The 128787-nt window shown below is 42.6% G+C and overlaps 4 protein-coding genes across 5 annotated transcripts; 3 read left to right on the top strand and 1 right to left on the bottom strand.

The window, feature by feature from the left end:
- Positions 1–22572: 22572 nt before the first annotated feature.
- LOC139405884 (type-4 ice-structuring protein LS-12-like) lies at positions 22573–24228 on the bottom strand. Its single transcript, XM_071148324.1, has 4 exons — positions 24158–24228; positions 23744–23812; positions 23325–23442; positions 22573–22985 (listed from the first exon to the last, which is right to left on the bottom strand). Exons 2-4 carry the CDS (start codon positions 23787–23789, stop codon positions 22712–22714), a joined length of 438 nt encoding a protein of 145 aa, XP_071004425.1. The 5' UTR covers positions 23790–23812; positions 24158–24228; the 3' UTR covers positions 22573–22711.
- Positions 24229–26396: 2168 nt separating this feature from the next.
- Positions 26397–29925, top strand: LOC139405883 (RNA-binding protein 8A). Of its 2 annotated transcripts, none has more exons than XM_071148321.1 (6): positions 26397–26490; positions 27294–27353; positions 27487–27564; positions 27789–27925; positions 29103–29239; positions 29497–29925. In XM_071148321.1, exons 1-6 carry the CDS (start codon positions 26424–26426, stop codon positions 29543–29545), a joined length of 528 nt encoding a protein of 175 aa, XP_071004422.1. In that variant the 5' UTR covers positions 26397–26423; the 3' UTR covers positions 29546–29925. The 2 variants fall into 2 exon arrangements, with proteins under 2 accessions (XP_071004422.1, XP_071004423.1); XM_071148322.1 differs by having other exon boundaries at positions 26408–26484.
- An 11288-nt stretch (positions 29926–41213) lies between these two features.
- On the top strand, positions 41214–71781 carry LOC139392732 (OTU domain-containing protein 7B-like). Its single transcript, XM_071140944.1, has 12 exons — positions 41214–41421; positions 62579–62795; positions 63218–63400; positions 63656–63883; positions 64075–64176; positions 64595–64722; positions 64823–64929; positions 65147–65274; positions 65415–65564; positions 66290–66404; positions 69127–69205; positions 70086–71781. The coding sequence occupies exons 2-12, from the start codon at positions 62711–62713 to the stop codon at positions 71547–71549; spliced, it is 2769 nt and encodes a 922-aa protein (XP_070997045.1). The 5' UTR covers positions 41214–41421; positions 62579–62710; the 3' UTR covers positions 71550–71781.
- A 6968-nt stretch (positions 71782–78749) lies between these two features.
- Positions 78750–113709, top strand: LOC139392738 (myotubularin-related protein 11-like). The gene is made up of 17 exons (XM_071140956.1): positions 78750–79224; positions 89438–89507; positions 95154–95290; positions 95528–95597; positions 95837–95976; positions 102807–102891; positions 103952–104099; positions 104327–104414; positions 104792–104880; positions 105252–105376; positions 107027–107105; positions 107583–107653; positions 109318–109490; positions 109659–109829; positions 110132–110350; positions 110680–111006; positions 111347–113709. Exons 1-17 carry the CDS (start codon positions 79168–79170, stop codon positions 111767–111769), a joined length of 2472 nt encoding a protein of 823 aa, XP_070997057.1. The 5' UTR covers positions 78750–79167; the 3' UTR covers positions 111770–113709.
- The last annotated feature ends 15078 nt before the right edge of the window (positions 113710–128787 follow it).

The raw sequence follows: 128787 nt of genomic DNA, 5'->3' as shown, positions 1-128787 counted from the left end.
ATGTGGCTAGCATACAGAACTACACATCTTGACGCAAGCTTTGACATCATCTCTCAATGCAAACTCTTCGACAAGTAGCAAGTATCCTAGCAAGTAGATATTATAGCCTTTTTAGTTTCTTGTGTAAATAATTAATAGTGTTTCTCGTGTGTATTCTTGTTTAGCATTTTCAAATGACCTTTTAATTACTCTCTGGCCTTTGTAGCGAACTAGCTAACCTTAGGGTCTCTCTGTCGATCGGAAGCAAGGATGGTTCTGTGCTATGTACCGGATTGTAACCACTACTCCGATAAGCACAAGTGCATTTTACCGTTTTCCATCCTCTGTAAGCGAGAGGTGTCGCTGGAGCTGTGTGATAAGGTAAGCCCTGTTTGCTAGCTGCTAACAATCAATTTTGGTTCGGACAAAGATCTGTAGTTAGCTAGGTTCTTATGAAAATTAGCTAGATACCCACCAGCTGTAGTTGTTCAATGCACTTTACCTTCCTTACAAGTAAAAGGAAAACCAGCATAGGCTAGCATAATGACTGTTTAAAAATGCACACAGACCAGCCTTATTTATTCAACTTATGTTAACTACATTACTTTAGTTGGCTGCTTTGAGCAAAACCTGTATGTAATATAACCTATTCTGGGAGCCTAGTGTGTGTGTATGAACTAGGTGGAATATTCCTGTGAAAACTAGGAACTGACAGGAGGATCATTACGAGTCTGTCAGAGGTCGTCACACTGGATGGGGATAGTGATGGAGGCTTGGTGGTCCACGCAACGAAAGAAGCAGGTGTCCCTTCCAGTGATATGGACTTGACCTTGGACCTGTTGCAAGTAAGGATGGTCTTCACGGAGGATGTAAGACCCTCCCTACTTGACTTCACTGCCTCTTCAATGGTAAGGTCCCTTGCACCTTGCACCATGCACTTGACCACCACTACTGCTGTGATGCCCACCAGACCATCCACTGAGGCACCCAGGATCCAAGACCCTGTGACCTAAAGACCTGACTCCTGCACATCCATCCCTGTAGCCATTTTGAATTCTTTGATGTCCTCCTCTTCGTTATCTGAGCCCCACTTTACAGACAACACCCCATCCAATGACTATGAACACCTTGAAATGCACTAGATGTAAGAAATGTGCCATATAAATAAAGTTTGATTTGATTGATTGTAGAAATTTTAATAAACTGTAATTTTGTGCATTTTTTCCATAAACTTTTAATTGATAACTTGGGATTTTATCACTTGACATATCAATCATATAGTGGGATCCTATAAATCAAGACTGTGTGAATGCATGTACCCCTCGAATTAATACAGTTGAAGTCAGAAGTTTATATACACCTTAGCCAAATACATTTAAACTCAGTTTTTCACAATTTCTGGCATTTAATCCCAGTAAAAATGCCCTGTCTTATGTCAGTTAGGATCACCACTTTATTTTAAGAATGTGAAATGTCAGAATAATAGTAGAGAGAACGATTTATTTCAGCATTTATTACTTTCATCACATTCCCAGTGGGTCAGAAGTTTACATACACTCCATTAGTATTTGGTAGCATTGCCTTTAAATTGTTTTACTTGGGTCAAACGTTTCGGGTAGCCTTCCACCACCTTTCCACAATACGTTGGGTGAATTTTGGCCCATTCCTCCTGACAGAGCTGGTGTAACTGAGTCAGGTTTGTATGCCTCCTTGCTCGCACACGCTTTTTCAGTTCTGCCCACAGATTTCCTATAGGCTTGAGGTGAGGGCTTTGTGATGGCCACTCCAATACCTTGACTTTGTTGTCCTTAAGCCATTTTGACACAACTTTGGAAGTATGCTTGGTGTCATTGTCCATTTGGAAGACCCATTTGCGACCAAGTTTTAACTTATGTAATGAGATGATGCTTTAATATATCCACATCATTTTCCTACCTCATGATGCCATCTATTTTGTGAAGTGCACCAGTCCCTCCTGCAGCAAAGCACCCCCACAACATGATGCTGCCACCCCCGTGCTTCACGGTTGGGAGGTGTTCTTCGGCTTGCAAGCCTCTCCCTTTTTCCTCCAAACATAATGATGGTCATTATGGCCAAACAGTTCTATTTTTGATTCATCAGACCAGAGGACATTTCTCCAAAAAGTACGGTCTTTGTCCCCATGTGCAGTTGCAAACCGTAGTCTGGCTTTTTTATGGTGGTTTTGGAGGAGTGGCTTCTTCCTTGCTGAGCAGCCTTTCAGGTTATGTCGATATAGGACTTTTTAATTTATTTTGGATATAGACACTTTTGTACTTGTTTCCTCCAGCATCTTCACAATATCCTTTGCTGTTGTTCTGGGATTGATTTGCACTTTTCGCACCAAAGTACGTTCATCTCTAGGAGACAGAACATGTCTCCTTTCTGAGCGGTAATGACAGCTGCATGGTCCCATGGTGGTAATACTTGCTGTGCAGATGAACGTGGTACCTTCAAGCGTTTGGAAATTTCTCCAAAGGATGAACCAGACTTGTGGAGGTCTACAATTTTTTTTCTGAGATCTTGGCTGATTTCTTTTGATTTTCCCATGATGTCAAGCAAAGAGGCACTGAGTTCGAAGGTAGGCCTTGTAATACATCCACAGGTACACGTCCAATTGACTCAAATTATGTCAATTAGCCTATCAGAAGCTTCTAAAGCCATGACATCATTTTCTTGAATTTTCCAACTGTTTAAAGGCACAGTCAACTTAATGTATGTAAACTTTTGACCCACTGGAATTGTGATACAGTGAATTTTAAGTGATATAATCTGTATGTCAACAACTGTTGGAAAAGGACTTGTGTCATGCACAAAGTAGATGTCCTAACCGACTTGCCAAAACTATAGTTTGTTAACAAGACAGTTGTGGAGTGGTTGAAAAACAAGTTTTAATGACTCCAACCTAAGTGTATGTAAACTTCTGACTTCAACTGTAAATACTGTGCCTTTGAAGATTTGCCTCTGGTTATGAAACTATAATACAGGCTAGATGTCTAGACAAAGTCAGTTTTGAATATCAATAGCTTTTTTTTCATCAATGACAACATTCTAGAACTGAGTTATAACTCATCGAAGTCTGGTATCCGGGGTAACCTGGTTAATGATTTTATCACTGATTAGGTGGCTCTTTCGTTGTAGAATGTTGACAGGTGTATAGAACACATTGGATTGCTAAGATGCTCAAACTTAACTTAATAGCTAAACTCACAGACACAGGATAAACTTGAGCCCTCATGCTGGCCCTGACCAAACCGGTAAGTTGTCTCTCACAATAGCTGCACTTCTCCACATGGCCAGACTTATAGTGGTCTTCTCCCCTTTTAATGCTCTTATGCTCATCCTTGAAAAATGCCCTAAGGTCTGAAATAGACACAGAAGTCGACATACTGTACAAACAATAATCTAGGCAAAGTAGAATTTATTTGATCTACTGCTCTGCTAACTAGCTAGCGAATGTGTAGTCAGTGGCTAGCTAAGACAGAGAAAAGGGGACTTCAGTTCATGTATTGGGCACATAAGGTCTTTGGGCAAAAAGGTCTCTGATTTTGCTGTTGAACGGTATCTGACAGTGTCGGCTAGAGATGATGTGCAAATACTTATTTTCCACCATAATTTGCAAATAAATTCATTAAAAATCCTACAATGTGATTTTCTGGATTTCTTTTCTCATTTTGTCTGTCGTAGTTGAAGTGTACCTATGATGAAAATTACCGGCCTCTCTCATCTTTTTAAGTGGGAGAACTTGCACAATTGGTGGCTGACTAAATACTTTTTTGCCCCACTGTATATTGAGAAAACTCACCTTGTCCGAGAGAGAATTACATGGCTATCAAAATGTCACACCAGGGTAAGCCTACACGAAACACAGACCTTATATGAAGTAGTTCCAAAATTCCAGATGTAAAAATTAATGGGGAAAAAACGATTGCAACCATTACCGGGTTTTACCTCTAGGTTTTATGGGTATTATAACGAGTCCACTGTGCCGGACTATAGCCCATCCGTGACAAGGGCGGACGAGTTGTGCATTCCAGGATGACGTTCTGCACACCACTGTTGTAGTGCGCATTGTTGTAGTGCGCCGTTATTTGCATGTTTGTGACCTGCCTTTTAGCTTGAGAGGTTTCTTGCCATTCTCTCTCATCAACTAGCTGTTTTTGCCCACAGGACTGCTGATGACTGGATGTGTTTTGTTTGTTGAGTCTGAAAAGCCCAGGAGCCCGGCCGTTTCTGAGATACTAGAACCAGCACGCCTGGCACCGACGATCATGCCACACTCAAAGTCTCTTAGGTCACTTGTTTTACCCATTCTATCGTTCAATTGAATAGTAACTGAATGCCTCAATGCCTGTCTGCCTGCTTTATATGGCAATTCTTGTGAACGGGGTGGTGTACCTAATAAACTGGCCACTGAGTGTATATAAAACATGATGTTTTAAAGGCCCAATGCACTGGGCCTTTAAAACATGACGTTTACCTCAGGACCATAAGGGGACTTTTAATACAGGTCCCGGCTTGGTCACAAGAAAAGATTGACCTTGTCCCCATTTGGTCACTTCATAATGACATCTTCATAACCGTGCTCTCTGATCAGTAGTGTATATTAATTTCCATTTATAAAAAGTGGAAGAGGTTTATTCCTCATTTTCTTATCAATTAGAAATAGGTGGTCACTTTTAGGTAAGAAAAGGTTATTAATAACCTACATGTATTTTTTATAATAACCTACATATTTTTTAATAATATACTATTAGATTAAATTACTATGTTCATGCATCATGAAGATCGATGGTCAAAGATGTATTAATGGCTGCCTTCACTCCCATGAATCCATCTTCCTCCTGTCATGTCAAACATAACCACAGTGGTTTGGACATCACTCATTCAAAATGGACTTGGTCACTGTGGTGCATATTGTAGGTTTGGCCCCAGGTCTAGACCAACCATCACCTTATCCATGAAACCATGTGTAGTTAGACCATCCCTGAACAGCCCCACTCTGTCTCTCTCACACACTCTTTCTCCCTCTAGCTTTTTACCGTTATTCTACAAATTACTATTCCATTAGATTCAATTACATTATGGAATGCTTGCTCCTTGAAAGCCTCACAGGCTCACACCTGCTAATTAAGTGCTCTCATGTAAATGAGAGTTTTACCAAAGCTTTTGCATATTCTTCGGGAAGCATTAGCTAATTGTCTTGAAACTCAAATGAATAGCCACGATCCAAGACATAACCATAATCAACAATAATTAAAAGCAATGAAAGGTATGGCAATATACAGTATATTAACTATTAATATGCAGCTGTAATCCATTATTATATCTTGATCTCTCCTGGGTTATTAAAGCAATCCCATACATCCTCTGAAACTTTACCGAAGCACAGATGAATTCACGGCTGTTGCAATGGAGGGCAGAGAGATAGAGAAAGGGAGAGCGAGAGAGAAAGAAAGAGAGAGAGAAAGGGAGAAACAGAGAAAGAGAGGGAGAAAGATCGAGAGCGGAGAGAGTAGGCTAAGAGAGGCTATACCTGTCAAACATTAAAACAACAGCCAATCCACTTCATTTTAATGTCCTATAGTCGGAGCACGTGAGGAAGCGAGCTAGAGAGTGAGCGCAGAGTAAAGAGAGAGAGTGAGTAAAAGCTATTTTGGACCAGGTACAAGGAAAGGCTTTTACACAGAGAGTGGTTAATGCACACAGTGCTCATGTCCAGCCTGCATTTCTACACTACGGTTGCTGTACATTGACCCACTCACATACAGTCCACCAACAAAATGGCCAATAACAGTGTAGCATCGCACAGATGTCAGGCAAAGAAACCTGAGAGGCGTAGCTTAGGCCTTCCAGCCAAGACATTGACAGTAAATTGTCCATATGTTCCTTTTTTCCTCCTCAATTAGGGTTGCAAAGGGAGGGAATGTTACTGGTAACTTTAGAAATATACCATTAAAGTACAGAATTTTGGGAAACTTTTAAGGAGTTTAGGTAATTACATGTAAACAACATGTGAATAACATGTAAAAGGTATAAAACAATAAAACAAGATAAATAAATATGCTGTAAAATAGTATCCTAAATCCAACCCATCAACTTAATGAATACAGTTTGTGTTCAATATGAGGGTTTCAGCGTTGGATATCCTTTATATTTTAACACACTTTGATTTATTTATGTCTATATGTCTTCGTGGTAAATCTTTTGAGGCCAAACTGTTGTCATTGTTGATTAGATGATTTTTAAATTAATTACGCTATATTCTCTTGAAACATATAGACTAGAAACTCATGGACAAAATGGACGCAATATTTATTTTTATTTTTATATGATTTAAAAAAAGTTATTCAAGTTTAAATTACCAACATTTCCATAGGTTGCCAAAAAGTATGTTCATTACCAAAATGACAGACAATTCTGATAACTTTGGTAAATTACTGGTAGTTTTCCAACCCTATCCTTGATACGAGGAGCTTGAAATGCAGGATTCTGAAAAGGAAAATGGAGCATATGGATTTTTGATTGGCACTAATGAGTAATTACACTGAAGCAGCATATAGGGTAGGATTTTAAATTGCTTAATGCTACTGGTTGAGTGGAACAGAGAAAACTCAGAGAAAGGCAGCATAACTGCACTTAGGTCGTGAAAGTGCCCTGGACAGTACTTCATTACCTTCAGTACTAGACCACCCACTCTCAATTCCACTTGTATTCTCCTCTCCCTCCTCTGACTAGGTTTTATAGAATGCCCACAATCTGTCTCCCCTGTGTAGCTTGAGAAATGCATCCTTGGTTTGATCAACAGGGGAAGGGATTGTTCTATTCTAAAACTTCCTTCAGGGACATCCTACCCAGATACTGTATGTCCTGTCCTTGCTCCTCCAAGAATCCAATTTAAATTTTCATTTCATTCCTCTTAAGAAATTATTGTTATTGATTGTTTTCCCCCAGCTCAACCGGTTGTTATGTGAAGCCTCATTGCCAGTATCTTACTGTTAGATCAGAATGCACAGCCTGAGACATGGACTCTGAAAACATGGTTATATCTTTATCTCCAGATCTGAGGGTAGCGGGAACAACACCATCGACATCACTGCTCTGGTTGGACAAAGTCTCTCCTCCGATCGATGGGTGTAGCCGTCTCAAATTCATCACTCCTCTCCTCTTTTTTTCTTCCTCTCTCTATCCTAGCCGTATTATCTTATTTCCCATTTGCATCTCTCCATGGTAGCGGCCCAGCATCAACACCCACCCAGCCAGACATTAGTACCCTGCCCTCGCCAGTGTATGAGTGAAACTCACATGGGTAAACCCAGAATCGATACCCAGGCTGGAGCAGGGCAAGGTAAGGGGGAGTGTAATCCAAATCCCCCTCTCCCTCTCATTAAGACCAGGGCTCTGGCCGACCAGGGACAGCAGAGGCCCTGGCTGTCTCATGCAGATGAGCTGAAAGTCAAGGAGCTATATGAGAGAGGAGCAGTTAGCTCCAGGACTAATGAACACACGTCTCGCTATTCTCTCTTTCTTCCCTCTATTTGTCGCTCCCCCCTCTCTTTCCCTTTCACTTTCTCTCTCTCTCTCTCCCTCTCTCCCTCTCTCTCTCTTTCGTTCTAGTTTTCTCTCTCATTCCATTGTCTCTCTCTCTCTCTCTCTGCTTCACACATTTGTTGCTCTGTATCATTCATTATTTGTCTCTGGCACGTCTTGGACATACAGCACAGGCCCAGGTTTAATGTTTGGACTAAGGTACAATAGATGGAATATACAATTTATCAAAACTTTGAACAAAAATCCCTTACTGTTTTCTTTCTCACTTTCACTCTCTCCAGCCCCTTCTCCACCTCCTCTTTCTCTCTCTCTTACCTATGATGTTATTCACAGCTAATATTCAAATGTTTACAGGGATAAACAAAAAGTTATAGCAGATTAGCAGATTGAAAAATTGTAATAAATGGCCATTGTCTGTACAAGTCGTTGCTTTGACCCCTCTTATTCATTTTATATACATCAGTACAAGGATCAAGCAAGATAAGGGATCTGAGAATGCTATTCATTGACTACAGCTCAGCGTTCAACACCATAGTACCCTCAAAGCTCATCACTAAGCTAAGGATCCTGGGACTAAAAACCTCCCTCTGCAACTGGATCCTGAACTTCCTGACGGGCCGCCCCCAGGTGGTGAGGGTAGGTAGCAACACATCTACCATGCTGATCCTTAACACTGGAGCCCCCCAGGGGTGCGTGCTCAGTCCCCTCCTGTACTCCCTGTTCACCCACGAATGCATGGCCAGGCACTACTCCAACACTATCATTAAGTTTGCAGATGACACAACAGGGCTAGGCCTGATAACCGACAATGACGAGACAGCCTATAGGGAGGAGGTCAGAGACCTGGCCGGGTGGTGCCAGAATAACAACCTATCCCTCAACGTAACCAAGACTAAGGAGATGATTGTGGACTACAGGAAAAGGAGGACCGAGCACGCCCCCATTCTCATCAACAGGGCTGTAGTAGAGCAGGTTGGGGGCTTCAAGTTCCTTGGTTGCCACATCACCAACAAACTAGAATGGTCCAAACACACCAAGACAGTCAGGAAGAGGGCACGACAAAGCCTATTCCCCCCCAGGAAACTAAAAAGATTTAGTTTCGAGAGATCCTCAAAAGGTTCTACAGCTGCAACATCGAGAACATCCTGACTGGCTGCATCACTGCCTGGGATGGCAATTGCTCGGCCTCCGACCGCAAGGCACTACAGAGGGTAGTGTGTACAGCCCAGTACATCACTGGGGCTAAGCTGCCTGCCATCCAGGACCTCTACACCAGGCGGTGTCAGAGGAAGGCCCTAAAAATTGTCAAAGATCCCAGCCACCCCAGTCATAGGCTGTTCTCTCCGCTACCGCATGGCAAGCGGTACCGGAGTGCCAAGTCTAGGACCAAAAGGCTTCTCAACAGTTTTTACCCTCATTTTTTACCAACAGTAAAGTGAATTTGCAGTGAAAAGAATGTATTGTGTACTGACAGAAAGTTGGTAGCTGACACCAAATGAAATAAATGGAAGGTAACATATTTGGGTGGGCTTTGAGTGTAGGTAGATGATCAGGTAATAATCCTAGTTATATGTACATATCTACCTCAATTACCTCTTACCCCTACATATCGACTCTGGTACTGGTACCCCGTGTATGTAGCTAAATTGTCATTACTCATTGTGTATTTATTATAACATTTATTATTACATGATTTACTTTCCTATTATTTCTCTGTTTTCATTCTCTCTGGATTGTTGGTAAAGTAAGAATTTCACTGTTAGTCTACATCTGTTTTTTACAAAGCATGTGACAAATACAATTATGTTTTATTTGATATAAACTCACATTTTTAGGTCCAAGGCCAATTGCCTCCCATCGACAGACAATATGTTCCTCTCACTGATGAACCTCGGTGCTGCTTTCAAATCAACACAGATGTTTTCAACCCATTCTAATCTATTCTGAAAATGCATTTTTTTGCTAAGAACCAAATCGTTGATAATTTATTCATACAGATGTACCGTTTCACATTGAAAATCTATTTTACAAGAGAGACCTGTTATGTCCCAAGAACAAAGTAATCAAACACTGATAATCTTACCATCTAAGGTATTTCCATCTCAATACAATATTGTGTTTTTGTCCTGCTATATATACTTTTAACCTATTCCCTAATATTTTTTAACCTAGCAAAATCACAACCCACCGGACCCCTCTGATAGTTACTGCATATATTCAATTAGACATAAGTGCTCTCCTTACAGTTTGTTATGCATTTTCCCCTCATTCTATTGATTCCTCGGCCCAGATCTCCAGCTCTATCTTTGGGAGCATCATTACTAATGTATTTTAGCTGGATAGTTGTGCTCTGGGGTGAGCAGCAGCACACTCTATAACTGAATTAGACACAAGGTGAGACCTACAGCACTCATGAATGCACATGCAGCTCATTCCAAGTTACGCACCAAGCATCATTATGGAACTGGCAGGAACAGACTGGAGTCACCTGGGATGGCCGCCCACTGAGGCTTCACATTGCTTTCTCCTGGTCTTGACAAAAACACACATCCCATGCACTCGTGTAGTTCCATTAACCCTATCACGATACAATGAGGCTTCTGATCAACATAAGAACGGAGAATATTTATGAATCATTCAGCATGATGTATATTGTAAAGCACCTGTTCAAACTCTCTTTTGCCTTATCATTGATTCATTATGAATGGTTCTATCTATGGGATCACTCATACACTCTGATAGTGATGACACTATAATAGAGGAAGAAGCAGACAGCAGATAATCCACAGTAGACAAAATGAGTGGCAGACTGTGAATACTGTAAATTGGCTCTGGCAGTGAGGCATTGAATGGAGTGCCAAACCCTGGGGCTCAATGCCTCAATCACATGTCAAATGTGTTTCATTGTTAGAGTCCCACTTTCACACAGGCCCCAGCCTATAAAGCTACCAACTGGCCAGGATGGATAGACCGGGTCCATATGGGTGTGAGGGTTGGCCTACCGGAAGCCTGACAGTAATTACCGTTGATTGATGCTCTGATTCAGGAGCTAAGTCAACTCCAAACATCAGATGGAGATCTGCCACAGTGAAAAACAAACACAATCATAGAAAGAAAGCAATACAGAAAAAAGGCACCTGGACTCGGCAATGGGAAAAGCAAGTGTATGACTGTTGAGTGCGCTACTAACTGATCCTGAGACAGGAGATGTCAGCGATAAAGGCCCAATACCAAACCAATCTCCAGCCCCATACCCTTAGGGCCCCATGTTGATTCCCTGTCATGGATCTGACAGGAGGGAATTACCAAGGGTCTGGAATAGGGGCTAGGGTGTGGTTTGGAATTGGGCCAAAAAAGGGAAGCCCTACCCCCCATCTATGAGTACTTAGGACCCTGCTACTGTGTAAAGCTGAGGACTGACTGCTCCACATAAATGAAATCAGATAAAGTCATATTTTGCACAATTTCTTATAAAATATAAAATGTGACGTATTATCACACAGTCTTGATGTTTTCTCAAAGCTCTTCAGTTTGTAGGCTAATGTAAAAGAAAATGATATCTCACCATCCGCTGAAGAAATAATGAAGAAACATATTGAATGAACATTGACATGACCCTTCCCTATTGTGTGTTGTTGTTCTGCCATGGTTATTAACCTCTCCTAGGATCTGTCCAAACAGTGGTCGCGACCCATGTGACACACTTGGCCTGTGTGGGTCAGAACTAGAAAAGCTCTATCCCGCCATGCAGACAGATCGATAGAGGCTGAGCCCAGCATTGATCAGGGACAGAGATAGTATCATCGCTCATCAATGATCAGCTTCAACCTGTTTGTTGAGATAAGGGACATGACGATAAGAGAATAGTGTATGATGAGGGACAGAGCACAACCCCGACCCCTTCTTTCTACATGCATGTGTACTACACAATACTACATTTCTTATGGTTGTCTTTGGTCCATTGTGTTATTCTCAGGCATGTAAGCAGCTGTGTAAGATTGGAGAGGATAAAGAGAGAGTGAAGAAAGAGGAGGAGAATAAGATAGTAGAAGGGGCATGGGCCGGGAATGGGGTGAAGATTAATACAAACAAGAACTGAATAGAAACAAAAAAGGGATGAAAGAGGAGAGCGAGAGAAACAGAAAGTGAGAAAGCAAGAGACAGAGGGTAGAGTGAGAGAAAGACGAGAGAGAAGTAGAGAGAGAGAGAGATGATTTGTGGGCCTCTCTAGTGTGCTAGCGTTACAGGAATGGCCCTCCTGGGCAGCATGAAAAGGCTCTTGACTGTTAGTAGTGGTAACACGAGCCTCCAGCTCCTTGCCCTGATAGATTTATTTACATTTCAGCCCAACTCTGGAAAAAAAAAAGAAGAAGCTGGACGGGCATCAATATTTGTAGTAGTAATTATGATTATGTTTTTTTAACCCACCCCTCCTCTTTGTTTGTGATGACTTAATGCTATTCTTGGCTTTTGGGTACCGTTTTATTTCACAGTGTGTATTGTTGCACTGATCAGTCATTGGCTGTACTCAGAGGCCAGAGCAAAGTAATGTAGGCCTACTTCTATTTGTCAATGTTGTCAGAATAGGTACATTATCTGGACATCTAAAAATGTGCTACCGATTATTTCCTGCTGTCTTCTTGTATTTTTCTTCAGCAAGTGGCACAGCGGTCTAAGATACTGCATCTCAGTGCTAGAGGCATCACTACATACCCTGGTTTGATTCCAGGCTGTATCACAACTGACCGTGATTGAGAGTACCATAGGGCGGAGCAGAATTGGCCCGCGGTAGGCTGTCATTGTAAATAGGAATTTGTTCTTAACTGACTTGCCTAGTTAAATAAAGAAAAACTATTTTGGGGAGATTTTTTCTCTCCACAGACTGTCTGCACATTGAGTTATTTGTGTATATTTTCTATGATGTTATGAAGTACACTTTTACATTGTCTGAGGATGGTCACGTTTATTCAACTGTCCTATCAGTAGTATAGAATCAGTTACAACGGTCATTTTTCAGTTACAATGGTCATTTTTGCCATCCTCACTTCTCAGGCTGTTTTTAACAACCTAAGTAAGGGAACATGCTACAGAAAAAAAGGTTAAATCTTGAACCTTAAAGGGTTTTTCAGCTGTCCCCACAGGAGAACCCTATGAAGAACCCTTTTTGGTTCCAGGTAGAACCATTTTGGTTCTACATGGAACACAAAAGAGTTCTACCTGGAACCGGAAAGGGTTTTACTTGGAACCAAAACGGGTTCTCCTATGGGGACAGCCGAAGAACCCTTTTGTAATCGTTTTTTCTAAGAGTGTACTACTCTGTTTCAACTAGAGAACAAGGATGGAAGAGAGAGCGCCACAAGGAGCAGCAAAGCAGACAACTATCAGTCCTAAGTGGAGGGGAGTGGCAGAGCAGCTCCCATTTAGGATAGTGGGCCCGCTATTTAGCCTGACAGCCATTAAGTATGAATTAAAAACCACACAGGCCTCTTTGCCTCCGAAATGTCATTACATATATTTATGCGATTTTTGAATAAGCAGTTTGCAGGGCTTCCCAGGGGTGGGATGGAGGGATGGGGTGGGGGGTCTGGTAGATAGGGAGGATGCCTAATAGCTACTGAAATGGAATCTGCATTAGGAGCTCTAACTGAGTAGAACACTTCAGGGGTCGGCCCCAGGAGGAGCAAATAATAGTGTTGTTTTGGAGTGGGTGCTTCAGTTTCTCCACAACAGACTGCACAGAGCTGGGAGAGAGATGACATTTCATTTGAGAGGAGGAGGAGCATTTTCAGAGAAATAGGACATCATGGCTCTTAGAATCTTTGAGTTGAGTTTATGGTTTGGTCTTAGAAGGTCAGTGGGTTCCTTCATTTTAGTGTGTTTACCTTGTTAATGCCTACAGACGTCTACAATTTATCACGTTAGGTGTCAAATGTGCAGTGCATATAATGCAGTCTGGTTGTGGACTAAAAAACAATTTAGTCATCGGAACTTGAAATCTAATTTGAATTGTTTTACTTTTTTCACACTGGACAGGGATTTTTCTGCATAGAAAATGATTGGGTGAGCCACCTAAGTGTTTTTTTTCTCGAGCCGTCTAGGCCCAAACACTGCTTTTAGAAGAAAAACATCTAGATGGAAAAACGCTTTCAGTGTGAACTTAAGCGACTAAAACCAGATATAATGTATGTAGAAACGATAATGGACCTATATATTTAGCATTATATAGTCTTTGAGAGCTAACTCATCGAAATGAAAGCTAGACAGTCAGGGAGAATCGAAAATTCCCAAAACTATGAATTCAGGAGAATAGATTTTGTTATTATGTTTGAGCATAAGAACACAGCATTAGCCATGGAAAAATGCATAGAAATGCAGGAAATTTGATTTAAAACAGAAAAATACTTTCAGCTCCAAGGCAGAATATGTTAAATCGCAGGAAATTAGCTTTAAAATTGCAACCACACCCATTGCCACGCCTCCTGCCTAGCTCACCACCTAAGCTCCTTTTGATCAAAGAAGAAACCCTGTCGGCATTGTTGTGTGATAATAATTAATGTTTGATTGCAATTGAGGCATCTCGATATATTCATGACAATGGACATATAATGAGGTTATTTTGCAGTTGCATAAACCTTCATTAAATGAGAGAACTCCCCATATTTTCATTAGTCGGACTAGCTCCTAACAAACTAGCTCTTAAAAATACAGGCTAGGAATTCTCTTTTCCCACTGTCAACCACTTGCAAAGTGCACCTGTTTCATCTAGCCACACAAAAGAACAATATTGTACAGCAGAAGCACTATTGTCAAGCCCAAGTGGACTGCTGCTGTTTTTAAGACCGCTCTCTAATTTGCTTCCATTTTGTAGCCAAACCAAACATCTATATGTGTGAAGCCTGCTACGCTCTAACCTCAGCCTCTTCGCATGTACACTTCGTCAATGCCTGCTAAAAATACACAAGGATCATTAATCAAAAATCAATCGAAAATAATTAATTAATCAATTATTATTATTATTATTATTATTAATTAATCAAAAATCAATAAAAAATAATCAATTGGTTCATCCAGTCCTCATCTTACACAGAATGTCTTGATCGTGTAAAGGTCTGATGTGATCTGATAGAGGAAGTAACCGATTACACAACAGTGACAACAAACTCCATATTTTGTGTAAACTTACACGGGTAGCCCCTATTTGTACTGTGATTGTTGTTATTACAGTAACCACATATAGACTAAGAAATGTTAGTCAAACAAGAGACATCTTACATGAATCACAGACAAACAGAACACAAGAACAAGCCAGACATTTAATGATTATTAGATTGATTAGTATGTTTGATTGATTGATTGATAAGTCTAGCCAACATGGAACCAAAGCCACAAGGCTCTGTGTGGAACTAGAATTCAAGTCCAACGTACGTTTCAGGGGTACCTACTATTTCCTGTCTCCCCATGTGCTACAACACAGCAATATGTTGTTCTATGTCTTCTCTAAGGTGCACAGCATCACTGTTTTCCTCATCAATATATATTTTGTTGTGTGATTTCATTCCTTTTAGTCCACTTAAGGGCCTTTGGTTTCCAAGGAGGCCATTGTATTTCCTCCATTGCCTAGCAACCATCACCAAGGCCAGCACTCCATTGTTGCTGAGGCTATGCACATGAATTGCCAACCATAGAAATAGAATGAACAGAACGCACATCCCTATTCAAGTCAATTATGGAATAACCGGTGGACTGGCAGCCCTTTTGAGTATACCCATGCCTAGGTTGAATATAGAAGGTTAGGAGGACAAGTTATGACTTTATTTTATTATATATATATATTTTTTTTTTTGCCAAAGTAGTATGGCACACCTGTACCAAACTTGGGTTAAATACCTTGCTCAAGGGCACATTAACAGATTTTTCACCATGTTGGCTAAGAAATGCAAACCAACGACCTTTCTGTTACTGGCCCAAAAGCTCTAACCGCTAGGCTACCAGACCGTTGTTTACTAGCATACAGTAGCTGTATGCCAGACCATTGTTGCAAATAGATATTAGAACCATCTTGTCTTACCTTTGTCATCTTCAACCTAGACCCATGCCAGGAAGTGAAAACAGGAAGTATACCTTTCAATCTATGCTGTCATTTGTTGAGTCAACTCAACTGACATTACAACAAATACATTCCATTGCATGAGCCTCATCAGTCAGCATAATTTAAATGAACATTCTAGATTACTATGGCAATCAAGCATCAGTTCATAAAACATTACAAATTACCATGGGAATTATTGCATCACAATACCAAGCAGCCATTGCGAGTCTACCCTTGAGTTGACCAGGTTTAGAGCTACCAACCTTGTTCTATTCATTATATTTCTACATTGCTGGCTGCCTGTGTCTACTTTTCAAAATGGTACTGTAATTTCACAAAGTGGTATTTCAGCATTGAAGAGACCAAAAATAACAGGAGGATCAGACAGTTGGGAAAAATAAGTTTCATTTGGTCATTTGTTTCTGAAGAAATTCACAGAAAATGGCAACTACTGTGAAAACAAATATTTTGCATTTTTGCATGGTGACTATATATGTGTGAACATGCATAATGCTGCTACATATGTACTGTATAGTATTGCATTACATTATTAAAGACAGAAAGAAAGAAAGAAAGAAAGAAAGAAAGAAAGAAAGAAAATAATGTACTGTAGAGCAACTTAAAGTGGAAGGAAGGACTTTTATGTTGAAAGGCTTTCAGAGCAGATTTTCAGTGATGTCATTTTTACACAATTCCCTTGAATAGGCTAGCACCTGTGTGCATGGGGGTTGTCTGTCTGTCAGCTTTGAGTAAAACACATAACCCATGCCAGCAAAAACATATCCATCAGTATTCCCCACTGCCCATTGAGACAGCCTGTGTCCTTACTCCTTAGAGACCAAAGCATACAGCACTCTTCTTAAAGACAAGGCGTTTGGAACTGTAGATATTGGATTGGCCCCCACTTTTTACAGCCCAAAACCATCTTGAAGTGTGGCTTCCATGTAGTGCTTTCTTATTTTCCTCTCTTTTCTAAAATCTTTGTCCAATTCTTAAGTGCTTTTCAGGCTCCCATAATAGCCCACCGTTTCTTTTCTGTCAGGGTTCGCTGTTTTCCACACGCAGATCAAGCCCGTCTGGATGACCCTTCTAGGTGCCTAAATTGAAACATGGTGAGTACCTTCCATTTTGCTAATGGGCAGAATGTAGTCCTGTCATTATGTGGGTGCATACAGATGTATGTATGATTTATGATCTTGACATGTCATGATTTTAAATGGTACATTGGATCATGTTAACCTGCTCTCTACCTGCATAATCAAAGTCAATTATGGTTTGTCTCTGAGCCTCTCTATACACTATATGCTTCTGGGTTATCTAGTATCCTTCAGCTTATACTCATTGGATTTGTTAGATAAAAATCTGCATGTCTAACTAGCTCTCCTTTGATTATTAAGGAAGAGTGCATGGACATCATTGGCATACCATTTTCCTAAAGACTATAGACACACAGAGCATGTTATCAAAGGCACACACTCACACTCACACTCACACACACACACACGCACACACACACACACACACACACACACACACACACACACACACACACACACACACACACACACACACACACACACACACTCCTTGTGTAGTGAAATTATACCAATCTATTTATTTTTGTTATACAGGCTCAAACTGGACACAACATTGACTGTAACTGTGTTTCCTGTCATGTCCGTGACAATCAAGTTACCATGCAGGACTTGTACATATGATGGAAACCCCTATAACTATAATGCACATGCAGTATAGCCTTTAATATGCAGAGGAGAATATGCATTAGATTAAAGCCTATGCCAGTATAGAATAGGCAATAACTTTGAAATAGCTAAAATAGTTTTTAGGCATTAACTACATGTGTTTAATGTGTAAATATCAATACATGTGTTATTGGAGTCCAAACAGTAACATAACGGCCACATACCAGCTACAAATGTCACACAATATTTCATACCTCACAAACAGACTTCAGATGCCAAAAACATTTATCTTGGTTAACCCAGAACGTAAATATTGTGTAATTTGGTCAGCTGCGTGATTACAAATACCCTCGACATTCTGGAAATGAATTTTGCACCGCAGGGAGTCTTTTTCCAAATCACTCACCAGCCTACAGTAACAGAGATTTTTGGGGGGGAATAATACAATATGTACATACTACACAATACCTTGATGTTGCAAATATTCAGTGGGCAACAACAAGAGTTAAGGGAAGAAAAGACATGTTGTTGTGATTCTAATAGTTATTAATAATTGACAGAACATAGTCAAATAAATGGATTAATCATCACATCATTGCACAAACATGACCATTTGCTTGTGTTATGCTATTCATGTCTATATTTCCAGTATAAAAAACTGAATTGGAGCTCAAAAATACAATTCAAATCCAACTTTATGGACACGTTATTGAAACAGATCAATTCAAATCCAACGTTATGGACACGTTATTGAAACAGATCAATTCAAATCCAACATTATGGACACGTTATTGAAACAGATCAATTCAAATCCAACATTATGGACACGTTATTGAAACAGATCAATTCAAATCCAACTTTATGGACACGTTATTGAAACAGATCAATTCAAATCCAACATTATGGACACGTTATTGAAACAGATCAATTCAAATCCAACATTATGGACACGTTATTGAAACAGATCAATTCAAATCCAACATTATGGACACGTTATTGAAACAGATCAATTCAAATCCAACATTATGGACACGTTATTGAAACAGATCAATTCAAATCCAACAATATGGACACGTTATTGAAACAGATCAATTCAAATCCAACATTATGGACACGTTATTGAAACAGATCAATTCAAATCCAACATTATGGACACGTTATTGAAACAGATCAATTCAAATCCAACATTATGGACACGTTATTGAAACAGATCAATTCAAAGGGAACCTCAAAGACACAGCTTATCTTTAGGGGTTCTCTCTATGCCTAACTTACAGGGCAGTAACTGCATGTGCCAACCTTTGTGGCACACAGTGTGCCCTGATACCCAGTTATCGCTGGGGCTTATCACTGGCTCTCCATCCAGCTGGTGTGCCCATCTACATCACCCTGGCCTTGTCCTTCCACTACCACCCCAGGGTCTTAGAGGCTGTAGAACAAGGTGGCACCACCACCAACTGTCTCTTTAACACTACGGAAATAACATCTGTTAAGCATCGTGTCCCTCATACGCCTTCATAACCCTCTGATATGAAGCCTGTGTTACCAAATGTATTAAGCAGTTCTAAAATGTTCGGTGAGTTTATGAAAAATGATGTGATGCACCACGATGAGACATGCAGTCATTAGTTAATGGTCTGATAAACATCTGTACTGCTGCTGCTGCTTCGTAACAGTGGTCGCTAGAACATTTGATATCTGATGTTGACTGATGATACGTTTGTTATGAGTACAGAAGTCAGACAGACATATGGGCCATCAGAGACCATCCCTGGTTACCCCATAGTCGAGATTTGAATTAGGTTTAATATGGTTCATATATTTTATTTTATGTTCACGACAAGGGGGCAACGTTGCAGAACTGACAATACATCTGGCCATATCAAAATGAGCAGAGGTATAAAACTTATAATATCATTTTAATTTTTGACTTTCTGTCATGTGCTTCTTTGATTGCAAGTAAGGGCACTTGATAAGTTGTCTTCATTAAATCTTCTATTACAAGGAGAAGGTCACCTAGAACTGGCATTACCTCGTTCAAATGCCTTTAGCCTTCAGCCTGAAGGTTGTTGTGATGTATAGAGATTAGTTCAGCTGGAAGGAGGCTGAGTTTCCCTGAAAATATGCTTCAGTCCTTTAAACATTAGCTAAAGGAGGCCACCTTGAGTACATCTTGTAGCCTGGCAACTGAATAGGCAAGGGTACAGTAAAGTGAAGCTAGATGAGATCATGCTATCAAATTACTGAGCATAGTGTATTCAAGGGGGGCATAGGCCTACTTATTGTTTACACTTAGATGCACTGCCATCATGCTAATAATGAGACTATAAGGAGATAAAGTACACATATTATTCTTTCCCAAATCAGACTCAACGTTGACTTGATGAATGATTATTTGATTCTTTGGGTTGCTACAGCACACCCAATGTGTCTCTATGTGAGTTTTGTCTTCTAAAACCAATAAAGCATGCAGCCTCTCATCTTAAGGGTCCATAGCTGTGTGGAAGACTAGTGATTTTGTTGTTATGTGTCAAAATTGACAACAAGTCATGGTCTACCTCATTGCTTTGAGACAAAAAACCCTAATAAGCAGGTCCCATATCAACACTTATTTAATAGTTATTTTTAAAGGATGTACAACTTTCTCCAGATTGCAACCATCTCTCCATTATAATGTACTGTCGTTTTTTTTGTTGGCTATTTAAAATGGAGATATCTGTATGTAGGCAGGCCTAAATTCAAGTTACAATATCTGGGAAGCTGTAGCCTGGGCTGAACAAACACCACTGCCTCATTCCTTAACTCTTTGTCTCGTTCATTTTCAGACCCGTTCACCCTTTTCCATTGACTTTCCAAAGCAATGAGGGTATGGAAGGGACTGCAGAGATTTTTGAGAGTGATGTTTTCCATCTTCCCGCGCTGCCAGTTGAGAGGACAAAATTCGAAAGACAGGTAGGCCTACACCAAATTTAAATTAGGTAAACTTCAATAAACTTTCCGTCTAAAACGTTTTTATCTAGGCTATTGTATCAATGATGATGAATATGAAACCATAAACTTACATTACGGATGCACGGACAACACTCTAGTCTAGTCTACCTGAAGTGGGAGGGATCAGCGTCCCAAATGTCCATTCCGGCACGCTGATTGGTTGAAAGGAGAGCATTTGTTTACGACGACGACGATGATGATGAAGAAGAAGGTGGTGGTGGCGATATAGAAAGCAACAGTGATGACGTCTTTTTGTAGGCATTAACTCTGCCATGGTTCCTTGAACAAAGCCTATGGGAAAATGAATGGAGTTTTTGTAGGGTTTTTGGATAAACACCGAAAATAAGATATGTGGTAAACACAGGCTGAGGAGATCTTATACAGTTTTGTTCTACGAGGTCATCTTAATCAGTTTACATCACTTTTTGTGAATTTTTTAACATTTATGTAACTTCAAAAAACATAATGCACATAAAGGATTTGTAATTCATAAAGTTCATGATAACTGACTGATACCTCATAGAACAAAATGTATAAAATCTCATAAACCAGTTTTAACCACATACCTTATTTTCGTTATTTATTCCAAAACCCTATACTTTCCCCATTAATTTTGCCCATAGTAATGGCTGAACGAACCAGATGTAAATAATTTCTGTTTTTTAGGACTACAAACTGTCGAGCTCTGTGGGATTAGAGTTTAAGAATGTAATGGTGATGTCGTGATGATGATTAGGCCTATGAATTGCACTATAAAAATATATATATATTATTATTTTGACCCCCTTCAGTTACGTGGTAGGCTATTCCTCGGAAGTCACTCATGTCAGGCTTCTCGGATACACAACTATGCTGCGCGGCTGTCAGCGTTGTGGTCTCATTCAACACTGGAGACTTTGGCGCCATCCCTGCGGACACCACTTCTGCCGTGAGTGCATGGATCAGATCATAGATGATGGTTTCCGCGACATCGAGGGGCTTGGCTCAAGTCCCTGTCCACAGTGTAAATCAGTTATAGCCTATTAAATGTGTAATCGTGACTGTATGTTAGTGCCTTTTTCTGACTTTGTGTAACCTTTTCTTTTTCTATGCACTTTGTAGTCCCTGCATGTCTCTATTGCCCAGGCAATTCAGCAGAACTATGATATCATCAAGACAAAGGACAAGCAATACTACTTCACCACTTATCTAGTCAGTCAGATCAGATTTTCATCGTCATCTTTAAAACATTCTATTCTATGCATTAATGAGTGTGTGTAGTATGACAAGGTTACAATCAATGACATGACTATATCTGAATATAACAATCTAAATTTAGCTGATGCTAAACTCCATCCAATACAAATGACTATTTAAGAATATTAACAACTCGGGCTCCTAGGCAAGGTTGGGGAGAAACTGATTGCATGTAATCATGTACATGTAATCTGATTACAAAAAAAGTAGTTCCAGCTAAAATTGTGTAATCAGGTTACAGATACTTTGAAAAACTAGATGATTACTCCTTGGATTACTTGCTTGCGACAAAATACATTAACACTTTTCCTTTCCTCAATGACATTCAATTCAGGGCAAATTTAGTTTGTTCCACCTGAGCGAGTCTGACCACAAATTAGAGACCACTATGATGACACACCAAATGCGTTTGATGGATCCTTTTTGGCTTCTAATGCCTCTTAAGGGGAAAGTAATCTAAAAGTAACTGAAATTAATAAGATTACATTACTGAGTATGGGTAATCCAAAATTACTGATTACAATTTTGGACAGGTAACTAGTAACTGTAATGGATTATATTTAGTAAGTAAACTACCCAACTCTGCTTATAGGCTATATGATAGAGTGGCCCAAAGGTCAGTATATCAAAACAAATATTAACTCGCACTTCAATAAGCACTTCCCATCAAATTCCACCCAGAAATGTATCTAATTTCAACCCCATAATTTGACCTTTAACCTTCATTAAATTACGCAGCAGTACACAGTGTATTAATTTAATCTGCAATGTGCCCATGTTTTTTTTTATTTTTTTACTTTTATTTAACTAGGCAAGTCAGTTAAGAACAAATTCTTATCTTCAATGGCGGCCTAGGAACGGTGGGTTAACTGCCTGTTCAGGGGCAGAACGACAGATTTGTACCTTGTCAGCTCGGGGGTTTGAACTTGCAACCTTCCGGTTACTAGTCCAACGCTCTAACCACTAGGCTACCCTAGTAGAGAAAATAATCACAGACAAAATGGCCACCTTTCAAGCCCTTTATTGGTGAAATTTCAGCATCATTTCAAGATGATGTCAAGAGAAGGAGTGAGCTGGACTTGACCCAGGTGAAACAGACAGAGTGGAGATGGTTTTTCCTTTCTATGGGGATGTAACGTTAGCTTTACTGGGGGGGGAGGAGAGCCTTGGTTTGGTCAACCACGGTCTGGAAGAGCTGCTCCATCTGGGCCTGCAGGTCATCAGCCAGAGGCTTGAACTGGGCCTGCATCTTGTCGACCAGAGGCATGAACTGGGCCTGCAGGTTATCAGCCATGGGACGCACCTGCTTCTCGATGTCACTGACGAAGGGCTTCATCTGCTCCTGGATCTTCTCAGCATGCTCCTGGATCTTGTCGGTCAGAGGTGTGATCTGAGTCTTACCCTCCTCCAGGTAACCCCTATGGGTAGAGAGACACACTTAGAGAGACGTTTTCCAACAGCTGTAGGCTCAGGGAGCAAGCTAGCTTTAAAGCCGACTGTACGGTACTGATGTGAAAGCAGACATGTTTAAGATGTAATATCCCTGTCAAGTACAATGTTACGAATAAATAAAAAGAATAGTAACAATTTGAATGAGTGTTCTATTTAGAATGACTTCATATCTTAAACGTGAAGAGATTCAACTCCATACAGAGTTGATGGTACTTATTTTGTTGATCTGCAATAGAATCTCCCCTCAAGAGAAGTATTCTATTATTTTATATTATATTGGAAGAGTGTGGTGGTCAGTGACGTACTGAGCCTGGCTGATCAGCTCATGAGACTTCACTGTCTCAATGGCGTCCTGGAAGTACTTTGTGAGAGTCTCGATCTCAGCAGGGATGTCACGCTTCACCAGGGAACCGGACTCACAGCCTGTCATATGCACACACAGAAAACACACTTAGTTACACACACAGTATTGTGTTTAAAACGCACAGTATTAATTCAATCTGAAAACAAGGATGGATTTAGTTATGATTAAAGAGGTTATAGATTAGCAGAGGAGTAAAGGGCTTGATTTTCAAATAAATATTTATCCTCTGAATTACCTTGTTTATAAGTTATGTGTTACTCAATTACTATTCATGAGTAGTATTAAGTATATATGCAGATAAGATAGAAAGTCATAAAGATTTGTCTTTGTTGCGGAACAATTTATGTAATGGATTCTTACCAATGGCCAGCACAACAACAAGGGCAGCGACGAGAGAGAATTTCATGATTGCTGATGGGCAAGGTGGATCTACAGAAGAGGAGACGAGGATTAGGACGACAACAGGGAGTTTCAGATGCAACATCGTACACTACATGACGATTGACACTCAAAAGATATTCTGTTCACCTTCAGAAGTTGCACTTATCCTTGGTGAAACCAGGTAAATGTGATGAAACTCTCACCACATTAAGATCGCAGTAGAAATTGGCGTCATATTTAACCATGTAGTCATAATGAAAACTTTACAGTACTTTGATGTATCTCTCTTGAGGTTACTACGCTAACAAAAAGACACACAATAAATATGAGGCTAATCTTTAAGTGTTAAACCAATATACTGGGATCAGACAGAGAAAACCATGGAAGACTTACCTTTACTTCTGGGTGTTCTTGGACCTAACGTACCTTGTGTCTGGGGCCAAGGGTTTTTTATAGCTCCTGCTGGACAAAAGGGGCCTGGCCCAAATCTTATTGGCTACAACATGTAAGGGTGACCTGAGGTGGAATGTGCAAATGTGTAGCGTTGGCTGATGAACCTTGATGTGGTGCCTGTCCCAATAAAGACACAAAGTCCAAGTGTGGGTACTGATTGGGTTCGAGATAAGGTGCTTAAGTTGCATCATTTCATTTTCCCTCATTTGTTTCCAATGTTTTGGGGTTTTATTAACTTATTTTCTTAAGGATTGGCAGAGCTAGCATTTTTATAGAAAAATAACGTCGATTTGGGGGAAGTAACTCTCAGCAACACAAATGAGAAAAGTTTGGTAGTGTGCGTGTTAACCAGGGTTGGGGTCCATTCGAATTGAAGGCTATAAGTTCTAGTCTGGCTAATACCAGTAAACTGAAATTCCAATTCACAACAATTGAAAAAGGGCCTCTGTTGTCAATGAGTTCTCAATAAACTGAAAAGGGGATGCTGTTTATGTCAAAAGGTTTGTGGATTTTAAATTCAAATCACTTCCTGAATTGACTGACTTCAATTTGAATTGACCTCTTCTGAAGAGCTAGTCTTTATTACACAGCCTTTAAAACGCACATTAGAAAAAGACTGATGGTAACACGACTGACAACACCTTTTCTACTTTCCAGGTTGGACGTTCCATTAGCCATTGCCTCACTGCACATTACTAGTGTTACAGTATCAGCCAGAAACATATAGGGCCTCAGATAAACCCATCACATCAGGGGAATGGTAGATACATTGCTTGTATATGAACTTGTTATTGCTGAGGACATATATTTCAGTAATAAATGTGAAACTAATGGTAATTGCATTGTTTTATGGTTGGGTTACAATCAGTTAGAGTCAGCAAAAGAGCTGACATTTCCTATTCAGTTTGTAGATTGAGAACATAGATACTGGCATGTGCTCCTATAGTCGCATGCTTAATAGTTTAATGTGGTCAATGTCCAGTTTTTTCTGTACTGTTGGATTTTTTTTCTCTACTGGGTAATCTAAAGTAATGATGATACATATTATAATTCATACATACAGCAAGAATGATCCTCTGACATACTGTAAATAAATTGCACATTGCATGAATGAATATAGAAAGACCCATCATTAAGACAGAAAATATGTAATATGACTTCATTCATTATTTTGAATCTCTCCTAGGAATGTAATTATCTCAGCAAATTAGATTGGCTGGACCAGAGATCCCAATGTGACATGTACCCTAGATGTTGATTGAGCAATTTCTCATAAATATCACCCTCCGACTCGTGGATTAAGTACTTTTTGTATTTCAAAGTTCTTTCATTATTTTTTCCATCTCTGCATCTTTCTTTGTATGGAGTCTATGATTCACCACAGGGAATGGGAAAAGATTGTGCTGAGGTACTTTCAGCAACTTTTTTTTACAGAAAGGCATAGCCTATTTTGTTGAGGAAGATCTCTCTCTCTAGGCATCTGGCAGCTTGGTGGATCGTGGACGCAGTCAGCATAACTCACCTCTAGCCAAGTAACCTAACATCACAAGGTTATGTGATGTTTGAATTTTTATGATGACCTTTTCCCAAGGTGCTGTGCTGTGTGCTGTGCTGTCTCTGCTCAAATAATTTACATTTAAGTCATTCAGCAGATGCTCTTACACAGTGCGACTTACAGGAGCAATTGGGGTTAAGTGCCTTGCTCAAGAGCACAACGAAATGTGTTCAGCCAGTTAGCTCATTTACTGACTCAATACTCTTAACCGCTAGGCTACCTGCCATTTAAATCTGTGAAATTCAACTAATAAATTGAAACTAACTGACACAAATAATTCGATGTGAACAATACACGCCCATACCCATGTATTAATTTATTTCACATTTCTAGTTATAATATATTGGATTATATTTATACGCTTTCTATAGCGTCTCTGATAACAGGGGTCTGTCTATTCATTAGTAGGATTCCGTTAACAGAAACCGTTTACTGTTTACTCTAGAAACCAAAGGGAAACAAACATAACAAACAGAAAGGGACCAACCTGCATTTATCATATAGAAACTCTAATTTCCGTTGCAAAACGTTTAGCAAAAGACGAAACGTTTTGAAATCGTAATCCAACTAATGAATACACACCAGGCAGGGATGCTTCCCGGATATCATCAACGTTCACGCGCATCAGCGCAAAAAACAGGAGCTAACAACATGGCGGACGTACTAGATCTTCATGAAGCGGGAGGCGAGGACTTTGCTATGGATGAGGATGGTGATGGTAAAATTTATAAAACAGTAGTTCTGTGTTTTTTTGTGTGCTTGCTATGGACTCGCTAATATAGCGTATTTGGGGAATTTTCGACTAACTGAGTGAATAGTATCCGTAAATCGTGGATGCGTGTTGACTGTTGGGCCTAGTTGCAACCATTCAAACATGCTGGTTGGCTTATGTAGTGTAATACCTTTTTGAATTGTGCTTATGTCGTTTGAAAAATAGGTGTTAGCTAGTGAATGTGTACAGTTGCCACTCTTCCAGTTACTGCAATGAATGTTTGTTTGGCATTGTTAAGAGATGGCGAGTAGGTTGCGCTAACGCATTAGCAAGCTATCTGGCTAACACAAGTGGTAGCTAGGTAGGCAGTTCATTTGTTTGGAAACTGCGAGATCAGTGTTAATAACTCACCAACTACATAATCAGCATTTCTTCTGTCGACTATTGTAACCCGATGGCGATGAGCGTGTGAACTACTGAACGTTAGCTAAACTAGCTTAGCTAATTTACTAGCTAACATTACACCATTCTAAAATTAACGTATGATAGCTAACATTAACGTTAGCTAAAACCCTTTCAACTTGTACGTGACCAAGCTAGCTAATTCGTTTGTTTGTCAACTGTGAGGTCAAGGTAATAACTTGTCAACTAACGTAGTTATTAGATATTTATTTCGGTCGAGTTAGCTACTGTAGCTAGCTGTCTTAAAAACGCGTTGGGCTATTCACTAGTTAGGTATGCTCTAGCTAAGTCAGTGTGTCTGTACTTTCAGTTCACTAATGTGTGTCTGTAATGTCTTCATTCCCCAGACAGCATCCACAAGTTAAAAGAAAAGGCAAAGAGGAGAAAGGGACGAGGTTTTGGTTCAGGTGAGTTACCACTGCAGTTCTGACTCCTAACCTGGCTGTATTCTGCTTCTCCGATTTTTCAATAGTATATGACAGTGTACAATTGTATGTTTGGGGTGGGATGCATGATTCCCTTTGTTCTCTGCTGTGCTAGAGGAGGGAGCGAGGTCCAGAGTGAGAGAGGACTATGATACAGTGGAGCAGGATGGAGACGAGCCAGGTCCTCAGAGATGTGAGTGCCATAATGAATTTAGGGTGGACATTCTTTTGTCAGTCACTTCTGAATGGGTGGGGGTTGATTTGAAACTGTGTTTTTGTACATCTTTCCAAGTTTTACAATGCGCATAACAATACGAGTTTAATTTAAATATTGTGTTATAGCAGATGGTAGCCCTAGTTAACCATAGAGGCAGTTATTTAATTAACACAGACATGTTTGTTTTTTGATTCTCTCAGCTGTGGAGGGTTGGATCCTTTTCGTGACTGGGGTACATGAAGAGGCAACTGAGGAGGACATCCACGACAAGTTTGCAGAGTTTGGAGAGATCAAGAACCTACACCTGAACCTGGACCGAAGAACAGGTTACCTCAAGGTTAGGCCGAATCCCCATGTCTACACAGCACATTTTAATTTGGGGTTTGTTGCTTGGCCAGTTTTGCCAGGGTTAATTTGCCTGGCTAATATTGAGTTTCATAATTGTGTAATTTGTTGTGCACTGCTCTTATGGCAGCATTACACTGAACATGGACAAATGACAATGTGTGTTTTTGTTGAAATTGTTACTTTCTTTACTGCAAAGCAGACACAATTATAGGGTGGTGTAAAGTAGGTTTTTGGGCGGTGTCTTTATATTTTTGACCACTTTTACTCCACTACATTCCTAAAGAAAATATGTAAATTTTCCTTGACACAAGTATTTGCTACATTTCGAATGCTCAAGCTGGACCGACTTATGGTCCAATTCACACAGCTATCAATAACGCGTCACCACTACCGCCTCTCATCTGGCGAACTCACTAAACACACATACTGCATTTGTAAATTAAGTCTTGTTTTGCTCCGAGAGAAAAAAAAGCGCAGTCTTGATGTATAGCATTTACTTTTACTGAAGTATGATAATTATGTACTTTTCCCACTAGTGTACATTTAAAACAAGAGACGTTTAGGCTTACTGAAGTAGTATTTTACTGGGTGACTTTTACTTGAGTCATTTTCTATTAAGATATCTTTACTTTTTCCCAAGTATGACAATTGAGTACTTTTTCCATCACTGAAATTCTGTTATTGTTGTTAATCAATTGAAGCACTGTTTAATTTAGGATTTGATGTGCATTCTCCTCATCCATTTTTGTCATTCCAGTATCTGTACAGTCATTAACTGGTTATTAAGTATGGTGTGGTTGGACTATAGCAGGACATTGAATTCCCCAACACTTGCAGCTGCACATCTCCACCTTAGGCATCACACGTTCGGGGAATCCAATGGGCTGCATTAGCTACCTAGCATGGTGACGCAAAAGTCTGTTTAATTAAGAACTAGCTGCATTTCGATCACCTTGATCTGCCGTTTTACATTGTGGGATAATTAGGAATACAGCAACACCTGCCATTTCTGTGTTGCAGTATGTTTTCCTGTCCTTTTTAGTCTGGGTTGACAGAGGTACTCGTGTTGACATGCGACCGTTACGACAAGGGTAAGCCCTTCTCGACGTAATATTAAGACTAGAATTTGACTTTCTCATGGATTTGCTCATCAATTATTTTCACAGGGTTATGCGCTGGTGGAGTATGAGACATACAAAGAAGCCCAGGCAGCCATGGAAGGGTTGAATGGCCAGGACATGATGGGCCAGCCTATCAGTGTGGACTGGGGCTTTGTCAGAGGACCACCCAAGAGCAAGAGGAGGTGAGTGTCGTAGAGTGAGCAGTAGTCTACTGTGGAGGGTCACTGTAGGGGTTTGGAGCTGTGAGAACACTTGAAACAAAAACCCATTTCACATTTTAAGTATAAGATGACTTGTTTGGGTCTAATATGAAGAGGGGGACAGAATGGGTGTAGAAGCATGACTTGAATGGGGGAAAAAAGAGAAATGACTGATTAAGTGTAAATTTGACGTGTTGTAAATGATTTTGTTGGGTTAACCCTCCCTCTGTTCCCCACAGGGGTGGTGGACGGAGACGCAGCAGGAGTCCAGACAGGAGACGACGTTGATTCCCCACATCTGCTCGAAAGGGTTATTTTATTACATTTGCGTTCTGTAATAGCGTTAACTTTACTGATGTCTATGGTAATTAACTGTTTAATTGCAAATGGCCCTGACAAGTGTGCTTTAGAGCCAAAATTATTAGTTGTTCCAGCAAAATGACAGGGTTGCCATTTTTTTTTTACTGAAACAAACACCAAATACACTGATTGGTGAAACTTTGTTTGCATCAACAACAGACTGTTTTAAAGTAGTGGTATGTGTTTTCTTATGGATCCCTCTATTCTGTTCATTGTTAGAACCATAGGATCCTTGGTTTTCATGATGTCTGTGCATTTGTGTGGCCTTTTTTTATGTATTACATGGGAATAAAACATTTTTAAGTGAATCATGTGTGCCATGGTCAATGTTTTAATTTCTATATATTTGTGTGTACACTGAACAAAAGTATAAACGCAACATGTAAAGTGTTGGTTCCATGATCTGAATTTAAAGATCCCAGAAACTGTCCATTTGCACAAAATGTATTTCTCAATGTTATGCACAATATTTTTCTTGCCAAGATAATCCATCCACCTGAAAGGTGGGGTGTATCAAGAAGCTGATTAAACAGTGATCATTACACAGATGCACCTTGTGCTGGGGACAGAAGGTCACTCTAAAATATGCAGTTTTGTCACACAACACCACAGATGTCTCAAGTTGAGGTAGTGTGCAATTAGCATGCTGACTGCAAGAATGTTGCCAGACAATTTAATGTTAATTTCTACCATAAGCAGCTCCAATGTTGTTAGAATTTGGCAGTGTGTCCAACCTATTTTTTTTAAAGATATCTGTGACCAACATATGTGTAGGCGTTACTAAAGTCCCTTGTTTGAATCCAGGCTGTATCACATCTGGCTGTGATTGGGAGTCCCATAGGGTGGCGCACAATTGGCCCAGCGTTGGCCGGGGTAGGCTGTCATTGTAAATAAGAATTTGTTCTTAAACTAACTTGCCTTGTCAGTTTATCTGTATTTATCTGTATTCCCATGTTTTTTTTTATTTTTTTTTATTTCACCTTTATTTAACCAGGTAGGCTAGTTGAGAACAAGTTCTCATTTGCAACTGCGACCTGGCCAAGATAAGGCATAGCAGTGTGAACAGACAACACAGAGTTACACATGGAGTAAACAATTAACAAGTCAATAACACAGTAGAAAAAAGGGGAGTCTATATATACATTGTGTGCAAAAGGCATGAGAAGGTAGGCAAATAATTACAATTATGCAGATTAACACTGGAGTGATAAATGATCAGATGGTTATGTAAAGGTAGAGATAGAGATATTGGTGTGCAAAAGAGCAGAAAAATAAATAAATAAAAACAGTATGGGGATGAGGTAGGTGAAAATGGGTGGGCTATTTACCAATAGACTATGTACAGCTGCAGCGATCGGTTAGCTGCTCAGATAGCAGATGTTTGAAGTTGGTGAGGGAGATAAAAGTCTCCAACTTCAGCGATTTTTGCAATTCGTTCCAATCACAGGCAGCAGAGAACTGGAACGAAAGGCGGCCAAATGAGGTGTTGGCTTTAGGGATGATCAGTGAGATACACCTGCTGGAGCGCGTGCTACGGATGGGTGTTGCCATCGTAACCAGTGAACTGAGATAAGGCGGAGCTTTACCTAGCATGGACTTGTAGATGACCTGGAGCCAGTGGGTCTGGCGACGAATATGTAGCGAGGGCCAGCCGACTAGAGCATACAAGTCGCAGTGGTGGGTGGTATAAGGTGCTTTAGTGACAAAACGGATGGCACTGTGATAAACTGCATCCAGTTTGCTGAGTAGAGTGTTGGAAGCAATTTTGTAGATGACATCGCCGAAGTCGAGGATCGGTAGGATAGTCAGTTTTACTAGGGTAAGTTTGGCGGCATGAGTGAAGGAGGCTTTGTTGCGGAATAGAAAGCCGACTCTTGATTTGATTTTCGATTGGAGATGTTTGATATGGGTCTGGAAGGAGAGTTTAGAGTCTAGCCAGACACCTAGGTACTTATAGATGTCCACATATTCAAGGTCGGAACCATCCAGGGTGGTGATGCTGGTCAGGCGTGCGGGTGCAGGCAGCGAACGGTTGAAAAGCATGCATTTGGTTTTACTAGCGTTTAAGAGCAGTTGGAGGCCACGGAAGGAGTGCTGTATGGCATGTGAAATTCATAGATTTGAGTCTTATTTTGACTGATGTCCTTATATGAACTGTAAGTCATTGTATATTGCGTTTATATTTTTGTTCAGTTTGTACACTGCTCAAAAAAATAAAGGGAACATTTAAACAACACAATGTAACTTCAAGTCAATCACACTTCTGTGAAATCAAACTGTCCACTTAGGAAGCAACACTGATTGACAAATTTCACATGCTGTGGTGCAAATGGAATAGACAACAGGTGGAAATTATAGGCAATTAGCAAGACACCCCCAATAAAGGAGTGGTTCTGCAGGTGGTGACCACAGACCACTTCTCGGTTCCTATGCTTCCTGGCTGATGTTTTGGTCACTTTTGAATGCTGGCGGTGCTTTCACTCTAGTGGTAGCATGAGACGGAGTCTACAACCCACACAAGTGGCTCAGGTAGTGCGGCACATCAATGCGAGCTGTGGCAAGAAAGTTTGCTGTGTCTGTCAGTGTAGTGTCCAGAGCATGGAGGCGCTACCAGGAGACAGGCCAGTACATCAGGAGACGCGTAGGAGGGCAACAACCCAGCAGCAGGACCGCTACCTCCGCCTATGTGCAAGGAGGAGCAATGCCAAAGCCCTGCAAAATGACCTCCAGCAGGCCACAAATGTGCATGTGTCTGCTCAAACGGTCATAAACAGACTCCATGAGGGCCCGGCGTCCACAGGTGGGGGTTGTGCTTACAGCCCAACACCGTGCAGGACGTTTGGCATTTGCCAGAGAACACCAAGATTGGCAAATTCGCCACTGGCGCCCTGTGCTCTTCACAGCTGAAAGCAGGTCCACACTGAGCACATGTGACAGACGTGACAGAGTCTGGAGATGCCGTGGAGAACGTTCTGCTGCCTGCAACATCCTCCAGCATGACCGGTTTGGCGGTGGGTCAGTCATGGTGTGGGGTGGCATTTCTTTGGGGGGGCCGCACAGCCCTCCATGTGCTCGCCAGAGGTAGCCTGACTGCCATTATGTACCGAGATGAGATCCTCAGACCCCTTGTGAGACCATATGCTGGTGCGGTTGGCCCTGGGTTCCTCCTAATGCAAGACAATGCTAGACCTCATGTGGCTGGAGTGTGTCAGCAGTTCCTGCAAGAGGAAGGCATTGATGCTATGGACTGGCCCACCCGTTCCCCAGACCTGAATCCAATTGAGCACATCTGGGACATCATGTCTCGCTCCATCCACCAACGCCACGTTGCACCACAGACTGTCCAGGAGTTGGCGGATGCTTTATTCCAGGTCTGGGAGGAGGTCCCTCAGGAGACCATCCACCACCTCATCAGGAGCATGCCCAGGCGTTGTAGGGAGGTCATACAGGCACGTGGAGGCCACACACACCACTGAGCCTCATTTTGACTTGTTTTAAGGACATTACATCAAAGTTGGATCAGCCTGTAGTGTGTTTTTCCACTTTAATTTTGAGTGCGACTCCAAATCCAGATCTCCATGGGTTGATAAATTTGAGTTCCATTGATAATTTTTGTGTGATTTCGTTGTCAGCACATTCAACTATGTAAAGAAAAAAGTATTTAATAAGAATATTTCATTCATTTAGATCTAGGATGTGTTATTTTAGTGTTCCCTTTATTTTTTTGAGCAGTGTATGTATATTTAGAAACTGGGTGGTTCGAGCCCTGAATTCTGATTGGCTGACAGCTGTGGTTTACCATGGGTATGACAAAACATTTATTTTTAACTGCTCTAATTACATTGGTAACCAGTTTATAATAGCAATGAGGCACCTCGGGGGTGTGTGGCCATATACCACACCCCCTCGTGCCTTATTGCGTACGTTTTTCACAGGAGGTTGGTGGCACTTGTGATAATTACTGGAGCAGAATTAGTGGAATGGTATCAAACACATGGTTTCCAGGTGTTTGTCATTCAATTTGCTCCGTTCCGGCCATTATTATGAGCCATTCTCCCCCCAGCAGCCTCCTGTGGGGTATGTATGTACAGTATATGTATATAAACCTATCAACCTTTATGCAAGGTAATGAAATGTACAGGTACATTGCTTTAAGAAAGTATTTGTAGGAGGAAATTATGGTTGAAATGATTAATTATGTATACATTTAAATTAGAACCATTTATTTTAATACTATTATGTTATGAAATGTATGGGTTCTTTGTTAAACTAGGACCGAAAATGTAGGTAAAACAAATTAATTGTCTGTACCTTGCGGGTTTAAGGGAGAAAGGAGGGCATATATATTTTCAGACAGATAAGAATGTTTGTTTGATGTTCCATTAGTGGAGAAAAGTATATATTTTAGACAGATTGGAATGTTTGTTTTATGAGGGGAGTAGAAGAAGATCTCCAGACCTGAAGACACTGCGCCCATTGTGGGGATCGGAGAGAGTGTGTGAAACTGATGATGTCATTTTATGTTCTCTCTTTAAAATGTAATGTTCTTTGTATTTCAAGTCAGTACTCATCAAGAATAAATGCTGAACTTGTTTTTAAGACTGGTCTCTTGCTATTTCATGCAAAATTATAAACTTACAACTTATTATGAAATAGATAAGTGTGAATTTGGTTTTGGCTACAAAACATATAGGAATTTAGAATTCCTCTAACAGTATTCATACCCCTTGAGTTATTCCACATTTTGTTACAGCTTGAATTCAAAATAATACATTTCTTCTCCTCACCCATCTATACACAATACCCCATAATGACAAATTGGAGACATGTTTTAGAAATCTTTGCTAATTTAAGTATTCACTCCCCTGGTCAATAGTTTGTTGAAGCACCCTTGGTGGCGATTACATCTTTGAGTTGTCTTGGGTATGTCTATCAGATTTGCACATCTAGAATGGATTTTCTCCCACTCTTCCTTGCAGATTTTCTCCAGCTCTGTTAAGTTAAATGGGGAGTGGCGGTGAACAGCAGTCTTCAAGACTTTCAATGGGATCCACGTTTTGGTTTTGGCTGGGCCACTCAAGAACTCACATTCTTGTTCTTTAGCCAATCCAGCATTGCTTTGGCTGTGTGGTTAGGGTCATTGTCCTGTTGAGATGCAAATCTTTGCCCCAGTCTAAGGTCATTTGCACTCCGAAGCAGGTTCTCATCAAGTATTTGCCTGTATTTGGCTTCATTCATTGTTCCCTCTACCCTAACCAGTCCCCTAGTCCCTGCCACTGAAAAACATCCCCACAGCTTGATGATGCTACCACCATGCTTCACGGTAGGGATGGTGTTAGACAGGTGATGAGCTGTGCCTGGTTTTCTCCAGACATAGTGCTTTGCATTCAGGTAAAAGAGTTCAATTTGTCTTATGATCTCAGTCTTTCGAGTGCCTTTTTTCAAACTCCAGGGGCCTCATAACAGTTATGTAAATTTCACACTAAATATGTGCTTGCGCCATTTTTGAAAAGTCAGTGCAGATACAAATATTGACATTTAGAAACTTGGCACACACCATACATAGGCATGTTTCCTTTATAATAAAACTGTGCGTGCGTGAACTAGCATTAGTTAGATGAAACGGCACAGCAATACTGCAGCCCATACTGTCAAATACAGTATGTTACATAAACTACCGGCCTATTTAGTGTGTTGGCAGAATGTTTTAATCTTTATCAGTAATTTATGCTGTATCTGGAAAAGGAATGTATGCGTTTCTTAAAGTGAAAAACATGGAAAATTGTCGTGGACCTGTCAGCAGATCGTTGGATTTCAACAATGTTTTGCATCGACTTTTCCACCAAACCTAAATAAAATAGGACGAACTCGTCTGTTTTTGTTCTAGTTTACTTTTTTATTTATATTATATAGTAGGCCTACTAATGATATTCATTACTGCATCGTTGGGAAAGAGCAAGCAAGAAAGGCCTTTCAATGTACTTCTGCACATGACAATATAAACTTGATACATAGGCCTACTTCAATGTAAAATATTCAATTCAACTGTATACCGGCATTATAAACCGCACTGCATATGATATTGCAAAACTTGAAATACATATAGCCTATATATTTACTAGGCTACTAGGTCAAATTAAATCAGAGATGCACATGGTCATTTGTTGTATGGGTCCTTCGGGAATATGAACCCCTCATGGCCAGAGAAAGTGAGGAATATCTTTTCAATGGTTGTGAAAATAAAATAAATAAGGACAATATTGCTGTATAATCATTTTAGATTCTAAAAATAAAATCTAAAACAAGAATGGTTGCTTTCTTGTTAATCGGTTAAACCCCTTTTTTAAAAAGCTTTTCATCATATCCCACATTTGCACAAAATACTTACTTTCCAAGTTTGCATGGAGGTTTGCAAATTTTGTACATACAGTATGCACGGTATATTAATGAGGCCCCTGGCGTGCTGTCATGTGTCTTTTTCTCAGGAGTGCTTTCCATCTGGCCGCTCTCCCATAAAGCCCTGATTGGTGAAGTACTGTAGAGACGGTTGTCCTTCTGGCAGGTTCTCCCATCTCAGCCAATGAACTCTGTAGTTCTGTCAGAGTGGACATTGGGTTCTTGGTCACCTCCCTCACCAAGGCCGGTCTTGCCTGGTTGCTCAGTCTGGTCTGACGGCCTGCTCTAGGCAGAGTCTGGGTAGTTCCATATTTGTTCCATTTCCAATGATGGAGACCACTGTTGTTTTATACCCATCCCCAGTTATATGCCTTATCCTTGTCAATCTTTGTGGGGCAAACCACATTTTTTTTTAGATGTATGCCAGCAAAGCCACTACACAACACTAAACAATACATTAATTGCACTGTAATGGTGACAAACGGTGCCCACAAACTGTTAGGGCCGCTATAAAGCTGTCCCAACAGCAGGGTCCAAACACCTTTCCATTGCTACACCTGGCTATCAGCGGAGCCTTGTCTGGCAGTGAAACAGTAAATGAGGCTGAATGAACTACCTTTAAAAAAACATAGCTGATATGGCTGACTTGCTTAAATAAAATGTGGTTTCTACTCACAATAGAGAAGTACAAACTATGGCATAAGGGGACGACGAGAGGATAAGAAGCAATCCGTCATTTTGATTAAGACATGAGTGAGCTAGGACGGACGTAGTCGATATAACTATTTGTTCAGCACTTTTAAATGTACAGTGACCGAATTCAGCACATGGGCCCTATTCTCCCTGTACACCAAGCCAGAACCGTAGGATAAATAAAGGGGGCATATAAGCAGACAATGAAACTCTTACACTATTCGATGACATATCTATAAAACAGGCTATAGAAAAAATGTGCAGCAACAAGTCTGAACAGTAGGCTAAGTTATGAGGGGAAAAGGTACCAAATTATTAGGGTGGGACACATGGGCTACTAACAGCTTACTACACAAAATACACTTAGTATTACTTTCTTAGCTACAGTATACATATCTCCCTGGCATATTACATCACTTAAGCAGCAGCATATAAGATATTTTTGGACTCACCTTGTTGTGCTGTGCTCACTTGAACAGGAAGGTGGCGCGGCAGTCCATCGTGGGCAAATTTTGTTATCAAACTTTGTCATCAATATCTGGCATTCTCTGGATATATGGTGCTTTCAAGACAACTGGGAACTCTGAAAAAACAAGGTTGAAACATGATGATGTCAGTGATCTTCAGGTCAGAGCTCTAGAAAGAGGCCTGAGTTCCCGACTTGCAATTTCGAGTTGGATGACCGTTCGAAACGTATTTTTCCAGTCTGTACTCATTTTCTTCCAAGTTTCCAGTTGAGAGTTTCCAGTTGTTTTGCTGGATTGACAGCATGGCCAATATTGAATGTTTATAATTTTAAGCTTGGAAAAGAGACCCTTAAACCCAGACTTGGACCACACACCCACTCCCATGAATAGCAGGCTAGTGATTGCTTTGCAATGCTTGCAGTTAGCCACTGATTCCTTCCAAAGCACTCATTGTTGAATTTGCGATTTCCAACTTGTTGTGTAGTGTTTATGTCCAATGGCCGATGAGCGCCGATACATTTTTTGAAAGTATGATGTTGAAATGATCAGTCCAATCAAAGCTACGGTAGATATAACTTTATTTGACATAATTGTATCTGTGGCCAATGACCTTGAGCCTTCTTGGATGGGCACTTCTAATGTAACTCTATGGCAGCAACCAAGGGGCTTAAATTTTTGAGCTCCACCTGTAGATTTTGCAGCGACATGTTGTCCCCATGAGTGACAGAACACTGAGCCAAACACGAACACGGCGCAACTAGAGAACATTATCAACTCCTACACTTCGTATTTTCTGCTGGCTGCCCCACCACCACAGAAAGCACTGAGCTAGGCTGAAACAACTGTGTTTTGGAGCTGCCTTACACAAGAAAGCAAAAAAGAGACCGTGTTTGTATGCGGCTTTATTAACTCACCTGCCCTGAATGACGGGTCGCCACTGGCCTCATCACAATTCTATGTTGGACATCTACAGACAGTTCCTTGAACTTTATGGTATAGTTACTGCTCTGACTTGCACTTCTTCTTCGTCTTTGGGATTGGGTTGGCAGGTCGCATCCAACTTTTAGGTGCATACACCGCCACCACTGTACTGGAGTGTGGGGCCAGTCACAGACTACCTACATGAACGTCCGGTAATACAGATTGGGAAAAAAGGAAAATTACCCTGCCAACTTTAACCCTCACTAAAAACAACACCACCCGATTCCACTACTTAACCCTATCTGATCATGCTAGAGGCCAACAGCCTGGGAGAACAGTACACTACCACTCAATACCCCTGCAAATCTTCAGCAGTAATACTTCGCAATCAAATCAACGTTTATTTGTCACATGCGCCAAATACAACAGGTGTAGATCTTACAGTGAAATGCTTACTTACAAGCCCTTAACCAACAGATATTAGGTAAACAATAGATAAGTAAAGAAATGTGGGGTGGTGGGGGAACACAATACATAGTCCGGGTAGACATTTGATTAGCTGTTCAGGAGTCTTATGGCTTGAGGGTAAAAGCTGTTGTGAAGCCTTTTGGTCCTAGACTTGGCACTCCAGTACCGCTTGCCATGCGGTAGCAGAGAGAACAGTGTATGACTAGGGTGGCTGAAGTCTTTGACAATTTTTAAGGCCTTCCTCTGACACCTCTTGGTATAGGAGGTCCTGGTTGCCAAGCATCTTAGCCCCAGTAATGTACTAGGCTGTAGGCACTACCCTCTGTAGTGCCTTGCGGTCGGAGGCTGGGCAGTTGCCGTACCAGGCAGTGATGCAACCAGTCAGGATGCGCTCGATGTTGCAGCTGTAGAACCTTTTGAGGATCTGAGGACCCATGACAAATCTTTTTAGTTTCCTGAGGGGGGAATATGCTTTGTTGTGCCCTCTTCACAACTGTCTTGGTGTGTTTGGACCATTCTAGTTTCAAGGAACTTGAAGCTCTCATCCTGCTCCACTGCAGCCCCCTCGATGAGAATGGGGGCGTGCTCGGTCCTCCTTTTCCAGTAGTCCACAATCATCTCCTTTGTCTTGATCATGTTGAGGGAGAGGTTCCTATCCCAAGTACTTCTCTGCAGCTGTCACCACACAACCTCTATTTTCTGTGACTTACGTTCCATTTATGCAGTACAGTTGACAACCATGGCTATGAATGCTTAGAAACCCACCTTACTGAAGCACATATTATTCCCAGCCCTCTCTTGATTGGGTCCTTTCAGGATCCCTCACCCTGTACCCATCTTCCTCTACCACTGTTTTCGCTGCTTCAGCGTGCACACACACAGTCTGTACAACTCTGAACCTGGCAACCTCAACCTATCTTTCTCTCACCTGAAACATCTGATCACCAGCCCCATGGGCACCCCCACAGCTTACATACATTACTTTCTCCACCGATACTTCACATTCCTTTATCTCATTACCTACTGCACACTTCTTACATCTAGGAATCTCCCTCCTATACACTGCTTCAACATGACCATAAGCTTGTCACCTAAAACACTGTACTATTTTTGGAATAAAAGCTCTCACGAGATAACTAGCACATCCTAACTTGACCTTGTCAGGCAAAGACTCTGCCTAAAAACTCAGCAGGTCAGACAACGTCTTCTGTTTCCCCATGCTCTCCACCGGGTCTACGTCGCACGAAACGACGGGCGTCAGAGCTGATCTTCCTCAACATTTAATGTTACCCACGTTATCACTCCTTTCAACGGTGCCCTGCTCTGAAGAGCAAAGCAAGTCACAGTTATTGTCCCTAGTACCGTAGTCCAGGGCGCCCGCTCCTTCTGGAAAGAAGAAACACAATAAAGTCCACTTCGAGTTACTTTCACCAATCTCTTCTCCACCCAACCTGACACCACATATGGATCAGCTAGAATACAAGGATCCATTCTCTCCACAAATCTCACTCCCACTGGAACAGAACCATCCCTGTCATCATCGGGACGAGGAACGAACTTCGCCGCAGGTGCTTCACCCTCCCTCTTGTCAGGCTCCATCTCTGAGCTACCAGAGCACATATCCCTCTTTTTCCACTTGATGGCAACCTTCCTCACAACATCGCTTCCCTCTACACTCACTTCCTTTTCGGTGGTTACCACTGCACCTGCCACCACATTGAATTAATCCTCACTCTTGTCACGTTCAATTTCCTTCTGTAGCTCTTCCAAAAGTTCTGTGTGATCCTCAAAACATGTTACACCTTTCTCCTTTTTTTCTTCTTCACCCACCATCTTCTCCTTCATCATATCTTCCAGAAGGCTTGTGAAATCCCCCACTCCATATTTACTCATAATATGTTCCACTTTCCTCCTTTCTTTCCTGTCCACCATTTTACAGGTTATCTCGACTCAGCGCCTGGTGGAAACCCTTGTCTTGTCTCAAAATCTTCTGACATTCACTGTCAACTGTGAGACCTTATACAGACAGGGGTGTTTCTTTCTAAATTATGTCCAAACAATTGAATTGGCTACAGGTAAACTCCAATTAAGTTGTAGTGATATCTCAAGGACAATCAAAGGAAATTAGATGCACCTGAGCTCAATTTGGAGTGTCATAGAAAAGGGGTGTGAATACTTATGTAAATTGGACATGAATATATTTCATTTTCAATACATTTGCACACATTTCTAAAAACAGTTTTTAGAAATTGTCATTATTGGGTACTGTGTGTAGATAGGTGAGAAAAATTAAAATGTCATCCGTTTTGAGTTCATGCTGTAACACAACAAAATGTGGAATAGGTCAAAGGGTATGAATACTTTCTGAAAGCACAAGTTTGCACATTAGCAACATCACCCAGATGACCTCATCGAAGGAACAGTTCCCGTCCCATCCATAGCCTTGAATCGATTGCCTGCCTCTCTTTTCTCTGCAGCCAATCGGGGTATGAAGGTTTCCCCCTCTCCCGTTTCCATTTGACGTTAGCTACACTGGGACATTTCAGTCAAAAAGTATCGTGTGGTCATTGGTGTTTTAGATTGGCAGTCAACTTCTGTCTGTTTTGCGATTGGCAGGCGACATAATTTGGCTACCTCAGCTGGCTCGACTCAGAAGCGCCTTGGTTGACATTGTTGTTGTTGTAAGTAAGAAACTACTTTGTCGTTGAGTCCTGTTTTGGATTTACAGTAGACTGCAACCTCTGGATTAGCTCAAAGTCAGGAGAAACTGGTCTAATAAAGGTGGAGGTTTTCACAGTATTTGTCAAGAGGGAGGACCATTATGGGACGATGAAAGAAATGTCTGCGAGGCCGCTCAAGGTAAGCAGACAAGGGACACTCAACTGCTAGCTAGCGACTTTAGCTTGTAACATTGTAGCTAGCTGGAAACATTTTGGACAGGACGACCCGTAGCTGGCTTTGTATGAACCTTTTTAATGAGTTGGAAGGAACTAGCTCGCTAACTCATTAAATGGGAAGTTTTAAGTGGGAGACTCCTAGACGGCTAAAACATGAAACAGAGCTGGTTCGATTGACCAACTAGCTAACTAAGTTACCTAGCTGATGTTAGCTAGTCAGCCCAGCTAGCTAACTAATTTAGCTACAATCTAGATGGCAAGCTAGCTAGACTTGTTACCGTAACTTATTAACGGGATAGCTAGCTATAACGTTAGCTTCCAATTTAATTCGAGTCGCGTTAACAATGTCGCTTCGGTTACTATGCCTTGCTAGCTAACGTTAGTTAACGACGTTCAGGATAACTTTGCTAACATTAACGTTAACTAGCTGGCTAGTTCTCTCTTGCTCATCTGCCTAGTTAGCCAGGAAAGGATAGGACGCAAATGTACTATGCTTAGTTAGCTAACTAACGCTTAGCCCATTCATAGACGATATACAGACATCAGTCGGATCCTTTATTAACGTTACATTCGTGGGCTAACTAACGGTATGTTGAGTTAGCTGACTAGTTAGCCATTCTACTCTCTCCTGGTATCATCCTCTCCCCATCTAACGTTAGGCCTATGAATCCATTTGAGGAATGAGTAACTTCAAACGGGAGGTCTCTGCCAGTCAATTGTTGGTGAAATATTCAGCAAGTCGTAGCCCTGTTGCTTGCTATAATTAACGTTTAAAGTAAACGTTATATCAATGCAAAGGACTCCTGCTTTATAGTCATTTACCCCAGAGAGTTTAATACTTGCCCGTATTTAGGCTATTGCTTAGTTAATTGTAAAACATTGATAATACATTTCAATGACACTCTTAGGTCACTAATATTCTTCCCTGGATGATTGAAACCAGTGACATAGGCTTTGACAGCGCCACAGTGGGTTTATTTAAAGACCTCTCGTCATTATGTAAACTATGCATTGCGACATTACCAACACCACTACAATGAAAGGGTATCATTACACTTGAATTATTCAGCTCTTTATTTACAATTTATTTTGTTTGCTTGTAGTCTAGTATAGGCAGACAACCTGCAACATAAAAGTAGGACAGAGCGACAGGCTCTTCACTGCTTAGGCATACAGGGCCCTTTCTCTTTTTCATTATGTAAAGAAGGCACATTGTTAGAAGATGAGGAAGACTAACCCTTATCAACTCTACCTTCCCTGTAGCTTTCTGACTGCTGTTTGTATGCACTTGAACCTGAACCCATGCTTGTCTTGCTCCCACTACAAGTACACTATGCATTATAACATGATGCATGTAACAGATGAAGCATCATTTTGGGATGTGTTATATCTGTGATTTGGCAGGACATTTTCACTTAAGACCATGTGATTGTGGTGTCATTCAAGTTGTGACCATTTGCATTAAAACATTAGTCGATCGAGCCTACCACTTGAGGAGAGAGGGAGAGAACAAAAGGGACAAATGCAGCAAATGCCTTTATATTAGTACAAGTAGAATTCAGAGGGAGCACACAAGCACAGTGGAATTCTGAGGGATCTATTTTTGCAGTGGGAGGAAGAAATGCATCTATCCCTCCTACCTCTACACATTTCAATGACAATGTAGGGGGATGCTGGAAAGGCAAACTGGAAGGGCTAACTGGCAGACTGCTAGGGTGTGAGTGCAAGTTTGCATTGTTACGCAAGTCTTCCCTTTTTCAAGGAACGCATTGATCCATGCAGCGTCACACAGAACACCTGAGGTCATCTTTTGGGGAGCCTGTATAGTGTCCCTCTGTGATATTGAGATTCTCTAGTACAACTAAGACACTCTGAATTACTGTTTTTTTGTAAATTATCCAGCAGTAAATGTCAAATATGTTACTGTTGGGTGGTCCTTTGCATGGGGTGATGTCAGTTTCCTTTAACAATCAGTCTTCCAGATAGCTGACACAGACACAGGAACCTTGGTATAAAACTATTTAGTAATAAAATGCAATTGCAGACAGAGATTCACATACAGAATACCTCAGTAGTCTATAGTAAAGATCTGTGTGGCGAAACAGGCGACCACAGACCCTATGTCAATCATATCTTAATATTGTTGCATTGGATTAGATACAAAGTATCTAAGATGAGAAAAACATGTCTAGACTGTGGATTCTCACTTTACTATTTCGGCCTTGAGGCTGGGTGACTATCAACAGGTGCAGACAATTCTCAGCCTGAGAACTAAAGCAGTACATCTCCATTTACCCAGTACTTTTCCATCATTGCGCATTGCAGGCATACAAAGGTTATCACATATATACAGTAATCATGGCACTGGTGTAGCCCCACACTGACCCCCAGGGTAATCCCCAACATTACACAAAAAAAAAACTATTAAAAACGACTATCACATAGAACAAAATGGTGTTCGGATGGCATTTGTTTGACAGTGATCACTAATTGATTTGCGTAGAGCCCTTTGACTCTTGACAATGAAACATGGCAAATCTGTGCTTAATTTGCAACTTTTCATGCTTCTCCACCAACATTCAAATGGTTTGTTTTTTTGCCTCTAAAGAAGCCCTGCGATGTATAAACACTACACTATGTCAAACAGGATGGCTGGCTGAATCACAGGTGGGAGAAACATGACACTGATGACAGAGAGCATTATCGCCATAATCCATCAAGGCAAGGGATTATCCTATTGACGTCATAATTCGCTTTGGTTTTATCACCAGTTGAGCATTGTGGAAGTTTTCAGGGTGTGCTTGGCTAATTTATTGGTGTCCTTTAGCCTATGTGTGACACACAGTGAAGTCATCCACACATGACTGATCTGTGTGCAGTTCCTTTGTGAGCTCTCAAGTCTTATTCGGGCAGTTCTTTGGAGAAAAACCCCCAGAGTCCATCCATTTGTCCTTCAGGATCCTTTCCCTCTTTCCACTCTCTTCAACTAGCACTCTCCAAGCTCTAGTCTAAATGGTGTGTCACTGTACAGTTTATAAATGATCAAGCCCTACCTACGTGAAGTTATGAGTTAAGCCTAAACCCTCTCTCTCTCACACAGAGCCATTTAGCCTACCATTGTGTTGGTTGGCTTTAGCCATCTTGACTGTCTCTGTGTGGTAGTAGAGACTGAATATTATATTTCAGTGTGGAACCCTGCTTCCGCAGCAACGCCTAATCTAGAGATACAATTTTAGTGGTCTCTCGCTGGGCTCCCCCAAACAGCTGTTCAGTAAGTGTGTTTCAAGGATCCAATGTCAGCTTCAGTGCCAGGCCCATGTATAATAAAACTATCTCCATAGGATCCCTCTACCCCTGCAAACAAGGTCAGATTAATAAGTAAATAGTTGAGTGCTTCTCCAGGTTAGTGGGACAACTGCATGACCATGCGTGTCTTATTGCCTCTATCTAGTCTGTGTTCAAGGATTGTAATTTGTCCTACCACGACCATATGCTACAGGGAATGGAATGCAATGCATATCTAGGCTTTTAGTAGGCCCATGCATGCAGGAATCACCCCTTCAACCCTAGTTGTTTCCAGCTTAATGTTCTAGCCAACAGAGGCATTTCATTGCTTTCATCAGGAAGGTCAAAGTTAACCTGGACTCCAGAAAATAACAGGGTAGAGGTGGCCTACATGGGCATTTCATCATGTTGGGAGAACTTAATTGAGCAGCTGACCAATTCCGCAAGACTTTAGTTCTGGGTTAACCGAGATTGCTTTGGCCTTGTTGCTTACAGTGACTGTGATACTGTATGTGGTTATCTCACCTAGCTACCTTAAGATGAATGCACTAACTTTAAGTCGCTCTGGATAAGTGTCTGCTAAATTACTAAAATGTCAAATGTAATGTAAACGTTAACATGAATGGAAACATCCTGCTAGCCTCTGAAGAAATTCTCTAACTAGGCAAAGATTTATTCTTCAGATTATCTCTGTTGGTCACAATTTACTGCTTTACACAGCACATATAGTCTACTCCATACATTTTCATAAGACTTTATCACCATGACATCTAGAATTCCACCACCATGCACCCCTGCATCCTTGTTTGCCAGCATACGGCATGGTCAAAACAAGAATGTACCAGATGTGCTTTGGAAGAAAAAAACATCCCCATGATTCCTCAGCAGAGGGGCAATCAATAGGAAGCTTGTCTCTGAGAGCCTGTGCACACAGACAGCGACTCATAAAACCCTGTTCAGCCCCACCCTCCCCTGCATGCCTGGATGCCTGCCAGCCCTTTGACACAGCAGCCAGGGCCCAGGGCTGTTTGTGTCAGGGTGACGAGGCCTTCAAAACCAAGCATCAGCAATTGCACCTCGGCCCTACCTAGTACCTACTTCCTTTGTGTTCAACCAGAGACTGGGTGAGTGTGCCCAATGCTTTGGGATACTCTGACTGGTTATTTTATAATTTTATGATGTGTTTTTGTACTCAACTTTGCTATGCCAACTCTTTTCACAGATGCATCACTGATTGTAGGATGTTGAATACATTGATTTCGACTGATATAAAACAATGGGACACATGCTCCCGATTTTTCCATTCTGAAGCATCCCCAATATTATCTCAGCATCACTCTACGGATGGTCCAACCGGGTCAAACGGTTGATGGGTAAAGCCTAATAGAGGGGTGAATGGAGGCTATGCTTTTGCTCTCTCATGTAAAAAAAGCTCCACAATCCCCCTTGACTGGGCCCTCTACCTGGAAGAAAGCCATGGTAAGATCACATGGCTGCTGGCTCCTCACCATGCCGTTACTACACAACATCAGTCCTTCCCACTCTCTCCACTCTAGATCCAGGACCGCAGTAATCCTGTCCCCGCAGGAGAGGAGCCTCTCGCCCTGGGCGTGTAAAGCCACCTCACTGCGTTGACTGCCAAGCCAGCACCACGTGGGGATTTGCATGAGCATTAGTGCCCAGGCTTGTTGCTGCTAATGCTCGTTTAACCACTGCCGTTAGCCTAGCCATGGACTGCATACAGGTTCGGTAGGCCTTGCACAAACATAGGATAGCCTACCTGATGTTGAAAATAAGTTATTTTATGTGTGTTTTCGGAGTGCAAGGCTAATTCTATAACTGCAAAATAGACCATTTACAATTCAATTTGGGCTGACGGTATTCTGACTTGAGATCCACAGGTGCAACTCTGCGCATTAATCATAATTCATTTAGGCTAATTTCAATGGGAGTCTTAACATTCAAGATATCAAGTTCAATATTGCCCATTCTGATCATAATGGTAGGTCTTTAAACAATTGCAAATATAGACCTTTTTGTTTTCAGTGTTTTTCTACAAGAAGGCTATTGTTGCCTCCTTAAAAAAAAAAAATATATATATATATATATATATACCATAAATCTTTCATAGGATTTTTACTTTAAGACTTAATTTACAAGTTTTGTAACATGGTCAGGATGTGTACTGTTATTGCTTAGTCTTGTGGTTGTTTCCACAGAGCAGTGCAGCCAAAGATGCAGGGTTGCGTCTAAGAAATGTCTGATATGCGTGAAGGAGTAATGCATAAATTACTGCAAAAGCAAACTCCCACCCTTCTTTTAAATGTGAGTTATGTAAGCCCTAGCTCATTGTTTTGTGAAGTCTCATTGGCATCCACAAGACATTGATGGCCTTTGCATATTGAGCTACTGGGGAAAGCAAATGTTGGTACAAATGTTTGAATTCAGGCTCATTCCTCTTACTGCCCTCAGGTTTTACTGTCCATAGGGTTTTAGTTGTTTTTATAAACTGGGTGGTTAGAGGCCTGAATGCTGATTGGCTGACAGCCGGGGTATATCAGACCGGATACCACGGGTATGACAGCGTTTAGTTTTACTGCTCTAATTGCTTTTATAACCAGTTTATAATAGCAATAAGGCACCTTGGGGATTTGTGGTATATGGCCAATATACCACGCTAAGGGCTGTGTCCAGGCACTCTGCGATGTGTCGTGTTTGAGAACAGCCCATAGCTGTGTATATTGGGCATATACCACACCCTCTCGTGTCTTACTGCTTAATTTCATATTGATTGCACATTTCATCCAAATAGGCTAGCTGTGCAGATGCAGAAGCTGGCATTTCTGCACAAAGACAAGACATCAATAAAAATCAGCTTGTGCCGTATGAGGAGTTCCCGCCCACGGTGTGCTGAGTTTAGGTTGGCAGTGCTCCGGGAATACTGAAACCAGGGCAGATTGTTCCCTGAGTCCAACGAAAACACTTCTGCTGCATATCTCTGTGCTGCAGTCCTTCATTGACATAGCAGCGCTCTGCTCGCACACTGCAGCTGACAGAATCAAGCTCTGTTCTTTTGATTATCCACAGCATTGAAGAGCATTGACATGTATGCAGATGGGCACAGTGTAGGCCTAGTCTCATTACAAAACACACACAAATGAAACATGCCCTCATAAATTGTCCTGTTACTCCCTTTCTGCAACCATTCTCTGTGAACTACCCGTGTGTCCTCTTACGTTGCTACATGGCACAGCAAGGCACAATATGGCATGGGTTAGCACCACCGTTCACGGTGTGGCATGACACAGCATGGCACACAGCCATGGTCGGAGGATATGTCAGGGGCGTCAGTACTGTTGGCTGCTGCCTCGGCACCCCACATCCCCATCTGAAGCCGTCTGCTATGAGTGGCTGTTAATTATCACCGCTTGACTGTTGATGACTGGGTGTGACTACAACGACAGACCCTGGGCACAGGGCAGGGTTACCTCTGAAGCCAGGTACTGGGCAGCTCTAATAAAGTGCCCAATGGAGCATGGTGGCAGGAGAGGAGAGAACAGGCTGCTCAGAAATACTCCATGCACATGACCCACACCACCAATTGTGAATCGAGACATCCTTTTCCTCACTTGAGAAAGACAAGTTTGTGGGTAAATGAAACTTCGTTGAGACCTTGGCCACAAAATGCTTGGCTTAGCCATGACATCGGCTCTCAGACACTTGATAAACAGTTTCTCTGGAAAACTATTACTCTGCCCATTTTAACTGCTTGAACTTGGCAGTTGCTACCACGCCGCCGTGCATTTCAACAAGAGGAAATCGGGCCTCTAGCTGCCAAAAAGAGTGAATGACTACCAGGCCCCCTAACTTCTTACCCTACTGGAGTTAGCCTACACTGTCAGTTGCTAGTGAAAAGCCTGCAGTAGCTAGTCCTACACTGTCAGAGAACACTGCACACCTTATTGGTGGCATAACCCATTTTCCCATTGAAGTTCAGCAGATACACCAGAGAGAAAGAGCAGTAGCCTATCAGGGATGCTTTGTGTTCCTTGTAGACAAGCTTCCCGAGCCATGACACTTGCAGACATAGCTTAGCTGTCTTGTTTGCTCGCCAGAACGTTTTGTCTGTTTCCCGCCTGTTTTCTTTCAGTTGTCTGCTGTTTAAAAACTTTGCACTGAGGGGAGGTGCTATATTTGGTTCATGGAGTGGTATTTTTAGGCTGTGAAAAGTCTGTTGTAATTTTGACACCTTGCAGATGAGGGGCTGGCATTCTGTATGCATTTCTATCTATGGTAGCTATGGTAACAAACTGTACAAATGTAAAGTCTCCTTTTTTCACCGTACAACTTACAGGGTTGACAATTTGCTATCACATGGAATTAGAAGCTTGAGTATTTAAGGAGTGAGGGAAGACTGGGAACAAGCGTCACTGAATGCTTACAGCAGGCTTAGACAACACGTGGGATCCCCTTATGCCATTCAATGTTTGATGCCACTTTGTTTTATAACCTCCTTCGGATGGGATGTTGTTAGGGGTTTCACATTTTGGGGAATATTCAGAGGTGGAAACTTTCTGTGGGAATTAACAGGGATATATGGAAATATATGCAAATGAATGTTAATACCATTTAAATGTAATGTTTTTTTGCATTGGATATATTTATCATATAGAGACAAACATAAACATTTTACCTTATCATAATTGCAAATTATTAAATCCTTCCAATAGATTTTTTTGTTGTTACAAATTGAACTCAAATTAAATGACTTGACTCTTCACATGGGATGATTTCACTGAACAACAAAAGGGAATATTGAATGAGCCATCGCATCTCCCCAAAACGTTTTCAACGTACATCTGTAAAATGATAGTGTAGAAACTAAAGCTTTGGTTGTCTTACTATCAGGTTTCCATGTCTTCTTCCTAAACCTCAATGTCCACCTCTTGAACATCAGAGGCATCATCTGCACTTCACTTTCCATCCTTGTTGGGGATGGCTCATTGCAGGCTCAAAAAGCCACAATTTTGTCCACAATTTTGTCCACAATTTTTCAACCCTTGTATTGGTCCGCATGCTGCGTGCTTTGGTGTGTGTTCCCAAACAAGGACCAGTTGTGCTCTGAGGCGGCTGATGTTGTTGGGTTTTGGAGGATGATGGAGGCAACAGGGGATAGAGCCTCAGATCCACAAAGTCCCTTCCACCAGGTGGCTGATGAGATATGTTGGCATGACTGCCATATATTGCATTTCCACCCCAAAGCCCTTGCGTGGAAGTGTACTTTGCCAGAACCTTGCCTTCATCCAGGCCAAGGTGGTGAGACACGGTAGTGATGACACCATAGGCCTTGTTGATCTCTACACCAGACAGGATGCTCTTGCCAGCATACTTGGGGTCCAACATGTACACTGGGGCGTGCATGGGCTTCAAGCAGAAGTCTTAACGCTTTTTGATGTATTTCAGAACTGCAGTTTCCTCTGCTTGGAGCAACAGTGAAGTGGGCAGGGCAGTACGGATTTCTTCTTACATCTGCATGCGGAGTCTGAACATCAGACAGGATGGCATTGTCTTCCTCAATCCGTGTAATGGCCACTGCTATAGGTTTCAGGAGTTTCAGGCTGCTTACCACTACCAAAATACATAATCCAGGAGGATCCTCTTGATGGGGCTGTCCATATCAGCAGACTGTGATATGGCCATTTCCTGGAGAGACTCCTTCCCCTCCAGGAGACTGTCAAACACGACAACACCACCCCAACGGGTGTTGCTGGGAAGCTTCAATGTGGTGCTCTTATTCTTCTCACTTTGCTTGGTGAGGTAGATTGCTGCTATAACTTGATGACCCTTCACATAACTAACAATTTCCTTGGCTCTTATAGAGTGTATCCATTGTTTTCAGTGCAATGATGTCCTTGAGGAGCAGATTCAATGCATTGGCAGCACAGCAAATGGGTATGATGTGAGGTTAAGACTCCTCTACTTTAGACCAAGCAGCTTTCATGTTCGCTGCATAGTCTGTCACCAGTGCAAATACCCTCTGTGGTCCAAGGTCATTAATGACTGCCTTCAGCTCATCTGCAATGTAGAGACCGGTGTGTCTGTTGTCCCTTGTGTCTGTGCTCTTGTAGAATACTGGTTTAGGTGTGGAGATGATGTAGTTAATTATTCCTTGCCCAAGAACATTCGACCACCCACCAGAGATGATTGCATTATAGACTGCGTTCTCTATGATTTGCTTGACCTTCACTTGAGCCGTTGAACTCTGCATCCAGCAAATTAGTAGATAAAGCATGTCTGGTTGTTCTTCGCCCTGCATACACCGCTCCATTCAGAAATCTCTTCCAATACACATTGCCTGTGACCATCAGAGGTGCACCAGTTGCATACACAGCTTGAGCAAGACATCCATCAGCATTCCTCCATTGAGTCAAAAAAACTTCTGATTCCAGGAGGACTATGAGCTGTTGCTATCGATAAGGTATCTGATTTATAATTTTCACCTTGAATAGAAGTAGAGGGACTTTTATCAGAGGTTGCTTTTTGTGAGCGCTGAGGGAACTTTATGCACTTGGCCAGATGATTCTGCATCTTTTGTTGCATTCTTCACATATGATTTGGCACAGTATTCGCAAATGTACACAGCTATTCCTTCTACATTAGCTGCAATGAAATGTTTCCACACATCAGATAGTGCCCGTGGCATTTTCCTGTAAATATTAGAAAAAAAATACAAAAACCCCCAAATACAATTTCATGTAGAGATAAATAGTTAAGCAGTTAGATTAAATACCTCCTTTGTAAGATAAATGTTTTAAAATGAAACATGTATGGAAACAGGTGCGTTAACACTCCTCAGTTAGCAGGCTCAAGCAAGCTAAAACCCACATGGTAGCAAAAACAAACTAACTAGCAGAAATTGTTAACATGTTAGAAATGATTTAAACACACTTTGCTGTAGGCTACTATTTACTAGTTAACAAAAAAATCATGTCATATAAAATATATTCACCCCACCCAGTATTGTAATCAAAGTTTACCAGAAAGCACGTAGTCCTTGACTCAGACAGTGTAGTAGTGTGGGCTCAATAGCATCTCATTAGTGTGCAAGATCTTGAGAATCAGCTGTACATGTGATGGAAGAGTGCACTGCACATGTGATGGAAGAATGCACTGTGCAGGCAGAGGCTTGCAATTCTATTGAATTGGGGATAGTTTAACCAAAATATGCTACAAGACCTAGAATTGCCCTATGTGTATCCCACAAAAAAATTTCACTGTTATAAGGTAACTTTTTTTGATGAATTTAAGTAAAATTCCCAGCCTTAACTTCCCATTCCTGGGAAGGGTGAAAGGGGCAGATTTTTGGGTGATGACTGGACATCTCTAAGCCCTGGCTCCAGCAACATGCCCCCTCGGAGGGTGGTCATCCCATGGAATCTCTGACATCAGCTCTTTCTTTCTCCCCCTTTCTCTTTTGGTTAGCGCATGAGCAGTGTCTTTGTATTCAGTGACACTACTTACCTCAGCTGGTGTCCAAGCCTTGTTCAAGACTGCAATCTCCAAGTTCATGAATGAATAGTAGATGACCAAAAGACCAGGCCTAATTCAAAGGGGAAACCAGTAACAATCCTTTGTTTCCCCAAACTCTTGCACCTGTGTTGCGTTACCGTATTTGGAGAAGGGAGAACAGAGAAGATGAAAAGTTTGGTAACAGAATGGCTGTTTGTGCCATTGACACCGAACTAAAGCTTGTTTTGCTATGGAAAACCAATTTTTCACTAAAACTCAAGTCAGTGGTTTTCATGGTTCAATTGGCTGACATCTCAGAAAATGTTCCAGGCTTAGGTTGTGCATTTCATAGATTTTTCTCCAATGACCAGCTTAAACAAATGTTATTTGACCAGGGAAAATGGTCCAAATCCAATTAAATACACTGCTCAAAAAGATAAAGGGAACACTTAAACAACACAATGTAACTCCAAGTCAATCCCACTTCTGTGAAATCAAACTGTCTACTTAGGAAGCAACACTGATTGACAAATTTCACATGCTGTTGTGCAAATGGAATAGACAACAGGTGGAAATTATAGGCAATTAGCAAGACACCCCCAATAAAGGAGTGGTTCTGCAGGTGGTGACCACAGACCACTTCTCAGTTCCTATGCTTCCTGGCTGATGTTTTGGTCACTTTTGAATGCTGGTGGTGCTTTTACTCTAGTGGTAGCATGAGACGGAGTCTACAACCCACACAAGTGGCTCAGGTAGTGCAGCTCATCCAGGATGGCACATCAGTGCGAGCTGTGGCAAGAAGATTTGCTGTCTCTGTCAGCGTAGTGTCCAGAGCATGGACGCGCTACCAGGAGACAGGCCAGTACATCAGGAGACGTGGAGGAGGCCGTAGGAGGGACACAACCCAGCAGCAGGACCGCTACCTCCGCCTTTGTGCGAGGAGGAGAAGGAGGAGCACTGCCAGAGCCCTGCAAAATGACCTCCAGCAGGCCACAAATGTGCATGTCTGCTCAAACGGTCAGAAACAGACTCCATGAGGGTGGTATGAGGGCCCGACGTCCACAGGTGTGGCTTGTGCTTACAGGACGTTTGGCATTTGCCAGAAAACACCAAGATTGGCAAATTCACCACTGGCACCCTGTGCTCTTCACAGATGAAAGCAGGTTCACACTGAGCACGTGACAGACGTGACAGAGTCTGGAGATGCCGTGGAAAACGTTCTGCTGTCTGCAACATCCTCCAGCATGACCGGTTTGGCGGTGGGTCAGTCATGGTCTGGGGTGGCATTTCTTTGGGGGGCCGCACAGCCCCACATGTGCTCGCCAGAGGTAGCCTGACTGCCATTAGGTACCGAGATGAGATCCTCAGACCCCCTATGCTGGTGCGTTTGGCCCTGGGTTCCTCCTAATGCAAGACAATGCTAGACCTCTTGTGGCTGGAGTGTGTCAGTAGTTCCTGCTTGAGGAAGGCATTGATGCTATGGACTGGCGCGCCTGTTCTCCAGACCTGAATCCAATTGAGCACATGTGGGACATCATGTCTCGCTCCATCCACCAACGCCACGTTGCACCAGACTTTCCAGGAGTTGGCGGATGCTTTAGTCCAGGTCTGGGAGGAGATCCCTCAGGAGACCATCCGCCACTTCATCAGGAGCATGCCCAGGCGTTATAGGGATGTCATACAGGCACGTGGAGGCCACACACACCACTGAGTCTCATTTTGACTTGTTTTAAGGACATTACATCAAAGTTGTAGTGTGCCTGTAGTGTGTTTTTTTCCCACTTTACTTTTGAGTTTCACTCCAAATCCAGACCTCCATGGGTTGATACATTTGATTTCCATTGATAATTTTTGTGTGATTTTGTTGTCAGCACATTCACCTATGTAAAGAAAAAAGTATTTAATAAGAATATTTCATTCATTCAGATCTAGGATGTGTTATTTTAGTGTTCCATTTTTTTTGAGCAGTGTATATTGATTTGGCTAAGAGCTGGAAGGCATTGAAAACCGGAGACATTAGTCTCGCCACCTGAACTAAGCACATTTACTCAACCAAACGGACAAAACATTGACGGTACAATTAGCAACACACCAATTTGCTTGCAGAACAGGAGTATTTAAAAAAATAATAAAAAAATGATTTCTTCCCCCCCCTGTAAAGGCAAGATGTGGAACAGGAGCAGTAGTGCCTTCTCGGCTCCTGACTGGACACAGGCATTGCTGTGTTTCTGCGGCAGTGTTGAATGGTCACTCAATGATTTGCATTGTGTTGACTACCATGGTGTTACGTTGCGTAGCATTATGTTGGGCAGCTATGTCTCTTATGATGTCCTGCGATTCGTTGCCTTGCAGTGTGTAACCTGTAATCTTTGATTGGGCTTCTTTGTCCAGGGCTCCTGCCTTTTTACGTTTCTACAGCTATGCAAAGCAAGAAGTAGGCTACTTGAGCTGTGTTATGCTGACTTGTACAACAAGACCGTTGCTGCTGTGCGGTATGCTTAGCTGTAGTTGCAGGGTTCTGAAGCTCAGGAGGAACTGGGTAAATGGGCTTGATTTTACTTCATTCCTCCGCCAGACAAACTCGGCCGCCTCAGACGTAGCGGTGCAGTTATGTAATGAGCAAGTGGGCTCAGCTTCAGTCAGTAATCACCACATTGTTTGACTTCCTCTAGTTGTGAAGTGTCTGTACTCTGTTTAGTCACTTTATGATCTCTTGATCCTGTTTCTGACTGATCCCTGGTACATTTGACTTGCTCAGAATGAGGGACTATTAGTACAAAACAAGGAAGGCTTGGGGCTATTGCACATAATATATATATTTAAAGCTGTGGTTAATCAGAATTATTCCAATGATTAGGCTAGCCTTAAATGCTCTAAAAGTTTTCCATGTACGGTAGTAGCTTATCTGATTATAGTCGACGGTCTAGTATGCAACTTCATAAAGTTCATAAATCAGTCAAACCAAATAGCTTAAGCTGTTGTTCCAGCGTTTATGGCCATCTCTGAGCTGCTGTGCCTCGGACTACTGTGCCATTTCCTAACCCCTCTCCACCTTTCCTCCAGCCCAGAGGTATGGGCCTACCACTGGGCAACATTTATCATCGCTGGCGCAACTCACACAGCCTTGGTTGTCTTATCAGCCCTTCTATATCATCACTCATGTTTTAGCAGTGGTGTGAGGGTGTTACACACTCACTGAGATCACAGGGAAACCTTGATTAAACTAAAATAGAACTGATTCATTTAGAGGTGTGGTCATCCATCATCTTGAGCATGAAATGGGAATTGAACAACCCAATTGTCCATCTTTGGAAAATGCTGACTTTAGGCTATATGTTGATGATAATGGAACAATATAATTGTAAAGCCTGAGTATCTTCCGGTATAGTGGCTAGCCTTACCGTTTTCATATTGGGCCTCAGGCTCTAGCTTACTCTCCCTCTCGACTGGAAAGTGAGGTTCATGTTTCACATGATGAATGACTTAGTGGGCTAAACATTAAATGGCAAGTCCTTCTGCTGTGTACTAGTGACAGGCAACAACCCTGCTCCCCCTTCACTGGAAGTGCAGATCACTCTCATTTTGTAAGGATGCATAGAGGGCTCACTTTAAAAAGTGACTGCCCCTAAAAAGCCCATTTTAATTTGGTCATAAAGTCAATCTGGTCCAAAACTGAGATTTTAAAGGAAGAAATTGTATGTCACAGAATAAAGGGTACTGTAACAGTTTTCCTTGGGTTGAGTATTTCAATCCTGTACACAGCTGGCAGAATACAAGCAATCATCAATTGGGTACGTGTAGCTGCTCGAGCCCCCTTCGTAATGCCCATGGTCAATTTGGTTTGACATTCGATAGTTGGGGACTAACACCATAGGGATATCAGTAAATTACATAACGTAGGCCTACATGGGACAATTATTTTAAAATGTCAGTAGCTCCCAATTTTAATGACTTAACCTCAAATGAACTTTGTATAAAAATGCATATACAAATATTGAGGCATTAAATGAGACCACTAAAAGATGTGCAACATGAAAATATTGTCCCATTTACATTGTGTAATCTATTGACGGTGCCTAACTAGCCCCAGATATGGGCTATCCAATGTCAAACCAGCCTGCTTATTGACTAAAGAAGTTGGCTAGCACTAACTAACCTAGGCAACTTCAAGACACAACCTGGTTAAACTGTTTGAAGTTATGTACAAACGCCTGCCACGTGGGAAAACACCCACATTAAACCACCCACCAAGACAACTCTACTTTGGCTTCAGTCATGGCTGTTGCATGTAATGACCAAGTCGCTAAACAAAGCCAAATCAGGAAGTTGAACTCCCTTTAATAGTAGGCCCAAAATGGGGTCTGTTTGCTTAACGAGGTTCTGATTACGTCTATGTAAAGGGTTGGCAGAGGTCACAAATTCTGAAATATCGGTCATTCCAGACCTGTGCATCCATCTTAGCAGTAGGCCTACCAGTTTATGACTGCCTTGTGGATACTTGATACTCCCTATGTGCGCTACCACAGGCTATGCAGATTTATCATGAAAGAGTGCCTGGTACAGCTGGACCTAATTTATTGTCCAGGCTTGATGGAAGTTGGAGCAGGATGTCTTGTAGGCCTTGATAGGCAAGGTTTTCTAAGTGATGGACCTATAGTGGAGCAAGTGCAAAAAACACATCTAGGGCTTGGTGTAAGCCTACTTAAGTAATGTAGGGCATATTGAGTGACCTTACATGAATGCACAATGTGACATGGCAAAGCATTTGGAGCAGTCCCACCCTTAATAAGTAGACTATAGCCTAGTCTCTCGGTCTTGTTGTGCTAAACATTTATCTTAGGCTAGATTACTTCCTATCATATCTGACTCAGTTTAAAGCAGTGGTTCTATATACCTATTCCTGTTCAGAATGATATCATTAGTATTCTTCTGTGGCTCTCAGCTGCTGTGGTAGCAGCTCTCTGGTTTTAGCTGGCTCACCACCCCAGGTTCTGTAGCTATGTGTTAGACCAACATGGCCCCAAACTACATGCCAAGGAGGCCTCCGCTGTTTCAGTGACTAATAATTTAGTGTCATGATTTCAGGCCATGCCACTTTTGGGTCCAATTTATCATTCAAATTGTGGCAGGCAGCACTATCCTTTTTTTCTATTTTCAATTGATTCAGTGTTTGATTTTTAGGTTTCTACTAGTCTCTTGTGACAACAAAAAAAACATTAAAATGTCTGTCAGGAGACTGGGATATGAAGGATAGTGTGGAACAATTCTTCTGTTGCGCCTGTTTTGTGAAATGGTTTATTTGGAAGAATCACGATTTTTGAAAGGGTTCACCTACACCAGACCATACATTATTTTGAATTTCGGAACAGGAGGGTATATTTGGCCCATAGGCTTGCAGAGCGAGATAGTGAGGTTGGGGTGGGAAGCTACCAAACAGGATCTGTTTCTCGCACTAGTCCAACATCTCACTGTCCTCCACCCAGAACCTAATGGAGTAGCTGGCCAGAGATTCTGGGTTGCTGACATTTAACTTTGTACTAACCTGTTAGCCCAAGTCAGATTAGCACTGCATTGACTGTGCTTACACTCAACTCTCGTTTCTCCTAAATCACTTGCAGTAGGCCTGTTCTTCACATGCTTAAATTAGACTTCTCAGTCTCGTGAAAGTCTCTTGTTTTGGTTAGCCTGCAGTTGTTTCACTGCTGGAAGCCTATACTGTAATGGAGGTTGTCTCTCCATCCCTTGTTTACCTCCATGAATCTTCCAGGGGCCCACACAATGGCTGCAGCAGGCCGTGGTGACCATGTCTGCTTCAGTGATCCAGGCCTCTCCCAGGCTCAGCACCCCCCATTATGTAACCTTTCAGACAAGCATGGTCGGCCTGCACACACAACTGACTGCTCTGTGCTGGCAACACAGCCATTATGCTAGTCAGGCCATCGCTTAGGTGTGTCTCTCACAAAACCTAAACTTGAATGAAACTATTTTTGGGAAATTCTGACAGTTTCAACCCCGGATCGCTTACGTTGCTGTCAATACTTGCAGACACAACATTGACATTAATTTGTTGTCTTTGTCGGTTTATCACCCCTAGCAGCTGTCAACGAATAATTTAGTGGGACCCTTCCCTAGTTTTGTGGACCTCACCTCACCCCATTGTCAGGAGCTCCTGCTGGTTGATGAGTCAGAAGCTGAGTGCGTCCACAGGAATGGCTGATGTTAGAGGCTGGGAATAACAAAGTCCTTCCACTGGTCTGTCAGTGTACATTCTGTCCACAGAGCGACACATTACCAACAGGCATTGGCACTAGCTTGTCCGTTGATACATCATTATTTGCAGGACTTAGTTTGCTCAACTCCCAGCAGTAGGTGTAATAGTGCCTCACACCAATCAGGTCATAAAATGATCTTTATGAGATGCAGTAAAGTCAACACAACAAGAGGCTTTGTATGGCAGCCAGGCCCTAGGAAGATATTGTGTTGCTGGCTTCTGCTTCTCTCACTAGTGTAAACACTAACCTACCTCCAGGGCCAGAAGTACTTGTCCACTCAACTCAACACCTATCTCTTGAATTCTGGGTATACTCACACAGCCTCTTGTCAACAGTGCCTTCTGAAAGTATTCAGACCCCTTTTTCCACGTTTTGTTACGTTAAAGTCTTATTCTAAAATTGATTTAAAAAAAAAATAAATCCTCAACAATCTACTCAAAATACCCAATGATGACAAAGTGAAAACAGGTTTTTGGAATCCTTTATATATGTAAATATTCAGACCCTTTGCTATGAGACTCGAAATTGAGCTCAGGTGCATCCTTTTTCCATTGATCATCCTTGAGATGTTTCTACAACTTGGAGTCCACCTGTGATAAATTCTATTGATTTGGAAGGGCACACACCTGACTATATAAGGTCCCAAAGTTGACAGTGCATGTCTGAGCAAAAACCAAGCTATGATGCCGAAGAAATTGTCCATAGAGCTCCGAGCCAGGATTGTGTCGAGGCACAGATCTGGGGAAGGGTACCAAAAAATGTCTGCAGCATTGAAGATCCACAAGAACACAGTGGCCTCCATCATTCTTAAATGGAAGAAGTTTGGAACCACCAAGACTCTTCCTAGAGCTAGTCGCCTGGTCAAACTGAGCAGTCAGGGGAGAAGGGCCTTGGTCAGGGATTGTGACCAAGAATCCGATGGTCATTCTGACAGAGCTCCAGAGTTCCTCTGTGCAGATGGGAAAACCTTCCAGAAGAACAACCATCTCTGTAGCCCTCCACAAATCAGGCCTTTATGGTAGAGTGGCCAGACGGAAGCCACCCTGCTCTAAAAGGCACATGAAAACCCGCTTTGAGTTTGCCAAAAGGCACCTAAAGACTCTGACCATGAGAAACAACATTCTCTGGTTTGATGAAACCAAGATTGAACTCTTTGTCCTGAATGCCAAGCGTCACGTCTGGAGGAAACATGGCACAATCCCTACAGTGCATCATGGATATCCCCATGCTCTGGGGATATTTTTCAGTGGCATGGACTGGGAGATCGAGTTGGAAGGTTCACCTTCCAACAGGACAACAACCCTAAGCACACAGCCAAGACAATGCAGAAGTAGCTTGAGTAGCCAGAGCCCGGACTTGAACCCGATCAACATCTCTGGAGAGAGCTGAAAATAGCTGTGCAGCAACTCTCCCCATTCAACCTGAACGCTTGAGAGGATCTGCAGAGAAGAGTGTTAGATACTCCCAAAATACATGTGTGCCAAGCTTGTAGCGTCATACCAAGAAGACTCAGTGCTGTAATCACTGCCAAAAGTGCTGAGTAAAGGGTCTGAATACTTATGTTAATGTGTTATTTCAGTTTAATATATTTTATACATTAGCAAACATTTCTAAAAACCTGGTTTTGGTTTGTCATTATTGGGTATTGTGTGTAGATTGAGTAAAATGTAAAAAATGTTTAATCGATTTTAGAATAAGGCTGTAACGTAGCAAAATGTGGAAAAGTCAAGGGGTCTGAATATTTTCCGAAGGCACTGTATAGTTTTTTTAAATGGTAGGCTGGCCCCTGTCCACAGCTCCTAGCTGTGTGTTACAGCGGCTTTGGGAAAAGACTATTACAAGAGATGTGAACATCAGTGAATTGCTACACCGCAAGTGTGTTGGAGACCCTGCAGAGAGAAGTCTTTCTCTTTTTTTTTTTTTTTGTGGCCGAATTTGGAACGAGGGCATTGGAAATTCACTGGTTTAGAAAGACCTTTTGTCCTGTTGCCTTTCTTATCTTGCCTGCCAGTGTGCCTTTGTTGTAAGGAGGGGAGAGCGAGTGAGGCTGGGTCAAGAGAGCGAGAGAGGGATGGGTGTAAAAAAGAAAGAGAACTCCTGATTCATCAGGTGCGGTGGTGAAGAGTTCACTGAGGCATGGGTGGGGCTAGATGACTGCAGGTAACAAGGACAGTAGTCCAGTCACAGTTTGAAGCTTGAACGTCACTATCTCACATTCATAACATAACATGAGAGGTGGAACATTTGACCATTTAGGAGGATAGAAGGGAAATGGGGTTTTAGACTCTAAGATGTACACTAGGGTACCAAAAGAATTTGAATTACTTGCTTTAGGCAGTGTATGCTCAAAGAGAGCATAATCTCAATTCAGATATCTATACTGAACGAAAAATATAAACGCAACATGCAAACATTTCAAAGGTTTTCCAGAGTTACAGGTCATATAAGGAAATGGGTTTCACATGACTGGGCAGGGGTGTAGCCATGGGGGGAGCCAGGCCCAGTCAATCAGAATTGGTTTCCCCCCCCACCAAATGGCATTATTACAGCCAGAAATACTCTTCAGCACCTCCGTCAGGCGATCCCGCAGGTGAAGAAGCCAAACATAGAGGTCCTGCGGTTGTTAAGCTGGCTGGACATACTACCAAATTTTCTAAAACGACATTGGAGGCAGCTTATGGTAGAGAAATGAACATTCAATTCTCAGGCAACAGCTCTTGTGGACATTCCTGCAGTCAGCATGCTAATTGCACGCTCCCTCAACTTGAGTGTGTGGCATTATGTTCTTGATATGCCACACCTGCCGGGTGGATGGATTATCTTGGCTAAGGGGAAATGCTCACAAACAGTGAAGTGAACAAATTTGTGCATAAAATCTTAGAGAAATAAGGTTTTTGTATGGAACTTTTCTGGGATTTTTATTTCAGCCCATGAAACATGGGACCAACAGTTTGCATGTTGTGTTTTATATATTTGCTAAATGTATTATAGGTCACATTGGCACAGTGCTTATAGCCAAACACTAGGCTACCTTATGGACTGAGATGTTGACACTAGAAGCCCATCTTATTTCTGTCAGGGACATTTCCAGTCATCCTTGCACTTGTATTGATTGCCCTCTGCATCTCTCCTTTCAATAGCCCATCTGTAGAAAATGTATTGTTCCCCAGTCTCGATTGGGGGTCATCATTGCTATTTTCTACACTGAAAACCTATCACACTTACCATAGTAAAATGGCATTTTGCCTGATCCAGCAATGCCTCTTTTCAGTAATGTGATTTCTATTACCCATGGTATGCTGCAGTTTTGGACTTTTTCTAAACCCTGGTCATTGTTTGAGACTTCTTTGTGCCCTGTAGTTTGGAGGTTCACTGACTGAGCCATGTTTATAGTCAGAATGGTTTCTTAAAGGGAAGGCTCGCCTCCAACTGAAGGCGAGTTCAATAATGTCCTTGTGTAGAGCTTTTCTGTCTTATGTCTGGCCTTAAATGTTTGCCAACTTTATAATTGAGCTGTCAAGGTTCCCTAATTCAATGCTAGTACTTTTTGCAATGAGCATTTTTCTGTGGTGCTTTTTGTAAAGCATTCTTTATTGCCCATCGTGATAGGAGTGACGGCCAGTTAACTGAATCTGTGGCTGTGCACAATAGCACAAGTAAAGATTTGCTATTAGGAGTGTGCTGTGTAGGTTGCCATGATTCAATGCAAATGTGAACACCTTTGTGTAGCGGCTCTGTGAGCAGCCTACCACAACAGGGGTCATGGATGAGTGAGACGTGGCCAGGCAGAAGGGTCAACTGGAAAATAATTTTCCACAGAGGTGTTGCCCTTTACAAAAACAGGCTTCCACATGGGCACTATGAAAGGGTCAGTGGGGTTATGGTTTTTTGTGTGTTAGTTGTTAAGATTACATTTAACACACTTGAATCATTTTTCCTGGTCCTATAACGTTACATTACACAGTACCTGCCTGCTGTACAAATGGATCATAGTTTGATGCCAATTCAGGTTTACATTTTCATCCGTTTTTGCTTCTTTTTGATTCTATTTAGGTTTGGCTGGACGTGTAAGGCAAGTTGAAGAGCCCCTCTCCCCCTTCCCCTTGGTCCAGTGGTCTTGTCGGGGAGGGCGGATCCCCTGTTTTTTATTCCTACCCTGATGCCGCCCTGTAAATTCATGATCACATGACCTTGGATATGGACGCAGTCCTGTCCGACTTTGTCCGTTCCACTGGAGCCGAGCCAGGACTAGCCAGAGACCTGCTAGAGGGTGAGTTGCAAGGCATTCTGGGGTAAAATAGATGGTTTTATGGTCAACTGCTAGTGAGGGGTATACATTGAGCAGTGCACCTCCCAGTTAGAGCTGTTGGTTAGGTAAGCTATCATGTAAAAGGAGGACGTTAAATCCAGAAGAGACTCAACTCTTGTTGCCTAGCAGCAGCACAAGTTGCAGGTAGGAATATGGGTTCAAAATGTAATGCACTGCAGTAGCTATACGGTGGTGAGAGACAAGACGTGCTCAAAATTCAAATATTTACTCAAGCAATGGAATGTGTCAGTGGCCTTCACATAACAGTCGCTATGGTTCTGACGTATGGTAAATATTTATACTAATGACTGTTGAGTGGATCTGACTTTTATAGAATGCGTTGGCTTTTTCGGTCAGGTTTGACTTGTCCTTTCCATTTGCAGGGAAGAACTGGGATCTCACCGCTGCCCTCAGTGACTTTGAACAGCTGCGACAAGTGCATGCTGGGAACCTGTCATACTCTTTTGCTGAGGAGAGGACATACCCAGGCCCGGAGAAAGAGATGGCCAGAGTGGGGCGGCCCCTTCTTCACCGTCAAGAGGAGGTGCCGCAAGGTGAGAACAGTGGTAAGTAAAAATATATATATTTTGGGCATAATGTCACTTATTTACAACCACTTATCTGTTGTCCTCTTGTTCTCCTCATTGTGATGAACTAGAACCCTCTCCTTTTGTTTTTTTAGTTCACTTTTTATGTTTGTCAATTCTCAAGTCAGCCTTCCTTGTATACTTTCCCCTTGTCCAATTTCTCTTTCCTACCCCTTTCCTACCCCACAACTAACCTAAACTCCTCTTTCTCTCTTGTGATACCTCCCTCCGCAGCCACAGAGAAGCGTCTATCGAGAGGCATCTCCCATGCCAGCTCTACCATCGTGTCCCTGGCACGGTCACACGTCTCCAGTACGGGCAACTGTAGTAGTGAGCCCCTTCTGGACACGCCTCTGTGCACATTCCAGCTGCCCGACCTCACCGTGTACCGGGACGACTTTCGTGGCTTCATCGAGAGGGACCTCATCGAGCAATCTATGATGGTGGCCCTAGAGCACGCCGGTGAGTTTTACTGCACGGGTCCCACTGCTGCCACCAATTACAAATAAATGACTTTATTCACTTCTAAGGCAATCTTGTTAATTGTGTCGTGTAGGTGACCGTCTACACCATAGCTTCTCAGTACTAGACGTGCATGCTGAATTGTTTTTAGTGTGAATGAAATCGCGAGTGCCTGTTCTGTTTACATTAAGGCCGACTCAATTGGTGGACACGGGTGGGACCTAACTGTCAGAGTCTATTGCCATTGGCGACGAGTGGGGACGGAAACTGCCTGTTACATGCAGCGTCATTGGGTGAGTGTCATAGCCTTTCAAACAAGATCCAAATCTAACGTGTTAGGTCATACTCTGCTATGTCAATCAATGATGAGAGCTTCATTGTTAGCGGAAGTAAGCCCTTGAATAATTGTGGTACACATTATAGCTAAGCGTCAGTGTCCTACTGGAGAGGCTTAGCCCAGAGCAGTTAATTAGGATCCAATTGAGGTGTAAGCATTGTAGCTAAAATGCCTTGTAATCCATCCTTAGAAATTGGACTTAATTTGTGATATTCCTGAAGCTACAGCCCATAATGGCACACAAGGCTAATTAAGAACACAACTCCCACATCAAACAACTTGCCTTTTGCCTTGAGTAAGGTTTGGATGTAACCACTGGTTTTCCTTTCTTTGAGATGGTGTTGTTTATACTATGTGCCTGTACGGCCTTGCAGGTATGTGGGGCTTTCATGACCGCGACCTGATGCTGCGGAAGTCTCTGTATGCACTGATGGACCACGGCCAGGAGAGGGAGTCGCTGAGACGCAGGTGGAGGTGGCAGCAGACCCTGCAGAACAAAGAGGTGGGGGATTCACTAGGTTGGATCCATGTGAAACTTAGTCCAAGGGATTGTTTACAGTCAAAACTTCCATTTCAGTGTATTGAAGTGTGTGTGTCCACAGTCTGGTCTGGTGTACACAGAGGAGGAGTGGCAGAAGGAGTGGAATGAGCTGCTTAAACTGGCCTCCAGTGAACCTAGGATACACTATAGCACCAATGGCAGCAATGGGTAAGACCTGTCTCGGACACCTCTCGCACGCATTATTTATGTTAAGTATGTATACTATTATATTAAGTTTGAGACATGCCAAATGGAGTTATGGCCCATCATGAGCCTCTGTTTTGGAACAAAGACTAAGATAGTAAGAGGAAAATGTTAGATAGTGGCTACCTATGTCACTTCCTGCGTGTTTCCTGATCTGACCCCGTTCGTTTCCTATGTGCAGGACGGAGTCATCAGAGGAGCCTGTGTACGAGAGTCTGGAGGAGTTCCATGTGTTCGTCCTGGCCCATGTCTTGAGGAGGCCCATAGTAGTGGTGGCAGATACCATGCTCAGGGACTCTGGAGGAGAGGGTAAGGTGACACATTTTGATATTACCAATTTGGCCGCCTTACATCCATCCATAAGCTGTGCTTTATGAACTTTAGTGTTGTAACTGATTGTGATGTTTTATGCTGAATGTTGTTCTCCTCCTCCTTCCTTCCCTCACCAGCTTTTGCCCCCATCCCATTTGGAGGGATCTATCTGCCCCTGGAGGTGCCAGCTGCCAAGTGCCATCGTTCGCCCTTAGTGCTGGCGTACGACCAGGCCCACTTCTCTGCCCTCGTCTCCATGGAGCAGAAGGACGGCTCGAAAGAGCAAGGTAATGTTAGATGTTCATCATCCTCTTAACTAGCTATTACAACCAACACGTTTCATAGTGAAGTGGACCACATGAATAGACTATACCTCACCAAGGTCGAAATTAGAGGAACTGCACATCAATCATAGTCCCAAAATGGACTAACAGGGGTACCTGTGACATCTGATTTCTTTGTAATATTTGATGATTCGGTTTTGGTTTCAAGTAATTCCCTTGACTGACAGTGTTTTGTTTGTAAAGTATCACTCACTTGACGCTCCGACTGAAGAGTAGCATTCTGATCTCACAACATCAGTCAAACACTCACGCAGAAGTTGGCTAGCTTCTGACCATTTTACTCACCCTAGAAAAGCTGGTTAGACTTCTCTTATCAAGAAGGGTTAATGACTGTAACAATAAAACATTTTTAGCCAGTCTTTACTGAAACATGTCAACTGTGTGTATGTCATTTGTAAATTCATCAATTATTCTGCACTCTGGGTCTCTCAAACCAGAGTACTAATTGGAGTAGATTGCCAGTGTTTACGAACTCGCCCCATGACCAACATCAAAGTACGCCTCCAAGACACGAATCTAGTCTTTTCAGTTGCATTCTTAATGAGGCACAGAAATTGGCCATTACGGTCCCTCTTTAATTAGTACTTTGCATCAGTTGAATGACAATTGCTGGATTGAAGAATGCTTTTAATTTTACTTTGAACATTTTTGCTCCCTCTCCCCCACAGTTGTGATCCCTCTCACTGACTCAGAACACAAGATGCTGCCTGTACACTTTGCAGTGGACCCTGGGAAGGACTGGGAATGGGGCAAGGATGACACGGACAATGTCATGTTGGCAAGGTATGATCCGACTCATTGCACTTCAAATTGGGTCTGCATTACCCCCTCCAAAAACAAACACGCAGTCACTATGTCCTCGTAGGACCTAATATCCTGTATTGGCCCCTGCTCCAGATTAGAGAAATGCTCGTCAGTCAGAGTGAGATTAGCTCTAAATGCCTTCTATGATTGGAACAAGGGGGAATACAGAAATAGCCTGAAATAAAAATAACTGGATATTTATTCCACAGGATTAAGATTTGCTCTTGTTTCAACTGGAATGGTGTACAAAAATAACTTAAATGGAATTAACACAGTGCCTTCAGAAAGCATTCAAACTCCTTGACTTTTTCCACATTTTGTAGCGGAATTATGTTTTTATAAATTTTTACTAATTAATAAAAAAAATGAAAAGTTGAAATGTCTTTGGCCAGTAAGTATTCAACCCCTTTGTTATGGCAACCCTAAATAAGTTCAGGAGGAAACATGTTGCAATAATAGTGTTTAACATGATTTTTGAATGACTACCTCATCTCTGTACCACACACATACAATTATCTTTAAGGTCTCTTAGTCGAGCAGTGAATTTCAAACACAGATTCAACCACAAAGACCAGGGACATTTTTCAATGCCTTGCGAAGAAGAATGCCTTATGGTAGGTAGATTTTTATTTAATAAAAAAAGAGGCAGACATTGAATACCCCTTTGAGCATGGTGAAGTTATTAATTACACTTCGGACGGTTTGTCAATACACCCAGTGACTTCTCCGTTGCCAGAGAAGAAGGAAACCGCTCAGGGATTTCACTAGGAGGCCAATGGTGACTTTAAAACAGTTAAAGTTTAATGGCTGTGATAGAACTGAGGACGGATCAACAACATTGTAGTTACTCCACAATAGTGCTGAGCGATTGGTGCTTTTTTTTAGGTCGTTTTGGTTTGATTATATAAAAATAATCACGTCTTGATTATTTGGGTTGAATAAAACGATGAATAAAAGTCCCATGATGGTAGTGGACTGTCCATTACTGCTTATCATTTATTCACATTACTTTAATAATATTTCAGTTGTGTATATTACATTTGTTTTATGGCTTTATTTCATTTGAAGTCCTCATCTCTGTAGAGCTGCTGTCTGACAAAATCCCAATTTGTTTTAGTTCTTCAAAGGCATACTTTTATGACTCCTGTATTTTCAGGTAGAGCTAGAAAGCAGCTGTTGCATCGCTAGCTATGTCCAATCACGATCAAATATTCGTGTCTCTTCTGTAGCAGGCGTAAAAGAATGTCCGGAAAAGTAGATTTGCAATGGATTATGGTCATTGTAGTTAATTACCACATTTTAAGTTCCAAAATATGTAAAATATTTGTCTGCTGGAAACTACAACTCACTACTACATCGCACAGTTCAGGCTGGATCAGATTTATCTCTAGAGAAACTGCAATGTGCGCATTGAGCTCACGGGGAAAAATGGATTTCAAATAATTGAACCAACACGATTAGTTCTTTTAAAAAACAAAAAATAACTTGTATTTAATTTCTCAGCACTACTCCCCTATACTAAATGGCAGAGTGAAAAGAAGGATGACTATATAGAATACAAATATTACAAAAAGGCACTAAAGTAAAACTGCAAAGAAATGAACTTTATGTCCTGAATTCGAAGCATTATGTTTGGGGCAAATCCAACAACACATCACTGAGTACCGCTCTTCATATTTTCAAGAATGGTGGTGGCTGCATCCTGTTATGGGTATGCTGGTATTCAGCAAGGACTATTGAGTTATTTAGGATAAAAAGAAACAGAATAGAGCTAAGCACAGGCAAAATCCTAGAGGAAAACCTGCTTCAGTTTGCTTTCCAACAGACACTGGTAGACACATTTCTCTTTTAGCATTCACCTTTTAGCAGGACAATAACCTAAAACAAGGCCAAATATACACTGGAGCTGCTTACCAAGATAACATTGAATGTCAGTTACAGTTTTGACTTAAATCAGCTTGAATATCTATGGCAAGACTTGAAAAAGGCTGTCTATCAATGATCAACAACCAACTTGACAGAGCTTGAAGAATAAACTGATAAAATGTGCAAATATTATACAATCCAGGTGTGCAAGGCTCTTAGAGACCTACCCAGAAAGACTCACGGATGTAATCGCTGCCTAAGGTGATTCTAACATGTATTGACTCGGGTGTGAATACTTTACGGAAATAAATTAGCAAACATTTCTAAAAACGTGGGGTATACCATTGGGGTATTGTGTGTGTGGATGGGTGAGATTATTTTATCAATTTTGAATTCAGGCTGAAACACAACAAAATGTGGAATAAGTCAAGGGGTATGAACACTTTCTGAAGGCACTGCACATAGTTTGTCAAATGGATTATAGAACAATTTGTATGGGGAATTAGAATTTCAGCTCTACACAATTATGCATTCATGTTGGCTACATTTCTGACAGTATTTATCCATTAAGGTTACATAGTTTCAAGTGAGCCGTTTGGGCCTCAAGACTTGAACAGATGCCACGCCATTAGCCTAGTTTGAATAACTGTCATGTTTCCAGACATCACTTATGTAGCCTAGTTATTATTTCCCTTTCTCTAAATGATGCATGTAATATTCTGGGAAGCAGCCCTTTCTCTAAACGTTTCACCCAACATGGTGTTACTGTTGGGGGCACGACAAGGCGATTTCACCCTCCGTTTTGAACTTTGACCTGTCTGTCTTCCTCCCTCAGTGTGACCCTGTCCCTGGAGGCAAAGCTCCAGCTGCTACACAGCTACATGACTGTCACCTGGCTGCCCCTGCCCTGTGAGGTATCTTTCGTGTTCTCATTCGCTAAGGGGGAATCCTAACACTTAACACACTTCCCTCAGTCATGCATTGATGTCAATGGGAGACTGTGACCATTTGAGTTGTCGGTTTGGATTCAGCCCTGGTTGCAGATAATTTTGTAACAATAGCATACCTGAACACCCCCTCTAAATTGTTTGTGAATGTGAAGCTTAGATCATATGTTACCTACCTGGTTATGTTTTTAGCATGTTGTAATGGATGGTTAAATTGAAATGAAGAGAGATAGGCTATTTACTGTGTTACATAACGGTGTGGGTTTCTGTTATTATGTGGGTTGTAATTTAATGTTTTGTTCTAGTCGGTAGTCATTCCCTCTGCTTCACAAACCCCATGTTGAAAACAAACCACCCATAAAATGACCTCACACTAAATGGTTTGAGGGGCCTTTTCGTGCATTCCAATCTAATGCTGGGAGTTAGAAAGAATATCAACCTCATGGCAATTTCACCGTTAACCTCCTAGTGAGAAGTAGCAATAGACGGATCGCTGTTGAAGAGCTGAGGTATTCTGACTTTCCAATAAAAACGAGGACGTTGGTGTTACAACTCTTCGGTTGTCACGGTTATGGGGCTTGGCAGAGAGGACCGTTTTGATAACTGTCCATTGTGTGAACTAGTGTCATCATTATCTTCATTGTAGGTCCTACCCTCTCCAATTATAGCATGTATATTTTCCAATAGAATCTATAGAAATGGCAAAGAAGCTTTCTGAACCGAGTCATCTGCACCTCTCACTCCTGCTCTTAATCTCTCTGTTGCTCTCTGCATCACACACTCACACCCGCTCCCTGTTTCTTTTTTATTTCTCTATAATTCATCATCGGTGTGTCTGTTCTTTCAGCAGGCACCTTTGGCTCAGCCCGAGTCCCCCACCGCCTCTGCAGGAGAGGACGCCCGCACCCCTCCCGACTCAGGAGAATCCGACAAGGAGTCAGTCAGCAGCAGCTCCAACGGTGATGCAATGATGACAGCAGGGGCTGCCAGCGCAGGTGGAGGTGTGTCGACTAAGAACAGCTCCTCCTCCTCCAGCTCGTCCAGTAACAGCTCGGCAACATTGACGACGGGTACGGGGGGAAAGGAAAAGCCCAAGAAGGAGAAAGACAAAGACAAGAAAAGGGCTGACTCTGTGGCCAACAAGCTGGGCAGCTTCGGCAAGAGCCTGGGCAGCAAGCTTAAAAAGAACGTGGGCGGGCTGATGACGGGGAAGAATGCAGGAGGCAGCGGGGCCAAGCAGGAGGGCACAGAGAAGAAGAAAAGTTCGCTGAGGGGGCGGAAGGGCAGCAAGGACAGCTCGCCTTCGGCCCACGCCTCTGAGGACTCTGGGAAGGGCTCGCCGTCGTCGGGCAGTGAGCGTCAGAATGGCACGGGCGGTGGCAGCAGCGAGAGTGACCCGTATAAGTACAGTGCCGACGTGAAGGCGAGCCTGAGCATCCTGCGGGCGGCCATGCAGGGCGAGAGGAAGTTCATCTTCGCTGGCCTGCTCATCACCAGCAACCGCCAGCCCTTCCAGGAGGAGATGATCCAGCGCTACTTGTCTGACGCTGAGGAGCGCTTCCGGGTAGAGCAGGAGCAGCAGCGGAGAGAGGCAGAGCGGAAAGGAAGCACCAACGGCATCCAGCAGCTCAAGAAGGAGGCAACGGCAGGCACAGAGGTGGGCTACCGCACCTATGAACCGAAAGAGGAGCCGGCTGAGAGCTCACCGCCCAACTTCAGCCACCTCAAGTCGTCCTCATTCAACCCCTCACTCTACTCCGGCGTGGTGCCCATCCCCCGGCCAACCTTCATGGACCAGCCGCCCTCCCCGGCCCCGCTCACTCAGCACCCACACATGCACGGCTACATGGAGACGCGGCGCCAGCTTGCAGGTGGCTCCCCAGCCTCGTCTTATCCCGGGCTGCCTTCCTATGCCACCCTCCCCCGCCACTGCCCCATGGCGCAGTGCCCCCCTCACCCCCAGTACCACCCCCCGCAGGCACCGGTACCCCTCAGCCCCTTTCGCCTCATCCCCTCTTTCGCACCCTCATACCTCCCCGAGCACGACCCTCCAGACTACCCCACCTCAGAGCCTGTAGGCGGGGGCTACACTAACGGATTCCGGGACTTGCGCGCTGCCCTGGATGTTCCTCGCAGCGGGCCTCTCCCGGTCAGACACTACTCCCTGGGCAGCGCCGGAGGCCTGTCCAGCCGCTGCCGGACGCCCAGCTGCAACTACTACGGACACCCCGAGACGGGCAACTACTGCTCCTGCTGCTACCGAGAGGAGCTGAAGAGGAGGGAGACGGAGCCAGCCATCCACAGGTTCTGAACAGACGGACTGACCAGAACTGGCTTTGTGGCCACCAACCACAAGGAAACTGATGGATGAGGTTTCTTGCTATAGGACGATACAGAGCCTGGCCCTCTTATCGCATCACTTCCTTCTCTAAAGGCAACACTGTGTGTGGAGAGCGTCCTGGACAGGATCAGTGCAGTGACTTCAGAGACTGGAGAGAAGGGGGCTGTGGCGAGCGTTAGACAATAGGACTGTGCACATCTCTTACATTTGTTGTGGCTCTTATGCAGGCTGTATGTGTGTGTGTGAGAACTGCAGGCTCTCCTCCACTTTGTCCCCTTGTCGCCTTGCAGCTGTCTCCTCCTGGTGGAGAGAATGTATACGGCAGGCGATACACGCACACTGACATTCACATTACACACACAAACTAACACTGCACAAGCACAACCAGAAACTTCTTGATTATCACTCTTCTCCATATGTGGAGACAACCTATATTTGGCCCTGTAAATTGGTGGGATTTTAACATACGAATCAACCCTTCAATGTCTTGTTAGTCTTTTCAACCAGAGGGTTAGAAATGTATGCAGACGGACAAGCCCAGGGCATTACTGTTACCGGGTGCTCATGTATGACTTGGGAATGAACAGTGCTCTTTCCTGATGAGTAGTTGGGTTTCTTTTGCGTTGGTCCTCGCTCTTGTAATGCAAATTGAAACTACAGTATTATGTTACAGTGGTTGCTGTTCTGGCTTCAATGGTGCAGCTAATGTTCCAGAATGCAACAGACCTCTATTCAAGTTCATCTCAAATATTACAAGCAAGACAGATAGTCCTATCCACCCTTAAGATGCCTTTTATGGCAAAGTAGCCATCCAATCTAAATTCACCACTGTGTCCAGATGTCAGTCAAGTCCATTTTTATACATCTACCATTTTTAGATGTCTCCCAGTATCAATTATAGAACATACATGGCGGAGTACTGTGGTAGATATTCCCGAATGGCTAATATACAGTTTTTAATAAGGTTGCTAGAATCTTACTGTTCCTGGCTTGTTTTTGTCATTTTATATCCATCATGAAAATGAGGCATTTCAATAATATGCTGGTACATTTAGGGTCATCCAACACTACTAAACCGGCATTCAAAACCAACTCCCCTCGCATTTTCAGCTCAAGACCTCAAGGTAATCAGTACATGCTAACTGATGAACGTTCACATTTTGGTTGAAAAAGACACTGTCCATTGTAACATTGTAACTCTGCTTTTCTTGTGGCTGAGAAAGGTAACAGGTATTTTATGGAATCTTGTCCATAGGGCTGTGTTACTTTAGTCTAAATATTCATAACTTTTCGTGAACACCTACTTATGGCAAACCCCAAATTCCTGACATGGACACCCCATTGATACGATTAAAAACAAGTTGGATTATTTAACCCAACTCTCCTTCAAGTCCTAATTGAGGGCATTGTGTTGATTCCAAACAAGTGACTGACCCCCGTCGCTTAACCTCTCTGCACAAATTCAAGCACTTTCCTAATGTCCGTAGACATTTTGTTACCATTTTGAAGGTATCTGACTGTTATGTTGTCCTTAGGTCATGTCAGAACTGTAGACACTGCACCTCTACTTGCAGGAAGGCAGACGCATGGGCTAGAACCCCTTCGCTAAGGATTCAGTTACCATGGGAACAGCTTTTTGGTGCCAGTGTTGTGGTTTAACTCTATTTCCTAGTTGCCTTTTTCAGTCTCTTGTCCTTGTGGCATTACAATCTTGTTTGTATGTTTTACAAAATGTGCATCAGTTGTACAATACTCGTTTTTGCTGCAGTTTCTCGTCTGGTATTTTTGTACCCTACTCAGTGTAAAGCCCCTGTTTTTAAATATTTTCATTTTGCACCCAGACATGGAGTCATTTTCAAAGATCATAACAAAGTGATTTAGAGATCAAATGTAAAATATATATATATATATTACACACACACACACACATCTACCATTTTTAGATGTCTCCCAGTATCAATTATATTTTATATATATATATATATCACACAGTGCCTTGCGAAAGTATTCGGCCCCCTTGAACTTTGCGACCTTTTGCCACATTTCAGGCTTCAAACATAAAGATATAAAACTGTATTTTTTTGTGAAGAATCAACAACAAGTGGCATACAATCATGAAGTGGAACGACATTTATTGGATATTTCAAACTTTTTTAACAAATCAAAAACTGAAAAATTGGGCGTGCAAAATTATTCAGCCCCTTTACTTTCAGTGCAGCAAACTCTCTCCAGAAGTTCAGTGAGGATCTCTGAATGATCCAATGTTGACCTAAATGACTAATGATGATAAATACAATCCACCTGTGTGTAATCAAGTCTCCGTATAAATGCACCTTCACTGTGATAGTCTCAGAGGTCCGTTAAAAGCGCAGAGAGCATCATGAAGAACAAGGAACACACCAGGCAGGTCCGAGATACTGTTGTGAAGAAGTTTAAAGCCGGATTTGGATACAAAAAGATTTCCCAAGCTTTAAACATCCCAAGGAGCACTGTGCAAGCAATAATATTGAAATGGAAGTAGTATCAGACCACTGCAAATCTACCAAGACCTGGCCGTCCCTCTAAACTTTCAGCTCATACAAGGAGAAGACTGATCAGACATGCAGCCAAGAGGCCCATAATCACTCTGGATGAACTGCAGAGATCTACAGCTGAGGTGGGAGACTCTGTCCATAGGACAACAATCAGTCGTATATTGCACAAATCTGGCCTTTATGGAAGAGTGGCAAGAAGAAAGCCATTTCTTAAAGATATCCATAAAAAGTGTTTAAAGTTTGACACAAGCCACCTGGGAGACTCACCAAACATGTGGAAGAAGGTGCTCTGGTCAGATGAAACCAAAATTGAACTTTTTGGCAACAATGCAAAACGTTATGTTTGGCGTAAAAGCAACACAGCTGAACACAGCATCCCCACTGTCAAACATGGTGGTGGCAGCATCATGGTTTGGGCCTGCTTTTCTTCAGCAGGGACAGGGAAGATGGTTCAAATTGATGGGAAGATGGATGGAGCCAAATACAGGACCATTCTGGAAGAAAACCTGATGGAGTCTGCAAAAGACCTGAGACTGGGACGGAGATTTGTCTTCCAACAAGACAATGATCCAAAACATAAAGCAAAATCTACAATGGAATGGTTCAAAAATAAACATATCCAGGTGTTAGAATGGCCAAGTCAAAGTCCAGACCTGAATCCAATCGAGAATCTGTGGAAAGAACTGAAAACTGCTGTTCACAAATGCTCTCCATCCAACCTCACTGAGCGCGAGCTGTTTTGCAAGGAGGAATGGGAAAAAATTTCAGTCTCTCGATGTGCAAAACTGATAGAGACATACCCCAAGCGACTTACAGCTGTAATCGCAGCAAAAGGTGGCGCTACAAAGTATTAACTTAAGGGGGCTGAATAATTTTGCACGCCCAATTTTTCAGTTTTTGATTTGTTAAAAAAGTTTGAAATATCCAATAAATGTCGTTCCACTTCATGATTGTGTCCCACTTGTTGTTGATTCTTCACAAAAAAATACAGTTTTATATCTTTGTTTGAAGCCTGAAATGTGGCAAAAGGTCGCAAAGTTCAAGGGGGCCGAATACTTTCGCAAGGCACTGTGTATAGATATATAAATTTAATTAAATAAATAATTCTGGAGTTTGGAACATATCACATTTTTTAGATACCGTTTTGGTCTCGTGTTACACTCAATGATTTGCAGATTAGGAATTGATTTGTTTTTCTCATCACCAATGTATTAACACTTTCTCATCCAAGCCGTGTTATTACCAATGAGCCATGTAGAATCATGAGGAAGACTAATCTTCCTGACTCTATAAACGTCTTTTCACTTGAAGCACAATAGCGAGAGAATATCTGTATGCAATTCACTGCCTTGCCCAATGGATGGCGCTCTTGTATTTGTATTCAATGTTCCTGGAAGTTTCCATGCTTGACTTAACCAAAAATACAAAAGAGAGCAATTTATGGGTACTAAGATTTGAGTTTATTTAAAAAAATAAAATTTGCCAAGGGTATGAGGGACTCTTCTCTCTTTTTAAGTAACATTTGTCTTTTGAGAGGCAGTTCAAACATGCGGCTCAAAATAGTCACCCTTCAAGGGAATGCTCCATGACTTCGAGGTGGCATGTGCATCTTGAATTGGAACCAACCATTCCCCACAATACCATTAAGCTATATCCCAAACAATATTTCTGTGTGACGTGGTGTGTGTGTGTGGGGGGGGGGGGGGGGGGGGGGGTGTGTGTTTGTGCGCTTACGCTGTATGAAACCATTTTGCAACAACAAATTGCAGCTCATAAGGCACAAACAGGTCATCTTTAATGAAAAGATGGCTAACTAAGAAATGGGTGTGTGTGCTTTCTCCTCTCCTTTCAATGTAATAATATTTGCTTACATCAACAACAATTTTTTTTTTAAAGAATTGGATGGCTTACAGACAACATCTTGAACATTTGACTTAGACTGCAAACATTTTTGTATAAAAAACAAATGACTGAGGTTGTTGTATATGTTCAAGTTATTTTTGTAAACCCAAAGTTTTACAATGTTTTTAAAGATAATCTATATTGACGGATGCTAAAATTAGTGGAAGATAAGCTTATAGCCTGGGTTTATGGAGGAGTCAGTATTCACCAGAATGGACAGTTTGGCTGTCAAAGTTGATCACAAAAGAGCCTCCTAAACTCAAAGGTTTCTCATTAGCAAACTAGTTTCCTTCTTGCTGACCTGACGATATGATTTGAGAATATATATTTATAGTGAGAATCTTTTTTTTCCAGAAGCTTCCTTTTGGAATGTTTAGTTGAGAAACTTTTAGTATCTTTCTTACGTGTCAAGCAGACTGGCTTTTATTTGTTTGTTTTTATTTGAATTTGAAATTTATTTAATTTTATTTCTCACCACCAATCCAAGCAATGCTAACACATTACAGCAATGATTCAATACTTGATTGTTGGTGTTTTCAACCTATACTCTTGCTGCAATCCCTCTCTCGGAATAAGATGGCTTTGAATTTGTTTTACTAAGTAACTGACCCATTATTTTTCTATAGTACATTTTCTAATTTCTATGGGACAGAATAGTCATCAGCAACATGAACATGGGATACTTTAGTTGCATGGGACTGGAATTGTTGCATGTAAATGACTATCCATTTAACCAAATTTGTGCATTATTTTGAGCTGATTTGGGCAGTCCTGGTTTTGTGACCAGTTTTTTTTTTTTTTCCCCATCTTTTCATGTTTGGAGAGGAGAGGCTGTGACAGTGCAATCTGGATGGAAAGAACATCTGATTTAATTTTTTTTGTTTTGTTGTTGCAATGTTTGAATAAATTCTCATTGTATTTCAACAACATGGTGGCAATCCCAAAAGTTTTACTGTTTCTGACTTTTGGGGGGGGGGGGGGGTTACAAATGTATGGTAGGTATTCCAGAGATGTACAGAAAAGGGATTCTGTTTTTCAATGTGCTCATTGGATGTACAATAATGTTGGATGAAAGGTGAGAATTGGTATTATCTTGATCTAAGGATGATGTAATTGTGACACCGTTGATTTATAATCTTTCGTGGCCAAACGATTTAAACATAAATAGTACTGTAGTCCAGTACATTTATCGATCATCTGACCAAATGACACCAGATTTTAGTTCTGGGTTAACTGAGATTACATTGTTAGAGTCAATTTGTACATCGATACATCTGATGCCAGCCAGTGGATATAAATGTAACATTATTGGATTATATTGGCCAATTATCAATTGTGTTGAAACACTCAAATCAACCATGCAAGAGAGACTTAACAGCAAAAGCTGTTTTTACATATTAGAAACAACTCATCACAGCGTTACACATTAGAAGTAACTTTCACCCAGATGATGCAGCCCACACTGTCTGAAGCTGTTCTATGTATTAGAGAAATTGGAGACCCTTATTTAATATTGAATAGGGTCCCATGTGGTCGAACAAGGTTTGGATTTATAGCTCGTTCACAAGGACACGGTCTCCCCACCTGGCTGTTAGGAGGGACAGACTGTACTTCATCCATTTAGAATTTCTATTTGCTCATCGAAAGGAATTTATGCAGTACATTCCCACTGGAATATTCTTCCAATAGCATCTGTCTGCATTGCTGCAGTACTACCTTTCTACATTGTCAGTTCCGATGACAGAGCAGCCATTTATCAAAGGATCAACTGCAGGTACTGTATCACTCATCCATCACTTGCCTTTGTTAAGACTAATAAGACTAACGCCTACAAATGGGTACCTTTTTTTTTTTTTTAGGGCTTTTATTTTGTATGTAGTTGTATGCTGGTTGAAACTACTGGTAATTTATGTAGATTTTGAAGTATTGTTTTTATTGCTTCTGTGCTCTTTAAGCTTAGTCATCCTCATGGCTTTTTCTTATGTTTACATCGTTGCTTCCATTCTTGTTTGAAATTCTCAAGGTAGGCGAGAAGTTGAACACTTAGTGACAATGCCATTTTACAGAATACTACAAATGCAGCATCCAACTCATTCTGCATTAGTAACATGGGTATAATGATTTACAACTATTTTACAAGCATGTATGATCCTGTAAAATGTTTATAATGTGGCTGATGTGAAGTATCTATATCAGTTAATGGGACTAGACTGATTGTCTAAGATATCACGTTTTTATTTCAGGGGGTTTTCAAAAGTTCTAATTTCAGCGAATCAGTTTGTCAATTACAAATGACAGTGGAGGCAAAACACTTGTATTTAGAAATATATGTGCATCTGTGTATAGGCCTGTATTCAACAACCTATTAATTGGCCCATTTGAACCATCACCATTTCCATAAAACGAGGCTTACTTCAAAAGCTCTACATACGGTCACCTTTCCTAGACCCCAAATTCAAAATGTCACCTGCGTTCTTCATAGTCCTGAAGAACTGAACTGCTTTAGTCCCAGTGCTCTTGACACCTCATTCAACTAACCAAGACCTTAATTACCTGAATAAGGTGTGGTAGTGCAGGAAGGAACCGAACATGCACACCTTGTGGCTTAATTTGCAGGACCATTAGTGAAGAACAAACTACTGGTAAAACAAAAAAATGGATTCCTATTAGATGCTTTTTACACTGCTGGCCCTTTAAGAGGCTCTACTGCACTTGCTTTCACTGGTGTGTGTTGTTTTAACTACGGTGAGGGGAAACAACAAATGGAACGCAAGAGGGACAAGCAGAGGTATACATTTCTTCCCCTTACCAGTGACTGACAACCTATAAGCAAATATTCCTGACAGGCGGTACATTTATGCGTGGCGTGCTCTACACAGTAGCGTACAGACATGGATGCTTTCGCCAATGATAAACGTGAAAGAAACTAAATTAGTTTGTAATTCAGAGACAACTTCTGTTCTCGAAACCGGTGATGCATGGACTCGCTGACATTCGAAGAAAGTGGACCGTTTCTTATGTTTTCCTGGAAAAGACATGGAGCGATTAAAGGCATTTTTTCTTCTCGCCATCGGAAAAAACGTAAATTAACTAAAGTCTGATAGCTTACTTTCTGTAGTTCCTGCCGAGAGAGTTGGATATTGGACGTCAAAATGTTAACGGGATCCAAAACCACGTTCAAAGTGAGGCAAATGGTTCCAGATATAAAGGTAGGCTTTCGACGCAATGTTTTTTAATATTCTGTTTAATTTTCTTCATATCCTGAAATGTAGCTTGCCCTGGCTGAACTTTTTAGGTACCAATGAGAATAATAAACTGAAATACTTTGTTCGATTCATTGGTGGACTATATACACAGAAATAGAGTGTAGATTCCACCTAGATATTTTGCTGTGTTCAGAATGGTTAGTTACATTGTCGAATTAGTTGGACACATTGTATCAAATTCTATGAAATATTTTAAGACGGTATTACTTGTGGAAACAGTTTCATGGTTTGATAACCTACATTCCACAGACAGAAGGCCTTTTATTCTTACTGTCTGGGACTGAGGGAGTTGTTTTCCTTTTATGTAGCAACAAATACAAGCTGTTCATCGTAGCATTCTTTGTTTTATGTACAATGTTTCTATATGGTAGAGGCAGGCAGCACCTGTGCACTGAGTTTTGCCTGCTTGGATTGTATGAATTATTATCCATACCAAATGATGGCATGTGCTATGAATGTCCATATGGTTTATGTATTTAGAGAAAGAAAAAACACATGTTGTAGCTGATGGACTAAACCAAAACTTAAACACTACAGGCACATAGTGTACAGTTCCATACTGTACAGTATTATATGAGAAGAATGAAATGTGGGAATATGAATTGACTTCAGCAAGTGTGATTAGGCTACATATTTAAGACCCTGGATCATCATGCATAGAGCGATGCCTGTTTTCTTAAACCACTCATAACTACTCTTCAGCAGCACCTCATGTGATTCTAAGCTTGGGTGGCCAGGAAGCAATCATCCAGGAAGCTGCTATCATCACACAGTTTATCACTAAAGGCGTGTGTGTGTATATAATATATATATATATATATATATATATATATATATATGAACCGCAGAGAGCCCTGTGGTTTCTTAACATTCAGGTTTATTTCTGAGATCTTTCATGTATTGTGGCCTTGAATTTTTTGTTGTTGCACACTACACATTGTGGTGTAGCTCTGGATGGGTCTGTCTACACTGTTGATGGCTTCAACTCTGTTGTACCACTACAGAGGGATCAACCTTTTACCTACAGTATGTCAGTCAACGTGCTTTGTAACACCCGTCTTTGGAGAAGTCTTGGTAAATCTGCATTGCTGCCTCCTTTACAAGAGAGACAACAGTTTTGGATGTCATTACATGGAAGACTGTGTCTATGTGAGCACATTCGGGGCAAGGGACATGTCTATAAGCCCAATACAATTAAAACCAATTTAAATCGAAGAACCTTGGGGAAAATTGGTGCTGATTATTACAGTGATGGTTTATGTCATAGCCTAGATATTCTTTTGAATTTTAAATGTTATGCTCGTGCGCCCTGTGCTGCTTAGCTCTTCCTCCATGGTTATTTTGAGAAGCCGCAGGGGGAAACAATAAAAGATGCCTCAACTCCACCCTCAGGCATTTCTGCTCACGTGGAGTGGTGGTGATTAGTGCAACATCTGACCGTTGCTATGGAAACGGCAGCCTGAGGAGCAGGATGTTTTGAATTTGATTATGAATATAAGTGCCTAACAGAGACGGCAGTTTATTTTAGCCATCTTAAATAGAAGTTTGCAATGTGGCTGTAGAGAAACACATGGTGATGTCCTGAAAATTATACACCTACACATTCTGGTTTCACTTCCACTAATGTGTTGAGGTTTAGAAACGCACTGAATAGAAATTAGGAATGCGTTGTCTATGGATCTGAAACCGTTGTCACTCTCATTTTGTATTTAGTAAGTAGGCTACAGCACCCCAATACTGAACTAAATTACATTTGTGGAATAGTGTTGTAACTCTTGTGTATGTAGGCTACGATTGAGAAATTACAGAAGGTTAAGAAAAGTTCTCCCATTCATTTCACATCACATGCAGACTGATTGGGTTGTAAGGAGGTTTGCATGTTACTTTTCATAATTACACTCCAGGCTGGTTGTTTTCCCACACTCTGTCTTTCCCCTCCCCTGAATTGTTCACATGCTGGCTCCTCAGCTAGCTAGAACATACGTCTATGGGTTGGAATCTGGAAGCAGTCAGTCAGCCACACAACACAATGCAAGTGCCACAGTAGTGAAAATGTAAGAGGCGGGCTCAGCTCTATTCAGAGTGGCTGGAGATCCAGGAGGGCTCATAAAAGAGAGCCAAAATGGTATTCACACACCCAGTCCCATAGGGCCAAGACCTCAGATCCTGAAACAAGCTATGGAACTGGCGGTGCTTCCCATGCAGAAACTGAACAAAAACAATGCCGCCTCTCATTAGTAAACAAGATGTAGGCTTGTTTTCAAGGGTTTATTGATCGTCCATTGGGTGATTATTAACCGATACTGCTATCCCGAGGGAAGCGTGAAACAAGGATAGTAGCCCATTTCTGTCCATTTCAAGTGTCTAGATTGTTTTGGGCAACACCCAATGTGGGAGTTGTATGTTTATGAGTTGCTAGAGTCACACATTTTTGTTAAACAAGAAGCACATTTAAAACATGAGTTATTGAAACCTGTCCTGTTATTACAGTCTACAAATAGACATACTTAAGCAACGTACTGACACATGCACATGCACAGTGACAAATAGAAGCTTGAAATATGTATCGCCAGATACACCCTCTGACACACACGTGCCACACACACACCCTCTGATTTAACTTTGAACCTTACTTTCACGGCGAGTGCATCACTGAGTACACAAACAGTTTACTTCGGACTAGATTATACACAGTTGAATGGAGAGGGATATAGAAGAGGATTAGAATACAAAGTGCCCCACCATGAACAACTCATTTCGACTATCGTTAAGGGCAGTTAACGAGTGATTGTTGCAGACCAAGTCTATACGGAGGTCGTTATAATGATATAAGGCCAAGACACCATAGGCATTACAGTGAGGGGATAAAAGTATTTGATCCCCTGCTGATTTTGTTTGCCCACTGACAAAGAAATTATCAGTCTATAATTTTAATGGTAGGTTTATTTGAACAGTGAGAGACAGAATAACAACAACAAAAATCAGAAAAATGCATGTCAAAAATGTTATAAATTGATTTGCATTTTAATGAGGGAAATAGGTATTTGACCCCCTGCAAAACATGACTTAGTACTTGGTGGCAAAACCCTTGTTGGCAATCACAGAGGTCTGGCATTTCTTGTAGTTGGCCACCAGGTTTGCACACATCTCAGGAGGGATTTTGTCCCACTCCTCTTTGCAGATCTTCTCCAAGTCATTAAGGTTTCGAGGCTGACGTTTGGCAACTCGAACCTTCAGCTCCCTCCACAGATTTTCTATGGGATTAAGGTCTGGAGACTGGCTAGGCCACTCCCGGACCTTAATGTGCTTTTTCTCGAGCCAGTCCTTTATTGCCTTGGCTGTGTGTTTTGGGTCATTGTCATGCTGGAATACCCATCCACGACCCATTTTCAATGCCCTGGCTGAGGGAAGGAGGTTCTCACCCAAGATTTGACGGTACATGGCCCCGTCCATCGTCCCTTTGATGCGGTGAAGTTGTCCTGTCACCTTAGCAGAAAAACACCCCCAAAGCATAATGTTTCCACCTCCATGTTTGACGGTGGGGATGGTGTTCTTGGGGTCATAGGCAGCATTCCTCCTCCTCCAAACACGGTGAGTTGAGTTGATGCCAAAGAGCTCCATTTTGGTCTCATCTGACCACAACACTTTCACCCAGTTGTCCTCTGAATCATTCAGATGTTCATTGGCAAACTTCAGACGGGCATGTATATGTGCTTTCTTGAGCAGGGGGACCTTGCGGGCGCTGCAGGATTTCAGTCCTTCACGGTGTAGTGTGTTACCAATTGTTTTCTTGGTGACTATGGTCCCAGCTGCCTTGAGATCATTGACAAGATCCTCCCATGTAGTTCTGGGCTGATTCCTCACCGTTCTCATGATCATTGCAACTCCACGAGGTGAGATCTTGCATGGAGCCCCAGGCAGAGGGAGATTGACAGTTATTTCGTGTTTCTACCATTTGCCTATAATCGCACCAACTGTTGTCACCTACTCACCAAGATGCTTGGCGATGGTCTTGTAGCCCATTACAGCCTTGTGTAGGTCTACAATCTTGTCCCTGACATCCTTGGAGAGCTCTTTGGTCTTGGCCATGGTGGAGAGTTTGTAATCTGATTGATTGATTGCTTCTGTGGACAGGTGTCTTTTATACAGGTAACAAACTGAGATTAGGAGCACTCCCTTTAAGAGTGTGCTCCTAATCTCAGCTCGTTACCTGTATAAAAGACACCTGGGAGCCACAAATCTTTCTGGTTGAGAGGGGGTCAAATACTTATTTCCCTCATTAAAATGCAAATCAATTTATAACATTTTTGACATGCGTTTTTCTGTCTCTCACTGTTCAAATAAACCTACCATTAAAATGATTGACGGATCATTTCTTTGTCAGTGGGCAAACGTACAAAATCAGCAGGGGATCAAATACTTTTTTCCCTCACTGTACTACAAATAGTCCCTCTACCTTAATTTATAAGGAGGGTAGTGGGCACATTAGATTCCACAGGGAGAGTTATAGTACTGCTTTTGCAGGCTGTATAGCAGGGGTGTCAAAGTCAAATGGACGGAGGGCCAAATAAAAAAATCAGCTACAAGACGAGGGCCGGACTGTTCGAATGTTCATTGAAAAATTTTTAAATGACGCATATAGTCTAGTGAACCTAATTGAACCTACTGAAAACCTAACAAATATATTACAATATGATCAGATAAATAAAGCAATATTTTCTTATGGCTCTGTCAGTAATCTTTAATTTTCAACAGACACAAAAGACAAATTTCCTTTATATAAATATCCCCATAACATGAACATTAAATGAAAGAAACCGGTATTCAAGGCACCATCAGTAGACTATATTTTCTATTTTAGCAAAAGTGGGCTAAATTTACTTCAAAGAAAAAACAATAATAGCAATTTTCTATCATCCACTCAACTGAAATATTTTTAAAATATAATTGGATTGAAATACAAAAAAATAAAGTGCAAAAATCTATTAATCAAAAACAACACTTTGTTTAAGGAGAAGTAACATGCAGTGAAAACAAATATTAAATTTTAACTTTTAAACTTGAACTGAGTAAAAACTCTAAATATGTGATTGCACAGTAATGTTCACTTGTTTGAGGTTGAGGGTGATACTTGGTGGTGTCCCATCTTTTCCACAAGTTCATCAATGTTCGGGGTAAGGCTCTGAGCTGAAGAAATCCTCAGAATTGAGTGGAGGTGTTCAGCAGTAAGTCGACTTCTGTGTGATGTTTTGTTCAGGTTCATCAAAGAAAACAGTTGTTCACACAGGTATGTGCTGCCAAACATAGACAACGTTTGAGCAGCCTGGATGCGCAGCTGGGGCATTGTGCCGGGGAGGAAACGGGCGAACTCCGCAGCACCCACTGCCGCATATTTTGCCCTCAGTGCATCATTGCATTGGAGGTCAATCAACTCCATTTGGAGGTTTGGTGGTGAGCTTTCCACGTCAACAGCAAATGGGTTACCGAGCAGTTCCAACCTGCTTTTTTGTGCTTCAAAGTCAGCAAATCGGCGTCGAAAGTCAGCGGCAAGCATACCTATTTTATCAGCCAACTGTGTGCTCGGGAACGCACTGGTAGAGAGCTTCTCTTTCATGGTCTGGCAGCTGGGAAAGTGGCTCAAATTTTCTTTCCGCATCTGCGTCTCCCACAGAGTCAGTTTGGTTTTAAATGCCTTCACTGTACTGTACATATCAGAGATGACACGATCCCGACCCTGCAGCTGCAAGTTTATTGCATTCAGATGACTCGTAATGTCACACAGAAAAGCCATTTCACACAGAAACATTTCGTCTCGGAGTTGTGTTGTGTCTTTCCCTTTGCTGTCCAAGAACAGACAAATCTCCTCACGAAGCTCGAAACATCTTTGAAGCACCTTTCCCTGGCTTAGCCATCGCACCTCTGTGTGATAAGGCAAATCACCATGCTCCGTTTCTAACTCCGTCAGAAATGCCTTGAACTGGCGGTGATTCAAACCTTTGGCTCTGATAAAGTTAACTGTGCGCGTGATGATGCTCATTACATGCTCCATTTTCAAGGCTTTACCGCACAACGCTTCCTGGTGTATGATACAATGATAAGCTGTCAGCTCACCTGTCGCGTTTTCCTCTTGCATCTTTTCCCGTATCTTCGCCACCAGTCCGCTCCTGTGTCCACACATCGCAGGTGCTCCGTCGGTTGTCAAACCCACGAGTTTTTCCCAAGGCAGCTCCATCTCATTTACACATCTTGACACCTCTTCATACAAATCATGCCCCGTAGTTGTGCCATGCATAGGACGTAAAGCCAAAAACTCCTCTGTCACGCTTAGGTTGGAGTCCACTCCGCGGATGAAAATTGACAACTGGGCAATGTCAGAAATGTCGGTGCTCTCATCCACAGCCAAGGAATATGCAATAAAATCTTTTCCCTTTTTCACAAGCTGCTCTTTTAGATTGATGGACAACTGGTCTACTCTCTCGGCAATGGTGTTTCTGCTCAGACTCACATTTAAAAAGAGTTGCCTTTTTTCTGGGCAAACTTCGTCACAAACTTTAATCATGCAGTTTTTGATGAAATCCCCCTCCGTAAATGGCCGGGCTGATTTAGCGATCTCTTCTGCCAAAATAAAACTGGCCTTGACAGCAGCCTGGCCTTGTGATTTGGCTTTTTTGAACAGAGCCTGTCGAGATTTGAGGCCTCGTTTTAATTCCTCTGCCTTTTGTAGCCTTTGTTCCATGTCCATATTCTTGTTTTTGTCCGCGTGTTTCGTTTCATAATGTCGTCTCAGATTATACTCTTTCAGTACCGCCACACTTTCTCCACACAGAAGACACACAGGTTTTCCAGCTACCTTCGTGAACATATACTCCGACTCCCACCTTGTTTGAAACCCCCGGTTCTCAGTATCCACCTTCCGTTTTGCCATTTTTGATGGGTATCTGAAAGTTAATTTTACTGTGATGCTGACGACTGCTGTGCCAATAAATATTGAAATGAAGCAGCCTACTGCTCGGTGCGTCACCTTTGCATTGTGGGAAATGTAGTATTGGTGCGTGTAAAAGATCTGCGGGCTGCCGGCTTGCTGCGGGCCGGTTCTAATAATAAATCAAGATCATCCCAGGGGCCGTAAAAAACCTTCTTGCGGGCCGGATGTGGCCCGCGGGCCTTGACTCTGACATATGTGCTGTATAGTAAGCTAGTGGTTCAAAGCTGCTTTTTAAGCAGGGCAAGTGGATAATGGCATATGAATTCACGATTCATTAAAAACATTCATAATATTTTCTCCTATATGTTTAAATCACTTTCCTTCCTTGTTTTTTGTACATTCCGAGGTGGAATTCTCAGTAGTCTATTCCATTGTGGGTTCTCTTTCGTTGTTTTGTCTTTGGGGTTTTCTTCTCTCTGTATAATAAAGTGTGTGATGTGACTATGTTGTAGGAAATGTATTGCACTGTCGTAGATGCTCCTTGAAAGCAAAAGAAAGGCGGCATTAAAGCAAAGCCACGACTCACGGCTAGACAGAAACGGTTTTGGGTTTCAGGACGACTTTTGTCTGGTTTATGTTTCAGGGGTTGCTCCAAATGGGGCAAGAGGTAAAAACACTTCAAAGTGAGTCCATGATTAGAGAAAAGACCCCACATCCTTGTTTATATTTTTAAAGCCCCTACGACAATGCCATAAACCTGCTTATTGATATGAGGAAATTGACAATACCACATAAACCGACAGGCTAACCTCCCTCTACAGCAGCACCACATGTTAAAACAATGTGTTGTAATGATCTAACTAGTAAAAATGTAACTACCAGAGCTACACACAGGCCCCTTGTTGTGCTTGTTGGCGAGGGACGTTGTTCAACCCTACAGTGTGAGGTTTATGTGGTGTTGGACTGCCACTTTCCTCCCTCCGGTAAAGTTTGGTCTATTTCAGGGCAGAGGTATGTTCTCCTCTGCAGAAGAAGTCTGGTCGCAGTAGCAAGGGGAAGCCATGAGCAATGGAAACTGCAATGGGCCTTGGCTGCACTCCCTGAGGAGAAAGGGAGGGAGGGAAAGAGTTGATTGAGTAGTACACACGCAGAAGCCAGATACTTAAGGCAGAGTCAAGGAGTGAAACATCAGCAGAAACAGAGCCTGGACATGTGGTTATTCATTTTGGGGGGTGAATTGGATTTGGGACTCTAATTTGGGATTTTTCCTCTCCTTCACTGATTTAGGGTTCCAGTCATTTTAATCTAGACAACTTCACCTCGCCCTTCTCTCCTATTGGGGCGGCAAGGTAGCCTAGGTGTTAGAGCATGGAACGGAAAGGTTGCAAGTTCAAATCCCCGAGCTGACAAAGTACACATCTGTTGTTCTGCCCCTGAACAAGGCAGTTAACCCACTGTTCCTAGACCCTCGTTGAAAATAAGAATTTGTTCTTAACTGACTTGCCTAGTGCAGTTCCTCTTCCTGTTATGACACATTTTGTTGTAGTTTATTTGATGGGCTCTATTCTTCCTCAGCCTCCAATGTAGTTTTAGCTGGTGGAGCAGTTTGGAGAATTTCTGCTGTTGGAATCCAAATATGTTTACTGAACTTTCGGAATATAACACAACCCCCAAGGCACAGACACAGCGTTTGTTAATATTGGTTGATACAAGGAACTGAGTTTCAGATAAAAAATAAATAAAACAAGATCTAAATATCTAAATAAGTTCTGAAAAAGAGCAAGGAATGCAGAATGTTTTAGTTATACATGGGGAATTGGTGCTGAAACAATGGATAAACATATGACTTGAAAAGCCAGATGAAAACAAAAATGAACAATGGTCTGCTGGCAAGCAGAAACCAAGAACCTTGTAAAGTTTTAGTGTTCTCCCTTGTAATTTAAAAACAGGCTTGTTTTTCCACCATTCCCTTCTGCTAACTCAGGTCTTGGGAGGAGGATTGAGTCAATAAAATTGGTGGAACAATAACCCTGTCCAGGATGTCTTGGTATGACCCAGGACTTCATCTTCTGTTTTGAGAAAGTAAGGATTGTTAGCCCGTTTCTGAGGTATTTGTTAGTGGGGGTTGGCAGTTTGTGGTTGGGGGTTTCTCTCACACTAACTGCAGCCAATGAATTTGGAAAATTGATTAACCACATGACTTCACTTGAGAATTGGCACTTGCTTTCTGAGGCAAGAATTTAAAAGCTGTGAGATTTGATGATGGGAAAGAAGCTGAAAACCAAATGATGCTAGCATCATGCTAATGTTAGTGGAGTGCTCGTGAGTTTAGGCCTCTGTTGATATGGTCGGTTGGGCATATGTGTTTCACAGACAAGGCAAACAGCTACGCTATGAATGAGTGGAACTTACAACCTTTTGATGGAGCAACGGTTATCTTTGTTTTAACGCTCTCGTGAGGTTTTAGCCACTGTCAATCTAAAGTTAACCAGAAGAGTGCCATACGTTTTCATTAGCATGTTAGCACGCAGTTCACTTCACCACTACATTGTGTGTGTCACAAGAGTTATAGTAGCCTAAGAGTATTTGTCACACATTATAGTAAGTTGTTTTTAGTTCGTTCTACCAAGAAATATGTGACTAAACTGGCGCAAAAATGTAACATGATTGTGAATAGCAGCCTTGTAGGCAGTGAAGAATTGCTGAGTGAGTAGTCAGTACCATAAGGATTCATTGTATACTTTGACCTCAGTCCAAAGCAATCTCCATGTTTCTATACTGGACCGCCTGAGTGGTCATTACCAGAACAAACAGTTCCTTTTTCAATGCCTAGGCCTATGTCTTGTGCATTGTGTGATTTCTACCCTGTGTAAATGGTCTTCTGTGGGGGGTGGGAGCTCAGGCTAAATGGGCCCATATGTTCTAGCAGCTAGCCAGTAGTCCGGTAATAGCAACCTGTGGTTCTATGGGATTGGATTATGCCGCTAGCAGAACAGCCTGGAGTACTTCGAGACCGCATCAAATCATACAGTACAGAGCAAAACAACTAATAAAACATGGAAACTGAGAGTCAACATGGAGCATTGTGGGATTGGCTATGGTTTTGGGGAATGTGGTCAATAAGAAGATCTTGAGTTGAAGCAAAATCACATGAGTGTTTGTTCTCTAATTATTTTTTGAAAGGTTGCAGTAATAACACCAGGTCTGTTTTCTGTCCCCCCCCCCCCGCAGGAGAGGATGCTGAGTCACAGTGGTGTCAACGCACGGGGGAGAGATGTGTTTGGACTGCGCTGCTTACCAGGTAAGTCCCAGACTGCAGAGCGCTGATGAATATGATGCTATTTCCATGTCAGAAATACAGTAGCCATACGCATATCATAACATGTGGGTCTGAGAACACAGTGTCAGCCACATCTCTTTAGGCAAGTCCATCTTTTGAAACTGCACCCATCTATATCTCTTGTTTTCTTACTAAATCCTAGTGCTAAGCTACTGTAATGTAGCCTCTGTGAGAACAGTGTGTCTGTGTGCTGTGGAGAGCAGTGCTGTAGGCCTCTGCCCCATGTCATAATCTCAGTTTCAGCAGCACGCCGCGTGGCATGAGCTTTCCAACAGGAATGTTGGCAGGCCAGGGCCCCTCCAGAGCCATGCTAATCTCTACCGTTTCATATCAGCAGTTATTCACAGCACCTCTGTGGGAGCAGTGTGTGTGTGTGTTTCCTTGTCCCTTTCACTTTCAGCTCTCACTTCCACCTTGTACCGCTGACCTAGACACAGCCCTCCCCGTCCCTCCTCTCTCACTTTCCACTTCATTCACTTTTTCTGTCTGATTCAGAAACTGTTTTTATCTCATTCTTTCCAGACTCTCCCAGTCTGTCTGAGGATCACTATGGTCCCATTCTGAGTTGTTGTTTTTTTATCGTGTGACTGTGACATGCTGTCCGTCAGACAGACAGACAGTCTTTCTTTCTCTCCGGCTCTCACATCTCTCTTCTTCCCTTTCTCTGACCAATTTTCTATGTCATGGAAGATTTGAAACACAGCTGGTCATGGAAACCTGCCTCACATTAAGGCAGAAAGGGTTCATCCGAATGGGAAACGCTGTCATAGTTTCTGCGAAGGAGTTCTCTCATGTTGGAAACTGACTTTCGGCTCTGAAAAATGTGCTACACACACTTTCAGATGCACCATGCAAGGGAATGGGAAATCTGTGGAAGCAAACTGGGTGAAAGGGCTCACGTTGCAGCATCCCACAGACGGTCAGAACAGTCCCAGGCCTCAGTGTACTGTATAGTATACAACCCTGCGTGCCATTCATCACATTCTCAGATAACACTCAGACACAGGACAGGGGAAACCAGAACAGGCTCCAGGGGGTGAATGGGTCAGGGCAGCGCAAACAGCTATGGGTGGATAGATAGATAGATTGTGTACCTTTTGAATGTGAGGGGCCTGAGGACCCTCCTCTGAGGACCCTCCTCAGAGCATAACCACAATCCCCTGATCCATGCGCTTATGTTACACAGGATTTGGGTTGGTGTCAAGCATTGGACTGTCACTGCTGGCCTTGCTGAGTGACAAGAGAAGAGCAGGTCAATATCTCTGAAGAATATACAATTGTATGCTTTATGAGCTCAGTTTGGATAGCACACTACCTAAAGAAGTAGCGAAGAGCTCTGTGCATTCTGTGTGTGTGCATGTGTATACATGTTTTCCTACATTATCACGACCACAAGGAAAACAAGAAACATTTTGAAAAGTCAGAACTTTTTTCATGTCCTGAATTTAGTTAAAATGCTATTTTAGGCTTAAGTGCTAGGTTTTGGGGTTGAAGCTAGGGTTATATTTAGGGTTAGGGAGAATAGGATTTTTGAATGGGAATACATTTCTATTCCCCAAAACGTGCTGTAAGTTCAGGAAAACAAAGCTGTGTGTTGTTTCATCAGACGTCTCATGACACTGCTCTGGTACAACCGATTTGTCTTAATCTCTCCCATCGGTTAGCAGAGGGCCAGAAACGTCTGCTCTGCACACACATAGGAACAAAATGGAGAACAAATGTGGTTGGACACAAATGAAAATGAAAATGGAGCATTTGGTTCATATCACATGCAGCTGTGTTCTCTCTGGCCGATTTCTCAGGTTTTTTAATCCACTGGCAGAACACCAATGGACAAAGAGAAAGATGGCCACAGTGGGGATTTTCCAGTGTTTATGTGTGTTTGCATGAAAGTGTCTGTGCATGTGTATGTGTTTGTCTGCGTGCATATGTGAGTCTGTGTGTACATGTGTTTTTGTGTGCGAGAGAGGGTTAGAAAGAGAGAGCGACAAAGGCACTTGAGCGTTGTGTGTGTGGTGGGGGTGGGGCCTGCACTCTGTAGGACGACAGTAAAACTGTTTAAAATGTTAAATTACCAGTGTCGTCTCATAAACAGCTTCACTGTATACAGAGTATTGAGTGACTCGATCCTCAGCTTCCCATGCTGTGGGAATGTAAACTACCTGCAGACTCTCCAGTCCAGATCTCAAACCAGAAACAGACACTTCCTGTCCCCTCTCTCACATCTGTGAGCCACAATGCCTGAGAAATATCTTCAACACTGTTGCACCCACGGAGCCATTAAAAGGAGCACGCGAATCCCACTGAGCCTGATTGGCCAAAGAGTAACAGGCAATCCTACAACCTAAATTGTCCATAGGGCGCCTGGTTCAAGAGTTTAATTTGTAGCTATATGTCCGAGACTTTAGAAAGGGAATACTTGTGCTGAGGGTTTGTGACTTTGATCCGGCGTCGTGAGACCGAAATCGGTGTAAACGTAGCCTAATCTCAGTGCCTTGCTTGATTCCAGTCTTCAGCTCACACACCCCAAAGATCTTGTGGCTTCGCTGAGGGACCCTTTGAAGATTTCTTTGTAGCTTTTGCCAGGCTTTGGTGTTAATCTTGCGTAATGGGCGAAGTATTGGAGTGTTAGCTGTGATGACCGTGATTACAACCACACTTCCCTTTCTTATAGGATAAACAAGCATTTGATGTGTTAAATGAAGATTTCCTGTTATTCTCTTTTTATGCAATTCGGTATCCCTGAAAATCTTCTCTTAACCGAGGTTGAGGTCTAATCTGAGGAGGTTGAGCTGTACCAAAAATGGCATGCTTTGTGCAGTTATGTTTTTGACTTATTCATTTTTTGTTTTCCTTAAACGTTATTTTGAAGGAATTCAGTTGTTCCTTAAAATTAGTTTTGAAGGAATTCAGCCCTGTTAACAACCCACCAAATCCTTTTTATTGTTCTAAAAACTGAAAATTAAAACATTCTCTCCACCATGATGGTGTCTGGCCCAACACTTCTCTTGCAAGAGACAAAAAGGCCATGTTCCCCCTCTACTCTCTCCTGGACTCTGTTGCCATGGAAACCCAAGTCTAGCTGGCAAAGGCTTTGTTTTGCTGCCAGGGAGCATTATAAATGTGCTGTCTCACTGCTGCGTGAAAGAAGGTGTGTCTGTGTGCTCAGTGTGTTTAGATGTGAGAAAGCTGTATGGGTGAATGGGCTTGTTTTTGGAAGCTTTGTTCTAGAGTTCTAGTGTTCTGGAATCTAATTTTTATTTTCAAGCATGAACTAAATATTACAAACAGATTTCAAAATATGTTGCATAAATTCATAATTCCCAACAAAGCATTTAAACACATTTATGGCGTAATAACATGGTAATAGACTAATATTGATAGCTGTAGAGCCCAAGCTGTATCAATCTGGAAAATATATTGGCCCTGTATCCCAAGGGACTAGACAAGAGCAGGTTAAGTTGCAAGTTTTATTGACATAAAAAAAGGCTCTGTAAATATGCACCAATGCATCCCTGCCCAGAAGGGAAGTCATGCATTTGGATTGGAAAATGCTTCTGAAGTGTAATGAGGATACATAAGTACAGTATATTGATGTGATAAAGTTGGAGACTGAGATGGAATAGTATATGACTGGCGTTGATACATGCAGCTTCATTTAAGGCCAAAACACCACAGTGAGAAAAGGCAGGGGACTGTCCATTAATCTAAATAAGAAAATGTAATAATTGACACAGACATGCCTCTGTTATCATGCTGCTTTTTGTATTTGCGACAATGTTTGCACTGATATCAACAATTGCGATGACGGAATGATTCCTCACTTGCTTTAAATATGTTTGAGTAGCACTAGCATTTGGACAGCTTTCACTGCCATGGTATTATTGCCACCCCTCCCTTCTAGTAGCTCTTCAACTTTTTCTTGAGTTCAGTGTCTGATTTCCTCACCGCCCCAAAATCACAGCAAATCTTCAGAGACAGGGTTACAATGTTCCTTGTACATCTGAACGAAATAGATTTGATATTTTGTGAGCGCTGTTCCAGCTCAGCTTCTCTCATCCAGAGCTTACCCACCTCCTGCCCCAGTCTCTTCAGGAGCAGTTCAACCCGACTCACTTCAGCCTCCTCCTGGGCTCTGATCGACTCCTTCACCTCAGATCACCTTCTCTCAATGGAGTGGATCGGCTCAGTAAACATCCTCTCACTATCCTCTGCTGCTGCCTGTGCAGAGCTCTCGAGTGACGCCGTAGCTCCTCTGAACAGCTCAATCTCCCATGTCTTCTCTTTTCTCTTCAGTTGGAATGTTTCCCACCGTATTTTCACCTGAATTTCTTTCACACTCCTTTCTGCTTCAGCTGAGACTCTATCGTGGCTTTATGTTCACCTACACAGATAACAGAAACATTGCTGTTCTTCGAAGTACTCGTCCAGCAGTTTGTTATGACGAGAGCAGACCTTCTCCTGCAGTTTTGGCAAGGCTTTGACTAGCGTGTACATCTTAGATGCAGAAGATTCATAGTGATGCTGGAGTGCAGTCCTACAGTAGCTGGTCATACACACCAGGCAGGAAATATCCGCTTTGTGGTTTCTCCCCGAGCAGACGTCACACTGCATATCTCCGGGTCTAGCATAAAAGGAAACACTTTGGAATTCTCTGTTCAGTTTCTCCACCATATCAGCCAGGATGGTATTTCTGTTTAGAAAATGCCTTGGGATAAAGGTCTGTCTGCACTGGGTGCTGCTGTAGACCACCTTCTTATCATCCTGATCCCAGTAGCTCTCAATACGGTCCTTACAGTAGCTGTGTCCCTAGTCAGTCACTGGATCTTTCAGTAGATCCAGACCTGATCGGACAGGAGAATTGGTCCTTCTCTACTGAGACATTAGCAGCTGCCATTTTGATACAGACTGATAGATACGTAGACAGACTGAGACTATTTGTATGAAGGTAAAGAAATAGATAATAATTCAGAGAGTTGAATGTTGTGTGTCGTTTTAGAGAGAAAATTAGTGTCTGAGTACCTTTTCAGTGATTTTGATTTTATCACAAGCTGATGTATTGTGATTGCGGATCAAAGTACATGAGAGAGGTCTTATATGTAAGGTCTGTTATTTACAACATAGCTAAATGTTATGTACACTAGAACTGTCATCACATTCGTTGCACACACAGTATTTTATCATGTGTATGTGAAATGTTTCACTGTGATCGGAAATATGAGGCGAATGCCAAGCTGGACCCGGATGCCAGGCAACTACATCATATTGACTCAATCGTTCAGTGGCTGACATAGCTGAGAAAATAGCACCTCCCAGACCCTTGATAAACTCCATTCAGAGGTTTACTTTCATTCACATTTCTGTTATATGTAATATTCAACGTTACCATCTCCCTCAAACACACAATCATTCTGGTATTTTCCACAATTTATCACTTTACCTTGGAATGCTCAGTCTTGACGATGAAACTCTCATGATGTTCTAAAATTGTCTACTTTTTAAAAATTGTTTTCAATATCAAGCCCATTTAAAACACTCTGTGGACAATACAGTTGTTGTATTCTATTCAGTAAACTCCAGCCTAAACCCCCTGTCTGTGTTTCCCAGGAGAGTGTGTGCTGCAGAGGGCTGTGTTGGTGAGGAAGAAGCTAACTGCCAAGGAGGGGGGTGGATGGCTGTCTGGCACTCTCTTCTGTACCCACTTCAGAGTGGCCTTTGTGCCTCAGGACAGCCCCAAACCTGACGTGAGTGCTGGACTAGCTCTGAGTATGGACTGTTGAAGGACAGCTCACCTGGTATCGTAGTAGGAAAGTAGTAATGATGCCCTATTATTGCTAGAAGAAGGCTTGTGGGCATAATCATCATCACAATCAACAACATCATATAGAATGTTTTCAGACCATCCATTCATTGGTGTAAAAAAATCCTGATCAGACAAACTGACCTATATCTGAACCATCCCTCTAACCTTCATTATGTAGGACAACGCAGACCCTGTGCTCCTGGGGGATCATGACGTGGCCCTGGCCTCCATTGAGAAGGTTGTAGCTGGTAAGGCTTCTTCTACAACTCTACTAGGCTGTAGTGCTCCCAAAGTCCTTTGTGCTATGAGAGCCACGAGATGTACTTGTAAAAAAATATTATGAAATAATAAACAATCGTAATATCCTAAACCCAATTCAAGTCTGGGCTTGACACAGGAAGCTTTAGCTGTGAACCATCAGTGGTGTACTGTGATCTGTGTACCTGGGTTTTGACTGTAAGATGGTTGTGTAACCTCTGTGCTGCAGTGGGCCCATCCCGGACCAAGCTGGTGACGGCTAGCTCCTCTCTGAAGTTCACTCCTGAGGAGCTGGTGTTGTACTGCCGGGACCTGCGTGTTCTCTGCTTCCTCTTCGACCGCCTCACCCCCGACACACAGGCTGTGGAGGTAGTGCGTGTGTCTGCGCGTGTGTGCGTGCGTGTGTGAGTGAGTGCTGGCGTGTATACAGTGCATTCAGAAAGTATTCAGACCCCTTGATTTTTTCCACATTTTGTTACATTACAGCCTTATTCTAAAACACCTCATCAATCTACACACAATACCCCGAATTGACGAAGCAAAACCAGGTTTTTAAAATGGAAATATCACATTTACATAAGTATTCAGACCCTTTACTCAGTACTTTGTTGAAGCAGCTTTGGCAGCGATTACAGACTCGGGTCTTCTTGGGTATGACACTACAAGCTTGGCACCTGTATTTGGGGAGTTTCTCCAATTCTTGTCTGCAGATCATCTTAAGCTTTTTCGGGTTGGATGGGGAGCATCGCTGCAGAGCTATTTTCAGGTCTCTCAAGAGATGTTTGATCGGGTTCAAGTCCGGGCTCTGGCTGGGCCACTCAAAGGACATTCAGAGACTGTCCCGAAGATACTCCTGTGTTGTCTTGGCTATGTGCTTAGGGTCGTTGTCCTGTTGGAAGGTGAACCTTCACCCTAGTCTGAAGTCCTGAGCGCTCTGCAGTAGGGCAGTGGAGGTCACGAAATTTAGTCATCCAGTGATTGTCAAGCAAATAACTGCCGTTTCACGGTAATTTACTGTTAATTAACATAAACACATTTAACAACTCCGGGCTTCCACACAGCCTACAAGCCACTGATACATCTACATTTTATGAAGTCTAATAAATCCATGTAATATAGCCTACTCCTTCACAATAAATCCATGTATGTCCTTATGTTAAGTTCTGATCTGGCTATGCCATATGGCTGTGGGCTACGCTAGTTCATTTTAGCAGACAAGAGTTGCTTAGAATTCCGTGCCATTAATTTATATTAATTTATAGTATGAAGAATACAATTGAACAAAGCTGAATAAAATAGAAAGGATATTTTCTCCAAACTATTTGAGGAACTGCGCACATGCAGCAATTCTGTGTTGAGCGGTTAACAAAGAAATTGGTACTCATATATGCCTAATTTAGAGTTATTCATTTAACTTCAGTTGTTCTACAAATGTTGGGCTATGTATTTCGAATTTGTATTAATTGTAAGGCTACCTGACTCGACTCTAATGATGATTTGAAAAACGTTGCTTGAAAGGCATGAGCTCTGCTTTGTTATTTGCTCAGGCTGTACACACTTCATCAGTCTGACAATTTGACAAGCACTAGAATTTCCCAGCGTCATCCCCTTTGTGTGGCCGTAATGCCCCAGTGGTCGTTGTACTTTTGGGCTAAATATAATAATTTGAATCCCCTTCTCCCTGAGAGCTGCAAGCTCCGTAGCACCTCTCACTCACATTTCTCTCATCACATGATCGGGTCTTCCTCACAGGCTACAAGTGAAGACAGACACAACGGAGACGCAACTGAGGGCGTCCTTATCCAATTCCGAGTTCCATATTGAAGATATTGAAAGAACTGTCCACATTTAAGGTCATCAGCCAACAAGATGAGTAGGCCTAACGAACAGCAAAAGCATTAGCCTATGTCAATCTACTGTCCCCCATAGTACAAAAGTTGACATTCTGTGAGAGAAATAAATATTCCAAACATAGTCTTGGACAGTTGTGGGATGCGATAGATCCCAAATTAATACAACCACTAGCATAAAAAAATGCTTTTTTATGCAATGAGGCTGACGCAACAGATCAGAACGTTTAGCTTAAAATGTTGATAAACTATTATTTATAAGCGCAGAAATGTGCACATGGCAGTAGGCTATAAGCATGAATGTTCCATTAGCGGGAAAACACCATTATCAAAAGTCACCGCAAATGTGATTATGCATGTAATGCTTTTATTATAACGGTACATTTTTATGGTGGAAATGATCTTCCCCAAACGTGAAACTCACACACTGCTTATGTATGCCAGCTAGGCTCTACACCCTTTGTAAAGCGGATTAATGTGCTTAATTTTAAGATGTTATTTGGCACAAACCTTTTCAAAACATATAGGCCTATGGGCTAAGCTACATGAGGTGTGTGACTATGATTTGAAAAAGTTGAAAATAAAGGCTTTGTTTCTTGCTGTCACCTGCTCCCTCTCCGTCCTCTAGGTCACCAGGCTTCTCATTATGGCGCAAACCTGTCACCATCATTACGTGCACCTGTGTGTCATCAGACTCACCTGGACTCAGGCTCCCCTGCTTCCACCGGCTCGTCAGGCTCTCATGCCTCAGCCGGATCACCAGTCTGTCAGGTTCCCGCGTCCCAGCCGGTAACAAGTTCCCGCGCATCAGCAGGGGTGACCGGTCCGCTCCTAATCCCTGGGATCGTCCCTTTGGTTTGCGTCCTGCGGCTGGCGCTGAACACGCCGGGGAGGGGCGTATGCTCTCTCTCCGGCGCTCTAGGTCGCCATGCTCTCGCATCTCAGCCAGACTGACAGGTTTCCCGCACCTCAGCAGAGGTGACTGGTCCGCTCCTGATCCCCGGGATCATCATTTAGGTCAGCGGCTGGAGCTGCGCGTTAGGAAGGGGGTACTGCCATGTGCTCCCTCTCCGGCCTCTAGGTCACTAGGCTGCTCATTATGGCGCACACCTACGTGTCGTCAGACTCACCTGGACTCCATCACTTCCCTGATTACCTTCCCTATGGTTTCTTCCCCGGGCGTCAAGTTTTGTGTTTCAGTTTCATGTCTGTGCATTGTTCGTGTTTTGGAGTATGTTATGTTTATTTATTTAAACACTCATTCCCTGAACTTGCTTCCCGACTCTCAGTGCACACGTTACACTTGCCTTAAGCTGGGCATCATTCACAAGTGATAATATATAATTCACAAGTGATATTATTGGCTAATATTGTCACCCATCAGACAATTCTTGATTTTAATCCTGTCTTTACATATATGTGTGAAATTTGTTTTGATTTAGAATGGATCATTATCCTGCACCTGTCTCGAAACAGTGGAAAGGCAAAAAATACATGTAATCTATGCACTTAAATAGCGACGGGAGCAGCTTTTCCCACAGTTAATTTTCATGCCAGTTAGGTAGGCTATACTCCTGTTGTAAAGAGAAGCAATGTGCTTCATATTAGGAATGTTGAGTAAAAAATATAGTAGGTCTAGCCTATAGAAAGCTGATAGGATCCTCCTCTTTTTAATAGAGGCCATCACCCTGTTTTCTCATGCAATTGCATAAACATAAGCTCATGGGCTCTCAGGAAGTGTTAGATTAGATTTTCGATTACATTTACATTGATGTCAGAGTAATTAGAGGGACAATCGAGTGCTGAGTACCAGGCAGTTTGGAGCATTAAAGCTTGGAGAAACCCAATTCCCGTGACTAAACAGTCACGTGGAATTTGACTGCCTTCATAACTCTTGACTGCCGGTGTGGCAGTAATACGGTCACTGTAACAGCCCTACTCTGGAGCAGGTTTTCATCAAGGATCTCTCGCTATACTTTGCTACATTCACCTTTCCCTCAATCCTGACAAGTCTCCCAGTTCCTGCCACTGAAAAACATATCCACAGCATGATGCTGCCACCACCATGCTTCACTGTAGGGATGGTGCCAGGTTTCCTCCAGATGTGACGCTTGGAATTTAGACACCTACACCACCCGATGTCACAGGAAGGCCAAAAAGATCATCAAGGCCATCAGACTGTTAAACAGCCATCACTGCCATCACATTGAGTGGCTGCTGCCAACATACTGACTCAAATCTCTAGCCACTTTAATAATTAAAAATTGGATGTAATAAATGTATCACTAGTCACTTTAAACAATGCCACTTTATATAATGTTTACATACCCTACATTACTCATCTCATATGTATATACTGTACTCTATACCATCTACTGCATCTTGCCTATGCCGTTCGGCCATCGCTCATCCATATATTTATATGTACATATTCTTATGCATTCCTTTACACTTGTGTGTAAAAGGTAGTTGTTGTGAAATTGTTAGATTACTTGTTAGATATTGCTGCATGGTCGGAACTAGAAGCACAAGCATTTCGCTACACTCACATTAACATCTGCTAACCATGTGTATGTGACCAATAAAATTTGATTTGATTTGATTTATATGTCTACAGTGCCTATAAAAGTATACAATCCCCTTGGATATCTTCACATTTTATTGTGTTACGAAGTAGGATTAAAATAGATTTAGACTAATATTCATTTTTGGCAACTATCTACATGAAATACTATAATATCCAAGTGGAAGAAAAATGTGATATTTTTTAAGATGAATGAAAAATAAAACACTACTATACCTTGATTAGATAAGTATTCACCCCCTGAGTCAATACATGTTAGACTCACCTTTGGCAGCGATTACAGCTGTGAGTCTTCTTGGGTAAGTCTCATAAGAGCTTTGCACACCTGTATTGTGCCATATATGCCCATTGTTCTTTTCACAATTCCTCCAGCTTTGTCAGGGTTTTGGGTATCATAGCTAGACAGCAATTTTCAAGTCTTGCCAAGCAGATTTAAGTCAAAACTGTAACTTGGCCACTCAGAAACATCCACTGTCTTCTTGGTAAGCAACTCCAGTGTAGATTTGGCTTTGTGTAGTAGGTTATTGTCCTGTTGAAAGGTGAATTCCTTTCCCAGTCTGGTGTAAAGCAGACTGAAGCAGGTTTTTCTCTAGGAGTTTGCCTGTGTTTAGCTCCATCACATTAATTTTCATACTGAAAAACTCTCCAGTCTTTGTCATTGTCAGGCATACACATACCATGCATTTAGGCCAAAATGTTTATTCCTTTAGAGTATTTATTTTGTTGCAGTATTACTTTAGTGTCGTGTTGTGTACATATGCATGTTTTGGAATATTTCTGTCTACATATTTCCCCATTTTTTTTCACTCTTGTCTATTAGGTTAATACAATGCTGTTGATCCATCCTCGTTTTTTTTTTTTTTACCATCACAGCCACTCTGCAGCTGTTTTAAAATCACCAACGGCCTCATAGCGACATCTCTAAGCAGTTTATTTCCTGTCCTGCAGCTCAGTTCAGGACGAAGACTGCATCTTTGATGTGTCTAAGTAGTTTAATGCATCATCCACGGCATAATTATTAACTGGACCGTGCTTAAAGATATATTTCATGTCTGATTTGTTATTGTTACACATCTACCAATCACTGCTCTTCTTTATGAGGCTTTCGAAAAGTAGTTGAATATGTGCTTGAAATTCAATACTTGACTAAGGGACCTTATAGATGTATGTATGGGAGACAGAGGAAGGGGTAGTTATTCAAAAATCATGTCAACCCCTATTATTTCACACAGAGTGAGTCCATATAACTTATTAATATGTGTTTTGTTACATTTGACTTATTTTTCTCCCCAATTTCGTCTTATTCAATTACGATCTTGTCTCATCGCTGCAACTCCCCAACGGGCTCGGGAGAGGCAAAGGTCAAGTCACGCGTCCTCTGAAACATGACCCGCCAAACCCCGCTCCTTAACACCCGCCTGCTTAACCCAGAAGAATGTGTCGGAGGAAACACTGTTCAACTGAAGACCGAAGTCAGCCTGCAGGCGCACGGCCCGGTACAAGGAGTTGCAAACCTTCCCCTAACCCGGACAATCCAATTATGATCTTGTCTCATCGCTGCAACTCCCCAACAGGCTCGGGAGAGGTGAAGGTCAAGTCACGCGTCAAGAGTTCAATCTTAGGTTAATCAGAACAGAGAATCTTCTGTCTCATGGTCTGAGAGCCCTTTAGGTGCCTTTTGGCAAACTCCAAGGGGCTGTCATGTGCCTTTTACTGAGGAGTGGCTTCTGTCTGGCCACTCTACCATAAAGGCCTGATTGGTTGAGTGCTGCAGAGATGATTTTCCTTCTGGAAGGTTCTCCCATCTCCACAGAGGAACTCTGGAGCTCTGTCAGAGTGACCAATGGGTTCTTGGGCACATCTCTAACCAAGGCCCTTCTCTCCCGATTGCTCAGTTTGGCTGAGCGGCCAGCTTTATGAAGAGTCTTGGTGGTTCCAAACTTTTTCCATTGAAGAATGATGGAGGCCACTGTGTTCTTGAGGACCTTCAATGCTGCAGAAATATTTTGGTACCCTTCCCCAAATCTGTGCCTCGACACAATCCCGTCTCGGAGCTCCTCGGGCAATTCCTTTGACCTCATGGCTTGGTTTTTGCTCTGACATGCACTGTCAACTGTGGGACCTTGTATAGACAGGTGTATGCCTTTCCAAATGATGTCCAATCAATTGAATTTACCACAGGTGGACTCCAATCAAGAAACACCTCAAGGATGATCAATAGAAACAAGATGCACCTGAGCTCAACTTCGAGTCTCATAGCAAAGGGTCTGAATACTTATGTAAATAAGTTTTTATTTAGTTTTTTTTATATATATATACATTTGCCTTTGTTGTTATGGGGTAGTGTGTGTAGATTGATGAGGAAAACATTTAATTGAATCAATTTTAGAATAAAGCTGTAACAAAACAAAATGTGGGAAAAGTCAAGGGGTCTGAATACTTTCCAAATTCACTGTCAGCAAGTGTGTGTATGTTTTAGTATACTGAGTCCTTGTGATTAAATACAAAATGACCTTCAAAGCATATTCAGCACCTATAGAATAATTACCATGTAGCATGCCCAGCGTCTCCTGATTTGAAGGTTGACTTCAGACGGTTGTGATTTGAGTTTCAAATGGCTATTACTCAGCATGTACCCTGTGAGTAGAGAAACTGATGTGTCTGCTAGGTCATTGTGATCATGCACACAGGGTCTCCCTCCATGTTGAAAGCTGATGCACTTTGTCATGCTGATCAGCAGAATGAGTCGTGTTCCTCCTCCTCAGATAACGTACACCATTGCCAAGACCTACCAGCCTCTGAAGCCAGGGACTGTCCTCGCCTTCCAGAATGCAGCCCTGGGGAGCGTTGGTGAGTCACACACACGCTGGAATACTTTATTCAAAAAGTCACATTGACGAGAGTACATTCTGAGTACAAAGAACTAAAGTATTTTAAAGGTCATAGGGATACTTGGAATCGTTTCATTATGAGTCATTCATACATCCACACACAAACAAATACACACAGACACACAACTGTTTTTGTCTGAAGGATTATGGGGCTGGAAATAATTGCTATTGCATGCAGGCCCTTGATAAGATCTCAAGCTTACAGGTATTCCCTCTGGCTCTCATAGATCCCCCCCCCCCCCCCCCCCCCCAAAAAGAAAATAAAGAACATACTGTTTTTAATACAGTGCACTGAAGCTCTTCACATATTGAAAGCATTAGAGGGGTTTGTTAAACACACAAGTTAGAAACTGTATTACTGTATTTGTTTGGTATTAAATGGTAAAAAGGTTGGACCTTTATGTCATCAAATATAAAAAAAATATATATATACACTAAAAAAAAAGCCATATATCAGACTGGCCAATAAAAATAAAAGATTAAGATGGACAAAAGAACACAGACACTGGACAGAGGAACTCTGCCTTAGAAGGCAAGCATCCCTGAGTCGCCTCTTCACTGTTGACGTTGAGACTGGTGTTTTGCGGGTAGTATTTTATGAAGCTGCCAGTACTGCCAAAACAAGCAAGTATAGTGTAGAAAATATTGTACCATGTAAACCGATGTGAAATATATTCCCCATAAGCAAAAATATAGTATTTTCAGCTGTTTGAAGCTGGTGTACAAAACCGAAGGTAAAATACACAAAAACTAAACTTAAGAACGGGAACCATAGAAATAGCATACATAAAACAGATATACCGTTTGTTAGACTTTTTTTTAATCAGAATGACAGATCTATAACACACATTTCTATGTGAATTTGGTCAGGTTGCCTAAAAAGTTACATAATGCAGCTTTAAGTGTGATATAAAAAATGTTAATGGTGATCCACATCAAATCAGCATAACCAATATTTCAGTGTGGCTTTTCTCAAGGAAAGCTAAATCTCTCCACCACCCCCTCTCTCTTCCCCCCAGAGATGAAGCAGTTCTTGAGCAACCGTAGGCGTGACTCCCACATGAACTGGTTTGATAGTTCTTCGGACTGGGAGCAGGAGCTGGAGAGGACCGGGGCCTGCGGCTGGAGGGTCAGCTCTGTCAATGACCGCTTTGAGATGTCCACCAGGTAGCCTATACACCCACCACCTGAAACTTTCCTGGTGGTTAACCTGTTTGGAACTTTATTAGTGGAAAATATCAAATATATTATATAGTTGCCCACTCTGGTCCTGTTAGTGTTGGGCTGGAACAGAAGCCTGCGCACACTGTGCTCCTAGTGTAAAGTCAGTGTCCTAGCCCAAATGCCCATTAAACTTGCAATGGTTAATGTCATTTTATCCTACTTCATGTCAGTCTGCCCAAGTTCAACGTGGTCCCTCAGAAAGTTCTAGACACTGAGCTGAAGAAGACCTTTGCCCACTTCAACGAGGGACGCATTCCTGTAAGTAGAACTCTACCACTCATCAATATCAGTCATTCCTGTAAGTAGAACTCTACCACTCATCAATATCAGTCATTCCTGTAAGTAGAACTCTACCACTCATCAATATTAGTCATTCCTGTAAGTAGAACTCTACCACTCATCAATATCAGTCATTCCTGTAAGTAGAACTCTACCACTCATCAATATCAGTCATTCCTGTAAGTAGAACTTTACCACTCATCATATGACCCCTCAATATCAGTCAGGTCAGAAAACCCAGTTAAAATGTCATGCCCTGGTCACTAAGAACTCATACAGGGATTTTAGAACATATCCAAAAACCATTACTATTGAGACCACGTTGTGTCTAAATCTGTGTGACTGTTGTCCTCCAGCGCTGGTGTTGGCGTCATCCTCGGGGCAGTGACCTGCTACGGATGGCCAGCTTCCAGAACAACATCTATCATGAGAAGGATGACATCAGGTGTGTGTGTGTGTGTGTGTGTGTGTGTGTGTGTGTGTGAGAGAGAGAGACAGAGGAAGATAGAGATAAACATAGTCATAGTGTTGTTGATTGCTTTTATGGTAAAGGCTATTGCTTCTCAACAGAATGTTTAAGTCAAAACTAACCTGTAATCATGTACATGTTACCCGGACATTCTTGAGATGGGACAGGTTAGCAGGCTTTTGTGAAATGCTATTCCTTGTGCATGTCTGAGACAGCGCTTAGCCTGGGGGCAAGACAGTTTACTAGCCCTGGGCTATGGTTACAAAGTAATGGAATGTGACATGTCTAATCACAGAGAATAATGCTAAGGGCTCCCTGTGTGTCTGTCCTGTGGTGTGTTACTGTAGGAACCTGGAGTTGATCCTGTTTGGGGGCCAGTCTCTATGTGTGGTGGTGGAGCTGGGAGACGAGATGCCTTCACCCACAGACATACAGCTGGCACACACCCGCCTACGGGCTCTGTGTCTGGGAGGTCAGTACAAACCTTCTGCACCTTTTGGAAAGTCAAGTGTATTAGTCTGTGTTTTAATGTATCTGACCAAGACCCACATTGGATAAAATGTTGGTCAAAATGTTGCTACAGTGCATTTAAACATAGGAGTGTATTCTGTTTCCGTTTCACATGATAGCCTGTAACCAGTGACATTTGAGTGGGGTTGCCAGTTTCACATGATAGCCTGTAACCAGTGACATTTGAGTGGGGTTGCCAGTTTCATTGGCAAGCCCTCCCCTTGCCTCTCCCGTGCCGTCTTTTTTATTTGTTGACCAATTAATTTGCTTTAGCACAGGTTTTACGCCGCATCTATGGAGGAGCACTCTAGCCCTGAGGGACAGTGGGCATGCAGATTTTATAGAGGACATAAAGTGGTGTTAATCTGTTTCCATGTGCTTCCCATTACAATGCTACTGAGACAGAGATGGTGGGCTAGTAGAGATCACATCCAGATGACAAGACCCCAGACACCAATTTACCTCCTGAAATTAGGGATTTGGATTCAAGACAAAATCCCCAATAAATGAATGTATACCCCCTCATATAAGTGTACACCAGTGGTGTAAAAATACTTTAAAGGACTACTTAAGTAGTTGCTATTTATATTTTTGACAACTTTTACTTTTACTCCACTACATTCCTAAATATAATAATGTACTTTTTACTCCTTACATTTTCCCTGACACCCAAAAGTACTCATTACATTTTGAACGCTTAGGAGGACAGGAAATTTGTCTAATTCTCGCACTTATCAAGAGAACATCCCTGGTCATCTCTACTGCCTCTGATCTGGCAGACTCACTAAACCCAAATGCTTCATTTGTTAACTATGTTTGAGTGTTGAACTGTGCCCCTAGCTATCCGTCAATAAAAAAATTGAATTATGTCGTCTGGTTTGCTTAATATAAGACATGTTTAATGATTTATACTTTTACCTTTTATACTTAAGCACATTTCAAACCAAATGCTTTTAGACTTTTACTCAAGTAGTATTTTACTGGGGGACTTTCACTTTTACTGGGGCCATTTCCTTTGAAGGTATCTTTACTTTACAAGTATGAAAATGAGGTACTTTTCCCATCACTGGCGTACACTACTCTTATTTTACGATATGTGAGCACCATGTGATGGTGGCGTGTTTTTCCTGACGCTTCTTCCTCTAATGCTGTGAGATGTCAAAAATCTTTGAGAGACTGTTTCCTAGACTAGGAGACAACTAGTTTCCTAGACAACACCCTCTCTGTTGTGAGTTCACAGGGACAGGGCAGGGCACACCACAGGTCACTGACTCCCATGGCTCACACATTGCCAACACAATGCTCACATTGTTTGGTTTATTGTGTGATACCTCTACACAAGGCCAAGGGATTTGGATAGACAACAACCACACACATCTATGGGCCTCACTCATCATGTCATGCTTCAACTACCTTAACAATTGTGAAATATTTTTTTAAGACTAAAACAATATGTTTTCAGAAGATATTTATTCTATGGATCTTATTTAAAGATTTCAGGTGCAATAGTATATCTTAAAACTTGTCAAATCCCCACTCTAATTTATGTACAATAAAGCTCCTTCGACAAAAACATGAACAAGGTTTCTTTGTCTTCTGTGTTGGTCCACAGACATCTCCACATCTGTGTCGGTGCCAGATGACAAATGGCTGTCTACGCTGGAGAGCACCCATTGGCTGGACTACACCAGGTGAGCGGTCCTGATTGGCTTCTCATCAAAGCAATAAATCATCTGTAATAAATGTGCCGGGCCTACATTGATTTGGTGGATTTTTTAAAATGTCTACCTAGCAATGATAGTGAATAGCGCAATGTTGATGTAGTATGAATGTACCATTGTAGCACATTAGCCTATCCCTGGTTGAATATGTGGCTTTATTGTGTTACATTAGCTGTAAGCAGATTTAGAATGCTCTAACATACTGTTACAGAACATACCGTTAGCATGAGGTTATAATAGGCCTACACACATGGATGTTGAATGTAGCTCTCATATATTCAACACGTGAGCCTGCTATATCTACACAGTAGACCAAGACCTAGTGCATAGCTTTTTTTACAGGCTTACACACATGGATGTTGAAGCGTCTATGTGCTGAAACAAGCTAGAACTGTGATAGTAGCATAGCATTAGCCTGATTCGCATGCTGCTCTGCTCCCTCCCCAGGTGCTGTCTGAGGAAAGCTGCTGAGGTGGCCTGCCTGCTCCTCGGAGGTCACCTGACCGTGGTGCTGCAAGGTGAGTCACATGACGAGGGCCAAGCAGCACCGAATATTCAATCCGTTCATTTATTATTCACGCTGCGTCCCTCATTAAAGCGGCGTTAGGGCTTACCCTAAAGGAGACTCCTACTGTAGATGCACTACTCTACTAGGACACCAATACATAGTGATGGAAAAAGTACCCAATTTTCCAACTTGAGTAAAAGTAAAGACACCTTAAAAGGAAATGACTCAAGTAAAAGTCACCCAGGAAAATACTACTTGAGTAAAAGCTTTAAAGTATTTGGTTTTAAATGTACTTCAGTATCAAAAGTAAAAGTATACATGATTTAAAATGTCTTATATTAAGCAAACCAGACGACAGGATTTTCTTGTTTTTTAAAATTACAGATAGCCAGGGTCAGAGTTCAACACTCAGACATAATTAACAAACGAAGCATTTGTGTTTAGTGAGTCTGCCAAGTCAGAGACAGTAGGGTTGACCAGGGATATTCTCTTGATAAGTGCGTGAATTAGACAATTTTCATGTCCTGCTAAGCATTCAAAATGTAATGAGTACTTTTGGGTGTCAGGGAAAATGTAGGGAGTAGAAAGTGGATTATTTTCTTTAAGAATGTATTGGAGTAAAAGTAAAAGTTGTCAAAAATATAAATAGTAAAGTAGAGTACAGATTCCCCCAAAAACTACTTAAGTACTTTACACCACAGCTAATACAGCAGGTGGTAGTCTATTGTGTCTGTTGAGATTGTGTTAGGATAGTGTACTATATTGTCATGCTGACTGGCTCACTTAGTTGTGGAAGTTTACAGTAGTGTGTTGGAAGTTCAAGGTGGATGCCAGTCTGTCTGTTTCTATTTTATCCAGCTTGTGGTTGTCTTGCCACACAAGGCAAGGACGTAGCGAACTAGCGATGTTGAACATAAATAGTCTGGCACCCAGGCTGGAGACCACGGCCTTGGAGAGATAAGTGTAATATTACGGTCTATTATAGGGAGAACAGTCTTATGGCAAACATACAGACATCCTTGACTAAATACAACTATGTTCATACATTATTATTACATGACTCCATGTACTGACACATATAATTGGGCTGTGAGAGTCAGTCCTAGTCTGTTGATACCGAAGGTAGCTACCGCAGACTGAAAAGTCAACAGGAATCTGTGTCACATGAACAATGGCTGCTACTGCCCTGTGATTTTCCCTTCCCCCGTATGAGTTGTGTTGCCTGGCCAGTTTCAAGTGGGCCTTTTGGAGAAGAGGGTTGTATATCACCCCCATAAAACCACAGAGCTGACTGTGTCCTAAACACAAGTAAATGACTGGAGAAATGACCCAATGGCATTTTTAGACAGGCCCAGACAACACTCCCTACTGCCTGTGGTTAGAAAAAACCTGCCAACCAGATGTGGGGATTCGGGAGAAGTTCTATTCAAGTCCACAGAGGGGGGCACTTTTTGTGAGAATGAAAGGGCTGATGTGAGACTGTAGCATTTGGATTGTCATGTTGTGTTGTTTTTTTATACATTACCCTTCTCAAATCTTTTATTTTGTGTGTGTTTGGGGTAGATGATAAACTCAAGGACACGTCTCTTATCCTCTGAGCCTTGAATATGCATACTGTTACTGTATTCAATTACAATTGATTATTGATGGTCTATTTCCTCCTGTTGTGTGCAGAGGCGGAGGACCGAGACATGACCTGTGTGGTGTCCAGTCTGGTCCAGGTGATGTGTGACCCCCACTGCAGGACCAGGGTGGGCTTCCAGGGTCTGGTGCAGAAGGAGTGGGTGATGGCTGGACACCGCTTCCTCAGCCGCATCAACTACCACAGGGACAGCGATAAGGAAGAGGTGAGACGATAAGCTGCAACCTATCAGTAAACTCACCTATCAGTGGTCATGGGGGGGGGGGGGGGGGGGACACACACACAGTGTTAGGACACAGTGTTTAATGCCAGTCATATGTCTTTGGGGATCTTTCTCCCATCGTTCTTAAGCCTGTGTTTTTCTCCCCACTAGGCGCCAGTGTTCCTGCTCTTCCTGGACTGTGTGTGGCAGCTGTGGGTCCAGTACCCATGCCACTTCCAGCTGACAGGGGACTTCCTGCTGGCCCTCCATGACAGTTTCCACCTGCCCCTCTTCAGCAGCTTCCTGGCCAACTGCCACAGGGAGAGGTGCAAACGTTCACAGGTAGGCCAATGTTCAGCAACACCACCGCTAATGCTGAAGCTGTAGTACTAGAGAAGATACATTGTAGGTATGCTACTGTAGGCTAACATGGAAAATGTTGGAAATACCTGTATCAAAGTTTGAAAGTTGTAAATTCTGTAAACCATCTCAGATTAAAGCGGTTGATTTGCGAGGCGAGTCCACGTAATTTTTAATCCCACACATGCATCAGCTCATATTGTCTTCAACGATAACTCTTGAATGAGCTCAGATTGAATCAGACGAATCACTGTTCTCTCACCTCTTCTTCCTCTCTCTCCCAGAACCTATCCCAGAGTTACACTCCAGTGAATGGCTGGAGAGACCTGGTACCCAGGGGCTCCTTCCCGGACCCCTCAGACCCCCCTCTGCCCCCTGTGTGGGACTGGGCTCTGCAGTACAGCAGCCAGAGACGTGAACGTTTCACCCAGCCAGTGCCTCCGCTCACCCTGCCACAGCCCCTACTCAACGGCAACCTCAACACCAACCCCGAGGCACACAGGGTAGGAGTGAGAGGATGATATTATGGGGGATACAGTCAGGCGCAAGGAGTGTAAAAAGCACTATATACATGCAAATCGTGCATTTGATCATTCATGTTAGGATACTTAGTAATTCAAATGCTATTTCAATGAGCTCCTGTCTTACAAAAGCCACCCGCTCACACACACACATAAATCCACTTACTAAATATTAACGACCATGATGAGGGATGAACACAGGCCCACTGCACCTCCGTGTGGTAGGTCTCAGTATTGCAACATGCTTAATGCACAAAAGGGATAGTCAAACGTATTACTCTCTCTTCCTCTCCTCTCCATCCCTCTTTCAGCTGAGTGACAGCGCACCAGGTTCTGTGTTCCTGCTCTCCAGGGGCTCCTTCTCCTGCTCTGCTAACCTCCTGCCCTGGCGCAGTGGAGGGGGCTCAGGCGTCTACCGGAAGAGCCACCGGAGAGGGGGGTCCTCCTCAGAGAACCTGCCGGGCCTGGAGAGGCTTCTGAAGGCCTGGGCCCTCACAGAGGTCCCTCAGGGCCACACCACCACCACATCTGGTCTCCAGGGGCCCCTGGACTCCTACGAGCCTCTGCTGCCCCTGCTCCTGGGGCCCTGCGTAGGTGTGTGGAGGGACTGCTACCTCCGTGGGGCTCTTCATGCTCAGGTATATAGGGAAGGATTATCATTCTCACTACTATAGAGCCTAAAACACTGTTGCCATGGGGATGTTTATAATAGCCTACTCTACTGGTATGTGGGTGGGTGATCAAAATGAACTTTGAACTCGGTAACTGAAAAAGGATTTCAACTAGAGGTATTGCATAAAAAAATGTAGTAAGAAGTTGAAATTCATATTTTTATTTAACTGAATAGTGCAATGTTGTACTGGACAAGCTCCTCATTTTTGCTGGTCACATTAGAAACTACATTTAGTTGCTCATGGATGACTGTAGTCATGATGGTGTTATAAACTAACAGAAACCCTGGCCATGTTGTGTCCTCAGGCATTCTCCCACCCCATCTCCTCATCCACTCAGCACCCAGTGGAACAGCTAGCCTGGGAGGTCCAGCAGCTCAGAGACAAGCTGACGTTGGCCTCCAGCCCCACTAACACAGTCCCAGCCAAGACACAGGAGCCCCGTCGGACAGACTCCAACCTCAACCAGAACACCAACAATAGCACCTTCCTCTTCCCAGCCTCCAGACCCCCTGGGCCGGTTGCCTCCAGAATCACGCCCCCTATCTCAAACCTCCAACCCAGGGTTCCTCCAGCTCGTTCTAGAACTGGTCACAGAGACAGCAGCAAGCACACATTCCTATTTGGCCACCAATCCTCTTCAGAGTCCCGTCCAGACCAGCGTTACTTGCCCGCGCCCAATAATAATGCCAAGTTGCCCAAGAGCAACGGTCCTTCACTGGGTTCCTGAGCTCTGGGTGTCCCCTGTCAGTTAGCACAAATGGTACAAACTGTTCCCCCGGCTCTGAACTCTAGAATGAGATCACCTATACACACCCTCCAAGACTCTATTTCCTTCCCTGACACCTGATCTCTGGGTGGAACCAGATGTGATTTTCCTGTCAAGGCCTGTTTGAGTGGCTTTGAGGCAATAACAAGATGAGGAGGGTCATGTACTGAGCAGGGAGGAGAGTCTAAACTGCAGTAATAATGCATTGAGCAGTGCAAAGCACAAATAGTATTTGAAAGATTGTTTAACTTGTAACAAATTGTCTGTTTTACTGAATATGACACCCAAACTGAAGGTTCTGGTCAGCATTCCCTGAGAACGTATTGGTGTTTTTAAAAGCAGCAAGCTAATACCCAAAATGAATAAGGGCTGATGATGATTGATAAGCTAATGACATAAGGGCACAAATAATGAGCTGTTGGCTGAAATATGGAATCAAATACCTCTATTGATCAGACTTCAGCTGTTTTTAGAATCATGATTTCAATGGAGTGACAACCTTCATTCTTGACCAGACGGCTATAATAGGACTGTTGTCCTGACTCGGTCTCTTAGTCCTTTTGAGTGACTATAACCCCCAGTTCCAAAACCAACTCAGCCTTGAGAGGGAAAATACAGAGAGCTGCTCACCAAGTAAACACTAGGGAGAGACATTGGCGTCACAAAAAACATGCAGTTTTAACTCCAGGCATTTTGTCCAGCAAATTTAACCTGGAATTTAGGGCACTGGAGCTATTTTGGTGCTGTTCCCATATCTTTATACTTGCATGCATGCTAGTAGTGAACAATGAGAGGCATAAGCTGAGTTGTATGACTCTGTATCATAACCCTGTTTTTCAGAATATGGCCATGGTCAGTTAATATTGCTGTAAGTGTGCATGATTGAGGTAAAAGTGCTATTATTTCTATGGTCTGTGCATCTCTATTGAGAGTTCTAAGTATTATTGACCAACTTTGGTTGCGTATGAATTTCAGAAATTGTAACGATACATTTTTAAGTGATCGTGACCAAGATGAGTATTACTCTTTTTTTCCCCCTTATGTTGTCATTGTGCAAACCATAAGTTCTGATGGTTCATATTTATAATTTACTGTTATTTGGTACTTCTAGATGTAGCTTTAAGGTAAGCTACTTTTTTTTCAATAGTGTATTTCTTCATTACTAGTTTCGTATTCAGCTTGCATTCAGGTCAAGGACTTCTAAATGCGTAATTTCATTCAAAGCCCAGTGAGCTATTGGGACTGGGTTACTCAGTCCAGCCAGATTGTTGTTTGCATGATGTGGATATTAAGCAGCAAATACAATGGCATGATTTCCATTTACTGTAACACTCAAGACTACAGGGATGTACTGTGTGTTTATACCAAACTAGCATTTCCATGCAGAGAAGTACTTGTATTGTGTGACATAGGATGAAAGGGTTTCTGGCTGGCATACAATGTATTTCTCACTGAAATGTCTCATTAGGTTTATGAACTATAAAGGCTGAAGGTGGTAATGTATGTGACTTACATTGGTCTGTATTACCTACAGTCATTCCTATGCCTCAGTACGAGAGCATTTTGAATTATTCAATGGCTGTAAATATTCATTGTTGAATATCACAGCACACTGATATCAGTTACTGAATATCAGGTTGTTTGAGTTTTTGGATTTGATGCCAGTACTTTTGCTCTCGTCTTCCATGGAAAAAACAAGGTCATCACATTCCCTAATGGCATTGGCTCTACAGAGAGAAAAGGAAATGTCCCTTTCAGCATGCAACCCCACTTCCTATGTCTCTACACCATTATATATTTAAATGTTTTGGTACGAATGACACAATGATTTGCCAGATGTACATATTTTTTGTATCAGCATGTTAGGATCCTGATTAATAAACTATTATAAGTTCATAAAATCGTTGCTTTCAAGTTTCAAAGTTTATTCGCCACGTGCACAGGATCCAACAGGTGTAAAACAGTTCAATTCTTACCTTGAGAGCTCTTTCCAACAATGCAATGAAAGTAATATACAGTAGATAATGGAATTAAAAAATACAAGTAAGAATAAAAACCTCGAACTATGACGAGAGCTGAAGAACAGGAGAATGCAAGTATTTACAGGATTTACCTTATTCAATGTGCAGGGGTTGAGGTGGGTTTAAACATGAAAAGTGACTGGTAGTAGGATATACATGTAAACAGGAGTAATAGTGACCAGTAGCAGTATAAATAGATAAATACTAATGGTAATAGCAATCAATAGTCAATGGACAGCAGCGTATTGGAGTAATACATCAAATCAATACTCATTCTAGCATAGGTTGTCAGTAGAAGCTGTCTGAGCCTTGATGCACCTGTACCGTCTGCGGGTGGGAGCATGGAGAACAGTCCATGTCTCGGGTGGCTGGAGACTGGCAATTTTTCGGGCCTTTCTCAGATTCTGCCTGGCATGTACTTCCTGGATGGCATGGAGCTCGCCCCCAGTGATACGCTGGGTTGTCCGCACCACCCTCTGGAGGGCCTTCCGGTCGCGGGCTGTGCAGTTACCATACTAGACGGTGATACAGTCAGGCTGCTCTCAAATGGTGCAGCTGTAAAAGTTTGAGGGGCCATGCCAAATCATTTCAGCCTCCTGAGGGAGAAAAGGTGTTGCTGACCATGTTAAGTCCTCAGTGATGTGGATACAGAGGAAATTTAAGCTCTTTACCCTCTCCACTGTGGCCACGTTGATGTGGATGGGTGTGTGCACCCGCGTTTCCTGTAGTCCACAATCAGCTCCTTGGTCTTGCTGACGTTTAGGGAGGGCTTGTTGTCCTGGCACCACACTGGCAGTTCTCTGACCTCCTCCCTGTATGTTGTCTCATCGCCGTTGGTGATCAGGCCTACCATCTTCGTGTCGTCAGCAAACTTGGAGTTGGTTGTGCGTGGCCACATAGTCGTGGGTAAACAGGGAGTACAGGAATGGGGCTAAGCACACACGTGGGGGTCCCATTCAATTAGACTTTATTACAAAGTAACAGAGCCGAGCAATTCCATGGAACAACTGCCTTTCTTGCCACAGAGCTCAGGCTTTATAGTTTTCCTTCTTTTCATAACACACAGTCACTCCCCTCTATGTAGATGAATAACTCCCCTTGGCCTTGCACCACCATTATCTTCCAGTCTCAGTTCTTGCTTGTTAACGCCCACATCGGTTTAGGTTATAATGGTGGCGGGGCCCTAGTTGTAAAACAAAAAATACATTTATTGCATATATACAGTGGGGCAAAAAAGTATTTAGTCAGCCACCAATTGTGCAAGTTCTCTCACTTAAAAAGATGACAGACAAAATTAGAAAAAAAAATCCAGAAAATCACATTGTTGGATTTTTTATGAATTTATTGAAGAGTACCTATGATGAAAATTACAGGCCTCTCATATTTTTAAGTGGGAGAACTTGCACAATTGGTGGCTGACTAAATACTTTTTTGCCCCACTGTATGTTCCAGGGATGTGCTTTTCTAATGATCCTTGATTAGTACAACCATGGGTTCCTTGTTACATTTTCTGCTTACGTTCTGTTTTACATGTCTGGTGATTAACTTCATGTTGACCCAGTCTGTACATTCTTATGTATTCTGCCTAAATTGTGTTTTTACTGCAGTTCAATGTTTAACTCTGTTTATCCAGCTCTTTCCATTTAACTGAGCTCAGCCTATATTCTGCTTACACATGTCTTATTTGTTAGCCCTATGTTTTCTGTCTCAATACTTCAAGGTGGTCAGTCTGGATACTGGAAAATCAAGCATGGTCATGAATTTTTCACCTACAAGTGCAATTGAGATTGCATTGTCTGTAGATCTGTCTGGGCGGTATGCAAATTAGAGTGGGTCTAGGGTGTCTGTGATGATGGAGGTGATGTGTGCCATGACCAGCCTTCCAAAGCACTTCATGATTACAGATGTTAGTGCTACAGAGCAGTAGTCATTGTGGAAGTTAACCTCCGAGTTCTTGGAAACAGGAATGATATTGTTCAGTTTGAGACGTGGGGATTACAGACTGGAGAGGTTGAACATGAAGATGCCTGCCAGCTGGTCTGTGCATGCTCAGAGAACACCCGTCTGGTGGGGAGGCACCATTGGATAGATCACAGCTAGGTCTACGTTTGTAATGGACTGTAGCCCCTGCCACATGCATTGAGCAGCGGAGTCGGTGTAATAGGATTCCACCTTGTTCCTTCATTGTCCTTTTGCCTGTTTGATGACTCTGCAGAGGTCGTAGTGGGACTTCTTGTACACGTTTGTGTCCTTAGTCATCGCCTCTGGGTTGACTGCGATAGCTCTGTGTGGGGTAGCTCTGTCCTTTACTTGAGCGCATACCTCTTGTGTTAAATCTAGGGCTTTTGATTGGGGAAGCAGTCTTGCTTTTGCTGTGTCTGTCTGTTTGTGTCGGCCATGTCTACAGGCAGAAGGACACCCCTGCTAGTGAACTGTTCCTCTGGCAACCAAATTATACAACAGGTGTAGACATTACCGTGAAATGCTTACTTTACAAACCCTTAACCAACAATTTAGAGTTATGCTAAATAAACTAAAAGAAAAAAAGTAACAAAATAACAATAATTAGGATATATACAAGGTGTATCGGTACTGAGTCAATGTGCAGGGGTACGGGTTAGTCAAGGGAATATGTACATACACGTAGGGTAGGGGTAAAGTGACTATGTATAAATAAATAAACAGAGTAGCAGCAGCGTGTGAGTGTATGTGTGTGGCGTCAATATGCATGTGCGTGTCTATGTTGGAATGTCAGTGTAGTATGTGTGAGTGTGTAGTTAGAGTCCAGTGAGTGTACAATGAGCCTGTGCAAGAGTGAGTGCAAAAAATTATAGTAAATAAGAATAAAACAAGGGGGTCAATGCAAATAATCAAATGGCTATGCAGACTAACTGTTCAGCAGTCATATGGCTTGGTGGTAGAAGCTGTTAATGAGCCTTTTGGTCCCAGACTTGGCGCTCCGGTACCGCTTGCTGTGCGGTAGCAGGGAGAACAGTCTATGACTTGGGTGGCTGGAGTTTGACAATTTTTAGGGCCTTCCTCTGACACCGCCTGGTATAGAGGTCCTGGATGGCAGCAAGCTTGGCCTGAGTGATGTACTGGGCCATACGCAGTACCCTCTGAATCGCCTTGCGGTCGGATGCCATGTAGTTGCCATACCAAGTGGTGATGCAACCAGAGAAAAATGTTGTCCACCCGGAGGATAACCACCACTTGGTGGTGCAGCTGTCGAACATTTTGAGGATCTGAGGTCCCATGCCAAATCTTCTCAGTCTCCTGCGGGGGAATAGGTGTTGTCGTGCCCTCTTCAGGACAGTGTTGGTGTGTTTGGACCATGATAGGTTCTTAGTGATGTAGACACCAAGGAACATGAAGCACTCAATCCGCTCCACCCAGCCCAGGCGATGTGAATGGGGGCGTGCTTTGCCGTCCTTTTCCTGTAGTCTATGATCAGCTACTTTGTCTTGCTGACATTGAGGGAGAGGTTGTTGTCCCAGCACCACACTGCCAGTTCTCTGACCTTCTCCCAGTTAACTGGTTGTCTTGAAATTCTAGGCTATCCGGCAGGGGATCTCAGAGCAGCAGTGGGCCCCAGAGATGCATCTGTACAGGCCCACCTCTGTGTGGACACATCCTGGCAGCCATCAACCACTGCCCTGCTGCCTTGTGGGTTAGTCTAGTACGACAAAGACAAGGGGAGCACACGCTGAGAGAAAAGCAGCGTGCTGGCGGCAGGCGGACACCGACAGTCTGGGTATCCGGCAGCCTCCTGCAGCTGTGAAAGATACTGGTCATCCTGGCCACAGGAATTCACCGTCCTACAGTGAAGTAGTTCTGTTGGGGATTGTGCACTCTCAGTGGCACTTTAAGTAACTTCCTTTGCGCAGGTATCCACTTCTGTCCTCAGTGAAGCCATCGATCGGAAAGCGGACTAAAGTCTGGTGGTGTTGGGGTGTCTGGTGACGGGGGCAGGAGTGAATGCACCCTTAAAAATCAGACCACTGCACGCCAGCGGCACAGGACTATTATGGTCGCCAGCAGTTGGGACATGAGTGGCAGCTGCTCTCGGCAGACCCTTGTGTGACTGAGCAGCCCTATTTAGGAGCCACACTGCTCACCCCAGCAGAGGAGAGGCATAGAAAAGGTGGCCAAAAAATTGCCCACTTACTCCATCTTGGATAGGCTACCGCACCTATCAGAGTTCCACTCAGCGGTCGAAAAATGCTAACAATAATAATTCCCCTGAAACTGGCGACATGGAACATCAGAACTCTTTTGGACACTGTTGATAATGGTGATAGACCCATCGGAGAAGAGCTTTGATTGCTGCAGAACTAAGGCGCTACACCATTGACATTGCTGCCCCGAGTGAGACCAGGTTCCTGGATGAAGGTTCCCTGAAAGAGGAGGAAGAAGACTACACCTTCTTCTGGAAAGGTTATCCTCCGGGTGGACAACATCAGCATGGTGTGGGACTGGCAATTAAGAACGGCCTTTTACCCAGCCTCCCAACCAAAAACACCTGTCAGCCTAAGTGAAAGTCTCCTGTCTCTCCATATCCCCCTAGCCAAGATGTGTTATGCTACTCCTCTCAGTGCATACGCACCAACTTTACCATCAGAAAATGAGGCAAAGGACTGCTTCTACCAATCACTACATGAGGCCTTTCACCACATCCCCAGGAATGACAAGATTTTTCTGCTGTGTGACTTCAATGCTAGGGTGGGACAGAACAACAGGATATGGAGTGGAGTACTGGGTAGGCATGGTGTTGGCCAGGTCAATGAGAACGGCATGAGACTGCTAACTATGTGCCGAGCACAATCTCATTTTTCACTGACACCTTGTTCCAGCAGAAGAACAAATATAAAACATCATGGATGCACCCTGACACTAATGACGTCCTGCTGACACATGCCATGAGGGGTGCTGAATGCTGGACAGATCACTGTATGATACTGGATAACCTCCAGGTGAGAATAAATCCCCCAACGCCTGCAGAAGTCCAGTAAGAAGCCTCTGCACTGTACCCAGCTTGAGAAAGCTGCAGTAAGGGACGAGTTCCGTCGCCCTCTCACTAAAAGGCTGAGTGAAATGTAGCCTTTTCTGAGCGCAGAGGACCCCATGGACCAGAAGTGGGCATCTATCAGCTCAGTGCTCTATCGGGAAGTGGCCCACTTCACTGGCTACAGAGGTAGGAAACATAAGAACGAACTGGTTTGATGAGAACTATGACACCATCACAACCATACTAGACAATATCCACAAAGCACACAGGGTTACTCTCAACAGCCACACATCTACTACCCTCCACCATCAATGGCATGCTAGAGGCGTCACTACAGACCCTGGTTCGATCTGGGCTGTATCACAACCGGCCGTGATCGGGAGTCCCATAAGGCAGCACACAATTGGCCCAGCATGGTTAGGGGAGGGTTTGGCCGGCGTAGGCCGTCATTTGCTAATAAGAATTGGTTCTTAACTGACTTGCCTAGTTAAATAAAGGTTAAAATGCATCACGCAAGGAAGTGCAAACATTGTGTGCACTGCAGAATGAATGATGGATGAATAAGGCAGAGGAAATCCAAATTTATGCTGACAAAAACGGCATGCACAATTTTTATTTATGGCCCTAGAAGTCGCTCCATCACCCCCCTGAAAACAGCTGATGGTCTGAATCTCTTGAAGGACCAAAACCAGATCCTGATGAGGTGGGCTGACCACTTTGAAGCACTACTCAATCAACGCTCTCCTACTACCACTCCATCCTGGAAGAACTGCCAGTCCGTCCACCCATTCAAGACTTCAACCATTCGCCAACCTTCCAAGAGGTGTTATCAGCTATCCGTTCCCTCAAGAACAACACGGATCCTGGTGCTAATAGCATCCTGGGAGAGCTACTTAAGGGAGGTTACTTCTGCACCAGAACACTCCACCAGTACATCACTGAGGTTTGGGACCGGGAGATCGTCCCCAAACAGTGGTGGGATGCAAACATTGCACCATCTATAAGAACAAGGGTGACAAGTCCAACTGCGGAAACAGCTGGGGAATATCCCTTCTGGTTGTTGCCAGCAAGGTCCTGGCCAAGGTGATGCTACACAGGCTGGTAAACAACAGAGGTGACTCTGGCAGCAGTTCAATGCAGCTTCAGAAAGAACAGGAGTACAGTCGACATGATATTCACGGCATGGCATCTCCAGAAGTGCTGTGAACAACATCAGGACCTTTTCAAGGCCTTTGTCAACCTCTCCAAGGCCTTCGACACAAAACAGGGAACTACTATGGGGCCTTCTACTCAAATTTGGCTGTCCAGACAAATTTGTCAACATCCTTTGCCAGTTCCATGATGGGATGATGGCTTGGGTGGCCATAAGAAGGCAGGAGTCAGTGCCCTTTGGAGTAATCATCGCTGGGAGGCAGGGGCGTGTGCTGGCACCTGTACCCCCAACATCTTCCTTCTATGTGTCACCCAGCATCTACATAATAAGCTTGAGGACAGCAGCAGGTTTGCAGTGGACTTCAGGCTGGATGGAAACCTATTCAACATCAGGAGGCTCCAAGCAGCCACCAAGGTTTTGACGGCACGGGTTCTTGAGCTGCAGTATGCTGATGACTGTGCTCATGGCCACACTCTGGAAGACCTTCAGTCCGTCCTTGTAGCGGCTGTGAGGGTCTATAGCAGGATGGGACCGTCTATCAACACCACCAAGACAGAGGTGGTCTACCAATGGAGATCCTGCCCTCCACCCAACATGCCTGTCTTCACCATTGAACACAAATCACTGGCAACAGTCACATCCTTCAAATACCTGGGCATCGTCCTCTCTGAGGACTGCAGCATCGACCTCTAAATTAAATATAGGATCAAGCAAGCATCAACTGCCTTCGGGAAACTCAGACTAAGGGTCTTCCAAGACAGGGATCTCCACATCCAAACCAAAGTTGCTGTCTATCAAGCAGTCTGTATCACCACACTTCTTCACAGCTGTGAAGCATGGGTCACATAAGATGCCTGAAGCGCATCCTGGGAATCACCTGGTGCGACCGTGTGCCCCATACAGAAATATTTGCAAAGACCAACTGCAAGAGTATGGATGCCATGATCACACAACACCAACTGCGCTGGCTTGAGCATGTCATTAGAATGTCTCAGAAATGCTTGACGCGGAAGATCCTGTATGGCCAGCTACATCTTGTCCGGCGATATGCTGAAAACGTTGCTGAAGTAGTGCAGCATCAAACCCACAGACCTGGAGGATGCTGCTGCTGACCGTTCCACCTGGTGGCAGCTCTGCCATAGCGGTGTACATAGTTGGGAGGAGGGGGGCACAACAAAACTGCAAAAATAGCTCAGGAGACATACAACCATGCCCCACCAACACAGACTGCATATGCCCCACCTGCAATAAAGTTTGTGGATCTCGGATTGGTTTCTACAGTCACCAAAGAATTCACTGTTAACTTAGAAGTCATCATCGGATACGATGGACAACTGTAATGTAACATACCATCTCTTACCTTCTCCCTATATACTGTCTCATCGTTGTCGGTGATCAGGCCTAACACCGTTGTGTCTGCAAACTTAATGATGGTGTTTGAGTCATGCATGGCCACGCAGTCATGGGTGAACAGGGAGTACAGGAGGGGACTAAGCACGCACTGGAGGGGCCTCCGTGTTGAGGGTCAGCGTGGTGGATGTGTTGTTGCCTACACTCACCACCTGGAGGAGGCCTGTCAGGAGGTCCAGGATCCAGTTGCAGAGGGACATGTTCAGTCCAAGGATCCTTAGCTTAGTGATGAGCTTGGAGGGCACTATGGTGTTGAACGCTGAGCTGTAGTCAATGAACAGCATTCTCACGTAGGTGATCCTTTTGTCGAGGGCAGTGTGGAGTGCAATAGAGATTGCATCATATGTGGATCTGTTGGGCAGTATGTAAACCGGAGCCGGTCCAGGGTTTCTGGGTAAGATGATGTTAGCCATGACCAGCCTTTCAAAACATTTCATGGCTACAGATGTGAGTGCTACAGGGTAGCAGTCAGTATTGATTTGATTTAGGCAGGTTACCTTTGCATTCCTGCGCACAGGGACTATGGTGGTCTGCTTGAAACATGTATTACAGACCGAGTCAGGGAGAGATTGAAAATGTCAGTGAAGACACTTGCCAGCTGTTCAGCGCATGCTCTGAGTATGTGTCCTGATAATCTGAATGATAACCTGTTTAAAAGGGGACTTACTCACATCATCTATGAATCACACAGTCATCCGGAACAGCTGGTGCGCTAATGCATGGTTCAGTGTTGCTTGCCTCGAAGCGAGCATAGAAGGCATTTAGCTCGTCTGGTATGCTCACATCACAGGGCAGGTCGTGGATGGACTTCCCTTTGTAATCCGTAGTAGTTTGTAAGCCCTGCCACAACCGACGAGCGTCAGAGCTGGTGTAGTAGGATTCGATCTTAGTTCTGTATTAACGCTTTCCCTGTTTGATGGTTCATTGGAGGGTGTAGCGGGATTTCTTATAAGTGCCCGGATTAGTCTCCCGCTCCTTGAAAGCAGCAGCTCTAGCCTTTAGCTCAGTGTGGATATTGACTGTAATCCATGGCTTCTGGCTGGGATATGTATGTACGGTCACTTTGGGGAACGACGTCATCGATGCAGTTAATGAAGGCGGTGACGGATGTGGTAGTATACTTCTCAATGCCATCGGATTAATCCCGGAACATATTCCAGTCTGCAGAAGAGTCAGGCCAGAGATCACAATGGAGGGCATGCCATGGACCCCAGACGATGATGTTCTGCAATCATTCAAGTCTTCAAACAGAGTAATACAATTCACAAACTTTATTTTTTTAGCAAAATATATATTTACAATATGATATTGAACACTTTAAAAGTAGCATGGCACTGTACAATTAAGTTAAATTAAAATGCATAAGCAGTAAGTATACTCAAAATATAATATTTTTAAAGTAAGGTCCAAATGTCTACTAATAATAATCAGTACACAAATGTAAAGAACTGTCTGACACAAACATCTAATACTTAGCTCTGGCTTAATCACCCTGTAATATCCATTTACAGTATGTCATGGCACACCAATGGACATTATCTGTAATGTTATGCACTTCCATTAGTTTCACTTCCACCACCATATTACACAAAGAAGAAACACTGAGCCACTATCCATCACACATTACCAGATCACAATCTCAGTGTAAGGCAGTGCATTAAAATATTCAAATCAAAACACTAAAGACATAACTGAAAAGTCTAAATGGTTCCTACAGTATTTCATCTGGAGAGGGGACAACATGCATTTGTTTTTTAACCACACCCCTTGATATACAGTATAAACTGCCTCAGTTTTACCCCCAGCTGCTCCCATGCTCTTTAGCCACCTGCTGCTGCAGGGTCCCACATGGCCCAAAGGAGGGGGTACCCAGGTACCCATAAGAGGAGGGGCCCAGGTCCCCTAGCTGGCGGAGGGACTTACACATGGGGCAGGGGTAATCAGAGAGGCCCTCGATGTCCTCGAAGGCCAGGTTGACGATCTGGTCTGTGCAGGGGTCACAGTAGAGGTGGCCACAGGACAGGCGTTTCAGACGGGCTTCGTAGGAGATGCAGCACTGGCAGTGAGGCAGGTCTGGCCCCAAGGAGAGAGAGCCAGTCAGGGAGCTGCTTTCCAGACTACCTGCCTGGCTGGAGCTCAGCTTGCCTGGAGACCTTCAGAGGGGATGAGAAGTTAGGGGTTGGACTCTGGGTAAGAGGTGTGTAATGTATACACAAGGAGTCAGGGAGCAGGCACAGAAGGTGAGTTTAATAATAATAAACATGAAGAAAATACAAAACAGGATACGCGTACTGAACGTGACCAAAACCCAATACTGCCGGATGACTGAGGATTACTGAGGGCTATATATGAAGGGAAAGTAATCAGGGTGGTGATGAAATCCAGGTGTGCTTAACAATGGGGAGCAGGTGTGCGCCATGATGGTTGCCAGGTTTACGCAATGTGAGTTGCCAGGACTGGTAGTTAGTAGACCGTTGATGTTGAGCGCCGAGGGAGGGAGCAGAAGTAGGCGTGACAAGGTGTTTGCTGAAGTGCAATGGTAAAGACTATACAGTGTAGTACTCTGTGAATCTTTTGAAATGAATTTATCCCAAACAAATGCTGTGGGGAAAAATGGTATGTAATAGGATCATATAAGTATATAAACTATCATTCAGCAATCCTGAATAGAAAACACATATCATTGCATTTTCAGTACAATATACACTGTATGATATGTTTTGGTTTAACAAAGGGTTTCCAACAAAGTCAGATGCATTTCTGGCTACATTTGTGGTCATGTAACACATTATTTCATACCTTTCATAATGTGTCTCATGAAGACAATGCTGGAGAATGGAGGTAAGCCTTTTTGCTTCACAAACCTTTTGTCGTAACAACTAAAAGGATGGATTTTTTCTTCATAGCAAATATATTGTTACACTTCACAAACTCTTATAGAGGGGGGATCAAATAGATGATCCATATGCTATTAATCTAGTCTTAAAACGGAAATGAAATATTACTTACTGTGATATTGACAATTCGGCTCTGACTCCATAATATACCGAACAAAAATATAAAGCGCCACATGTAACGTGTTGGTCCCATGTTTCATGAGCTCAAATAAAAGATCCCAGAAATATTCCATATGCACAAAAAGCAAATTTCTCTCCAATTCTGGCACAAATTTGTTTAGATCCATTAGTGAGCATTTATCATTTGCCAAGATAATCCATCCACCTGACAGGTGTGGCATAATCAAGGAGCGGATTAAACAGCATGATCATTACACAGGTGCACCTTGTGCTGGGGACAAAAGGCCACTAAAATGAGCAGTTTTGTCACAACTCAATGCCACAGATGTCTCAAGTTGAGGGAGCATGCAATTGACATGCTTACTGCAGGAATGTCCACCAGAGCTGTTTCCAGAGAACTGAGTGTTCATTTCTCTACCATAAGCCGCATCCAACGTCGTTTTAGGGAATTTAGCATTACGTCCAACTGGCCTCACAACCACGCCAGTCCAGGACCTCCACATGCGGCTTATTCACCTGCGGGATTGTTTGAGACAAGCCACCCAGAAAGCTGATAAAACTATGGGTTTGCACAACTGAAGAATTTATCCACAAACTGTTAGAAACCTTCTCAGGGAAGCTCATCTACATGCTCGTCGTGCTCACCAGGGTCTTGATCTGACTGCAGTTTGACGTTGTAAGTGACTTTAGTGGGCAAATTCGCACCTTTCGATGGCCACTGGAGAAGTGTGTTCTTCACGGATTAATCCCGGTTTCAAGTGTACCGGACAGATGGCAGACAGCGTGTACGGCGTTTTTGGGCGATCGGTTTGCTGATGTCAATGTTGGGAACAGAGTGCCCCATGGTGGCGGTAGGGTTATGGTATGGGCAGGCATAAGCTACGGGACAACAAACGCAATTGCATTTGATCAATGGCAATTTGAATACACAGAGATACCGTGACTAGATCCTGAGGCCCATTGTCGTACCATTAATCTGCCACCATCCCCTCATGTTTCACCATGATAATGCATGGCCACATGTCGCAAGGGTCTGTACACAATTATTGGAAGCTGAAGATGTCCCAGTTCTTCCATGGCCTGCATACTCACCAAACATGACACCCATTGAGCATGTGTGGGATGCTCTGGATCGACATGTATGACAGAGTGTTCCAGTTCCCACCAATATCCAGCAACTTCACACAGCCATTGAAGATGAGTGGGACAACATTCCACAGACCACAATCAACAGCCTGATCACCTTTATGCGAAGGAGATGTCTTGTGCTGCATGAGGCACTGGAAAATGGATGGTCACACTAGATACTGACTGGTTCTGATTCACGCCCCTACCTTTTTTTAAAGGCATCTGTGCACAACAGATGCATATCTGTATTCCCAGTCATGAAATCCATAGATTAGGGCCTAAATAATTTATTTAAATTGAATGATATCCTTATATGAACTGTAACTCGGTAAAATCTTTGAAATTGTTGCATGTTGCCTTTACATTTTTGTTCAGTTGTAATATATAATGGCATCAAAAACTGTGGGATATCATACAAACAATTATGGTCATTGGGAAAATTTGATTTTCTCACACTCACCTCTGTGAAGACGCCGAATCCTTAAAACAATCGAAGCTCAGAGCCGCTAAGATTCTCCATAAAAGGTCCATACCATTTCCTCTCATGATAGCGCCAATATTTCATCGACCTGGTTTCTGGGCCACATCCTCTTTGCGTCGGTCTTATTTGATATGTTACAATCTCTGTAGTCCTTTAAACCACCCTATCTAAATATTAAATTTAGGCAAATCCAAAAACCATAACAAAGCAGTATCGTTGTACTAGTTCCAGTCGAGAAAAAATGAATAACGTTACAATGGCGATTTTTCCTGTACCTACAGTAGGTTACATTGACACCAAGTATACACGGCACGCGAACAGAAACGGAATACGAAGTGGAGCAGCTGGAGTAATCAGGATAGACTAAAAGCGCGCACGACGCAGACTAGATTTGACCAATGCGATGAAAACGGGACAGTTGATATTGATCTTTACGTTATTTATTATCATACATGGAAAGTCTATAGGCTACACTTGGCGTTTCGGAATATAGCAATAAATTAATTAAATGGTCTGACGCCAAACGCGCATAGGGGTTTTCTCTTTATGGGCCATGTTCATGTGTTCTTGTGGAATATCGGGTCATTAAGATGCGGCGATCGCTACATGAAGGCATAACTTTACAAGGTAGCCACATGGTGGCGATACATACCTGAGCATTCTTTGACTAAATTTACTGACCCACTGAGTTTTAATGTCAGCTTTGGGCTACAATCAATACGTTTTTAATTATATAGTCAGTCAATTGTTTTAACTTTACGTTTGAAAAAAATAGTTGTTCCAATGCAAGTGTTATATTATTTGTCTTATATTGTTATCATAAAGTATGAAATTATAAGGCAGGGAAGGAAATGATGATGCCACTATTGTGCTCAGGAAATTGGATCTCTTTGTAATTAAATTAGGTGTTCTTGGTAAACTAGCACTGGCTAGGCTCACTTTTGTTATAGTACAAATATATGACACAGTCCTATATTCTTCTAAATTAAATGTAATAACAGGCAAATAATAGTCAAATAGCTGCAAATAGCAATGAAGACCATTCTACGTAGGCCACATTGAGATGCTAGCTAGTCTGGGCAGTGTTTACTTTCAGGCACATTTGTTTGTTAAGATTGTAATCTTTTCTGTCAGTTATGTGGGTCTCACACCAGCCAGCCCATCTGCTGACTGGTTTGGGGGCAATTTGTGCAGCTGTGTGGGAGTGTTGATCAGGTCTGTCAGTTTTCTAACAGGTTCCTCTGAGGGTGATGCATGGATAGCTGTTGCTCTTCCCTCCACTGGAGTCTGGACCACCTGTGGAAATGATGTCTAGTTAAGATACAGTGCAGCATTATACGCACCTACTGCAATACAGGATGATCATTTTACTCAGGGTTGTGTGTGGTTGCAGTGATACAGTGATTATAGGGATTATAGTATTATATTAATATGAATTTAGTTTAAGTATTATAGATTGTAACGGAAATGAAATGTTGGTCTCGGTTCATTACAGTATTGTTATCATGCAATTTCATAACATGAAAATCATATAGAAACATGTTTTGTTTACTGTAGCAATAGGCAACACAACTTCCCCAAACATCTTTTAATGTGTTTCATTAAAAACAGCATGGCCTCCCTAATGAATTCTGAGCTGGTATCACAGCACCCTGAGAGTTCCATTTCCTGACTTCTGTTCTGATTTTAATTGTATGCTTTTTAAGTATGCTTTCCAAGTTGGATCGTGCTACGAGGGAGAAGTCCCTTGGAACTCTAATGCATATCTCTCACATCAAAGCTGATTAAATAACAAGGCAGCTTTAATCTGTCGACTTTTGACCCCAACCAATCAGATCTCTCACCAACAAACCGTGCTGGAAATGATTGGAAGACAGTGACACGTTGCTGGAAATTATTGGAAGACAGTGACGAAGTTGCACTGTACTACTCCCATATGTCAGCCAGGGTGGAGGGAAGAGTGTAAGAGAAGCCATATAGCTATTCTAACATAATGCCAGTCATGCACTGAGCATCCCACTGGGACTGAGTGCAGAGCATCAGAGGTCAGGAGTACTATGGGGTGTCCTGATGTCCTGTTCCCATCATCATCACGGTCATGTGACCTGTTACTTTGACAGCTTCAATCAACCACTTCTCACTTTATGTGAATGAAAGGGTATAGGCTTATCTAATGTGGAATCAGTGCAGAGATTGGGGAAAATATTGGAGTATAACTGTTGTGGTCAATAGATACCAGCCTGTAGGACCTGTCCAAATGGCAGCTGGCCATCTCTGAAATAGACTGTGGCTGGTGACTATAGTAACGGCTGAAGCTAAAGGCCAGGAACTCATCTGGTCTGATGAGATCAGGGTTTGCAGTTGGCATGGCAATATGTAGGCTTATTCGGGTTAGATGTATGGTGCAGTGTACAGTTTGGTAGTGTATGTTAGTCTATTTTGGTGTTACAACTTATGGTTTGCGCAGACTGTGAATACCCAATGAATTTACAGCAATACCTTTCCCAAAAGATTTTACACCTTTTACTTCTCCCAGATGATTTATCAGTCTTTTACAAACACAGTATCAAACAGTATCATTTATCATGTCCAATTATAGCCACGAGCTGCAGCACGTGTAGGCAGAGGCATCTCGTGCACAGCTCAATGCACCAACAATTTGGTGAGTATGGCGAGAAAGACGGTCGAATCCATCAGTTTGGGCAGAAATCTATAGCGTCTATAATATTGCCAAATATGTCTTCAAATGCTCCCGTGGTTT

The sequence above is a fragment of the Oncorhynchus clarkii genome, chromosome 3 (genome assembly GCF_045791955.1).
Source record: "Oncorhynchus clarkii lewisi isolate Uvic-CL-2024 chromosome 3, UVic_Ocla_1.0, whole genome shotgun sequence".
In the NCBI taxonomy this organism is placed as follows: Eukaryota; Metazoa; Chordata; class Actinopteri; order Salmoniformes; family Salmonidae; genus Oncorhynchus; species Oncorhynchus clarkii.
This window is presented reverse-complemented; position numbering and strand designations above follow the sequence as displayed.

Excerpts from the sequence above, each read along its gene's own strand:
- LOC139405884 (XM_071148324.1), bottom strand. The coding sequence starts at position 23,789 with ATGAAATTCTCTCTCGTCGCTGCCCTTGTTGTTGTGCTGGCCATTG. Across the intron at positions 23,443-23,743 it reads TGTTGTTGTGCTGGCCATTG|GCTGTGAGTCCGGTTCCCTG; the intron begins GTAAGAATCCAT and ends TGCATATGACAG. Across the intron at positions 22,986-23,324 it reads GAGCTGATCAGCCAGGCTCA|GGGTTACCTGGAGGAGGGTA; the intron begins GTACGTCACTGA and ends CTCTACCCATAG.
- LOC139405883 (XM_071148321.1), top strand. The coding sequence starts at position 26,424 with ATGGCGGACGTACTAGATCTTCATGAAGCGGGAGGCGAGGACTTTGCT. Across the intron at positions 27,354-27,486 it reads GGGACGAGGTTTTGGTTCAG|AGGAGGGAGCGAGGTCCAGA; the intron begins GTGAGTTACCAC and ends CTGCTGTGCTAG. Across the intron at positions 27,565-27,788 it reads CGAGCCAGGTCCTCAGAGAT|CTGTGGAGGGTTGGATCCTT; the intron begins GTGAGTGCCATA and ends TGATTCTCTCAG.
- LOC139392732 (XM_071140944.1), top strand. The coding sequence starts at position 62,711 with ATGACCTTGGATATGGACGCAGTCCTGTCCGACTTTGTCCGTTCCACT. Across the intron at positions 63,401-63,655 it reads GCCGCAAGGTGAGAACAGTG|CCACAGAGAAGCGTCTATCG; the intron begins GTAAGTAAAAAT and ends CTCCCTCCGCAG. Across the intron at positions 64,177-64,594 it reads GTTACATGCAGCGTCATTGG|GTATGTGGGGCTTTCATGAC; the intron begins GTGAGTGTCATA and ends ACGGCCTTGCAG.
- LOC139392738 (XM_071140956.1), top strand. The coding sequence starts at position 79,168 with ATGTTAACGGGATCCAAAACCACGTTCAAAGTGAGGCAAATGGTTCCA. Across the intron at positions 104,100-104,326 it reads CGCTTTGAGATGTCCACCAG|TCTGCCCAAGTTCAACGTGG; the intron begins GTAGCCTATACA and ends ACTTCATGTCAG. Across the intron at positions 107,106-107,582 it reads CATTGGCTGGACTACACCAG|GTGCTGTCTGAGGAAAGCTG; the intron begins GTGAGCGGTCCT and ends CTCCCTCCCCAG.